This window comes from Pseudorca crassidens, chromosome 15 (assembly GCF_039906515.1).
Source record: "Pseudorca crassidens isolate mPseCra1 chromosome 15, mPseCra1.hap1, whole genome shotgun sequence".
Lineage (NCBI taxonomy): Eukaryota > Metazoa > Chordata > Mammalia > Artiodactyla > Delphinidae > Pseudorca > Pseudorca crassidens.
The window spans coordinates 74603657-74708296 of NC_090310.1; the positions used below are offsets into that span (position 1 = coordinate 74603657).

General features: G+C 49.7%; 3 protein-coding genes and 1 long non-coding RNA gene across 6 annotated transcripts; 2 read left to right on the forward strand and 2 right to left on the reverse strand.

Moving 5' to 3' along the window:
- Nucleotides 1–22744: 22744 nt before the first annotated feature.
- On the forward strand, nt 22745–30422 carry MMP9 (matrix metallopeptidase 9). The gene is made up of 13 exons (XM_067705193.1): nt 22745–22953; nt 23460–23692; nt 24056–24204; nt 24498–24626; nt 24715–24888; nt 25093–25266; nt 26030–26206; nt 26328–26483; nt 27533–27818; nt 27939–28078; nt 28431–28581; nt 28673–28776; nt 30107–30422. Exons 1-13 carry the CDS (start codon nt 22816–22818, stop codon nt 30223–30225), a joined length of 2130 nt encoding a protein of 709 aa, XP_067561294.1. The 5' UTR covers nt 22745–22815; the 3' UTR covers nt 30226–30422.
- Nucleotides 30423–34629: 4207 nt separating this feature from the next.
- Nucleotides 34630–72808, forward strand: SLC12A5 (solute carrier family 12 member 5). 2 transcript variants are annotated; one of them, XM_067708295.1, is made up of 26 exons: nt 34630–34833; nt 47933–48027; nt 48375–48506; nt 48881–49027; nt 49842–49896; nt 50397–50527; nt 52491–52732; nt 53538–53749; nt 55365–55535; nt 55845–55943; nt 56092–56149; nt 58042–58216; nt 58796–58914; nt 59226–59324; nt 60237–60356; nt 60708–60812; nt 62349–62517; nt 64921–65116; nt 65948–66117; nt 66764–66895; nt 67802–67909; nt 68829–68951; nt 69043–69242; nt 69586–69600; nt 69863–69996; nt 70207–72808. In XM_067708295.1, exons 1-26 carry the CDS (start codon nt 34713–34715, stop codon nt 70296–70298), a joined length of 3420 nt encoding a protein of 1139 aa, XP_067564396.1. In that variant the 5' UTR covers nt 34630–34712; the 3' UTR covers nt 70299–72808. The 2 variants fall into 2 exon arrangements, with proteins under 2 accessions (XP_067564396.1, XP_067564397.1); XM_067708296.1 differs by lacking the exon at nt 34630–34833 and adding an exon at nt 41871–42302.
- On the reverse strand, nt 56955–66049 carry LOC137207924 (uncharacterized). The gene is made up of 3 exons (XR_010935372.1): nt 65919–66049; nt 59607–59715; nt 56955–57488 (listed from the first exon to the last, which is right to left on the reverse strand). It is a non-coding gene; the product is annotated as an uncharacterized lncRNA (long non-coding RNA).
- Nucleotides 72809–73592: 784 nt separating the features above from the next.
- NCOA5 (nuclear receptor coactivator 5) lies at nt 73593–104111 on the reverse strand. Of its 2 annotated transcripts, none has more exons than XM_067708297.1 (8): nt 103955–104111; nt 92127–92193; nt 83177–83503; nt 81367–81503; nt 79747–79873; nt 77676–77875; nt 76005–76325; nt 73593–75555 (listed from the first exon to the last, which is right to left on the reverse strand). In XM_067708297.1, the coding sequence occupies exons 2-8, from the start codon at nt 92162–92164 to the stop codon at nt 74966–74968; spliced, it is 1740 nt and encodes a 579-aa protein (XP_067564398.1). In that variant the 5' UTR covers nt 92165–92193; nt 103955–104111; the 3' UTR covers nt 73593–74965. The 2 variants fall into 2 exon arrangements, with proteins under 2 accessions (XP_067564398.1, XP_067564399.1); XM_067708298.1 differs by having other exon boundaries at nt 75374–75555; nt 75982–76325.
- Nucleotides 104112–104640: the final 529 nt, after the last annotated feature.

Consider the following 104640-nt stretch of genomic DNA (forward strand, 5'->3'; position numbering starts at 1 on the left):
TTGTCCAAGGTCACAAAGCCTAAAGAATAGAGCTGGCATATGGAGGCAGGTCTCTCTGATTCTAAAGCCTCAAGCAATTTAGGTACCATGTGAAGTATGCCTAGGAATCATAATACTTAAGGTATTCTGTGCCAGAAATAGAGACACAGATGTAGAGAACAAACCTATGGACACCAAGGGGGGAAAGTGGCGGGGAGGGTGGTGGTGGGATGAATTGGGAGATTGGGATTGACATGTATACACTAATATGTATAAAATGGATAACTAATAAGAACCTGCTGTATAAAAAATAAGTAAAATTCAAAAATTCAAAAAAAAGATATTCTGTGCCTGTGACTGTACTAAGCACTTTACCTACATTATTTTATCCTCACAACTACTCTATGAGGTAGTCGCCATCATTATTTCCATTTTAAATATGAGAAAACAGGCATAGGATAGTAAACGAATCTAAGTAAGGGTGGAGCTGGGATTGAAAATCAGGCAATCTGGCTCTAACCTCTGCACTTTTTTTTTTTTTTTTTTTTGCAGCACCGAGCAGGTTTTGGGATCTCACTTCCCCAGTCAGGGGATCCAACCTGGGGCCCAGGAGTGAAAGTGCTGAGTCCTATCTACTGGACCACCAGGGAACTCCCATAACCTCCGCACTTTTTTTTTTTTTTTTTTGTGGTACGTGGGCCTCTCGCTGTTGTGGCCTCTCCCGTTGCAGAGCACAGGCTCCGGATGCGCAGGCTCAGCAGCCATGGCTCACAGGCCCAGCTGCTCCGCAGCATGTGGGATCTTCCCAGACCAGGGCACGAACCCGTGTCCCCTGCATCGGCAGGTGGACTCTCAACCACTGTGCCACCAGGGAAGGCCCCTCCGCACTTTTTGATTGCTGTACTATTTCTGTACTGTTTCTCGTGTAGTTATAATAATAGTACTACCTGGTTTATATATATATATAAAAATATGTATTTATATATATATAAATATATATATATACATATATTTGGGGTTTTTTGTGGTTTTTTTTTTTTGTTTGTTTTTTTGGGTTTTTTTGGCCTCACCACATAGCTTGCAAAATCTTAGATTCCCGACCAGGGATTGAACCCATGCCCTCTGCAGTGGAAGCATGGAGTCCTAACCACTGGACCACCAGGGAATTCCCTACCTGGTTCTTAGTTTATCCTTTAACTCTCTTTTCCTGAGCCAGGCAGTTTGGTTACTATTTTTTCCCGTTTTACAGATGAAGAAACTGAAGCCCAGAGAGAGAAAATTACTTGCTCAAAAGCACACAGCAAGTTTTCTGGTTCTAATGGAAAGGGCTGGGAGTCTAGGCCAGATCTCCTGCAGCAAATAATAATCATACTAGCAAATGTTTACTGAGCACTTACCAAGTACCAGGTGCTTCATATGCATTTTTAAACTGTATTCATCACAACAACCAGAGATCCTAGGTACTCTCAATAGTCCCAGGTTACAGATGAGGAAACGGAGGCTCAGGAGCAGTGAAATGACTAGTCCAAGGTCATGTGCTTGATGGTCGGTAGAGCTGGGATTGAAACCCTCGTTTCCTGACTCCCGGCCCAGTCCAGTGCTCCCTCCACTGTGCTAGGTGCCCCAGGAGGGTAGCAGAGCTCGGAGCAGGCAGTCAGCAGGTGGGTGCTCTGGGGCGCGTCTCTACCTTCTCTTTCCGTGTCACTGCCATCTATGGGTTTAGCTAAACCTGATCTTAAAAGACCTATTTATAGCTTAACACTGTACCACCACACGGGATAATGAGTGCCTTAAGTTGACTCCCCATGGTGTAAATTAAGTCTTTGTTTTATTCGTCCTAAATCTTTCTCTGTCAGGATTGGAGGGAGAAAGGGGAAGTGGGTAAAGGCCCTAGGACCAGAATACTTAGATTCAGAAAACAGGCTCTAGTCCAAATAGCGTTTGCCTAATGCTGGCAATTCCTGAGACCCAGGCAGCAGGTGACATTTATGCAAACATCTCGTCTGATCATTACAGAGACGTGAGGGGTAGGCAACGCCTGGATTTTCATGTCTTTTAATCTGTTTTCTTTCCTGTGATATTCCCAACACTTAGCACAGTTTTGCAGTCACAAGGAACCTACTAGATACCTATTTGTTGAATGACTGGATGAATCTCCTTCTTTTAAAAAAATATTTATTTATTTAGTTTTTTGGCTGTGCCAGGTCTTAGTTGCAGCATGTGGGCTCTTAGTTGTGGCGTGTGGGATCTAGTTCCCAGACCAGGGATCAAACCCAGGCCCCCTGCATGGGGAGCACGGAATCTTAGCCCCTGGACCACCAGGGAAGTTCTGAACCTCCATTTTATAGACAAGGAAACAGAGACAATATCAGCGGTCTGGCCAGGAAAACAAGAGGAAGGCCAGATGATTCTAAAGAGGAAATCTAATTTAGAGAATTAGAAACAAAGTTGTTGGAAGAGCTGAAAGAGTGACTAAGGGGAATTGAGGCAAGCAAACCTGAGATTAGCAACTCAGGAAAGGCATGTCCTCCCGGAGGGCTAGCACTATAAAGAGGGGAGATGGTACTACCTAGACCAGGAACTGGGGCCACCCAAAGGAGACACTGTAGCTACTGAAACCACAGCTCCCTCACCCTGCCCTCCCCAAGACTGAGAGAGGTGGGGAGAAATACCTCAGCTTTTCCCTTCTTCTTACTCTGATCTCTCACCAAAGCTTCCCACTGGCTGGACGGAGCCAGAAGTTAGTTGGCCAGGGAGCCCAGGAAACATGGTTTGCCATAGGAAGTGGAGGAGAAGGGCAGAGAATGGATTTGGGATTAAACAGAAAAATTGGCCTCAATAGTCCCATACCTAGGAAGAGGCCATGTCATGTATGTGTTGTCAGGCAACCCCCCTCTCCACAACTCCATATGATTCTTCTAGGCTCTTCACCTTTTCACGTCTACCTTAAGCATCACCTCCTCCAGGAAGCCTTCCAGGACTCCTTCCCAGTAGTTACTATCTCCCTAGTGTGAGTTCCCCTAGTATACTATATGTGTCACTGTCATAACATATACCACAGTGCGAGGCTGCCAGTTACCCACTGGCTTCCTCAATAGATTGAGCCTCTCAAGGCCAGACCTGAGTCTGATTTGTTTCTCTGCTGGGAAGAAAATGGTTGTAGAATGAGTCAGCTCTTGGTAGGGGTGACGTGGGGTCTGGAGTCAGGCCAAACCTTGGCTCCAAATATCCCAGCACCTACATTTATATGTTGTGTGGCCTTGGACAGCCTTCATTCCCTCTGAGTCTCAGTTCCCTCATCTGTAAAATGGGAACAATAGAAACTTTGAGGGTAAGAGGGAGACTCTATGGCAGTGCAGTGAAGCTCAGGCTCTGGGATCAGACTGTCTGCAGTCAGCCCCCAGCCCCTCTTTGTGTTACTTAACTCTCCACGTCTGTTTCCTCACCTATAAATTAGAGATGATATTAATACTGCAGATGGAATCTGTGAGGAATAAATGAAACCATGAATGGGAAACAGTGTGAGTACTCAGGAAGTGGGCCTAGTAGCATCACGGATGGTGCTGAGCCCCAGGGCTGAACACTGAATAGGTAAGTTCTCAATGATATACATCGAACAGGGATCTTGTTTTGTTTACCACTGTTGCCCCATTACCAAGAACAGTTCCTGGCACATAGTAGGTGCTCAGTCTCTGATGGGCCACTGAACAATGGCTGAGTTACATATGGTAATGTTATTCTGCCTGTGAGCCAGTGCCTGTATGCCGGTCCCCTCTGCCCCAGGAAACACAAAGGATGTGGCTTCTACACCAGCCCAAGCCTGGCTCGGAGACATCTTATACAGGTTGAGGGACCATCTTGGAAGGGAAGGTTGGGATTTCTGGGCCTGTGAGGAAGGGACATAAATAGCAGGGGACATAGGTCTGGAGCAAAGGAATCTAACATTTATTGAGCACCTACTGTGTACCAGATGCTGTACACACTTTATTGCATTTCATCCTCACAGGAGCCTGCAAAGCACTGATCATTACCCCCATCTCAGAGGTGATGAAATAGGAGTGCAGGGAGGTGATGAAACTCACCCAAGGTCATGCAGAAATGAAGGGGCACAGCTGGATTAGAACCCTGGACTACCTGGCACCAAACTCCTGTTCCTTCCATGGTACCAGCTGCCTCCCAGAGGGCAGAGGGATGGAATCTGGGCCTGCAGCCCTACAGGAAGCCCCAGGAGCCAATGCTGAGGCCAGGCTCAGGCTGACAGCTTAAGAGCACAACTTTGACAGCTGTGCTGAGGCTGGCCTGGAAGCAAGTAGTGCTAAACTTGGGTGCCTGGGAAGAGGAGCTGTGATTATAAAGACAAGAGATGCCCAGGGACTGCAGCAGGGCGCCGCAGAGGTGCTGGGCCCCTGAATAGAATGTCCTTGGTCCCACCCCCAACAGAAAAAGCTCCCTACTAACTGACTCTGTGACCTTGAGCAAGTCACTCAGCCATCTTCGTTCAGCATCCTCGTTTGTCACACAGGGCCACCATGCCTGCTGGGTTGTCACGGAGCTACACAAGACAATGCAGAGAGACAGAACTGGGGCAAGTCCAGGCCAGGGCTCCAGTACTAATTAGTTATGTGATCTGAGGCAAGTCGCTTCACCCCTCTGAGCCTCAGTGTCCCCAGCTGTATAATGGGCATAGTACATGCCTCCCCAGATTGCCATGAGGATGTAGCAATAAGATATGGGCTCTGGAGTACAACTGCCTGGGTTCAAATAATACTCCACCACCGACAAGCTGTGAGCCTTTGGGTAAGTTGCTTGATCTCTCTGTGCCTCAGTTTCCTCCTCTGTAAGGTGGGGGTGAATATAAGTGCACTCACCGCATGAAGCTGTGATGGTTAAATGATATAATCAACAGAAAGAACAGAGCAGCAGCTGGCACAAGTGATCTCTCTGTCTCGGTGAGAAATCATTAGCCCTGGGTCTGGCATCTAATAGTAACGAGTCCTTGCTGCATGCCGGGCACCACTTGAATCCTCAAAGCAGTCCTGTGAGGCAGGTGACATTACTTTCCTGGTTTATTCTTGAGGAACCTCAGAGTTGTTCAGAGGTCCAATGACTTGCCAGAGGTCACACAGCGATCAGAAGATTGATCAGGACTTGAGCCCCATAGATTCTCAAAGGCACTCCTTTATCCCTAATAAAGGCTCCATGAAAGGGAGCTATTAGAATGTCTATTTTATGTGTGAACGTTTTTGAAAGCAGAAGACATGGCAGTCATTTGCATCCCAGCGGAGTTGGCCTTAAATGAGCGCTAGAGGTTGGAGGGAAAGGTAGGTGATGGGGGCGCGGCCGGGGGTGGGGTGGGGCGTAGTGGGGTGGAGGGATGGGGGAACCCATCCGTTCAGCTTGCGTTTATCTCCAGCAGGGGGCGCCCGCTGCCTCCATCACGTCTCCCGGGCCGGAACCAGGCAGCTGGGCTGGTGGCCTGTGCAGCGGCCAGTCCAGGCTGACCTTGGGGACCGCAAGGAGGGGCAGCAGCAAGTGACAGTGTTAGCCTGTGCAAAGCCATGGACATAACAGGAGGGGCTTACCTCCCCGTGGTTCCCAAACCGGGCCGCCTAGCTGCAACACGCAGAGCTTCCAGAAGGGGCAGATGCTTTAGCCCATGGAGCCCCTCCTCTCCATCAGAATCTTCTGCGTCAGGGGCCAGGGATCCGAAACTTTTAAAACTTTAAAGAAATATTGTGTGGGAGTGAAAATCAATAAAGGAGCTATAGCTATTAATATAGATAATGCTCAAAAAATGTAATATTTCTGTGCATCCAAAGGCACAGAATTTAATGTGGGGAGGGTCCAAGGCAAGAATACCAACCAAGGCCAAGCCCCCATCCGCATCCCACCCCCACTTTCGTGTGACGGAACACTAGCCCAGGTTCAGCCCCATTTACTCCCCCGCTCCACCCCTTCCCAGCAGTCAGTTCTTGGCCAGCCCTCTGGCCTAGGGGTGCACACTTAGGTTGATGGCCCACCTCAGGAGGCTGGACCCTGGAAAGAGTCCTGCACAGAAGCTGGAAGCAGGCTTGGTGCCATTTGGGCCTGAAGTCCTGGGGTCCTGGGTACCCTGAGTGTGGTCTCGAAGAGGCTCACAGGCCCCAGGTGTGCACATTCCCTTGAACGCCTTGCCCCATGGAGTGGGGCACAGACAGAGAAGGGCCAGAAGGAAACCCCTCTAAAACTTGAGGACCAAGGCCAGATTTGCCTGGGTCTAAGAGCCATACTACATAAATTAACACTATTTGTATAAAGGAAAAACATGCAAAACAATATATTGTTTATTGATAAATATGGAAGTTATAAAAGATTTTTTATATATATGGGAATAAAAACATGTATGTCTGATATCACCAAATTTAGAATGATGTTACCTCTAGGGAAGAGGGGAGTGGGATCATAGAAAAGTGCACAGGAGTCTTCAAATTGTATCTGTCATGTTAAATTACTTAATCTGGGTGCTGGGAACCTGAGTTTGTTTCATTATTATCTATACTTTGCCTATGCCTCAACTATTTCATAATTTTAAAATTAACCTTAAAAAGTAATATATCCAGGGACTTCCCTGGTGATGCAGTGGTTAGGAATCCGCCTGCCAGTGCAGGGGACACAGGTTTGATCCCTGGTCTGGGAAGATCCCACATGCCGCGGAGCAACTAAGCCCATGTGCCACAACTACTGAGCCTGTGTGCCTAGAGCCCGCAAGCCACAACTACTGACCCCTTGAGCCACAACTACTGAGCCCGCAAGCCACAACTACTGAACCCGTGTGCCACAACTACTGAGCCCGCGTGCCACAAATACTGAAGCCCGCGTGCCACAACTACTGAAGCCTGCGCGCCTAGAGCCCGTGTTCCACAACAAGAGAAGCCACCGCAATGAGAAGCCCGCACACCACAACGAAGAGTAGCCCCCGCTTGCTGTAACTAGAGAAAGCCTGCACGCAGCAGCGAAGACCCAATGCAACCAAAAATAAATAAAATTAATTAAAAAAAACCTGCTTGAAAAAAAGTAATATATCCAAAAACTAGTCTATATTCATGGTAAAAAAAATTTGAGAAGTACAAAAGGTGTGAAGTTCAGGCAAAAATCTCTCTCCCTGTCCGCCAATCTCAGTGTGACTTCCTAGAGGTAACCACTGTTGTCGGGTCCTTGTGTACCATCCAGAAATGTTTTAAGAATCTGCACACACTGGATATATAATACTCACTGTTGCAGACACTACCCCCCAACCCCACCCCAACACACACAATAGTTCTTGTCTTGGATAGTTTCCATAAGCACGTAGAGATATTTCTCATTCTTTTTTTTTTTTTAATTTATTTATTTTTGGCTGCGTTGGGTCTTCATTGCTGCGCTCAGGCTTCCTCTAGTTGTAGCGAGCGGGGGCTACTCTTCGTTGCGGTGCGTGGTCTTCTCGTTGTGGTGGCTTCTCTTGTTGCGGAGCACGGACTCTAGGCACGTGGGGTTCAGTAGTTGTGGCTCACGGGCTCAGTAGTTGTGGCTTGCGGGCTTAGTTGCTCCGTGGCATGTGGGATCTTCCCGGACCAGGGCTCGAACCCATGTCCCCTGCATAGGCAGGTGGATTCTTAACTACTGTGCCACCAGGGAAGCCCTATTTCTCATTCTTTTTAATGACTGGGTAGGATTCCACTTCACTGATGTACCATATATAATCAGTTCCCTACTAGTGGGCACTTAGGTTCATTGTTTGCTATCATAAACAGTGTGGCAATAAACATCTTTGAACCTATATTCGCTTGAGTTGCAAGAATAGTACAATTAATGTGTATGTAAGTATACTGGTAAGAAAAAAAATCTTAGCAGTGAAATTGCTGGGTCAAAAGGTATTTCCATTTAAATATTTCCAAATTACATTCTCAAAAGTTTGCACCTATTTACATTCTTAGCAATGATATATGAGGTTTTCTGTTGCTCCATGCCCTTACTGATTTATTAGCATTCTTTGTATATGAATTCTTTGTCTCCCTTTTGTGTTGCAATTTTTTTTCCCATTGGAGCATTTGGGTGTGTTTTGTTTAGTTAGCTTTAAAAAAAATTGTATTCGTATTTATTTATCTTTATTGAAGTAAAATTCACGTAACAAAACGAATCATTTTAAAGTTTACAATTCAATAGTGTTTTGTACATTCATAATATTGTGCAACCACCACCTCTATCAAGTTTCAAAACATTTTTTTATCACCTCAAAAGAAAACCGCATATTCATTAAGCAATCTAGCTCCATCCCCCTTAGGGCCATTTTGGGTTTGGCCATTTATTTTTCTGTATTAAAATTTATTAATCTTTTTTGTTTGTTTGTTTTTCCTTTTCTTGGCTGCACTGCACTGCTTGTGGGATCTTAGTTCCCCAACCAGGGGTTGAACCCGTGCCCCCTGTAGTGGAAGCATGGAGTCCTAACCACTGGACCTCCAGGGAATTCCCAAAATTTATTAATATTTTTCATAATAGCTTTGCAATTTTGTATCTTGCATAGAAATGCTTTCCCCACTCAAAGATTATTAAAAAGCAAATAATTTTAAAATTATTATGAATGGTTAGTGAAACCTTAGAACCTGGGAACCACTGTTCTAGACAACCCTCATTAGTGTGAGTTCCCAGAGAACAAGGGTCTCCACTGGTCCCCATCTCTAGCACCAAGCACAAAGTTAGAGAATAAATATTCAGTGAATGTTTGTTGAAGGCAATTCCTACCTGAAGATTACGAAAAAAAAAATGTCTCACATTCTCTTGTAGTCCTTTTAGGGTGTTTTTTTTTCTTAATTAAATTTTTCATCCATCTGGAATTTATTTTGGTGATTGGATGTAGAGATACAGCTTTATTTTTTTCCGAGTGGCTAGCCAGTTGGACCGACACCATATTGAATAATCTGTCTTCCTCCACTAACGTGAAATGCCACCTTTAGCAGATAGTACATTCTCACATGTCTTCAGCTCTATTTCTGGACTCTCTATCTGTCCTGGTGACCTCTCTGTCTGGGATTCTGTATCTTTTAAAGCTCCCCAGGTGATTCTGGAACAGCCCATCTGCAGCTGGTGCTCATCTACCATGAGATATGTTTTCAGATGCTTAGTAAAATGAAGGAAAAAAGTGTCATAAAGTTAAATGTCATTTTATGGGCCCATCTTTTATTTTGAGATTATGTCTTTACGAAACTTCCTCTTTAAAAATTTTAAAATAAATGAATGCCGATAGTAGAGAGTCATTTTGATTTCTTTATTTTTAAGTACATGTCTCTATGTAGAGAAACACGCACAGATCTTAAGTGTACAGCTTGATGAATTTTCTTTAAGTGAACACACCGGTGTTCGTGCCCTAGGGCTGCTGTAACAGATAACCACAAACCTAGTGGCTTAAAACAACAGAAATGTATTCTCTTAGTTTTGCAGTTTCTCAGTCTGAAATCAAGGTGTTGGCAGGGATGCACTTAGCTCTGAAGGCTCTAAGGCAGAATCCTTCCTTGCCTCTTCCAGCCTAGGGTGGTTCCAGGAGTTCCTTGGCTTGTGGCAGCATCACTCCAATCTCTCTGCCTCCATCTTCACGTGGGCTTCTTCCCTGTGTCTCTGGGTCCCGAATTTCCCTCTGCCTTTCTCTTACAAGAACAGTAGTCATTGGATTTAGGGCCTGCTCTAATCCAGAATGATCTCATCTCAAAATCCCTCACTTAATTAATCTGCAAAGACCCTTTTTCCAAATAAGGTTACATTTACAGATTCCAGGTGGATATATCTTTTGGGGGGGGTGCGGAGGGGGGTGAGGAACAATTCAACCCACTATACCATCATGTAACCCACATCCCGCATCAAGAACTAGAGCATCAGCACAGCCCTCCAACACCCATCATACTCTGCCTGGCAGTGGGGTAACCATTATCTTGACTTCTTTTTCTCTCAACTTTTATTTAGAAAAATTCTCAAACTTTCAGAAAAGTTACAGGACTAGTACAATGAACAATCCTCTAAGCTTCAGCTAGATTTAGACTTTCAGTTGTTAACACATCGACGCACTTGCTTTCCCTTTGTCTCTCTCTCTTTCTCTCTCTCTCTCTCTCTATATATATATACACACACACACACACATATATAATACCTTTTTTTCTGAACCACAAGGTAGCTGCAGACATACTCCTATTTCACCCCTAAAACTCCACCCCTAATCTCCAAAGAACAAGGGTCGTCTCCTACATAACCACATACAATTATCCAATATGCAGTCTATCTTCAAAATTTTCCAGTTGTCCCATGAATATCCCTTAATGTGGGTTTTTAAAACTGAGAACCCGATCAAGAATTTCATATCGCTCTTAGTGTCCATGTTCTTTTTAAAAAAATTATTGTTACTGCTTTTAACATTTTCTGGCAAAATGAAGAGTTGACAACTTTACATCAGTTCCCAAGTACCTTGGAAGATGTACTGGTCCTGGAGTCCCTGCTCTAGACCAGCAGTACAGTCCAAAGAGCTTCTGTGATGATTGCTGATGCTCTGTAACGTGTGCTGTTCAGCATGGTCACCACCAGCCACGTGTGGCTTTTGTGCACTAGAAATGTGGCTAATGAAACCTGGGAATGGATTTTCAAATTTTATTTAATTTTAATTAAAACAGCCACTTGGGCCCCATGGCTATCAGTTCAGACAGCCCAGGGTGTAGACCAACCAGAGCGCAAAGCTCAGGCACAGCCTGGGTCTGAGTTCTCTTGTCCATCCCCACGACGGTGCTGAGTGATGGGAGAAGGGAGAGGGAGGTGCTCTGAAGTCTAAGGTGGCCCTTCCACCTTGCCAGCCCATCATCCCCATGTCACTCCTTCCTAAGTGCGCCACACGTGTTTATTGAGCACCTACTATGTGCTAGGCCCTGAGACTAAGGGATGAACGATCTCTGATGTGGCTTTGTCAGAAGGGATTGTAAATGTCTGTGAGTGTGTCTTACACATCCGTTTGCTACCCCCTGAGGTCAGGGGCCCAGCTGGGTGCCTAGTAACTGTTTGCTGAATGAATGAATGGGATGAATAAAGGTGGGGGGTAGAATCTTCCAGATTGCATTCAAGAGGCCAGGACAGGAAGGACAGGAGAGATGGTGCTGTTTATTGAGAAGAGGCTGGTTCAGTTCAGGAGATGGGACTTCCTATCCAGGTGCTGGCCCTGACTTGCTCTGTATTCTTGGCAAATCTCTTCCCTCCTCCAGGCCTCAGTTTTTTCAGCAGTAAAAAGAGGTGGCTGGGCTAAGATCAGGGCTCAGGGCTCAGGGCTTCTTTCAGGGTTGGGGTCAGTAGAGATGGGGAGCCGTACAGCACTTCCTCTTAAACTATCTTATATGCTGTGATTCCCTTGAGATCCAGTTCCTTAAAAGGGTTCAGGGGCTTTAAAAGTTGAGGGACTCCTGAGACAGAGGAGGCTGTCAGAGTTTGTAAGGTCAGACTCAGGACAGCCTGAATGGGGTTTTGGGGAAACTCCCTGGCTCTCCAGGTCTGCTCTGGGCCTGCACCTGCCCGAAGGTGTGCTTGCCGGGAACTTCCCTCTGAGATGATGCTCCAATCCCTGCAAGGAAAGGGGATGTGGTTTGGGAAATGAGCCTCAAATCTGGGGGCAAGAGGGTTGGGGAGTGTACTTCTCACCCACCCAGGGACTGAAGGACTGGAGCCCCAGTGTTTGTGTAACTTGCCTCGCCCACCCGTGGGTGACTCAGGCTGAAACTGGATGCTGTCTAAGGCACTCACTCTGTCTAAGCCTCCTTGGACAGTATCTAGAGAGTTAATTGCCTTCCACTTGACCTTCAGGAAAATGCTGCTGCACTGACAGGTGGAGCCCAGATTGGAGGTTGTTGAAGCTGCAAAGCCCTGCTCCTTTTCCACATGGCAAACTCCTATTCACTCCTCAAAACCCAGCTGGGATGTTGTTCCTGCTGAAGCCTTCCCTGACCACTGACCTCTCTCCCAGAGAGTTAATCACCCTCTTTTCCAATATGTACACTCTGGAGCCAGACTGCCGGGCTTTGAATCCCTACTCTTCCACTTAATAGCTGGGATACCTAGGCAAGTTACTTAACTTCTCTGTGTCTCTATTTCTTCATCTGTAAAATGGGAAAAATAACAGCACCCACTGAACTGTGTAGTCATAGATTAAATGAATTAATACATAGAAGTATTTAGGACAGTGCCTGAGCTCAAAAAAAAGCTGACCACTATTACTATTATTTTTTTCTATGTTTAAGAAGTATCTGTGAATACAGTGAACACAACAGATATGGGTCCTGCCCTCATAATGATCTCAACCTGTGGGGAGAGATAAATGAATAAACAGGAAATTCACTCTGAATTATGAAAAATGCCACAATAAGGGAAGTGGTGAGTTGAGGGGAATCATGGGAGTATGGAAGAGCCCCCCTTCCCAGCCTGGGGGTGGTGGTGATCAGCAGCATTTTTCTGGAAGAAATGACATCTCAGCTGAAATGTAAAGGCTGAATAAGATTTAGCCAGCACGGGGTGGGGGGGGAGGGGGGGCAGAGAGGGGAGAGGTGGGAAGTGTTTGAGATGGAGCAGGGGCGGGGGGGACGAATGGAGAGTGCAAAGGCCCAGAGGCCAGAGCACGAGGTTGGAGGAATAGGGGAATAGAGTGTGTGGGTGGACGCCCTTGGCATGTACACTGGTTATTGAATGCAGGTCTTTGTGGTCTGTCTCCCTCCTGGTTTGTGAGCCCCTACAGAACAAAGCTCAAGTCCCCTTTCATTCCATCTGCCCAACCACCGCCCAGCCTGGCACTCAGCAGGGCCTCAATAAATGTTTGCCAAATGGAAATGAGAGATGAGAAACTTGCCTTTCCCATCAGGGAGCAATCTCCGCCAACCTTTTCTTTTGTTTATACTTGTGAGTTAGGCACTGTTAATAGCCTTGCAGAGGCAAGTTCATTTGTGTGTTCGGAATTGTCATCTGCTGTGCATGCCAGACTCCTGTGAGTTGGATGGTTTTGTCTGGACAAAGTCAAGTTTCTGACCCAACAAGGTGACCACAGGTCCCACTCCTATGAGTCCCTGTCTGGATGCCTTTGGTGTCTGTAAGCTATCAAGCTCAGTGTGAATACAGATGGCCTGGGGTCTGTGCAGGTGACACAGATTCTGATTCAGTAGGTTTGGGGCCTGGCCTGAGATTCTGCATTTCTGACAAGCTCCCAGGTGATGCTGATGCTGTAGGTCCATGAATTATACTTTGAATAGCAAAGCGCTAGATGACATTGCCATTTTCCCTGGCCTTAATTGCAATGATGATTGTAAGAGCAGTTTGGAGCCTGGCTCTGAAGGGCCTTGGATGCCAGGCTAAGGAGTTCAGCCTTTATCCTGGAGACATTAGGAAGCTATGGAAGATTTCTCAGCATGGCTCAGCTAAGGAGTTCAGCCTTTATCCTGGAGACGTTAGGAAGCTATGGAAGATTTCTCAGCATGGTCAGGGACAGCTGATCAATGAGATGAATCTGGAGTGTCGGTGCTTGGGTACAAGAGGGGCTGAGCTATTGTACTACCAGGTGAGAAGTGGCAGGGCTGCAACTGGAGCAGTGGCAGTGAGGATACAGAGGATGGAGACTGTCATGGGCTGAACTGTGTCCTCCCCATTCATATGTTGAAGTTCTAACCCACAGCACCTCAGATTGTGACTGTGTTTGGAGAGAGGGTCTTTAAAGAGGTGATTACGTTAAAACAAGGTCATTAGGGAGGATACCAATCCAGTATAACTGGTATCCTTATAAGAAGAAGAAATTAGGACATACAGATGCACAGAGGGAAGACCATGTGAAGACTCAGGGAGAAGACGGCCATCTACAAGCCAAGGAGAGAAGCCTCAGAAGAAACCAACCCTGTCGACTCCTGACCTTGAACTTCCAGCCTCCAGGACTATGAGAAAATAAATTTCTGTTGTTTAAGCCCCCCTAGTCTGTGGTACTTTGTTATGGCAACCCTAGCAGACTGATACAGAGGGGATGGATCTAAGACGATTATCTAGATTGTCAACTCTCTGGATGACATGAGAGTGGGAGGGCAGCGCTATAGGATTACATGCAGATGGTTTGGAAATTGGGAGGCTTGGAGAGGAGAGAGTGCTGTGAATAGAAGCAGGAGGGGGGAGCCACAAGGGAGGAGCAAGGCTGGAGAGAAGTGGATTTGGGCCATGTTGCACTGGAAGAGGCTTTTGGAAATGAGGCTAGTGGTGCTTACAATCAAAGACACTCAGGAGGGCTTCCCTGGTGGTGCAGTGGTTGGGGGTTTGCCTGCCGTTGCAGGGGACACGGGATGTGACCCGGCCCAGGAGGATCCCACATGCTGCGGAGCAGCTGGGCCCATGACCCTGGCCGCTGAGCCTGCACGTCCGGAGCCTGTGCTCCGCAACGGGAGAAGCCACAACAGTGAGAGGCCCGCGTACGGCCAAAAAAAAAAAAAAAAAAGACACTCAGGAAACTGAAGAGAAGGAAGAGAGAATGGTCCTTGTGTCAATGGGGGCCCTTGGCTGCAAGCAACCAACACTGGTTCAGGCTAACTTAAGCAAAAAGGAAGGTATAGAAAAGGTTTCTGGAGCCTCCCAGCAGTAATGTGAGGTCAGACTAGGAAAGTGAGCTGGAGGTAGAGGGAGCTGGTCAGCTGTGGGCAGGGACAGCCTTTGAGAATTCTCAGGGCTGCTGGGCTGGCAATGCCACTTGCACACACTAACAGATTCCTTACCAGCCTCAGAAGGGGCCTAGGAAAGATAGTCCATCACCGGGTAACCAAATAGAGACATGACTCCCATCACCATGTAATGAGCTTATTACTCCCATTCTAAAGATGAGGAAACTGAGGCTCAGGGAGGGAAAGTCATTTACCGCAGTTCAAATCCAGGACTGTCAGATTCCAGCCCCTTCCACGGCAACAGCTGTCACATGGCAGTCTCTTCATGGAGCCTGCGGTTGGATATAGAAGGGCCTTTGCGGTGGTCCCCAAGCCAGGCCCCTTCTAGGCTGGGAAGGAATCTCACCCACCCCTGTGAAAGGGGGAGCTCCTTCACCCTGTCTACTGGTGCTCCCTGTCTTTTCCCGCCGGAGAAATCCCGCATTGCCTGTCATCAGGTGCTAGGCTGTGATTCCAGACCTCAGGAGGCTTCTAACTTGAGTCCTCTCCGCCGGCCATCCTACTGCATCCACACCGAGTCTGTGCCATCTTCCCTTTATCCCATCGCCTTGGCTTCAAGTGTATCAAAGTCCCAGCGCTGCGTGAGGTTTGAACGCATCTCAGCGGGCTTTTTGAATACATTAATTTTATTTTCCTCTAACATGCCACGGGGGTGTGGGGCGGGGGAAGAAGGGGGGCGCTGGAGCTCAATATGCAAATGTATGCAGATCACATCTAAATGAGGGTGTCCCAGGATTAATGGGAAGGGAAGGCAATCCGCAGGCCTGGGGCTCTGCAGTGGCGCATCCAGAAAACGGCTCTCCTGGGAGGGTGTCTTGGGCTGTGTTTCAGAGTATGTTCTTTGAAGCAATGTCTCCGCAGCACAGGGGAAGGAAGAACTGCGGAAATTGGTTCTGGATACTTCCTGGCAAAATGTTCTCAATTGCTTCAGCTATGTTGGGGGTGGGTTGGGGAAGAGGGGAGTGGAATCTCTGAGCCTCTCTCAGTTACCACAGCCTGCGGGGGTCACCGATTTAGAAACCAGGGGAGCTTGCTAACATCCAGTTCCGGGCCCCACTGATTCCTGAATCAGAGTCTCGTGAGAACCTGTATATACATACATATATTTTTTGAAGTCCCCAGCCTCGGGATATACTGGTGCAAACTAGGGGCTCTTGATCTGGAGTCTCTCACAGGTTTCAGGGGCTCTGTAGAGCATTGCTCTCATCCCCAGCTGCATATGAGAATCATGGGGGCTTTAAAAAACAAAAACCCAATGCTCAGGCCATACCCCAGACCAGTTAAGTCAGAATCTCTGGGGGTGAAACCCAAGCATCGCTATTCAAAAGAAAATCCCAAGAGACTCCAGTGTGCAGCGAAATTAGAGAAGCGCTGCTGAACGGTATTCTCATAAGACATTTGTTATACCTGTGCTCTTTTGGGGCTAAATTTAGCTCCAGGACCTCCACTGGTGGTACAAGAAGGAGCCTCTCCTAGGAAGGGGACTGTAGTCAGGGCTGAGGTTCAGCTGGTAAGCATCAGTAGTTAAAATATTGAAATAGTTCCCTACCCATTGGTAACAGATGCTGCTTCGAAACTTTTAAGTGCCCCAGAACCCTAGTCCCTTCCTCCAGACCCCTAGGACTGCAGATCCAGGAATGAAAGGGTTAATAATGGTCTCATACACCCCCCCCCCACTCCCCAAGGGGCCTCCTGGAGTTCTTTGGATAGAATCACTTCTGACTGGCAGAGAGGGGGGGCCTAGTTGTTAAATATTTGAACATCAATCCTTGTTATAATACTGGGGGTAGGATTATATTATCAGCTTTACAGTCAAAAGGCCTAGATTCCCACCTAATTTTGGTACTAGCTGTGTGACCTTGGGCAAGTGGCTTCATCTCTCTGAGCTTCAGTTTCCTCATCCGTAAATGGGGTCAAAAACTCTCTCTCTAAAGCAGAGGTCTCAAACTTGAAGCCGCGGAATCACTTGGCAGACTTGTTAAAACAGAGGTTGCAAAAAAAAAAAAACAAAAAACAGAGGTTGCTGGACCACACCCAGAGGTGCTGATTCAATAGTTCTGGGCCGGGGGGGTCTGCATTTCTAACCAGTTCCCAGGTGTTTGCTGCTGCTGGTCCTGGGACCACACTTGGAGAACCACAGAACTAGAAGGTGCATGAGAAAGTGTGCCCGGCCAAGAGCAGGGGTGCAACTCGGGTGTGTAAAAGGGGCAAAGAAGCTGCCAGTTGCCCTGTGTGCTGTGTGGATTCTTCTCTCCTGCTCTGTTCCCTAGGGTTCTTTCTCCATGTATCTGGGGTGACCGACCACTCCAAGTGACCACTGAATGTTTAACCTGGGATTTCCTGAGGGCTAGGGGCTCCCCCCGTCCCCCACCCCCATTGTGAACAGCGCCAGATTTAGACCTCTAGAGGCTGCAAGCACTGAGAATATGACTCCCCTCCCCTTATGTCACCTAAAGTAAAACGACACTAAACCAAAAAATGACTATATAAGGAAGTTCACCAAAGATCTGACTTTTCCCATGCTGGCTACTTTAAGGATATTTTTTTTCGAATATCAAAAACAATCTTTGTGGCAGGAAGGGATGAATGAGTGGAGCACAGAGGATTTTCAGGGCAGCGAAGCTCGTCGGTATGACAGCATAAGGATGGATGCACGCACGGCATTACACATTTGACCAAACCCATGGAATAGGGACCACCACGAGTGAGTCGGAAACTATGGACTTTGAGTGATGGTAATAGGTCAGTGAAGTTTCATCGATTGTAACAAAGGTACCACTCTGGTGGGGATGTTGATAATGGGGGAGGCTATGCACAGGTCGGGGTAGGGGTAGATGGGAAATCTCTGTGCTTCCCCTTCAGTTTTCCTGTGAACTTCATACTGCTCTAAAAAAAAATAAAGCCTTAATTAAAAAAATACAAACAAGCAAATTTTACACGTGTATTTGGGGGCTACACCTGCTTTGCTGGGACCCCAAGCATAGCCTTACCTGTCAGTGGGCAATCCGATGCCTGAGGAACTTGTCCCAGGTCCATCCTCTTGCCCTCTCAATTCGCACACCTCTCCCTCCACAGCATCATTGCCTCTTTCCTTAAAGGAAACTCCGCTTGACTGTTCCTCTGCCTCTTCTAGCTACCTTGATCGTTCCTTTTCCCTCTTTTATTCACCCCCCTCCATTTTTTTTTTTCCTATGGAGCCCCATCAAATACCCCACACCTGTTCTCTCTATTGGTTCCTAGGCTTTAACCCCCTCTAGCCTGACTTCTGGGCATCCTCCACCCCAGAGACTGCTTCCCCCATCGACTTCCTTCTTGCCAGATCCAGTGACCTGATCTTAGCACGAGATGTGGTGTCAGAAGGCCTAGGCAGGAGATCTGTCACTCATCAGCTGTGTGACAGTGAGCAACCTGAAGCACTTCTCTGGGCCTCGGGTCCGTCACCTTGAAAATGGCTTCCAATCTCTGCCTCCCATGAATGCCAAGGGATTCTGAAAGCTCAGATTCAAATAGGATGTTAAGAAGATCCACCATTAGGTACAAATCAGAGGTGATGAGGTACCTGACAGCGCTGGATAAGCTGTCAAGTGTCCCCCCCCACCCCCCGACCCCGGCATTGACTATCAGAATGATCACTGACTGAGGTGGCTGGGGGCACACGCGCAATCCCACGCCTCCTCCTTGCTAACTGTGGGCAACTCCCTGAGCCTCACAGATTCCTCACCCGTAAAATGGGCTCATGAATCCTAATTTGTAAAGTTAAATGAGATCATGAGTTCTACTTTGTACAGGTGAAAGCACTAGAGTAAGAGAGTCATAATCGCTAACATCTGCCCCATCCCCACCCCCGTACCTACTGTGTGCTAAAAACTTGCAGCGTCTAATCTCATTGAATCCCTCCACAGCACTACGAAGTAAGGACTGTTCTCTTTCCCATTTTACAGATGAGGAAACGGAGGCAGAGAGAGGCAAAGTAACTTGCTTAAGGTCACACAGCCAGAAGGAGTAGGAGCTGGAACTTGAACCCAGGAGGTCTGATTCCAAAGTCTATAATTCTATGACTCCCTATAGAAGGAGCTCAACACAGATAGTGGCAGGCATGATGGTATTATTATTATTAGGGCCTCTTCGAGTCAGCATGGGAATTGCCGGCACCCTGGGGCTAGGATGGTAGGTGTGTTTGTGGGGGAGGGAGCTTGATGATACTTTCCCCTCGGGCAGTGTCTTGCAACGCACACGCTGCCATCCTGCTTTGTCCCAGACACCAGTGTCTTCCTCACATCCTGCCGGGGCCTCTCAGGCCTGGCTGCACCTCCCCTCTTGGGCAAGTTTGGGAGAAACAGGTTGGACTTCCCCCAGTCTAGAGAGGGGGAGAGAATCCTCATCCCGTGAGGCTGACCTCTGTCTGGGGGCCTGGAGTTACTAATAGCAGCCTGCAGAGCTGTGTCATCCAGCTGGTGACTCAGGGCTCCAGGATCAGCCCCCTCCCCATCCTGATGGGGCCTCCACGTGGATGAGGGGCTTAGAGTCCAAGTTCTGACTCTAGACAGGGTGAGGGGGTGCGCACCTGGGGGTATACCCTGCTCTCCCAGTGCCTTGGCTAAACTCTCTTGTGGTGTTGGAAGGAGGGGCTGGGGGAAGTGGGGAAGGGATGTGGTGACAGAACCACTTCCTGCCATTGCTGTGTTGAAAGCCAAGCTCCCCCAAGTTCCCCTTCATGGGGGGTTGGGGAGCCCAGAGGTAAAGGAGGAAGTTGGGAGGTGGTGAGGAAAGGAGGGTTGGATTGATTCCAGGAATCAAGCTCTGGGGTTCCTGGCGGGATGCCCTCTCCCTGCTCCCCAGTTGGTAAAAACAGCCAGCTGGCCCAGAGGCAATCACAATTAGGGTTTGGACTCCAACCCCAGCAAGCACTCATTACCATGCGCCAGGCACTCTATATCTGTGAACTCATTTGATTCTCACAGCCCCATGAGGCAAGGACTATTATTGCCCCATTTTACAGATGGGAAAACTGGGGCACTGACAGGTTATGTCAATGACTCAGGTCACACCGTAAGTCGGTGCCAGGTTGGAGACTGGAACTTCTCAGCTGATTTCCAGAGCACAGGCTCTTAGCTACCACTCCCTTCTGCCCCCCTCACTCTGTCTCTGGCTTGCTCTGTGACCTAAGAGAGGTAAATTCTCCACTCTGGGCCTCAGTTTCCTCATCTGCATGGTGGCGGTAATTGGAGTAGATAAGTTCACCTCCTTCTTGTGATGTTTGTCTCTCCATTACTAATTACTTATTCAATTTCTCCCCTACTGGGCTTTCAGCGCCATGAGCTTGGGGACAAAGCCCATTTTGGCCACTACTATATTCCCAATTCGTAGCACGATGCCTGGCCCATAAAAACTCAACAAATATTTCTTGAGTAAATGGTCTTTAAGGATTTGAGGATCATTATCAATGGCTTGAGTATATGATAAAAGTTTTGGACCCTTTACATAGAAAAATCAACATATATCAGTGGTTCTCAGCTGTGGGTGATAGTGACCCTTCCACCCACCCAGGGGACATTTGGTAATGTTTGGCAACATTTCTGGTTGTCATAACTGGCAGGGGGAGGTGCTACCGGCGTGGGGTAGAGGCTGGGGATTCTACCCAACATCCCACAATGACAGGATAGCAAAAAAAAGAACTATCTGGCCCCAAACATCAATACCGTTAAATTTGAGAAATGTGACATATGTACATAGATATGGCATTTTGTACAATTGATGGCAAATTGGGGGTGGTTCATGGATTCTCCTAGAGCCCATGTCTGCTACCAGATGAAGATCCCCTCGATTGGAGGGTCTCTTTGTTTCCATCTCTAAAATCATATTGCTCTATGATCCCATACTCTCAAGTCTGGAATACAGTTCCCAAGTCCCCTGTCCTAACCTCTGATTCCCCAAAGACCTGAGCCTCCTCTCTGATCTGAAGTTGGGGCAGAGGATTAGTGGAGAAGGGTCCCAGTTTTAAGTCTCACCCCCACCCCCAGTCATCTCATTTCCTGTAAACGGTACTAAAGGTGAAAAGCTTCAGAAGCAGATAGCCCTAGGCTTGAGTCCTGATTCTGTTGTATTAACTCACTGTGTGATCATAGCCAAGCTCCTTAACCACTCTGAATCTCCGTTTCCTCTTCTAAAAATGGGAGGGGTACTTAAACCTCCCTCACAGAGTGGTGGGGATGAAATGAGATGCTTATAGGGAACTTAACATGGTACTTAACACAGTAAATCTCAAAGAATGCATTATTATTATGGTTCAGAGGTGAACTGACTTGCCCAGGGTCACACAGCCAGGAGATGGCAGAGCTGGGACTGAAAACCAGAACTATGCGACTCCAAGACAGATGCTCGTTAATTCGTGAACTCTAGGGCTTCAATTTTCCCATAAAGGAAGTTAACTGCCTCCATCTCATAGACTGATTTATTAGATAGGCATATAAAATGCCTGGCACATAGTAAGCCCTTTAAATACAGCTTGTCAAATTGTTGCTGTAGTCCTTCCCAAATAATGCTTTGAAGAAGGCAAATATAGATCCTGCCTCACACTGGCTGGTTGGAAAGAAGGGAGGGAAGGAAGATGCTTGTTATTGGCATAAGGGGTGATAATTGGGGCTGGAGCTTGTGCTGGGTTGAGCAGTTCTGGAGAAGTGAAAGGGCTCCTGGAGATCATCCGCACCCCCCTCCTGTGATTTTGCAGCTGAAGAGTCCAAAGCCCAGAGAGGGGAAGGCATTTACTCTAGTTCACACAGCAGATTAGAGTCCAAGACCCCGTCTCATGATTCCAGGTCAGAATCATGGTCTTGGCTCAGATAATTAAAAGCGATCACAGCCATCTCTTGAATACTTGCAACCTACACTGTCCTAAGTATTTTATGTGTTTGATCTCATTTTATCCTCACATCAATTTAGGGACAAAGGGCCCTTTTAAATTTATTTTTATTGTTTATTTATTTACTTTTTGGAGTTCACGTACATTTATTCAATTGACACCAGTGGGGAGTGGGGGGAGACAGGTTTTTCTTTTCTTCCACACAAACCGGAAGACGATTTCACACAGTTTCCCCAAGTGGGCAAGTCTAAATCAACGCACACCCAGTGGACAGAGAGTGCAGATAGCAGCTGGCTGTCCAGATATTTGCACGTAATTATAGGACCCCTGCCATAGGATGCGCCCTGGTCCACCACAGCCCCACCTCTCCAGACCCTCCTCTCCCACACCAACCTCATCGCCTTTAGCTACAGTAAATATCCCACGGCCTGGGACATAGCAGACCACTTAGGGGGCTGCTGGCCCTGGATGGCTGGACCCAGCCGGCCACGGGAGAGGGGTAAAGGTCAGAAGGGGTTTTTTTACAGCTGAGGAAACAAACTCACTGTGGTGAAGACATTTGCCCAAGGCACTGAAGAACGAAGCCATGTCTGCTGGCTTCCAGATGCCGCAAACTCCCCCATTTACTATCCTGAACTATCCAGCCTGTTGAAGACGGGGGGTTGTCCCCGTGGAATCCCCCGATTCCTGTCATCAGAGCCCATGCCTTCTGCTCTCAGATGGAGCAGAGGAGGAAGCTGAATGAAGGAAGGCTTCCAGGAAGGAGAAGAGGACAGAGCCTGGGAGTGTAGGGAGGGGCCCACGAGGGGGTCTGACCAGGAAGGGGGATCATTAGGTTCAGAAAGAAGCCTCAGGGAATGTTCCATGCTTTTCTCTTAGGCTGACCACTTGGGGCCTTCAGATGGAGGGCTCAGGGAGTGCTCGAGCCGTGCCTCCCTCCCTCACTCTCATACAGTTCTCACAAGCTCTGCAGTTTGCAAAACCCAATCCTTCCCCTATGGGCCTGTGGTTTCCTGTGGGTCTGGGGTCCTGCCTGACTCGGCAATGGGGACTGTGGGAAGGAGGGAGAAGGGGAGGTGGTGTAAGCCCTTTCTTTGCCTTCTCATGTTGGGACTGCCCAACCCCCGCCCCCCCCACACACACCCCATTCCCTGAGTCAGCTGTTGCCCTGGCCTGTCCGAGAGGGGCGGGGTCACTGATTCATTTGACAGCGCCTCTTTAAAGTCCCCACAAGGGCAGCTGCAGCCAGACACTGCTACCCTCACCATGAACCCCTGGCAGCCCTTGGTCCTGGCGCTCCTGGTGCTGGGCTGCTGCTCTGCTGCCCCCAGACCACACCAGCCCACCTTTGTGGTCTTCCCGGGAGAACTACGAAGCAGTCTCACCGACAGGCAGCTGGCAGAGGTAGGCACACACTCCAGCCTAGAGTTGGGAAGGGCTGGCTAGGAATCCCAGGAAGGACATGGGCTCTCAGAGGAGATACTTAGGGGCATGTTGGGGGGTGATGGGCACCTCTGGAGAACAGAGGTGTCCAGGCTCGGGCACTGGGATGCTCTGGACAGTGGTTGCCAGGAAGGGGTTAATGAGGGTTTCTTACATGGGCAATGGGAAGTGGTGAAGGGACATTGGAGGGCTCTGGAGTGGGGATGGGCTGGGGATGAACAGGGGTAAACCCTAGGAGGCCCTGAGGTAGGCATGGGCCAGGGACATCCGGGGGTGGAAAGGAGCTGAGGATGTCTACAGGGAGGGGAGATTCTTGGGTGGGCACAGGCACTGGGATGCAGGGTACCCAGTCCTGGATACAACGCCTTGTTGCTAGTCCCTGAGAGCCTGGAGGGATGGAGTCCTCACCCAGCAGATCAGAGAAAGGAAGTCAGGGCTCTGGCATGTCTCTGCCCCTCCTTCCACAGGAATATCTGTACCGCTATGGCTACACTAATGTGGCAGAGATAAGCAAGGATGATCAGTCCCTGCGTCAGCCTCTGCAGCGTCTCCAGCGGCGCCTGGCCCTGCCGGAGACGGGCGAGCTGGACAACACCACCCTGAATGCCATGCGTGCCCCACGCTGCGGCGTCCCAGACCTGGGCAGATTCCAGACCTTTCAGGGCGACCTCAAGTGGCACCATCACAACATCACCTACTGGTGCGAGGCTGGGCACCCCGGGGGCGAGCGGGGCGTAGTGGGGAGAGGCCGCCCGGTGGTGAACACGTCCCGTCTTAGGCCCATCCCTGGGTTTCACTAAACCAGGGATTTAGTGAGCCCAGGGCAAGCGGCTCCACCTCTGAGCCTTCGTTCCCCCATGGGAAACGACCTCGCAGTCTGAGGCCTCCTGTCAGGGCCGTTGTGAGAGTCCAAAGAGAAAAATGCGTCTGAAAGTGCTTTATAGCTGAAAGCGTGGAGCGCACACAGCGCTGTGTATCTGAAGTTGCTGAGACACGGGGTGTCGCCGCTGCTCCGGATCCCGCCTCTCACTTCCGACCTCTAGCCTCCTGCCTTTCCCTGCAGGATCCAAAACTACTCGGAAGACTTGCCGCGCGACGTGACCGACGACGCCTTTGCCCGCGCCTTCGCGCTCTGGAGCGCGGTGACGCCGCTCACCTTCACTCGCGTGTACGGCCGTGAAGCCGACATAGTCATCCAGTTTGGTGTTAGGGGTGAGAACGCGAGAAGGGGAAAGCCAGGAGAATCGGAGAGGGGACAGAGGAGGGAGGACCTCGGAGAGAGTAGAGGGGGCCCTGGACCCGGATTTCTCTTGCCTGTGCCCGCAGCCCTGGCTGCCGCTGCTGGCTGCGCCCCCTGCTGACCGACACCTCATAGCGCGGGGACGCAAATCTTGGACAGCAGCTCCTAGGCTGGATTTCAGCCTGCACTCAGTCCAGCGCCCTTGGGCAGTGCACAACCTGCGCAACCATACGCGGCTAACTCTCTTCGCCACCTGCTTCTTCAGAGCACGGAGATGGGTATCCCTTCGATGGAAAGAACGGGCTCCTGGCACACGCCTTTCCTCCTGGCCCAGGCATTCAGGGAGACGCCCACTTCGACGATGAAGAGTTGTGGTCTCTGGGCAAAGGCGTCGGTGAGATTCCCGAACCGCCCCGGTCCCCATTCCCTTCTCCTCTCACGCGCATCACCAGCCGCCCTGACCCCGTCTCCCTTTCCTGCAGTGGTTCCGACCTACTTCGGAAACGCAAAGGGCACCACCTGCCACTTCCCCTTCACCTTCGAGGGCCGCTCGTACTCTGCCTGCACCACGGACGGCCGCTCCGACGACATGCTCTGGTGCAGCACCACGGCCGACTACGACACCGACCGCCAGTTCGGCTTCTGCCCCAGCGAGAGTGAGTACCCACCCTCCTCGAGGGTCCAGAACACTGGGGTTTTATCCCAGCCTTGCCGCTAGTGCTGTGTGGGCTGCAAATCACTGTCCTGTTCTCTGGGTCCGTTCCCCCGTTGTGAAACGAGGCGAGGAGGGGTGGAGGACACAGGTGGCTTGTGGGTCAATAAACTCGTGGCCCCTTCGGGTAATCGCGTGGGCCTCCCAGGACTCTACACCCAGGACGGCAATGCGGACGGCAAGCCCTGCGTTTTCCCGTTCACCTTCGAGGGCCGCTCCTACTCCGCCTGTACCACCGACGGTCGCTCGGACGGCTACCGCTGGTGCGCCACCACCGCCAGCTATGACCAGGACAAGCTCTATGGCTTCTGCCCGACCCGAGGTACCTCTGCCCCACCTACCTGATTCAGCCTCGCTCCCTAATTCCGCGTTGGTCCCCGAGCGTGGCTCTTCCACCCATCAGTTTGTCCTACTCCTCGTCGGTCCTCAGGACAGCCGTGACTCTGGCCGCCATCACCACGGCTCCTCCCCCTGCCTTCCTATTGCTGCCGCCGCATTCGCGGAGGCCTCGCCTTTTAGCCCTGCTTGCAGCCTCTCCCTGGGCCTCTGATCCTCAGGCCCCGCCCACCAGTCTAGCCTGGTCTCGGCTGTGTGCGGCACCACGCCCCCTAAGTTTTTTTTTTTTTTTTAATTATTTTATTTTTGGCTACGTTGGGTCTTTGTTGCTGTGCGCAGGCTTTTCTCTATTTGCGGCGAGCGGTGGCTACTCTTCCTTGTGGTGCGCGGGCTTCTCATTGCGGTGGCTTCTCTTGTTGCGGAGCACCGGCTGTAAGTGCCGGGGGCTTCAGTAGTTGCAGTACGCGGCTCAGTAGTTGTGGCTCGCGGCTCTAGAGCGCAGCCTCCGTAGTTGTGGCGCACGGGCTTAGTTGCTCCGCGGCATGTGGGATCTTCCCACACCGGGGCTCGAACCCGTGTCCCCTGCATTGGCAGGCGGATTCTTAACCACTGTGCCACCAGGGAAGACCCCTACCCCGCCCAAGCTTTTAAAATAGGCCTCCAAGTGTCTCTCGCTTCATGATTGGCCCGCCCCTGGGTCTTTATTGGACCCACCCATTTGGCTCACCGGAGGCCCTGGGTCTCTCCAGCTGACGCGACGGTGACCGGGGGCAACTCGGCGGGGGAGCTGTGCGTCTTCCCCTTCATCTTCCTGGGCAAGGAGTACTCGACCTGCACCAGAGAGGGCCGCCGTGATGGGCAACTCTGGTGCGCCACCACCTCCAACTTCGACAGAGACAAGAAGTGGGGCTACTGCCCGGATCAAGGTGGGCATGGTTCTGAGATTCCCAGGCTGGGACCTCAGCCAGGGCAGTGGTGTCCGGGAGGGATGGCTGGGGCTGGGAGCTCGGCTCAGGGCTCACGTCTCAGGCTCCCTCTTTCGTCCAGGATACAGCCTGTTCCTTGTGGCGGCGCACGAGTTTGGCCACGCGCTGGGCTTAGATCACTCGTCCGTGCCAGAGGCGCTCATGTACCCCATGTACAGCTTCACTGAGAAGCACCCCCTGCATAAGGACGATGTGCAGGGCATCCAGCATCTGTATGGTGAGGGTATGGGGCAGGGATGGAGGGAGGAGAGGGAAAGGCTGGGCTCTGCCAGCCGCGAGTACCCCGAGAATGCAGAGGAGGGGAAAGTTAGGACCCCAACATCTATCTTCTGGAGACCCTGGCCAATGGGTACAATTGTTGCCAGGTCAGTGCTTGGAGATGGTGATAAAGAGCCCAGACTCTAGAGTGAGACAGACATAGGTTCAAAAGCCAGTCCAGCCACTTCCTGGCTAGATGACTTTGGATATGTTACTTCACCCCTCAACTTCCTCATCTGTAAAGTGGGGCTAACACCTGCCTCATGGGGCTGTTGGGAGGCTTAAGTGAGCTAGAATAATGTCTGGCATATAGTAAGCACCACATAAGTGTTTGACATTTTTATTATTATCACCACTTATTATCATTAGTATATTTCCTCATTAAAAAATGGGGATATTAAAGAATCTACTTCATAGGTTTTCTTTTATTTTTCTGAAGATCAAACAAGCTAACGTGAATTTTTTAATATAAATTTATTTATTGTTGACTGCGTTGGGTCTTTGTTGCCGTGCGCGGGCTTCTCACTGTGGTGGCTTCTCTTGTGGTGGAGCACCGGCTCTAGGTGCGCGGGCTTCAGTAGTTGTAGCACGCGGGCTCAGTAGTTGTAGCAAGCGGGCTCAGTAGTTGTGTCACACGGGCTTAGTTGCTCCGCAGCATGTGGGATCTTCCCCGGCCAGGGCTCGAACCCGTGTCCCCTGCACTGGCAGGCGAATTCTTACCACTGCGCCCCCAGGGAAGCGCCAAATGTGAGTTTATAAAGCTCCTAGCACTAAGTTTGGCACTCAGGTTGAGAGCTCAAAAAACACTTCTCTCCTAGCAGCCTGGGGATGGGGGTGAGTATGTGAAAGGAAACGGCCTGCCCAGGGTTGGGGGAAGGCAGGCTCCAGCATCCAGACTGGGGAGAGTGAGCGCCAGGGGCCTGGCTGGTAGGCTTTGGAGGAGCAGACAGTCCATGGGCACAGCGCTCCGTAGGAACAGGGGCTGTCTTATGCGGTGTCTCTTTTTAGGTCCTCGCCCCGAACCTGAACCACGGCCTCCAACCACTGCCACAGCTGAACCGCAGCCCACCGCCCCTCCCACCGTCTGCGCCACGGGGCCTCCCACTGCCCCCCCCTCAGAACGCCCCACTGCTGGCCCCACAGGCCCCCCTTCAGCTGGCCCCACGGGTCCTCCCACTGCTGGCCCTTCTGCGATCCCTACAAGGTCCCTGGATCCAGCGGACGATGTCTGCAACGTGAACATCTTCGACGCCATCGCGGAGATCGGGAAACGCCTGCATCTCTTCAAGGATGGGTGAGGGGCAGGGGCTGTGAGGTTTCGGGAAGGGGCTTGGAGGCGGGACCTGCCTGTGTCTCCCCGCCCACTGACCTTGTGTTCAAGGTTCAGTGCCAGCCATTCCCTTTTCTCGTCCAGGAGGTACTGGCGACTCTCTGAGAGCGGGGGACGCCCGTTGCAGGGTCCCTTTTTTATCAAGAACACGTGGCCTGCGCTGCCCCTCAAGCTGGACTCCGCTTTTGAGGATCCGCTCACGAAGAAGATTTTCTTCTTCTCTGGTTAGTTTCCTCCTTTCTTCCTTCCCTATCCGCCCCCCCCCCCACCAAAAAAAATCCACACACACACACCAACCTAGAAGGACCAAGAGACCGAGGACAATACATAAAACGTCTTGTGTGCATTAGAAAAAGACGCCCCCTTCTGGCGGATGCAATTTAGCAAATTTAGCAGGGGCTGAATTTCAGCGCTCCTCACCGCACCCTTGCACAATCGTACCGAGAGACTCTGCTCCTCGGGCACACAGACCGCGGGCACACCGGGCGCGGAAAGGCCTCGCTGCGTTCTCCCTCTTGATATTCAAGGAGAGTATGTGCCCCGCCCCCAGACCGATGTGACCCTTCTCTCCTGCAGGGCGCCAAGTGTGGGTGTACACAGGCTCGTCGGTGCTAGGCCCAAGGCGTCTGGACAAGCTGGGCCTGGGCCCGGAAGTGGCCCAAGTCACCGGGGCCCTCCCGCGCGCCGGGGGTAAGGTGCTGCTGTTCAGCCGGCAGAGCTTCTGGAGGTGAGAGTCCCGGGACCGCCGGCAGGGGGAGCCCAGGCGCCATCCGACTGCCCGCCGGCTCGGCAACTGTCTCCTCGCTGCCGTCCTGCAGGTTCGACGTGAAGACACAGAAGGTGGATCCCCGGAGCGCCACCCCAGTGGACCAGATGTTCCCCGGGGTGCCCATGAATACGCATGACATCTTTCAGTACCAAGGTGAGGGATGAGGACGAGGGTCGGGGGAGGATCCCTCCCTGAGACACCTCCCACGGTAGTGTCCCCTGCCTTAGTGATTGGTCAAATTCTGAGAGAGAAAGAAAAAGCCCGTAGAGATTGAGGCAAATGCCCCAGCACAGGTGAGTTCCCTATAGAGGCAGGGATCTTACCAGATCATTCAGGGACACAGGAGTACAACCAGAACTACGACCCAGATTTCCTGTCTCCCCAGCTGAAAGCCCTTTCCCCTACAAGTAGGGATACTGCCACTGGGGATACAGTGATAAATAAGACAGTTCATAGCTGTGTGTCTTTGGGCAAGTCACTGCTACTCACAGAGCCTCAGTTTCCCCATCTGTAAAATGGGAGTGGTAGCTGGAGTTACACTTGCTTTCTCTTTCTCACTGCTCACCTCCAATCAGCTGACAAGTTCTGTTGACTCAGCCGCCAAAATATTCACAAGCTCCTCTGCAAACACCCTAGTCCAAGCCGTAGAGGTTGTCCAATACCTTTAATATATTCTGTGAGAGTAGGGAGGGGCTAGGAGTGGAGGGCAATGGTTTTGTGGGTGACTCTAGACCCATTCCAAGGTCAAAGAAACTAACATGACCTGATCTGACCCCCTCCCCCCTCCTCATCCCCTCCCACTACTCCTGTCATTCCCTTTGCTCTGCTCCACTCACACCAGCCTCTGGCTGTTCTCTGAACACATCAAGGTCATTCCCAGCTTAGGGCTTCTGTGCCGGTTGTTCCCTCTGTCTGGAAGGTTTTCTCCCCAGATTGTCACTGGGCTGCCTCCCTCTCATCCTTTAGGTCTCAGCACTGAGGCCACCTCTTTGGAGAGACCTTCTCTGACTCTCATTATCTGTTCACTTGCTCGCTCGCTTTTAATATTTCCTCCATCGCTTTCTCCATTGTCAAAACCAATCTCATTTATTTATGCATTTGCTTGTTAATCGTCAGTCTTACCCCACTAGGGTGTAAGCACCAAAAGAACTGAGGTCCTGCCTGCATTTTTCCTCTGCTGTATCCCCAGTGCCTCTAACAGTGCTTGGCACGATAAATATTGTTGGATGAATGAATGGGATTTGTTGAGTGAATTGTTCTGAGTATCGACTGTGTGCCAGGCTCTGTGTCAGTGCTTTGGACAAGGAGGTCTGTGCCCTCCAGCATCTCCGTGGGGGGCGGGGGGGGACACAGGTGTCCTATGAAAACCTTGGAAGGATCTCGAAAGGGCAGGAGGGATGACTGTAAAGATCTGACTCCTGTTTCTGTATATGTATGTGGGAAGGTTGGAATCACCCCTCTTGGTCCTGCCTTTCCCTTGCAGAGAAAGCATACTTCTGCCAGGATCGCTTCTACTGGCGCGTGAGTTCCCAGTATGAGGTGAATCAGGTGGACTACGTGGGCTACGTGACATTTGACCTCCTGCAGTGCCCCGAGGACTAGGGCCCCCCAGCCGGCTTCAGCACTGCAGTGGGAGTCCCCACAGGGGCCATCGCGACAGGGAATGAGCCAGTCTGTCGGATCCAAACTGGTGGGTCTGTTCTGAAGGACAAGGAGAAGGGGAGGTGGGCTGGGCCCTCTCTTCTCACTTTCTTTTTTCGTTGGAATGTTTTTAATAAACTTGGATTCTTTAACCTTTAGGAGCAGATTAATGTACGTATTGTATGCATGCACGCATGTATGTGTGTAACCAACAGAGGGCTTACTATGCGCCAGGCAATGTTCTAAGCACTTCATAAATATTAACATTCAATCCTTCCTATTAGGAAGGTATAATGTAATTACTCCTATTTTATAGCTGAGGAAATGGCCAACCTATTATTCATTCATCAAACATTTATTGAGCCCTTACATGGAGCCAGGCCCTGTGCCGGGCACTGGGGATAGAGAAATGAGTTAGACTATGTTTCTATCCTCCACGACCTCTCAGTGGTCCTCAAATTTTCGGGTGCCTGAGAGAGCCCTTGCAACTTGCTTAAAATGCAGGCTCCGGGCTCCAACCCCAGAGAGTCCAGCTTAGTTACAAGGGTGATGATTCTGTGCCTGGTAGGGGTGGGGTCACACTTGGAGAGTGTGCAGCGTGTGACCCTTTTTCTAGAATAATGGCGCACGCGCGCGCGTGTGTGTTTGTGTGTGTGATTCTGCGTGTTGTGGTTGAAGTCAGGAAACATTTCCCAGCCAAGATGACATGTGAACTTGAACTGCATCCGGAAGGGTGAGCAAGAGTTTCTTCTTGTGCAAGGAAGACTGTCTTCTTCGAGGATAATTTACCAAGAACCATTAACCCTAAAAATGTTCCTACTCTCTAACCCTCGCCCACGTGTGCACAAAACAACACCTAGAAGGATGTGAATCGCAGCATTGTTCATAGAATGAGAAACTGGTAACAACCTAAGTGCGCAGAAGCAAGGCAGTGGATAAATAAAATATGGATTATATACGTGATGATAGGAACTACCCCTAGCACAGCACGGACTATGTGCCGGGCACTGTTGCACGTGCTTTATGTGAGTTAACACAGCCAATCCTTAAAACAACCCTGTGAGACAGGTACTACTCTTACCTTAGAGGTACTATTACTATTGCTATCACTCCCTCCCCCTGCTTTATAAATGGGTAACTGTGGCACAGAATTACACAGCTGACCTGCAGTCTCCTAGCTGGTGATCGTTCCCTTGGGATTGGAATGTGAGCTCTTGGCATAAATGCTGGGAGGACAGAAAAAGCAAGGGGGCGTTTGGGGGAACTAGAAATGGCTCAGAACTCTAGTATGTGGTTTGAGCAGAGAGGGTTCTGGAATGGTTGAGATAGGAATGGTGGTGTGGGCTAGATGAGAGAAGGTCGAAGTGGCAGGCTGAGGAGGATGGATTTGACCCTCCAGGAGGGCAGAGGGACTTGACTGAAGGGTCGGGCCAGGTGAGTGGAGGTGATGGGCTTGGTCAGCTTTGATCATCTTCCACACCCGGGGCCCCGGGTGGGAGTGTAAGGAGAGGTTCAGGGAACTTCTTCCTAAGCTTCCTGTGGGTGGGGCCCCTCTCTCTTAACTCACCCGTTTTTCACTCAGGAATGACCCACTCCCACTGGCATACAAATGTTCCTTAATATGGCTTGTTTAAAATCCCTCTAGACCCGTCTCTCAGTTCTGTTCCATTTCTCTACTGCCCACCCCCATCCACAGGAAAACATCCCCAAAGTACGGTTTCTACTCACTGTCTCCTATTCTCTTCTCAGTCATCTGCAACCTGGCACCCACTGCACTCCTCCACTGAAATGACTCTCTTCAAAGCCACCTGTGATCTTCCTGTAGCCCGATACAGTGGGTACTTCTCTGGGCTCGTTCCATACCATCTCTTGGCTTTTTTGACCCAGTGGATAATGCCCTTCTTCCTGAAATGTTTCGTCACTTGTTCTCTGGGTCACCCCTTCCTCCTGGTTCTTCTCCCCTCTCGCTAGGATCTCCCTCTTGCCAACCTTTAAATGATGGTGTGCCCCTGTGCTCTATCCTTGGACGTCTTCGCTGTGTACACGCATTCCCTGTGATCTCGTCTAGCCCTGCAGCTTTACACAGCATCTCTCTGCTAAAGACGCCGAAATTTATATCCCCAGCCTTATACTCTCCCCTGAGCTCCAGAATCAGATGTTCGACTGCCACCTCCGCATGATCCTTAGGTGCCGAAGAGATATCTCAATATACCGGGTCCACGTGAGCTCTCGGGCGCCACCTTCCAAGCATACTCCTCCATCGGTTGTCACCACCTGAATAAAAGACAACGTCATCTGCCCTCAATCGAGCTTAGAACCTGATCAGTCTTAAAATCTAGGGATCTGTTAAACTCCTTATTCTGGCACAGGGTATCTCAACCTCGGCACTATTGACAATTTGGATCAAAGTACTCTTAGTTGTGGGGGACTGTCCATACACTGTAGGACGTTTGATGCCTTCCTCCAGGAGGTAGTGGGATCCATGGACAGATGCTAGACCCATTCAGGGTCAGTCTCCCTCCCTCTATCACGGGCCCTAACATGGGGACAGGGTGCAGGGAGGCGATGGTGAATCTGCGGCTCCTGGCTGGCAGTCTTGGTGTAGGACTAGATGGCACAGGTGGCCTCTACCAACTAGATGCAGTGACACCCTCCTCCAGTTGTGACACCAAAAATGTCTCTGAATATTGCCAAACGTTCCCTGGTGGGCAAAACTGCCCCGAGTTGAGAACCATTGCTCTAATGTAACAAACCTTCAGACAGCTTGACCCGTCATAAGTGTACATTTCAACAAACTGAACACAACTGTCTAACCAGCAACCAGATCAAGAAACAAAACATTCTTAGCACCCTAAAAGCCCCCTCATGCCCCTTTTTAATCACTACCCCTTCATCCCAAGAGTTACCACCATTACTTCTAACAGCTTAAAGATAGATTTTGACTATTTTTTACTTTATTTAAAGAGTATTTTACAGTATATACTCTTTTGTGTCTGGCTTTTTTAAAAAAAATAAATTTATTTTATTTATTTATTTTTGGCTGTTTTGGGTCTTTGTTGCTTCGCACGGGCTTTCTCTAGTTGCGGTGGGCGGGGCTCGCTTGTTGTGGTGCGCGGGCTTCTCATTGTGGTGGCTTCTCTTGTTGCGGAGCACGGGCTCTAGGCCCGCGGGCTGCAGTAATGGCACATGGGCTCAGTAGTTGTGGCTCACGGGCCATTTCTTTGGGGCATGTATCTTGGAGTGGAATTGCAGAGTAGACAGGTATGTATAAGTTCAGCTTTAGCTGATGGAACAATTTTCCCAAGTGGTGTTGCCCATCTATACTCCCACCAGCAGTGCATGAGAGTCTAGGAGTCCTCCTTGACTCCTCTTTCCTTTACATGCAATGTCTAATCCAGCAGCAGGTCCTGTAGGTTCTACTTCCAAAATGTATCTGGAATTGGACAACTGCCACCACCCTAGCCCGGCTAATCATCACCACGTACCTGGGGGTTGCAGGAGCCTCCTAATTGACTCCCAGCTTCCACTCCTGCCCTTAGTTGAGTCTTCATCCAGCAGCCAACGTTCCCCTACTCAAAAACTTCCCATGACTTGCCTTGTAGATTAGAAAAGAATCCAGACTCCTCCCTGAAGGCTTCAAGAGACCATACGATCTGCCCTCCTCTCCTCCCTCATCTCCATCACTCTACTCTCCGTTCACTCTGCTCCAGACACACTGGCCTTCTTGCTGCTCCCTGAACAGTCCAGGCTTCTTTTCACCCCAGGGCCTTTGCACTTGCTATTTTCTCTGCTAGAGAGCTCTTCTTCCAGATCTTTGCTTAGCTGGCTCCTTCTCATCAGTGAGGGCTCAGGTCAAATATCACATCTTCTGAGAGGTCTTCTTAGATCATCCCCTAAAGTAGTCCTTCCCCCTAGTCATTACCCCTTGGCCCTACTTTTTCTTCTTAACATATACCACAGTCTCAAATTATCTTGTCTATGCGTTTGCTCACTTGTAATCTTTCTCCTCTCACTCATTAGAATTTGAGCCACACCAGGGCAGGAAGCCAGTCGATCTTATCCAATGCTGTATCAGTGCCTAGCACCAAAGCCTCAAACACAGGCGCGCTATCAAGATGTGCTGAATGAGTGAATTAAACCCAGGTGTTTAGGAGACCCCAGCCGAGGAGGGCCCGGGCTCCTGGTGCAGGGGAGGTGCAGGGGTGGCTCTCAGCAGCAGGTTGGATCCTCAAGCGCTTCCAGTGGAATTGACAGTCCAGGGCCTCAAAGCGCAGTGGCCAGATACAGTGGCTCATTACAGAGGGCACTAGGACCCTGCGCGGCGCCACGGCCGGCGGGGGGCGGCCGGCGGGGATGGGGGAATACGCTCTTTCTGCCTCCTGGAGCCCGGCTGCGGCCACTTGTGCGATCCGGGCCCGTACCGCGGCCGCCCGGCTCCTTTCCGCACCATGAGCCGCAGGTTCACTGTCACTTCACTGCCCCCCGCGGGGCCTGCCGGGACCTCTGACTCGGAGTCCCACCGGCTTTCAGCAGCCGATCTCCGTCGCCTCTCAGGGGAAGACGCCAAAGGTAGAGGCCGCAGGGGGCGGGGCCTGCCGGAGTGGGGCGGGGCGAGAGAAGGGGAGGGGACACTGTGGGCGGGCCTTCTGTTGGGAAGGGTGGGACCAGGACTGGTAGGCAGAGGGTCCCAGCCGAAGGCCAGAGAAGGGAGAGGAGGTGGAACCTAGGGAACTGGGGGAAGGCTGGAGGGGAAATGATGAAGGGAGGGACCACATTTGAGGTGGGAGGGGACACAGGGAAGAGGGTGGGGCGAGAGGCGAAGGGGCGGATCTTATAAAGAAGCTAGGGTCCAGGGTGCTGGGCCGGAGCGCAATAAAGGGGCGGGGTCATCTCGGGTAGGGGGCGGGACCAGAGGGGAAGAAGGTGGAACCAGGGAAAGGGAGGGCCGTGTGCGTCCACAGCCAATGGGTGGAGGCAGGACTATCTTGTTTTGGGGGCAGAAAAGGGCGGGACCAGAGACGAAGGGGTTGGGCTAGTAGTATAGGGGTGGAGTTGAGGGAGGGAGGAGACATGAGTCCGGGTCGCTAGGTCTCCAATCCTCAGTCACCCAGGAGGCGTCGCGGACAGCGCCTGGGGATCCCGGGAAGAAGACAGGAGAATGAGAAATTTGGTCCCCGGGCAGCTAGATCCTGGCAGGATTCCGTGGGCACTCTAGTCCCGTCCCTGGGGGATTCGCTTAGCTCTTTCTACTCCAGCTCCACAAGCGGTGGGTGGAGCCAGCTCAGGCTGTATCGGGGGCGTCTTCCTGGAGGGCCCACTGCAGTGGTCTTGTAATGGAAGTTACATGCAGGGTACAGAAGAGAGAGGAGGGAAGGGATCCTTCTAGGCTTCCGTGAAGAATTAGCATCCTGGATGCACACACAGTCTTCTCCGCAGGGGCCACTTTTCTGGGGTCCCCTGCCTGACTCTGGGCCCCTCAGGCCTGAAAGGAACGTGGAGAACTCGCTTGGCCCCAGCGCGGGGAGGAGGAAGAGCCTCCCCGGGCCGCCAGGGGTCGCTGCTGAGCCGCAGGTGAGCTCACCCTGACCCCAGCAAAACTAAGCACCAAAAACCCTTTAGGGGTTTATTTGGCGAACCTCTGCATTGGATAGATGACCAGACTGAGGCGTATATTTCAGCAGGGCTCCAGTCCCGTGAACCAACCGCCTCCTGGACGTTGTCATATTGGGGGGCTCTTTCCTTTCTTCATCTTTCCCATAATCTGCCCCTTTTCTCATTTTCACAGTTGGTATAGACGTAGATACACGAGCATATTTTACATCAGCCATTATAATTATTGCTATCCCCACAGGAGTAAAAGTCAGAGCTCTAGAAGCCATTCTCAACGCCCCCTTTTCTCTTCCCACCAGATCTGATTGGTCCTCATGTCTTGGCCACTTCACCTTCAAAACTTATCCTGAATCTGGCCACATCTCTCCTCCTGTCATCATCACCCTGGTCCAAACCTCCATCATCTCTCACGTGGCCATGACCACAGCCTCCTCACTGGTCTGCCTGCCTCCAATCCTGTTCACACCACACAACGCCCCCCCCGCCCCCCCCATCGCTTGTAGGATAAATGGCAAACCCTTTAGTCTGTCATTCAAACCCTTCCCTCATCTGCTCCTGGTATACCTGTCCGTGTTCTTCTCCCACCTCCATTAGCCAGGGAAACTCCTCCTCACTCTGTAAGTTATAGCTCATTTAACCTTTTCTGAAAATCTTTTTCACGTTCCCTCACTTCCAGGCAGAGGCAGACATTCCTCTTCTGCCTGACCACTGCACTATTATAGCACATGTCCCAATGGATGGAAGTTATTTACTTGTGTGTCTCCTACATCTCAAGGGCAGGGACCACATCCTTTTAACTTTGTGTTCCGAGTACCAAGCCCACAGCCCGGCACTTAGTAGGTGCTTCCTGCTCATCAGATAAGAGGGGGAGTGGCTGTAGACTCCTGCTTCCCCTACCTTGCCTTCTCTCCTGTCATTCCCCACCCCCTGGCTTGAGAATAAGATGGCTCGCTCTCTTATCCCAAGGTGACTGTTCCGTCTTTCCATTCCCATTTCCAAGCTCTTGCATAATGAAGTAAAGTACGGCTCCCAGTGTTGGGTGTGCAGGTGTGTGTGCAAATTGGATGTGAATCTGGAACGCTGTGGGCTTGTGGCAGAGGCGGTGTGTGTGTGTGTCTTTGCATGTCTTGAGGGAGAAGCATCCCACGCTAGCTCTGTTGACCTGTGGGGCAGTCAGTGAGTCAGTGCTTACGTGTGTCATTGTATGCCAGTGTGTTGATTGGCATGTTGATGTGTGTATTTCTGTGTCTATCTGTGGGATGGGTACCTGTGTGCAGCAGTTTACTGAAGTTCCATCTTGAGAGTAATTTGGGGATTTTGAACCTCTTAGGCCCTGAGACAGCCTCCAGCACCTCTCCTTGGTAGGTCGCTACACGGGGAAGTGGACAAGGGCTCCCTAGGGGAACATAAAATCTGCTGGTATCTTTCCCACAGCTGTTTTTGTGCCAGTGCTCTGGCCCCAGGGGGATGCTCTCCCCACCTGTTGTCATCGCCCAGGCCCCTTAGGGAGAGATGGCAGCATGTGGGAGGTGGGGGAACGCTTGGGGGAGGGTTTGTAGGTCATTTACATACAAGTGTTACCTTTCACTCTGGACCCAGGGAGTGGAGTTTGCCCCTGGAGGTGCTTCCTGCTGCCAGGAGATCAGCTATAGGTGGGAATGCGACTTACAGGGGAGGAAAGAAGCAAGTCAGAAGGTGATCCTTGAATCTACCACTAACACTGGGCAGCAGCCCACATGCCTCAGTTGCCTCATTTGTACCATGGGAAGATGGATGGTGACTTGGCTGGACAGAATTGAACCTGGGACCAACTGTTACAATTCTGAGCGACTCCCCCATCCCTTTGCACCACTCCCTGCTGTGCCTCAGTTTCTCATAGAGGAAGACAGGGCACTGGGAAGAGCGCTGGGCCTGGTTAAGACTAACAGGAGTTGGAATGTGTCCCCATGGAGTGAGAGGGAGCCAACTTATGCTAGGGGACTGGAGCAAGACCACGATGTAGCCTATCCACTCGCTAGCACAGCCTCTGTGGTGTGGCCTTGGGCACACTGCTTCCCCTCTCTGGGCCTCAGTTTCCCCATCTGTAGTATAAAGAAGTTGAACAGGAAGCTACCTGAGGGTCCTTCTAGCCATAAAAATGCTCAAATCCTTTGATGATCTAGAAGAGTGATGTTCTCTGCCTCCCCCATACCCAAACCTCCTGTTTCAGTCTCTTTATCTGTAAATTGGGAAGAATGACACTGAATTATTGGTAAAAATACCTGATCTGGAGATCTCCAGCCCATCCAAGGAGTTCTCCAGTCACCCGTTCCTCAAGCCAGGACTCAGAACCTCACGGCCCAGTACCTCAGCCCAAGGTGAGGCCTGGAAATCTCCATGGCAACAAACTGGTTATGAACGGGGCTGTAGTTGCCATGGTGATGGGCTGCTCTCTCTCTCTCTCTCTCTCTCTCTCTCTCTCTCTCTCTCATCCCCCTCATCTCCCCTCCCCTCTTCTCAATGAACCAGAGCGATCTGCGGGCACCAGCTCTCCAGGTGGGGTGGGGATGGGGGGGGTACAGTGAGAAAGGGGTCCTGATTGAGAAAGAGGGAAGATGGGCTGAATCTGCCGAGGAATGGGGGGCTGTTGGGGTGCCATTTCCATGGTGACAGGGCTGCAGCCTGTTAATTAAGCCCCCGGTTACCACGGAGACGATGGTGGTTGACGTGTCTGCTGCGAGCCCTGTGTGTATGGGGTGTGCTCTGTGCCGGACTCGTCAATTCACTGCAAGGGTCTGGGGTCTGGAGGACGGGGCCTGCAGGTGGGGGAGAGAAGAGTGAAGAAAGGAGTTCAGGGCCTTGGTTCCATGAGGCCACAGCTGGGGGTGGGTGGGTTAGGCCGTGGGGCTAATGATATAGAGACAAAGATGGATAGGGATTAAGCCATAAGGAGGAACACTGTGCCTGCCTTTCATGGAAAGAGGACCCAGTAAGGTGGCTCCAGTTTCTTCCAGACAGTTCCTGGTCCTGATTCAGTGGCTGGGGCCCTGGGCTGCAGGTCAGGAAGCCAGATTCTAGCCCCCAATCTGCCACGAGTTCACCTCATGGAGAAAATTTGTACCTTTCCATTTCTAGACTCCAATTTCCCCATAAATGAGGATGATTAAAAAAATAACTTACAAAGTTCCTTCCAGTTCCCCCATCCTGATATTTAGGAGGCAGCTTCCCTGACCTTTTTTCTCTATGAGAAGCATAAGGTGGGAGGGGAGAGGAATTTTAGAGACTCGGAGTTTAGAAATAAGACCCTGCCCAGCTCTGCATCTCGTGATGCTTTAATGAGGAGATTCCCCTGGCCTTAGATCTTCCAAGGGCTCTGGGTGGGGAAGCGGTGCTGAGCTGGTAGCCATGTTCCTGGGGCTCAGAGCTGAGGGTCATCTTACTGGCCAAGGCCAGGCTGGCAGTGCAGGAGGTGCCTGCAATGTGTTTTCTGAAAGCCTCACTGCAGAGGGTTGGCCTGAAGCCAGAATAGAGATCAGTCTTCTTGAGAGGTGTGTGTGTGGGGGGGTGAATCAAAGGACCGGGGTCTCCCCTTGCGGCTGTCTCTTCACTTGGTCTTGTCTCCTCATGAAGAGCTCCCTGGCTTTAGTCTGAGATAAATTGAGAGAGCACTGAGAGTTTTCAGGGTGGGAAGAAGGCCCATGGGTTATGCAGCCTAACCCTTTCGTTTCATAGATGGAGATACACAGGCCCTGAGAGGACGTCAGTTTTGCCCAAGGAAACATAGAGTTTGAGGGCAGAGGACAGACAGCACCAGCATCTCCTGAATCCCAGATGCCTTGTGAGATAGGAGGTCTGGTGGGGGTGGACAGATGGGATGCCCAGGGGAAGAGGATCACCCCTGCCTTCCCCTATACTCCCTTGGGATCTAGCTTTTCTCCATGGGCAGGCTCAGTCCCTGAGCAGCCAGGGCTCTGGACCACAGATGAAGAGAACTACCCCCAGGGGAACATCTCAGACCCGGGATTGCTGAAAAACCTCAGTATTTATTTCACAGCGCTTCTCAGACAAAACTACTAGACATTTTACTATATTACCTGTCTCTGCAGAGTAGTAGAAAACCATAATGGTGGTGATGGTGGTGGTGGTGGTGGTGGTGCGTGGAGTGCAGTGCTTAGAAACTCTTGCACACTGGCCTACCCACCTGCAACCCTTTAAACCTCTGTCACCAATCCAAACTCACTGCACTTTTTTGTGTGTGTGGTTTTCTCTCTGGGAAAGCCAAGAGGACCAGTTCTCACACCTGGTCTGAATACCTAGCTCTCCACCCTAAAGAGTCCTTCTGGCGTCCATAAAACACAGTGGCAGGGATAGCTTACTGGTGGATCCCTCAGAGGGCCCCTCCAGTCAGCTGCTGAAGACTCTGTGGTTGACCGAATCTGAAGCCACTGACAAATAATGCGACAACGGAATCCGAGCAGCGGGCCCTGTCCATGGTCCTGAAAACTCCCATCCTAGAACTGGGCCTCTGGTCGAGTGGACAGTTCTGTTTTGTTTTGTTTTTTAAGAATCCTTGAAGGTCTCTGGGCCCACCTCCAATTGCAAGCTGAGAGGCCACTCCAGCTGCACGTCTGAAGGCTGAGCACAAGAAAAGGGAGAGCTCATCTCCGACCCAGTCCCTGTTCCTTTCTTAGTAGCCAAGGATCAGAGGCCACTGAGCAGTTTGGATATGACTGCATTCGTGTCCCTTCTATTGGAGGCAGGACCCATTTAAAAAGAGGTTATGTTGAGGAAAAGAGTCCGAAACTGGAATAAAGGAAACTGGATTCTAGACCAAGTTCTGCCATTCACTGGCATAGTGTCCACAGGCAGTCATCTTTCCCCCACCCTTTGGGCCTTAGCTTTTTCACCTGTAAAATGAAAGCTGTGCATTAGCTAAGATGATTGACACGAGCCTCTCCAGCCCTGGAACTCTCCTGGAATTTAGAGGGCTAGTGTTGGAGGCTTGGGAGAGTCTGAAAATCATTTCCCCTTGATCTGCTCTCCTCCTTGGATAATTAGGTTTTTCCAGGGACTCAAAGGGTCCAAACCTCTGATGCCGCTTCCTGAGATCTCTCCACCCCTGGCTCAAGCCTGGATTCTAAGGGTGCTGAGGGGTCCCAGGACAATCAAGCTTCTACGGGACTGGTGTCAGGGGAGGGGGAGGAACACAGAAAGCATGTCAGTTCTGGAATCCTCAGAAAGCAATCCTGGATTAGGGGATTAGATACTCTCGCCCCGGGAGAAAATCTGGTCCCAAACGGACAGGCGGCCTCATTCTCCCCTCCCCCACTCTGTTCCTGGCATGCCTCCGACCCGCCTGCCCTCCCTAAAGGCTGCACCATCCCCAGTGGGGAGTCAGCGCTCCCTGAAACCTCACTGCTGCCTTCTCTCTTCCTCACCACCTCTCCTTCCCAGGGTCATTCCACAGTCAGAGGGTCCTTGTCTTTGGGCTCCAGTGATTTGCCTTGGAGGTGAGATGCTAAGACTTCCATCAGTCTAAGCGCAGTAAAGTGTTCACTGCAACTCCTCAGATTCATGCCTCCCATTTCAAGACAGGATGAGCCAGACAGTTCAGCCAGTGACCCTGAACCCCACGGGGGGCAGCACAGTGCTTCGGTTAAAAGCTCTGGCCTCCATACATCCCTAGCTCCAACCTCTTGAACAGTGATTATGGGAGAGGGTCTGGTTCTCCACCGTTCTTCGGGGCTGGCCTTCCCAGCTTTGCAGACAGGCTCTCCAGGGACCCATATTCCATGGCGCCCTACCCCTGCCGCCTCAGCCCCCCTCATCTTCCCTCTAGGGGGCGGATGACCCTCGGCCAGGCAGCCTCTGCGGGGCCGCCTCCCCGCGGCCGCGACCTAGTTCCCTGCCGTTATTTTTAGGGCGCGGGATGGCACCTGCCCACGTGCCGGCCCCGCCTGCGCCGGAGAGTGGGGGGCGGGCGGAGCTACGTCTGCTCAAGGGAGGCGAGGTCCCCATCCCCCGCAGCACCCTCTCCATCCCACCCGCGCAAGCCCCCAGTTTTCGTGCGAGGGGGCCTCCAAGAGCGCACTGCCCGCCCCTCGTCCCCTCTTCTTTCTCCCTCCCGCGCTCCCCCCCGCAAAACCCCGCCAGTGGCTCATGCCTCCTGCATACGGGATGAGGCGAGCAGCGCCGCCGCTGAGAGGGGGCGCGCGCGGGTGTGAGCGTGTGTCCGTGTGCGAGTGTGTGTGCGCCGGGCGGGCGGGCACTGCAGCTTCTTCCTCCGTGGAGCGGAGAGCGAGAGAGAGCTAGAGCGAGCGAGAGAGCGGCGGAGGCAGGCAGAGGGGCGCGGGTGAGGCGCCGCAGCCATCCCCGGGCCCGGCGCCGCGCCGCCACCATGCTAAACAACCTGACGGACTGCGAGGACGGCGATGGGGGAGCCAACCCTGGTAAGCAGCGGTCCGGGGGCGGCGAGGAGAGGAAGCGGCTCTGGGGTTAGAGGCAGAGCGGGGGCCGCCTCCTTCAGAGGAGAGGCGGGGATTGACCGGGGCGGTGGGCGCCCAAGGCGGCCTGGAGCCCAGCTCCATTGGAATGCGCCAGGCACTGTACGAGGTGCTGGAATGCGCCGCGCCCGGGGACAGGGCTGGGGGCCAAGGGGCTGCCATTGCCCGCGGCCCGGGGGCAGACGTGGGGTAGCTAAGCGGGGGAGGCGGTGGGAAGGGGTTGGAAGAGCTAGAACGGACTGACGTGTAGCTCGACGGGAGGAAGGAGGGCTCCTCTTCCCGAGGAGGGACCCTGGTGTCCTGGCGCAGAGCGCGGGGGTTGCGGGGGGCGCAGTCTGCGGCAGTCCCTCGCTCTGAGACTTCCAGCTGAAAGATGGGGGGAAGGTGCCTATGGGGGGATTGGAGCCATATGACAGCCCCCGTCCGGCTGCGGTGTCTCCTTAAGGGGTCACTTGATGCGGTCCGGGCCTCCTCCCCCAAAGCTGCCCGGGGTCCGACCTCAGACCGAAGCGTACCCCCTCCGGGGATTTTCAGCTCTACTTTGCGGAATCTCCTTCTCCCTCTCGCGTTCCCGTGGGTTTGGGACGGGAAGCAAGATCACCCTCCTTTCTTCCCCCTTTCCCCTTCCTCTGAGTACCCTGGCATAGCAGTGTGGTTTCAAGGGCGGGGCAGGGGAGAGTCTTTCCAGTCAGCTCTGCTAGCTTCCCCAGTGAGGCCTCGGGAATGGGGTCCCAGCGGCCGAATTCCTGGCGCCGTGGCGCGGACACTGCGGACGCGCTGCGGTGGGTGCGGAGACTCGCTAGGAGCCGAGGGGCTTGGAGTGAGTCCGTTCGCGGCTCCCACTCTCCTCCGCGCTTTCCCTGCTCCGAGGTCTGCGAGGCCAGCCACCCCCTCGGGCTCTCGGGCCCCCCGCCGCCCCCCCGCGGTCTCAGCCACCCAGCAGGGCCGTCAGCCGCCCCCAGCCCCCACCCTCCAGCGGCGCTGCGTCCCTTGCGCACTAGCGCGCCTCCCGCTCTGGCTGTCTGCGCTCAGCGCCTCAAACGCTCCCCTGGGCATTGCTTGACCCTCTGGGCCGAGACTCCTGCAGACCTCCCCCAGGGGTGGCCCAAGGCTGAAAGAGCAGGGTCTTCCAGGGACTGGCAGCCTGGCCTTGAAGTCCTCCGGATCCTGGGTCCAAGTCAGAGCCAAGGGGTCGCTTGGGAAGTCTGTGGACACCAGGGTCCCCGATCCTTTGTCTGACACCCCTTCTTCCTCCCTGAGGCTGAGTACGGGTAGGAACTACTGGCTGCCTAACTCATCCATCTCCACAGTCACCCTGAGGTTACCTCAGTCTGCAGCCGCCCCCCTCCACAGCGGGCTTAGGCTGAGGGAGGGAGGGGGTTTGGCAAAGTCGAGTCCGCAGCAGAGCCCGCCATCCCGTCGCGGTTCCTAGGGAACGAAAGGGGGCCATGTCCACCTGGGATCCCCTTCAGATGTCACCACTCTGAGGAGGGGCCTCTGCTCCCGCAGACACGGGGTATGGGTCCAATCGCCCAGTCCCTGCTTTCTCTACCCTGAGGATGGCGTCTTACTGGGCGCCATGGGATTTCCATGGGGTCTCACGTGGCCTAGAAAAGTGGCCTCTGGGTGTGAAGCAGTAGTCAAACTAGGAGCTCCCTCAGTTCTACCCCTCCCCATAAGTTTCCCAGACTCTGAGTGTAGCAGGCTCGTGGGGAGACTTTCTCCCTAGATATCGGTGTCCAGGATCTGGAACTAGAGTGGCCAGGACCTGGGTCTGGCATGTTGGGTCCCAGAGAGAGAAAGAAGGCCTCCCAGTGGTGCCTGGAGACGATGACAGGCGGCTCTAAGGACCTCCTGGGCTTGAGGGAAGACCACCAGGCCGACAACCACTGGCATCTCTTAACTCAGGTTCTTGGAAATGTAGGAGGGGACCCTTGGTCCTGACCTCGGGGAGGTGGGAATGACCAGAGTAAGAAGGCTCCTCTGGACGAAAGGACACAAGGATATTTATTGTCTCTGGCCCCCAGGTCTCCTTTCGTCTTGGGGTCTGACGCCTTCCCCTACTCCCCCAATCTGGCTTGGGGATTCCCCCAGGCCTGGCCCCAGGCCCCCAGGGGAGGCTCCTTAGCCCGCGCCGCTAGCCTGTTTCCTCCCCGGGAGCTCTGGCCGCCGCCGCTTAAATGAAAGCCGATTCGGGCGGAGAGCTCCCAGGGGGCGGGGGGGGGGCCGAGAGGGCTCAGCCTCAGTCTGGCCCTGCCTCTCGCGCGCGCGCCGCACGGCGCTCTCCCATCATCCTGACTCCTGGCTCTGGGGAATCAGGGCCAGTTCCCCCTTCGTAGTCCTGCTCCTCTGAGAACTCATGAAGCTCACCCCTCCCCTTCAACCGGTGTTCCAGGGAGGGGACGAAATCAGCCCTGGCAGACGAGACCGGGGGCCTGGCGTCCCACCCAGGCGGCGGGTGGAAAGGCGGGACCCAGGACAAGCCTACGAACCGCTCCCTCCCCTGCCCTCATCTCGGGGCTGGGATCCGGCCGGGAGTCCGGCTCCGCGCTGCGCGTCGCGTTACATAAGCCGCTGCGGGCGCGTGGCCGGCTCTGCTCCGCGCGGCGCTCTCTGCCCGCGCCGTCGCCATGGAGACCGGCGCGGAGGTGCTTCGATGCCGGGTCTCGGGCCGGGACGCCCCCCATCCCCGCCCTGCACGCGCCCCGCGCCGCCACGAAGGAGGAGGGGAGGGGGTGTGAAAGGAATGGGGGGCTCTCGTGTCTGGTTGTCCTGCCCCTAAGAGCGGACGCTGTGGAGAGAGGGACCCAGTCCCACAGGAGACAGGGCCCCTAAATCTTACTGCCGGGGAAGGCGTGTGGGATAGGGAGCCCAGGCTGGACGGGGTACCACGTCTATTAGTAATCGTAATTGTAACAGTAACGGCAGTAGCTACACTTAGGTGCCGGGCACGCCCAACAGGCATTATTTTACTTAATCCCCACAACAGCCGTATGAGTTAAACACCATTATTATCCCTTTGCAAAGTAGGAAACTGAGGCTTAGTTTAACTGACTTGCCCAACGTGTCAACACAGCCACCAAAGTTGGGACTGGAACCTAAATCTCCTTCGCTCCAGCCTGTTTTCTTAACCATTAAGAAATTTCTTCTCACCTCATCCCCTTTCAACCTCTCTAGTTACCACCATAGTGTGATAGGAACATCTTGCCAGCATTTTAAAAGGAGGAGGGACCCACCTCACTTTCATTTCTCCTTCTCTCTGGCCCCAAACAGCTCTTCTGAGACACTGGGGGTCAGGAAGGGAGCCTGGGGGAATTCACCTCCACAGACTTTTTCCTGAGCACCTATTACATGCCAGGCTCCCACTGGGAGGACCGGTCTGCAAGTCCCAGGAACCCACATATGTGAGGAGAAGAGTGAGCTGGTGGAAGCCCCTGTTGGGAGAAGTTCTTGGCTTGATGAGTGAAGTGGAGGTGGTGACAGGAGACGGTGGTGGGTTTCCCTTGAGGATGTGAGGCATCACTTCCACAGTTTTGAGTCGGGATGAGATTGGTTATAGCAGGTCATGCTCTGGGGATGGACCCTGGCTGGGAGATGAAGGAAGGTTTCCAGGAGGAGAGGCTGGGGAGGATTTGGGGAGATGGGGAGAGAGAGAGGGACCAGGAGATGAGGGGACAGGAAATTCAGAATATGTAGGGCCTCAACTTCACTTCTGTTTTGGTCATTGGAGAGTTTCTCCGGAGTCCAAAGAGATGTCTACTGCTGGGGTTCAGCCCTGAAACTGAGAAAGTGTGATGGCTGAAGCCAAGGGAGTGTGTCTGTGGAGGGCCCCTTACATCTCTTTGAAAGGACCCTCTCCTTAATGCCCTAGAGGCTTTCTTCTTGGATGATCTCCTCCAGGCACACGGTTTCACACACTTCCTACACGCCTTTTCATGGGCTACCCCCATGTCTTCCTCCTGTCTGGCCTCTCTCCTGGGACCCAGACTGATCCGTACATCCAAGTGCTTCTGGACATATTCACTTGGGTGTCCTATAGCGCCTCACCAGCAATCAAATTCAGCAACTTCCCCACCCCCAATCTCCTTCTTTCCCATTTATTTATTTATTTTTTTGCGGTATGCGGGCCTCTCACTGCTGTGGCCTCTCCCATTGCGGAGCACAGGCTCCGGACGCGCAGGCTCAGCGGCCATGGCTCACGGGCCCAGCCGCTCCGTGGCATGTGGAATCTTCCCGGACCGGGGTACGAACCCGCGTCCCCTGCATCGGCAGGCGGGCTCTCAACCACTGCGCCACCAGGGAAGCCCTCCCCTGTTTATTAAATAGCACCATATCCACCCATTTACCCATGCTAGAAACCCAGGCCTTATCCTAGATTCCTCCTTCCCACATCCTCAAATATCTGGCATGGAAATGTGTGCCAATAATTCTGGAGTCTATTCATTGTTCCGCCCTGCTTCTGGTCTGGGTATCATTGGCCCTTGCCCAGATTTCTGAAAGTCCCTAACTAGCTTCTGTATTCTTCATCTAAAGGCCAGAGCAATTGCTCTAAAACACAAATCTCTTCATGGTGTTTTTTACCTGAAACTCTTCAATGACTTCCCATTGTCCTCTGGATGAAGTCCAAAATCCTTAACATGGCTGGCTAGTCATTTAAGGACCCGGCCCGCAGTTACCTTCCTAGCCTCTTTTTTTTTACATGCTACTCCCCATCCTTGCCCCCCACCCCACCGTACTCCTTCCTTAGACTCCTGCCGGATCAAGCTTCCTCCAGCTCCTCTGACCCACTCCTCTCACTCTCACCTCTGGGCCATCGAACATGCTGTTCTGCTGTTCTATCTGCCTGGAACACCCTCCCGCCTCCCTCCCAGTCTAGCTCTTACTCATCCTTCAGTTCTCAGCCGACACGTCACTTCCTCTGGGAAGCCTTCCGTGACCTCCCAGGCTGGGCTGAACGCTTCTCCTGTGTTACCACACCTCTTCTTTCATATTCTACCGCGGACCTTATCCTCTGGGTTGGAAATTCCTGGCTGCTGGTTTTTCTCCCCTGCCTTTGGGTTCCCCAAGGGCTGGGATGGTGTCTTATTCTGTGTTTTACTCCCCCATGCCCATGCCCATGCTGGCACACAGGAGACATCCAGTAAATACTTGTTGACTGAAGATGAATGAGGGACACAGGAGATGCCAAAGGGGGGTCACTCTTCCAAGAGGTGGAGTATCCTTGGGGCCTCAGCTGCAGGGTTCTCTGCCTTCCCCCCACCCCCAAACACCAGGATGGACTAGTTGTGGTCAAGGAGGGGACGCTGGAGAGTCTAGGGTGCCCTGGTGAATGAAGTAGGACCCCCAAGAGCAAGGGAGCACTTCCACGTTCATTAAATACCCCGTACGAGCCAGGGAGCGCACTAGGCTCTTCGTATGCGCTGTCAACTAAAATTCTGCAAGGGAGGTAGTATTGGCTCCAGTTTTCCAGTGTGCAGACCGAGGTTCAGAGAGTTAAAGCGGCCACTAAGCTGGACGTCCAGGTATGTGGGCCACAACCAGCTGGTGCCAGGACCCTGACTCCTCCACCTTCTCAGGTGATGGCAACCCCAAGGAGAGCAGCCCCTTCATCAACAGCACCGACACAGAGAAGGGGAAGGAGTATGATGGCAAGAACATGGCCCTGTTTGAGGTGGGTTGCCAGGGGAGTTGGGCCTCCACCCATAGTTCACCTTCCCCTTCATCAGCCACCCCTCCCTCCTTCCCTGGGGAACAGTCCCCTCCTCTCCATCTCTCCCTCAGGTCCACCTTCCTCCCTGAACCTCCCTGTCATTTCTTCTCCTCCCCTTTTCCCCTGCTATCCCCCTTCTTACCCCAACCCCCTCTCTCCCTGTTCTCCTTGCTCTCCTCGTCCTTGCTCATCTCATCCTAGCCTCAACGGTTTGCCCCTGGTCTGCATCTCTCTCGGCCTCCTACCTTCTAGCCCCCCCACCCCCGACCAGGGCTTAGCCTCCCAACACTGAGAGCCTCCCTCCACAGGAGGAGATGGACACCAGCCCCATGGTGTCCTCCCTGCTCAGTGGCCTGGCCAACTACACCAACCTGCCTCAGGGAAGTAGGGAGCACGAAGAGGCAGAAAACAATGAGGGTGGAAAAAAGAAGCCGGTGCAGGTGAGGGCCTCGGGGAGGAAGGGCTGAGGGAGGAGGGAGGGTGGGAGGGGAGAGGGGGTGGGGCAGGAAAGATGGATTCAGATGGAGGGATGCATGATGGAGACAGAGGGATGGGAGGTGGATGCTGAGGGAGGGGAAGGGATGGGAGGTGAGGGATAGACATGAGGGGAGAGGGAGGGGAGGCTTGAAGGGTAGGTGATAGAGGCCTGAAGGGAGGAGGGAAGCAAGATGAGAATCAGAGGGAAGAGGGATGAAGGGACGGGGATGGAGAGAAGAGGAAAGTGGGGGATGGAGGGGCCGGGGTAGGAGGAGTGGGCCTGGGGTGTTGGCAGTGATTGGGGGGCTGCAGAAACTGACGCTGGCCTCCCTGGCAGGCCCCCCGCATGGGCACCTTCATGGGCGTGTACCTACCGTGCCTGCAGAACATCTTTGGTGTCATCCTCTTCTTGCGGCTCACTTGGGTGGTGGGCATCGCGGGCATCATGGAGTCCTTCTGCATGGTCTTCATCTGCTGCTCCTGTGTGAGTGACATGCTCCCCTCTCCTGACGCCTGGCAGCTGGGGCTGAGCAGGGACCTGGCGGGGGGAGGGGGAGGAGGGGGGAAGCATGAGACCTGATCTTTTTATAGGAACCACTGCGTGTAATCTTTGAGAGTAAATTAGGTCTGCCTGGTCCTTCCAGCATCTCACAGGCTAGTCCCTGATGGCTATTAACCAGGTTTCACCTGGCTGTGTGTGTGTGTGTGCTTGGCTGTAATTACACAGGTACCGCAGACTCATTGATGAAAAAGATAGGTGTACATTAATAAATAAAACTCACCTACAGTCTCACAGTAGTTAACATTTCAGTAGGTCCTGACTCACAAAGAATGGGATTACGGGTCCCAAACAGCTTTGTAACTGAATTATTCCCATCCTCTCTAAAAAAATCACATGTTCACTAAACACCTACTTCTCACGACATTTACGTTTCCTCACATGTGACCCTTGAGCCCCCTCTGCACGTGAGTAGCCAGTGCTGAAGCTAGTACACCTGCCTATTTAATAAATGAAGAAACTGAGGCTTAGAGAACTGAAGTGACTTGTCTCCGGTCACACAGCTGGTCAGAGGCCAAGCTGGGGTTTCCAGAGCTCTCTGATGCTATAGCTTGCGTTTCTTTCATGTGCTTGGTGAAGAAGGGGTTTTCTGGACAAGAAGGACTTGGCAGGAGTAGGAGTTGGAACAGGACCGAGGACAAGCTCGATGGAAGAGGACTTGTGGGTCTGGCGGGTGTTTATGGGGTAGAAGGTTTGGCCCCCACCCTACTCGCCACTCTGACGATCTCTCTCCTCACAGACGATGCTCACGGCCATTTCCATGAGTGCAATTGCAACCAATGGTGTTGTGCCTGGTATGTGACTGGGGCTTCTTGGAGGGGAAGGGGCCTGGATGGTTGGGAGGGAGGCCTGGGTAGTTGGAAGGAGGGACAGTGTCCTGGGCTTTGGGTACCATCGGGACCCCAGAGAAGCAATACCGCAGATTCGGGGGCTGGGTTACGGCGTTTTCGTGGGATAGATGGGGGCAGCCGTGTGAAGGGGAGGGGACGGAGGTGTTGATGGCGTTGAATGGGGCAATGCAAGATCTCCTCCCTTTGCCTGAGATCCTCCTCTCCATCATCCTATTTTCTGAGCCATGACCTCCTTAGAGGGTAATTAGCAACATGGGAATTAGTGCTAGAGAAGCCACTCAGAGTGTCTGGCTGGGTCTCCCTTGAGTCCTAGGGCTACAGCTTGTAAGGCTTGGGAGGCCCAGAGCAACCTCCTTCCCACCACTGTCTCTGATCCTCCCTCATCCCCTACGGCAGCCCAGTGCCCCCTCGAACCTCTTGCTGATACTGGGTTTTTTCTGCAGCTGGCGGCTCCTACTACATGATTTCCAGGTCTCTGGGTCCAGAGTTTGGGGGCGCTGTGGGCCTCTGCTTCTACCTGGGCACTACGTTTGCTGGGGCCATGTACATCCTGGGCACCATCGAAATCCTGCTGGTGAGAGGGGCCAAGGAGGAGGTGTGGGCCCCAGGCTGTCAGTCAGTTAACTGATGCTCCCTGGACACCTCCTGTAGGCTGGGTCACTAAGTAAGGCCAAGGGAAAATCAGACACGGTTCTGTCTGGAAAGAGTTCACAGTCTAGTTGGGGAGACAGGATACACTAATTATGTAACATGAACAGCTGTCGTTTATCAGGCACCCACTGTGCTCTCAGCAGAGTTCCAAGTGCTTTACGGTCATTAGCTTGAATCCTCATGAGGTTTAAGTATTATTATGCCCATTTTACAAATGATAAGCTCAGACAGGTGAAATGACTTGCTCAAGGTCACTCAGCTACCGAGTGGCAGAGGTGGGTTGGGAAGAGTAAAATCATGAAATAAGAAATAATAAGTCATGTCACACAGTGATTGCCTACTGTGTGCCAGGGACAGTGCTAAGCACTCTGTGAATGTTAGTGGTAGAGGGCTGATGGCTAGCGGATGGCAGAGGAGAAGAAGAGGGAGCTGAGAAAGAGATCTATCTGTTAGAAGCAGTGACTGATGAGAAGTCAGGTCCCTGGGCAGTGTTCGAAGTGGACGGCTGCTGACTTTGGTCTCGGTTCTTCCTGCCCCTGCAGGAGGAGGTGAGGTGGGAGCTGAAGAGGGTTCCTTGGTATATAGAAAGTGGGGCTGACATTTATTTCCCAAACCCCTACTCTACCCAGGCCCCGTGGCCTTCAACGTACCATTTTATTTTATCCTCATGACCCTTGCATTAGTTAGAAGATGTCCCCATTTTATGGATGCGGAAAGCAAGGCTCAGAGAGTTTAAGGGATGTATGGAAGGGATATGAACCTGTGTCTTCCTGACCCTGAAGCCCGTGCTTGTCCACCCAACCACTCGGCTTCAGAGAACTAGAACTAACAGATGTTGCAGCTTCTGGTTTTGGGATGGAATGGAGGAGTCCAGGGGCAGGGAGGGTAGATGGGGAATAAAGGACCCCAAAAGCCAAATTATGAGAGAATAATAATAGACCTCTATGGCTTTTACAAAATCAAAGAACTATTATAAAAGCAATTCTACCCATTGCATAAAATTGGAAAAAAATCAAAGAATGTAAAAAAGGAAATACCAGTCTCCTAAGGCAAATCATCACTATCATTGGGTGTGTCCTTCTAGTTTTTTGTGATATTGTATTCTGTCTTTAGAAAATATAACTCTATAGCTTTCTCTAATCATGCAAGACCCTCTTTGCAAATATCACAAGTGAAAATAACTTTTGTAAGAATATATTAATATTTAGTATAGAAATTATGGAAAATACAGATGTGCAAAAAGAATAAAGATTATTCACATTTTTACCATTCAGGGGAAACGACTGTTAACATTTTGATGTATCTACACACAGACAGACATATATACACATATGTGTGTATATAGTCACATGTAAGTACACATATATATTTACAAAAATGAGATAAGACACATTCTTTTCAAAAATTGATTGTTTTTACCTAATATAACATGGATAGCCTTTTTGAGTCAGTTCATATAAATCTATGTTGTCCTTTTTAACAGCTACATAGTCTATTCGGAAATATCATGATTTATTTACCCAGTCCTCTAGGGATGAATGTCTAATTTATATCTGCCTTTCCTATTGAAATAATAAGAACAATAAATAATCATTAAGAACTATACTTGATAACAAAAGAATAGAACTTAATAACTGCTCCCAACATTTCTGCAATACAATCTTTTAATGACAGTATAATAGTCCTTGCAGGCTAGACCATGATTTCCTTAACTATTCCCCTATCATTGGATGTCATTTCCAGTCTTGTACTACTGTAAATATGCTGTGATGCGTATCTTTTCTCCAAAGCCCTGCCTGCACCTCGGGTTATTTCCTTGGGGTGATTCTTAGTTGGTTACTTAGTGGGTTACCTACTTACTTGACCTCCGCACCCCTTTCCCACAGGCTTACCTCTTCCCAGCTATGGCCATTTTCAAGGCAGAAGATGCCAGTGGGGAGGCGGCAGCCATGCTGAACAATATGCGTGTGTATGGCACCTGCGTGCTCACCTGCATGGCCACCGTGGTATTTGTGGGCGTCAAGTATGTCAACAAGTTTGCCCTTGTCTTCCTGGGTTGTGTCATCCTCTCCATCCTGGCCATCTATGCCGGGGTCATCAAATCTGCCTTTGACCCACCCAACTTCCCGTAAGTGCTACTGCCCTGAGCCTCAGGCATCCTCCCCCTCCTCCCTGGACTGGTTTCAGGGTCTTCACACCAGTCTCTGCCAACCCCCCTGCCCCCATCTCTCAGAATCAGAGTGGTTGTGGATTTACAATAAACTCCCTTGGGAGGGAAAACCTCTCCTGGTTTAAGGGAAATCTCTTTAGGATGGGATAACATTTTTTGGAGGTGTGCACAGTTTTCCTTGTGAGGGTCAAGGGCTGGCTGGTGAGGTGGACTTAGGAAGAGCCAACTGGAACAATTTCTAAAGGGAAGACCAGTCTGTGTTAGGGAACCTTTCTTGGGTAGAGACAACTTTCTGGAATGTGACAACCTCTTAGTATTAAACACCTTCTCTATCATGGGAAAGGGCATAGAAGAGAGGGTCTCGGGGCTCAGATCCCTGTTGGTTCTGCCTCTCTCCCTAGGGCACATTCCCCTACATCCCACTGCCCAGAAGAACGGCACACGGAGACTGCTGTCCACGGTGCTGAAATAGCATCGCCCGAAAGCAGTGGTTCTCTGCCGTGGCTGCATGTTAGAATCACTTTCGGGGAGGGAATTCCCTGGTGGTCCAGGGATTAGGATTCCCAGGGCCTGGGGGAAAGAAAAGAATCACTTGTGGGGAGCTTTGAAAGAACACAGATCCTGGGCTCCATCCCAATTAAATCAGAATCTCTGGATATGGGGCCCTGGCATCTATGTTTTTCGTGCTCCCATGGCGGTTCTACTGTGAAACCAGGGCAAAGTTACGTCCCTCACCACCCTCCTCCCTTGTTTCTCTCCCTAGGATCTGCCTCCTGGGGAACCGCACGCTGTCTCGCCATGGCTTTGATGTCTGTGCCAAGCTGGCTTGGGAAGGAAATGAGACAGTGACCACGCGGCTCTGGGGCCTTTTCTGCTCCTCCCGATTCCTCAACGCCACCTGTGATGAGTACTTCACCCGAAACAATGTCACGGAGATCCAGGGCATTCCTGGCGCTGCCAGTGGCCTCATCAAAGGTCTGAGGGAGGGAAGAGGTCTGGTGTCCAGGGAATGCTGCAGGGATTGTGGCTTAAACAGGATTAAGGGACTCCTTGGGGTTCAGTTAAATTTGATCAGTTTTAATTGAGCACCTACTCTGGGCCATGTTCTATCCTTGGGATCACGGAGAGGTAGAGGTGAAAGGGAGCCTTCGCGTACCTTACCACCTAGTGGGAAAGAAAGTTATCAGCTTAACAAGTATTCGCTAAGTACCTGCTAACTGCCTAGCACTGCACTGGGCACCAGGAACACAACATAAATAAGTCACAGTTCTTGGCCTCAAGGAGTCTGATAGCAGAGGCAGAAGTAATAGCAAATAAATTAGGACATGTGTAGGTGTGCATTCAATGAACAGAGACCTCCCAAGGGAGGGAGTGGTCATGTGTATAAGGTGGTGAGACAAGGCTTCCTGGACTCATCTGAGAAGGGTTTTGAAGGACAAATAAGAGATTTTCAGTTATACAAAGGGAATAAGGGAATTACAGGCAGAAGAACAGCTTGCCTAAAAGTATGCAGACACAGAAGAGCATATTGTGTCCTTCCAACCACAGGTAATTTGGTGTGACTGGGGCATCAAGTACAAAGGGAGGAGGGGAATCAAGAAATGATGTTGGAGAGGCTGGCGTAAGCCTGACTGTGGTCAGCACTGGAAGCCACGTTGAAGGGTTTGGACAGTGTTCTGAGGGCAACGAGGAGCCACCAAAGGGTTCTGAGTGAAGGGACGGACCGGGTCAGCTTGTTGCTTGTGAAGGTTCACTCTGGCGCTCACGTGGATGGGCTGAAAGCAGAGAGGGGACCGAGTCAGGGAGTCTAGGAGGAGGCTGACGCTGGGTCCAGGTGAGAGCTGGTGGTTTTCTTACCTGGAGTGACGGAGTGACAGCAGTGGGAGTGGCACAGTGGCTCTTCACCAGGGCTGTCTTGCCCCCCAGGAGACGTGTGGCAACGTCTGGAGACATTTTGGGTTATCACGACGGAAGGGTTATTACTGGCATCCGGTGGCGGAGGCCAGGGATGTTCTTCCACACCCTACAGTGCTACAGGACAGCCCTCCACACAAGAATTGCCTGTTCTCATCACAGTTATTGCTAAATTTGACGTGTAGTGCAGAAGTGGAGGAACCCTGGAAAGGAGAGAAGGGGCATATTTGAGAAATATTTAGGAGGAATAAGGGACAGGAGTTGGAGATTTTTGAAACGGAGATGGGGAAAGAGTGCAGTTGAGGGTAATGTCAAGCTCTCTGAGTTGATGGTAGTGTCATTTACCAAAATAAGGGATATAGGAAAGGAGCCATTTGGAGTGAGTAGGTGGTGAGATCAGTTTGGGACACACTGAATCAGCCTGAGATGTGTGTGTCTGTGTCCCCCAGTAGACTGGACCATTTGAGGGCAAGGACTAGATCTGATTCATGTGCAAAGCCCCTGCACATGACCTGGCCCAAAGCGGGAGCTTCGGAAGTGTTGGTGGAAATGAGGCCCAGGGGGAGCGAGAGGTGGCTGACCCTGACCCTTCTTTCTGCCCACCCCACCTCCTGGCCCCAGAGCTCTGGCACCCTGACGTCTGGTCTTCTCCTTGAGCATCCTGTCTCTCCCACAGAGAACCTCTGGAGCTCCTACCTGACCAAGGGGGTGATTGTGGAAAGGCGTGGGATGCCCTCGGTGGGCCTGGGAGATGGTACCCCTGTCGACATGGACCATCCCTATGTCTTCAGCGATATGACCTCCTACTTCACCCTGCTGGTTGGCATCTACTTCCCCTCGGTCACAGGTGAAGGGGAGCTCAGAAAGGGAGGACTCTGGCTGGGAGTGGATGGGTAGGGAGAGAGTCAGTCACGATGTGGGGAATTTCTGAGTCCAACAGCCCCATTACACAGGCAGGAGCCAACAGTTCAGTTCCCACTGGACAGACAGGTGAGGGAATTAAGGCCCGGAGAAGCCAAGTAACAAGTCCAAGGTCTCATAGGAGTCAGTGGACCAGGACTAGATCCCCGGCTTCCTGACTCTGAGGCTGATGTCCTTTCTTCTCAGTCTGTCTGGTCTCCTGTGGCTCCTGTCCTAGCTGCTCCTCTGTTCACAGGGATCATGGCTGGTTCTAACCGCTCTGGTGACCTGCGGGACGCCCAGAAGTCAATTCCCACTGGCACCATCCTGGCCATCGCCACCACCTCCGCTGTCTGTATCCTTCACTGCTGGGCAGGGACCACCGTGGGTGGGGAGGGCTAGACGGAGGGCTTCTGAAGCGGCCGCCTCACCTGGCTGGCTCAGGAGGGGTGGGGAGGAAGGACAGCGCCACCCTGGGGATTCTCCTTCATCCTCCGCTGCAGACATCAGCTCCGTTGTTCTGTTTGGGGCCTGCATCGAGGGGGTCGTCCTTCGGGACAAGTAAGTAAGGGGATCAGGGAGGATCCTGTTCTGGGGGAGCGGGGGGGCATGGAGGGCCGGGTTCTGGGAAACAGGCCTGGCAGGGTAGTTGAAACGTGGGCAAGGGGCCTTGTGGAAGGGAGGCCACAGGGCTTGCCTGTCAACTCACTTTCTTATAATTCACCTTTCTCTTGTCACTCCAACTCAAGAAGTATGAGCGGTGTCTGATTTCCTTTAAGATAACGATAATTTCCTTTCCTTTTTCTTTAAAATCTACTAATTCATTTACTACTTCCTGGATGTCTATGTGTTAGCTACTGTCCAGGGTTCTGGGGGCAGGGATAAATAAGAAAGATAAATAACTAATGATTTTTGTTCTGAAGGAGCTCTTTGGAGCTGGTCACCATACTTGTCAACAGACTTGAAACGCAGAGCAGTAGGGGTGGCGATAAAGCAAAGCCTGGGGGTTATGGAGGCTGCGATCCAGTCCCAGAGGGTCGGGGAAGAGGAGATGCTGTGGGAGTGCCTTATACACGCTTTCTCATCACTCCTTCCCACTTTACGTGCTGAGTGGTAGAGACTACCTAGGAAAGTAGGAGGGGGAAGGGCACTCCAGGCAGTGGGAACAGCATGGCCAAAGTAGAGGGGACCCAGAGCCGCGTGTGCGCGCACGCATGTAGGTACCAGTAGCTGTAAGCATTCAGAGCTTCTGGAGCACACACCTCTGGAGGGTGTGTGCATACACGACCAGCGGGGTGAAACAGGAGGTCCTGTCACAGAAGCCAGTTTCCGAGGCGCCATTCTGGCTTCCAGGAAGTGGGGACATGAGGCTGGAGACCTAGGCTAGGGCCAGTCCTGGACGCCTGGGTTTTGGCACCAGGAAACTGGAGCTTTACTTTATAAAAAATGGGGGAAACCCTGAAGGATTTTAAGTAGGGAGGTGACCTGGCCAAATGGGCAATTCGCATATATTACACCTATTAGCTTTTAGGGCAACTTAACCTCCATTTATCTCATTTCATTTCATCGCAGACCTCCCACAAGATTGCAAGGGATTCGGCAGGTCACTCAGGATAATCTTTCATCTGCTTCTTGAAGTCCTTTAGCGACGGCCCATCTGAGGGTACCTTTGCTTGCACACTGAAGGGACAGGGCTCTCTCTACCTACTGAGGCAGCATCTTCCATTTGAAGACAGTGTCATTGTTCGAAAATGCTTTTCTTGATCCTCACACCACATACCATCACTACACGATGAGGCCAGAACCCCCAGTTTTCAGATGGAGACACTGAGGTTCTAATAGTTTGAGATATCTGCCCAGGATGACATAGTATCACACAATTGACCTCGTACTGGAATCACTGTTGGGGGGAGGGGCGAGATAAGGGTAGGGGATTAAAAGGTAGAAACTACTATGTACAAAATAAATAAGCTACAAGGATATATTGTTCAGCACATGGAATATAGCAAATATTTTATAACTATAAGTGGAGTACAACTTCTAAAAATTGTGAACCACCATGTTGTACACCTGAAACTTAAATAATCTTGAATATCAACTACACCTCAATAAAAAAAAATAGTGTCACTCTTAGTACCACGTAGCAGGCACTGTGCCCAGTATTTTACATATGCTATCTCCTTATTCGTCCCACCAATTGTATGAGATAGGTTTATAACGATCTGCACTTTACAGCTGAAGAATTTGAGGCACAGAGAGGTTCAATGTCTCGCCCAAGGTCACACAGACAGAAAGTGCCCAGGTCATCAGGGGCTTTGTCTGTCCCCTCTCCCCTGCACAGCCTAGCCTCATAGTGGACGTACAGTTGGTCCCGCAGTTTGTGCGGGAGACCTTGGAAATCCAGGTGGCGGTGCTCACCCAGCATCTCTTGTCCCTTTGCTGCTTCATTCCAGGTTTGGCGAAGCTGTGAATGGCAACCTGGTGGTGGGCACCCTGGCCTGGCCGTCCCCCTGGGTTATCGTCATCGGATCCTTCTTCTCCACCTGCGGGGCTGGGCTGCAGAGCCTCACGGGGGCTCCACGCCTGCTGCAGGCCATCTCCCGCGATGGCATAGTGCCCTTCCTGCAGGTCAGCGGCAGGGGCAGGGTGTGGGGACAGCAGTCCACCGCCTACACCAGCCAGCCAGGCCCCTGCCCAGGGCGGCTACCCAGGGAGCAGGGCCCTGCTGCTCTGTGCCGCCACTAAGAAGAACGGGTGTGCCTTTGGGCCCAACATCAGGGCCATCTCTTTGGGCAGGGTTGTCCACGCTTAGGGGAAAAAATGAATGGTCCTCCTTTGGCCTCGTGATTGGGCGGGGACTCAGGGAGGCAGCCAAAGGGCAAGTAAGAGGAGGGTGCTCTCTGTGGTACTTAAAAAAAAAAAGATTTATGGTAAACTCAGTCATGGCTGCTTGCTGGCCCCCTGCAGCTCCTCATCCATGTGTCCCCTCCTTTTCCCCTTCAGGGATCATTTGAACTGCACTGCACTGGGGTACCAATGTCAGAGTGGGCAAGATACAGCAAAAACCTGGTATCCCCTTGGGTACATTTAAAGGATGAGAAATACAGCATCCTCTCCCTGCCTCTGCCGTACTGGTCTCCAAGACTGGAACAGAGACACAAGAAGTCCTAAGGTCTCAGCCCCCTGTGATGGTTGCTCTGTCCTCAGGTTTTCGGCCACGGCAAAGCCAACGGAGAGCCAACGTGGGCCTTGCTTCTCACCGCCTGCATCTGCGAGATTGGCATCCTCATTGCGTCCCTGGACGAGGTCGCCCCCATCCTCTCTATGTGCGTGCTGGCCTCTTGCCCTCCCCATCATCTCTGGGGGTCTCTCTACCTGGGTCCTTCAGCTGTGACCCTGGACAGCCCACCCAAACACTTTAACAGCCCCACTGTCGTAGAAACCTGTCCTTTGTTATACGGAGAGTCACCCCCACATGCACCAGGGCATGTTGTAAGGGGATTTGGCCTTTGAACCTCTTCCTAAGCCGATGACTTGGCCATCTCCGCAGTTTCTTTCTCCCTTTCCTGTCTCTCCCTGTGCTTCTGACTGTCTCCCCTTGCATCTCTGTCTCTCCTGGGACCTTTCCGTGTTCTAGGTTCTTTCTGATGTGCTACATGTTTGTGAACCTGGCCTGTGCGGTACAGACGCTGCTGAGGACGCCCAACTGGCGGCCACGCTTTCGCTATTACCACTGGTGGGTGCCCGTTCCCCCTCCCTGCCCCAGAGGACCGTCCTCTCCTCTCCCCCTCACCCCAGCCCATCCCCTCCAGGTCTAAGGATCCCAAACTCCACTTTTCACAACTAGCATGAGAAAAGTCCTGGAGAAGGTCTCCTTATAATCACAAGTAATAACACAACACTGTATAAACGGTCTCAGCCAGAATCCCTCTCCTGTCAATAGTGTGCAACACCTTCCAGTCTTGACAAGGAAACCTCAGTTTCCTCAGCTGTGAAATGGGACAATAACTGCACCTACCTCATAGGCCCTTGTAAGCATTACACTGCTTGGTGCACGGAAGATGCTCCTTACGTGGGGCTGGACTTCTGATCATTTTCCTTGACGGCTCCTTATCTTCACAATAGGCCTGTGGGGCAGACAGGGCAGGAATGATCATGCTTGTTCTACCAAAGGGAAACGGAGGCTCCAATAGGGAAAGGTGGCCTAAGGCCACCCAGCAAGACTATGGTACACCTGGCCCAGAACCCAGGCTGCCTGCCCCCCATCTCAGTGCTACTGCTGTGCCAGTCACCTCTTCCCTGGGGTCACATTCCTCCTGGGAGATCTTGCCTCCAACTTTCCCCAGACACTCCTGCCTCAGAACCTCCCTGGCAGGGCGGTCTGGCAGGGTCTAAGGCACTGGGACAGGGCAGGGTGGTGACTTAGGAGTTGGGTGGGGCGAGGGGAGGTGCCCTGGCTGCTCGTTCATCCAGAGGCCCCGCGTCCCCGTGGTGCTCATGGAGATGATGGTGTGATTTCCCCTAGACCTGGCTGTAGCCTCCCAGGTCTTGCCCATGCCCCGCCCCGTCTAACTCTTGCTGTCTGAGCCCAGGCACCAGTGACAGCCCCACCAGGGCTCAGAGGCTGGCTCTTCCTCCCCCTGTCCAGGACACTCTCGTTCCTGGGCATGAGCCTCTGCCTGGCCCTCATGTTCATCTGCTCCTGGTATTATGCCTTGGTGGCCATGCTCATTGCTGGGCTCATCTACAAGTATATCGAGTACCGTGGGTAAGCACGGGGAAGTGGGGAGGGCTGGGCGAGACTGAGGGATGGGAGGAGGGGAGGAGGGGAGAGAGCGGGGTGATGAGTGCTCGGGGGTGGGGCGGTCGGGGAGATGAGGCAGGAAGTGGGAGAAGGTGGCACTAGAGTGGAGGGCAAAGGGGGATGGGATGGGATGGGGAGAGACAGAACAGGAGCAGAGGGAGGGGCTGAAGCTTTGAGAAATGGAGGTGGCAGGAGCGACCTCCTTTCTGAGCCTGAGACAGACGGCTCTGTGCCGGGGCGGCCACTTCAGGGTGGACGGCTCTCCCTGACTCTCCTTGGCTTTCTGCCTCTTGCGATCCCCCTTCCCGGCCCCAGGGCAGAGAAGGAGTGGGGCGATGGCATCCGAGGCCTGTCTCTCAGTGCGGCTCGCTACGCCCTGTTACGCCTAGAGGAAGGGCCCCCGCACACCAAGAACTGGAGGTCAGTGGTGGAGGCACAAGCGTGAGGGCTCAGCGGGGGGAGAGGCAGGGAGCAGGGCCCAACCCACCCCGCTTGCTTTGTTTTGGGGTTGCTGAGGGATGTTCAGCCTTGTCTGAACCCTTCCCACCTACAACACCGAGGCTGAACTGAGTTCCAGACATTTGTTCTCTGAAACCCCACCCGCCAGGCCAGTCTCCTGACCATCTGTCCATCCATCCATTCATTCCATCATGTGTTAGAAAAAATATATGAACGCGTGATCTATGCCCTGCCCCCTTCCTGTCTCTGGGGATGTAGTGAGCTCACAGTTCCATGGACAAGGCATGCGCACAGACAGGTAAACGCAGTATCATGTAGCATGTGCTCTGGGAGAGGTGAATCTTCCACCTTGAGAGTTATGGGGCCTCTTAGAAATCTCGAGACGAATAACAATCTCCATTTTATTCACGTGACAGTCAGGGCCTAGAGAAGGTCTCAGGGGTCATGGAAGGCAGAACTGGACCCAGAATCTTCACCTCCTGCCTCTCAGCCCAGGGTGCTTTTTTTAAAAAAATTTATTTAGTTTTGGCTGTGTTGGGTCTTCGTTTCTGTGCGAGGGCTTTCTCCAGTTGCGGCGAGTGGGGGGCCACTCTTCATCGCGGTGCGCGGGCCTCTCACTGTCGCGGCCTCTCTTGCTGCGGAGGACAGGCTCCAGACGCGCAGGCTCAGTAGTTGTGGCTCACGGGCCCAGTTGCTCTGCGGCATGTGGGATCCTCCCAGACCAGGGCTCGAACCCGTGTCCCCTGCATTGGCAGGCAGATTCTCAACCACTGCGCCACCAGGGAAGCCCCCCAGGGTGCTTTCTAACTGATTGCTCTGCAAGGCCAATCCCTCCTTCTTCTCCCTCAGGTTCGTTTTGCTAAGAGTAAGGCCTGGAACCCTGAGCTATGCCTAGGACATCGTTGGCTTGTCCTTGCTGATGTCTACTAAACTGGGCTTCCAGAGACCGGGGCTTTGCATAATTTGTCTGTGAATCTCAAATGCTTAGCACAGGGTCTAGCCCAGAGTAGGTGTTTAGAGAAAGCTATTAAATTGATGGTGGCTGGCTGGCTGCAGTGGCTAAATGAATAAGGAAATGAACAGATAAATCAATGGGTAGATGGCTGAATGTGTATATGTATGGGAGGGTGGTGGGGTGAATAGGGGAATGTGTGAATGGATGGCGGTAGAAGGATGTGTAGGTAAATTAACATGGATATGAGTGGATAACTGAAGGATAAAATGGGTGGGGGGGTGGATGGAAACATGAGCGAGGTAGATGGAGAGATGGATGGGTGGGTAGATGGATAGATGTGTGGGAGATGGTTGGATGTCTTGATACTCAAGGAAATGGATGGATGGATGTGTAGGTGGATGGGTGGGTGGTGGGTGTACAGGTGGACAGGAGTATGGAGGTCGTGTGGTTAGTGAACTCACCAGCGTATGGCGTACGGACGTATGAGTTTATGGCGGTTGGGTAGGTGGTGGATGGATCATGTGACCTTGCACCCTCTTCAGGCCACAGCTGCTGGTGCTGGTGCGTGTGGACCAAGACCAGAACGTGGCACATCCACAGCTGCTCTCGCTGACCTCCCAGCTCAAGGCAGGGAAGGGCCTGACCATTGTGGGCTCTGTCCTTGAGGGCACCTTTCTGGACAACCATCCCCAGGCCCAGCGGGCGGAGGAGGTAAGTAGAGGCCCTGGTGGGGAGGGCGGAAGGATGCAGCACTCAGGAAGGCAGTCCTTGCTCCTTTCCACTTTCCCTCCTGCCACCTTTGCCATCAGCTGGAGCTCAGGCTTTTCTGTCCTCTTCCTTAGAAGAGGAGTCCAAGGGCTCAGCAAGTGAGTTCCTTAGAATCCAGCTCGCAGAACCAAAGACGATCAGAGCCGGAAGTGCCCATTTTATGGATAAGGAAACTGAGGCTTAGAGAAGTCAGGTCATTTGTTTAAGGACAGAAAACAGAGACTCACATTAAAACTGCTAGACCCCTACTCCACCTACCGAAGCATAAATCTTTTAAAGCGTTTTCACATAGGTGGACCCTTTTGGTCCCCACACCAAGTGGAGTCGGCAGGGTGAATACCCCTGTTTGGCCCAGGGAGAAACAGAGGCCCAGAGACGGAAAGCAGCTTGCTGGAAGTCACAAAGGTGGCTGGAAGCATAGTCAGGATTTGAACCCGGGTCCCTGACTCTGGGTCACCTGCTCTTGTTCTAATCCCCTGGTCCATGTCCACAGAGCAGTGTACACAGCCAGTGTGGGCTGGGGCAGCTGGGCTCTGCATTAAGCGTCATTAACAGGTGTCTGGTGGGTGACAGAGGAAGTGGGTTCTGTCCGCGATTCAGGTCTCTCTCCTCTCGGGGCCATGGCTAGAAGTGGAGAGAGGAAAGGGGGCCTGAGGGAGGTGAGATGAGAGGGGGAGGGACACACCTAATGGCTTGCGACAGTTGCTGTTTCTGCCTCACTGGGCCGTTCACACTGATCTGTCAGGGCCCTGGGCTGGAGGCCTCCACTGGTCCGTTTAATTCAACTTGCAGTGGCTGCAAATGTGCTGTGTACCAGGCACCAGGCTAGGCCCCGGGGGACGTGGAGAGGTAGATGACCAAATCTCAGCCCTCAAGGTGGTCACAGGCTGGTGGGGAAGATAGAACACACACAGAAGGCTCTCAAACCCGTCTGAGGTTAGAGTGAATAACTGCAGAGCAATAGAACGTGTTGAGTGTTTAGGATCTCTCAGGCTGTATATACTAAGCTCTACTCGCATCATGTTATGTCATCCACCCTCTTCCTGGACGAGGCAGCTGTCACGATGCCCATTTGACTGATGAGAAATCTGAGGCTCATAGAGGGAGGTGATTTGCCCAACATTGCTCTGCAGTTATTAACTCTAACGTAGCACCTGTCAACCTCAGGTGGGCTTGAGAGCCTTCTGTGTACGTTCTGTCTTCCCCACCAGCCTGTGACCAGCTTGAGGGCTGGGGTTTGGTCTTGTGCCTCTCCATCTCCCCTGGGGCCTGGCCCGGTGCACAGCGCATTCTCAGCCACTGCATGCTGAATTAAACAGGCGGGGGCAGAGATAGAAATAGGAGCCCTCTCTTTTTTTTTCTCTCTCTTTTTTATTTTTGGCTGCGTTCGGTCTTTGTTGCTGTGCGCGGGCTTTCTCTGGTTGCGGCGAGCGGGGGCTACTCTTCGTTGCGGTGCGTGGGCTTCTCATTGCGGTGGCTTCTCTTGTGGCGGAGCATGGGCTCTAGGCGCGTGGGCTTCAGTAGTTGTGGCATGCGGGCTCAGTAGTTATGGCTCATGGGCTCTGGAGCGCAGGCTCGGTAGTTGTGGCCCATGGGCTTAGTTGCTCCGCGGCATGTGGGATCTTCCCGGACCAGGGCTCGAACCCATGTCCCCTGCATTGGCAGGGGAATTCTTAACTACTGCGCCACCAGGGAAGCCCAGGAGCCCTTTCTGTTTGACATCAGAGGCTTGGTTAAGAGTGTGAAGGATGGAGTCAGACCCCTGGACTTGAACTTCTACAGTAACATCCATTATCTGTATGGCCTGAAGCAAGTCTTAATTTCTCTGAGCCTCAATTTCCTTACTTATAAAGTGAGAGTAATAAGAACACTTCCCTCATTGTGCAGATTGAATGTGCATTTTAAATGCTTACTGTCATGCTGACTTTTAAAAACTGTTAAAAACCAAACTGTCTGGCTATGCAGAGGGGCCCAGTTTCATCGTGGTTTGGGTGGACAGGTGGTGTCTGAGGAAGGTGATGGTTGAGTTGGGCCAGGCAGAGTGTCATGGACAATGGGGTCGGCCGGGGAGGGGCTCTGGGTGGTGGGTGAGAGCTTGCAGGGGGACTGTGTGAGCAACGGCAGGGCGGTGGGAAGCGTGGTGTCCCAACATGAAGAGCTCTGACTGAGCAGCGGGGAACGGGGGCCATAGGTGATGGGGTGCCAGAAGCCGACATGCTCAGAGCTGAGCTTCAGGAATGGAGGGCTGATGGCGGGGAGAGATGGGGGCTAGGGAGGCTGCAAGGGGCTGGGCAGGGCTAGGGAGGCCTGAGGCTGGTCCTTTTCTGAGCCCTCCCCTGCCCGCAGTCCATCCGGCGCCTGATGGAGGCAGAGAAGGTGAAGGGCTTCTGCCAGGTAGTGATCTCCTCCAACCTGCGAGATGGCGTGTCCCACCTGATTCAGTCCGGGGGCCTCGGGGGGCTGCAGCACAACACCGTGCTTGTTGGCTGGCCCCGAAACTGGCGGCAGAAGGAAGCTCATCAGACGTGGAGGAACTTCATTGGTAAAGCTGTGTGGGCTCGGGGTGGTAGAGGGCTGGGTGTGTGGGGGGTCCTTCTTTGGGCCTGGGGATCATTTCCCAGGCGTAACAGGTATGGAGTCGGCATATGCAGGTGGTGGCGTTCAAAGCCTCCCATGTGCCAGGCACTGTGCGGGGAGCCCAGGGACTCAGGTGTGGAGGAGACAGTCTTGGCTCCGGCAGGGTTCACAACCCTGGCAGGAAGACAGTGCAGGGAGTGGGAAGAGCTACAGCTTTGAAGTCGCTGAGGCCCGGGTCTACATCTCCCCTCTGGCCCTTCCTCGCTGTGTGACTGTTCACAAGTGCCTCACCCTCTCTGGGCATCAGATGCCTTGGTAGTAGTGGGTACTAAGTAATACAATAACTAACACTTACAGACTGTGTTCTGTGTGCCAGACAAGTGGAGGCTTTCTCTCATTCTCTCAGCAGGCCTGTGAGGGCTAGGCATTGCTGTCTCCATTTTATTGGTGCGAAACTGAGGCACGGAGAGATTAAGGTCACGCAGCTGGTAAACCCTGAGGCGGCTTTACCGGTAGATCCTAGTTAGAAGGTGGTTGGGAGGATTAAGTGAGCCCTGCATGGTCGAGTTCTTAATCAGAAAGGGCAGGTGTTGTTATCACCACTTGAACGGTGGGGAAACGGAGGCCCAGAGAGGCTTCCCCAAATTCAAACAAGCGATGAGGCCCAGGTAGGTGGGGTTTTTCTGACTCCTCAGCCCAAGGCCAAGGCGGGATGGGGTGGGGGTGGGGTGCTGGGTGCCAGAAGGGGACCAGGGTCACTGTTTTACCGTCTGGCCATCTCTTTGGTCTCCTCCAGAGCTGGTCCGGGAAACCACGGCCGGTCACCTGGCTCTGCTGGTCACCAAGAACGTTTCCATGTTTCCTGGTAACCCGGAGCGCTTCTCGGAGGGCAGCATCGACGTCTGGTGGATTGTGCACGACGGCGGCATGCTCATGCTGCTGCCCTTCCTGCTGCGGCACCACAAGGTGCGCATGCGTGTCCGTGAGTGAGCGTCTGCGCGTGCTCGTGCCCACATCATGGGCGGGGTTTCTGGGCTCCGGAAGGGGCCAGCCTCCACATGAGCTCCTGGGAAAGGGCTCCAATCCCCTCCTTAATTCTGAGGTGCTGGGAACTGAAGGTGTCTCCCCTTGCAGATGTCCTTGAATTATAAAGGAGAGCAATGTTTAACTCAATCGAGTGATGCTTTAATGAGGGGACCCTCATCTACGCAGAGGCGTTTTTCAAAACTTTTTTTTTTTTTTTTTTTTGCGGTACGCGGGCCTCTCACTGTTGTGGCCTCTCCCGTTGTGGAGCACAGGCTCCGGACGCGCAGGCTCAGCGGCCATGGCTCACGGGCCCAGCCGCTGCGCGGCATGTAGGATCCTCCCGGACCGGGGCACGAACCCGTGTCCCCTGCATCGGCAGGCGGACTCTCAACCACTGCGCCACCAGGGAAGCCCCGCAGAGGCGTTTTTGTAGGGAGTGGCCGCTGAGATAGAGGACTGGGGGGCTGCATGTATGTGTGGGAAGGTGCGTGGGAAGGGTGAGGGACAGGGTCCTGTCTACGTTCTGGCCCTGGGTCTCCGCACTGCACCTGGGCTGGACCTTTCTGGGTCCCCTTCACCACTCCAGGTCTGGCGGAAGTGCAAGATGCGAATCTTCACTGTGGCCCAGATGGACGACAATAGCATCCAGATGAAGAAGGATTTGACCACATTTCTGTACCATTTACGTATCACCGCGGAGGTCGAAGTGGTGGAGATGGTGAGTCCCCAGGAGCCACCTCTGACGTTTTGGAATCCCTTCTGGACTCTTTCCCTTTGGCCCCAGAACCAAATGGGGAACTCCAACTCCCATCAACTTGTGATGCTGAATCCCTTCCCTGCACCCACTTTTTAGCCTCTCACGTATTCACCGAAAGCCCATCCATCCATCCATCCATCCATACACCCTTCTCTCCTTCGTAAGAATAGCCATGTCTAATAATGCTTACTACGTGTGAGGCACTGTACTGTGCACTTTATGTATACTACTTCTCACAGCAATCAATGAAATAGATACAATTATCAGCATTTCCATTTTACAGATTAGGCAGTTGAGGCACAGAAAGGTTAAGTAATTTGCCCCGAACACACACTAAGTGGCAGGGCCAGGATTCAACCCCAAGCAGACTGGCTCTAGAGTCCATGCTCCTCGCACTTACATTCTACAGCCTCTTGTCTGTCCATTTCTCTCAGCTTATTTATCCATTTACCCATCTCTCTGTGTATTCATTAATCCACCCACATATCCATTAATGTATTTATTCACTCACTCATCCATTCATCCATGTACAAAATTCATTCATCTCTGTGTTCCTTTTTATATTTCTCCCCCGTCTCCATTCACCCAGGTAATTAATTAGTCCACTCATTCATTAATTCACCCATTCATTCGCCCAGTCCTGTGCTTGGCTGAGGAGGGAATGAGCCACATTGCCTCCAAAGAGCATCGCCCTCTGCTTCGTCCTTGCCTCCCACAACTGTTGATTAAACTAGGTCATTGGATGGGGAAACCCTAGGTTGGCAGAAAGAAGGGGGCCTGCCTCCCTCCCCTTGGCCTTGCACCGAAGCTCGTACTTTCCCCCCCTTTCCCCTCCTCCACCCCATCTCCACCCCTGCCTGCCCACAGCATGAAAGCGACATCTCGGCTTACACCTACGAGAAGACGCTGGTGATGGAGCAGCGTTCCCAGATCCTCAAGCAGATGCATTTAACCAAGAATGAGCGGGAGAGGGAGGTGAGGTTGCCCTGGCTGGGCTCAGAGAGTCTCAAGCTGCTGCCAGCTCTGGGCGTGCACAGGTTTGGGATGGCCCACTCCTGGCCATTGGCACTGCCACCTCTGGCACTGGGTTCCCCAGCAGCAGGGGTACACACAGCGGCTGCATCTCTCAAGCCTCCCAGCCAGGATGCAGAGGGGCTTTGGCATGCGCGACAGATCTTCCGCTCACTATGTGACTTCTGGGGCCCAAGGGAGAATAGTGGATGTTAAATATGTCTGGATGATTCCTCAGGGGCGTGGGCTGCCAGTGTGGGGGACAAGGGATTATGTGAGAGACCCTTCGAGAGGCTTAGAGAGTGGGTAACAGATGGATATTTCAGGATGCAGCTGATGATGAGAGTTGGGGGCAAACCTCCAACTGGGTTCTCAGGGGTAACAATGATGAGCTCTCATGGGGTATGGGTGAAAGATCTCCCCAGTGTGGGTAATGTGGGACCACTGGCCCTCTGGCATTTGAATGAAAGCCCCACCCCAGGGAGTGGGGTCCTTGGGGAAATGAGCTATGGTACCCTGGGGGGTTGGGGACAGAAGAGATCTTGGAGGTTGGTGACAGTAAAATTGTAAGAAATGGCATGTGCTATGACCAATCAGAACTGGCACTGGACCATAGTGCTAAGGTAGAGCCCAGCTGGACCAGGTGTTAACCCTTTGGTTGCTGGATAGTGGAGAGGTCAGGGGTCCTGGAGAGGGGTTGGAGTGGCCAGGTCAGTGGCGGCAATAGCTATTTGATGTGGAAGCATTGCAATAGTTTAACAACTGGTAGGGATCCCGAAAGTGCACATCCTGGCTGAACATCAGCTCTGGGGGTAGCTCTTTGCAGGGCGGGCATGGGTAGTGATTTCCAGCAGAGCTGGCACCAACATGTGTCACTCCCTAGATCCAGAGTATCACAGATGAGTCTCGGGGCTCAATCCGGAGAAAGAATCCAGCCAACACTCGGCTTCGCCTCAACGTCCCAGAAGAGACAGCTGGTGACAGCGAGGAGAAGCCGGAAGAGGAGGTATGCAGCGGGGTGGTTTGGCTCCAGCCAGTGCGAGCAGGAACTTTGGCCTCCGAAGGAGTCACATGTTGTCCCTTCTTTTATCCCTCAGGTGCAGCTGATCCATGACCAGAGTGCTCCCAGCTGCCCCAGCAGCTCACCATCCCCGGGGGAGGAGCCCGAACGGGAGGGCGAGGCAGATCCAGAGAAAGTGCATCTCACCTGGACCAAGGACAAATCTGTGGCAGAGAAGAACAAGGGCCCCAGTCCTGTCTCCTCAGAGGGCATCAAGGACTTCTTCAGCATGAAGCCGTATGGGCCTGGGGGCTAAGGGCTAGGGTCTGGGGTGAGCCTACAGGGTCCTTGCTCCCCATGGCAGAGCAAATGAGCAGAAGGGGTCCTGGCCTGGTAGTCGGAAGACCCCGCCCAGACCTTGTCTTGGTTTCCCCATCTGAGGACTCAGATTGGGCTTGATTGCTAAGGGTCAGAACTCCCTGGGGCAGGCAGTGGAAAGGCGAAGCCTGGGGGGCTGGGAGAGCGGGACCAGTTTGCACACAGGGTGGTTGATGGTGGCTCAGGTAGTCCTCAGCTTCTCCTGCTTTTTCTGACCCCTCTCTTTTTCTTCCTCTCTTTGCTTCTCTTATGTTTCCCGAAGGGAGTGGGAGAACTTGTAAGTGCTTCAGAATTTTTAACTTCTCACCTAGGTTGGCCAGGGTCCCTCCTCTTCTCACTCCACCATGAACCCTCAGTTTGTGCCCCTGACCTCTGGGGTCTCTGAATAGCCCAGCTTGGAGAAGTCTAGGGTTGGTGGTCCCTGGCTTGCAAGGACTAGATCCCAGCAGCCCAGTGCTGGGGTGGGGGGGCTGGAAGGGCGACTGGATCCAACTCTCCCTTCTCCCAGCCTTACGTGCCTCCCTCCGTCCCTCCCTCAGGAACCAGTCCAACGTGCGGCGCATGCACACCGCTGTGCGGCTGAACGAGGTCATCGTCAAGAAATCCCGGGACGCCAAGCTTGTTTTGCTCAACATGCCAGGGCCTCCCCGCAACCGCAACGGTGACGAAAATTGTATCCTGGGCTTAAAATTGGGAGGAAGCGGGAGGTGGATGTCAGGGGACTTAGGTCCTGGCCCTGGGAAGGAAGAGTTGAGACGGGTCTGCTTCAGAATCAACACCGCGAACAGGGACGCGAACCCATCGTTCCCCTGGCGCCCAGCACGCGCGGCCCTAATTCCAACGGGAGGGAAGGGGACGGTCTTTCTCCTTGACGGGCGCTCAGACATGGAGTTCCTCGAGGTCCTCACCGAGCACCTGGACCGGGTGATGCTGGTCCGCGGCGGCGGCCGCGAGGTCATCACCATCTACTCCTGAGAGCCAGGACCTGCCACCCGGGCCCGAGCGCGTCCGGCCCGCGCGGCCCCGGAGCCCTCGCCGCGCCCCCCGCCGCTGTCACCGTTTACATACAGACCCTGTGCCCGCGCCCTGGCCCCCTTCCCCGCTGCCTGAAGCCCGGAGGCCACGTCGGTCGGGGCTGACTCGGAGAGGACCGCCCCGCGCGGAGACCAGAGCCCCGAGCGCCCCGTTTGCGCGTCGCCCTGTCGGCCCCGGCTGCCCTTTTTCTAAGCCCGGCCTCGCCCCGCCGGAGGAGACGCTGCAATAAAGGTCGGAGGAGGCGCAGACAGGAGCGGAGCTGGGGCTTTGAGGACCCCCGGTAGTCCGCGCGGCCCTTTCCCTCTCTTCCCGCGCCCCGCCCCGTCCTCGCTCTGCACCCCTCCCCCGGCGGCCCGGAGGGCGCGGGGTGGGGAGGCTGCGCTCCGCCGTCTACGTCACTTGTCTTCGCGCGGCCGCAGGCGCCGGCCGGCCGAGCCTATACATAGTGTACAGGAGACATCGCGTGTATTTTTAACGTCCCCATATTTCTGTGACTAGAAGCGCAACGGACTTCTCTTCTCGCCACTGTCGAGCTCTCCCGCTGGGGGCGCCCAGGGAAGGCGGAGGCCTCGGGAGGCTGGGTTTTCCTTGACGTCCGAGAGTTTTGAGAGCAAAAGTGCTTTAGGCCCAGGCGGGAGTCGTGGTCCCTCGACACCCCCTCGACGTCTCCTCACCCTTTCCTCGCGCCCTTGGCTTCCGACCCTTCCCTCTAGTTCTTCTCGGAGACGAAGTGAGACAAGTGTCCAGCTTTTCCTGGATTCGCCTCCCAGCGGAGTGAGCTTCCACTGTGGCTGCAGAGACGGGCGCAGCCTCTTCTCATCGGCTCTTATGCAAGCTGGGGCCAGGATAGGGGAGGGGCGCTCCTCAAGGAAGAGAAACCGAGAGAGGCCCTCGCCCCACCGAGGAAGCCCCGCCCCGGTGCCTTCGCTGGGGGAGCAGGCGGCTCTCCTCAACCGGCTTGTCGCCTGCTCCTCCTATCCCATGGCTCTTCGCCAAAGACTGAAATCGGGGAGCTGGAGGGCGTCCCTTCCCCTGGAGTTTCCTCCCTGGGACAGATGAGGGAGGCGGGGGCGGTTCTGGGTTGGGGGCCGGACTCACCGGGGAGGCCCCAGCGCTGTCCCTGATGTTCCCTCCTCTGTGTCCATCTGGCAGCTCTGGCCTCGGGGACCCAGCCGCCTTCTCCGCGTCCCGGGGCCCGGCCTCGCTGCCTCTAGCTGCGTCTCCCAGGCACCTGGGCGTGGGGGAGGGCTGGAGTCGCTATGTGCTTTGTTCTTAGCGCCTCTCTGCCCTCCTCCAAACTAGGAGCCAAGGCCTTTGGCTTCTCCAACACCAGTCCTTGGCGCTTCTGCTTCACCAGCCCGGTTGCAGGTGCCCTCTACCCTTAGGGAAACCGCATTGGCCGGGCTCCCTTCCCCCAGGGCACCTTACTAAGGGCGGCAGGCACTGCACGCTCGTTCCAGCGCCCTCTGGGACTGGGTACAGTACCTTCAGCCCCAGGGCCCTGAACTTTGCATCTAGTTAGACATCCTGCCCACCTCCCAGAGCTGAGGCTACTGGGTACTCCTGACCTCACCACCTCCTTTCCTTTGAGCCCAAGGCAGAGCTGGAGCTGGTGCCACCTAGACTGGGCCAGGTGTGGCTGGAGGTAGGTTTGGATGTCTGCCGGTTAGGCCAAGGCCCCTCTGAAATTTGATCAGGGGGCTGGATAGATTCTTCCGGGTAGTAATCAGAAGTCGGAGGTATCAGACACCAGCACTCCCCACGCTCATCCTCCAAAGAACCTCCCTCTGACAGACGCAGCTGGGTCTAGCCTTCTGGGGTCCTGAGCACTCCTGGGCTGAAGTGGTGGGCTAGGTAGAAGGGAAAGGGGGTATATTAACATCAGTTAGGGAACCAAAGTTGCACTATCTGGGCCTAGACTGTCTGGTTGGCAAGAGCAGTTTCGGTTGATGAAAAGACATCCCACAACAAAACCCCAAGTTTTCTGTGCTACATGTGCAATATTTGTTATGAACGTTATCACACGTCACTCATCAAATTATCTTTATAATCATGTAGCTAGATGTTTCATGTCCATTCAAGTGACTTTTATTCTGAGTGCAATATTTCAATAGCCTTGTAGTGATAACTAGTGTTGCTTTTGTTTTAGACGATCTATGTGCAGGGCAATGCAATGAAGTTGAAAACCCTTGTAAATAGGAGAGGTTGCAAACCAAATCAGGAGTATTTATTACTATTATTAGGCCTGCCTTTAACTTTCCATGTGTTTCAGTATTCCGCATTCTGCCTCAGTATTGATCTTGTGTTCTCTGTGCCAATATGAAAAGGAGAGGGTTGGTTCTTTCCTTTATTGTTGAATGCTCCCATTTAATGCTTTATAGCTTTTATGTATTAATTTTTTAGACTCCCATCTGCACAAAATGCAATAAAAATAATTTTATTATACCCTTCACAGCCTGAGGTGTGCTGTTTGGACACTCCAGGGGGAAGAATTAGTAGGTGGGAAGAGGGGTGTTAAAAGGTGGCCCTCCAGGAGGACCCTAGACTCTTAATCAGAAATACTGACCACCACTCCAGGCGGGTTGCCTAGTGTACTGATAGTTCTGGGGCCCTGTCCTAGAGGGACAAAGGCACTGGCAGCAGGGGCATTGCACCCACAACATCTCCTATGAGATGGTGAGCACTTCTAGGTCAGGCTCAGCAATGTCAGCATCTTGGTCCCTAATCCACTGGAGGCCTTGTGCCACTCACTTCACCACACCCACTCCAAATTTCCTGATAGGGCTATTAAATGCTCTCCAGAGCTCCTACCTGTGACTCTGCTTCTGCCAACTCCTTGCATAATGGGCTGGACAGAGGGCGGCAAGTGAGACAAAATCAAAACAGGAGAGCACCCCACTCTCCATTCGCCTTTGGCCAGGAAAGGCCTCTTCACAAGTCCTGTTTTCCTTTCCTAGAATAAGAGGATAAGTCTCTGACACAATGCAAGTCTGCCACAAACAAGGATGTTTACATAGCATTATAATTAACCAGCAGGCTTTTGCTCTGAACTGTACTAGGTGAGCTGCATAAGGAGAGAAGCTAGGGTTAAAAGAGGTTCTGAGGCCTGACTGCAGGCTCATGGCAGACCGAAACCCATCAGTGCTCTGTCAGGGAACCTCACCTTCAAACTCTGGGAAGGAACGCTCACAAAGAGGCCCTGCAGATATGCACACCCAAGAAAGACAACACAGCTTTCACTTTTTCGTTTTAATTAAAAAGTAATCATCTCATCTTATTAACAACACAAAAGTTCCAAAGAGGAAAAAAACACTATATAACACAAACAGGTCAGAACATAAAATGCTGCCATCTGGGGACCTTGAGTTTTTGAAACCACTGTTTACTCAGCCACTGGCAGGGACTCAGGTGAAGTCACTGCTCTCCCTCGTTTCTGCCAGGGGCCCCTTGAGACTGATCCGCAAGGCTCTAATGAGCACCATCCCTAGGGAGAGGGCAGCTTCCTTTGTTTCCATGTAGAGCAGCAGCCAGAAGTCCTCCCTCTAGTATCTTCACTCTGGCTCAAAAGTTATGAACAGCCTCCTGTATCAAGAACATGTCCAGCTACCAAAAGTCTGACATCAAAATGGTCCCTATCTCCTGCTGCTTAGAAAACAGAACAAGAGCCAGATTTTTGAGTCAAAAGCTCAAAGCAATCACTGAAAAAAAAAAAAGGGTGTTCACTGCCAGAGTCTAGAGTTGCCTTCTCAGAGCCGATTCCATTCAACTACCACTGGTGAGGGAGAGGCTAACAGAAATATTAGGGGTAAGAGTGGCTGGGGCCCAGGTTCACAGTTTGTGTTAAACTGCTGGTGACTGGAGCTGTGCAGTCCACGGGAGATCTTTCATTGAAATGAAAGCCAAAAAGAAAAAAAGAGAAAACCAAAACCCAACAACCCTGGGTCAGGCAGAAAAGTGGCCGGCTTGGCCACTCCTCAACAACTCCAGTAGCTGAGTAGCCAGCCGGCTTCTGAGTCCTCAAGCAGACCCCACGTTATGTGGGATGGGGTAAGAGGACACCGTGCCCACCAAGCCCAACCTGCTGCTCTGGAACCCTACACAGGAGCTGCAGGCAGAAGCTCGAGCTCTGGTGGGCCTGTGTGAGGCTGGACACCCATGGTAGGTTCAGAATGAACAAAGGCAGTGGCTTTCAACATGAAAATGCTACCCCAAGCTCACCCAGCTGGGGCTCAGCTGCTTCTTCCTCCCCCGCCCCACGTCCAGCTGACAGAGAGACAACTGAAATACAAATGGAGCCCAGACATCTATACTGCCCATGACCCCAGAGATATTTACTTTCTACCAAAAAAACCCACAAAAAAACAAAAACAAAACCCCCCAAACCCCCACCCCACCACCACCAAAATACACCTCCAGTGCAGTATAAACTCGAACTCTGGAAGGGGTAAGCAACATAGCCTTGGGCAGAAGAGAGCAGATGGTAGAAACTTATGACATTCGATGTGGACCTGGAGAGGTGCAGAGAACATCTTCCAAATAACTCTATTTAGAACGCAAGAGGTGGGAGGCCAGAGGAAGAGGGGACCAGGGGTAGTTGAGATTTAGCCTCAGTAATGCCTCTGGTATGATCCCATGGGGGCTTGGGGCCGCCCCACCTGTGCTGTGGTCTGGCTAACCAGGTGGGAGAGAGCAGGGCCACTCTGTATCAGAGTGTCCAGAGCCTTCTGTACACTTGGATTGTCAAAGTTGATACCTGTGGAAGACACGGGCCTCTGGCTAGCCAAGTTGCTGGCGGGTGCCAGGCGAGTGGAAGGCTGGCCAAAGAGCCCTTGGGAAGGAGCCCCAGGCCTGGGGCCCATGTTCCGAGCAGATCCTGCCTGTCCCAAAATGTTTGGAGGCTGATTGCCAGAGGCCTGTGATCTTTGCTGAGGCTGGCTGTTCGCTGCTATGGAAAAATTCTGGTTCTGGGTGTTTCCGGCAGCAACTGAGGGGGATGCAGAGCTGCTATTGGCCGCAACCGTGCCACTATTGAAGAGGCTGAGGATTTTGGCCTGAAGCTCTTGCTGGGAGGTGGGGGGTGCCGCTGGAGTGGGTGTAGCAGAGGGGAGCACTTGGCCGCTCTGGAGCGTTTGGGAGCTTGGCTGTGTCTTCAGCGAGGCACCCGAGGTCGCCCCGAGTGGTTGACGGGAAATCGGGCCTACAAGACAGAAGGAGGAGGTATCTGGTTGAAAGTACCCTCCATGGGCAGGAGGCTTAGCAGCCCAGGGAAGAACAACAATCACTGATCACATCAATCACACAGTACACAGACTATAACATCAATTTCCCAAAGGGGCCACTTCATGGTACGTGCTGTTCCCAGAAAACAGCTTCATTCCTCCAGACAACTACTTAAAGAAAGAAGGGCGTCCACCTTGGTTCCCAGGGAGCCAGCATACTAGCCCACCCACCACGTTAACTACAGAGCAGAGCCCAGGTCTTAAGTTATCATTACACCAGCATGGCTGGCCCACGGGAGAGCCCAAGGGATGCGCTCATTTCCCTTGCCCACCCCAAGAGCCCTGGGCCTGCCACCCTCCCAACAGAGCCTGGGGATTAGAGAAATGCAGAGTCAGAACTTCACCTCGGCCCTGCCACGTAGCTCACCAGGCAGAGAGTCGGCGCTGCTCCTCATCAGCCGCTCCTTCCGCTCTCGAAGGTAGTTGATGATCTTGTCAGTCTCTTCAGCAGTGAGGTACCTGTTGTCGGCCAGCAGGTTGATGAGGCTCTGGATGGCTGGAGGGTGCCCCCCGCGCAGTCCCTCCTCAGGGCCTCCCCGCTCTCTTTCCTGGAGGAGGGCTTCATCGGCCATCTTGGCCGCCTGTCTGGCAATCTCCTCGCGTTCCTTCTCCCGGCACTCGTTCTTATAGCGCTCATAATTTCTGGCCACCAGCACCATGGCATCTGCCTGGGGCATGTTGCGATGCTCTGCAGGAGGGAATGACCTGAGTTATTTTCTCCCATGACAGATCTGAGTGCCCACCTACTGGACTCTACCAAGCCCTTCCTAACCTCAGATGAGCAAGAAAACCATTACCGTGACAAAAAGCCTTAGGATGGGGATGGGGAGAGGTTGGGAGAGGAGGGGGATGAAGGTTGGGAAGATAGGTGAATGGATTTCTTTGCTGGGCAACAGACACCCTTGTACAGAGCTAGTTCTTTGGGGAATTCTTAGATCACAGACGTGTAGTAAAAACCAAAGAAACATGACAGTCTCTCACAGATTCAAAAAGACCATGCGGAGAATAACCACAGGAGGCAGGCCACGGGGGTCCAAAAAGCCCTTCTGTAAAGCCTGGCTCTCTACTGTGCTCCTAAGAATAGAGCTGTTTTTTTAATGTATCAGTTCAAAGGTTACGGATTAAGATCAAATTGTGACCCTAAATAACCTCCTCTCCTCACCCCTGGGCAACAATGATTTACAGCGTTGTGAGACTTCTCAGCACTTGATAGAAATGTCTTCACACATCCTGAGGGACTGTTCCTCAGAAAGACAAATGACCCGCTGGAGAGGCTTCTACACTCTATCGTTATGGGTAAAACTGGTGGGGCAAATAGAAAGCCCCAGGGTGGCGGGAAAAGCGAAAGGTCTGTGCTGTGAGCGCAAGCAACGAGCAGGGAATCAGCTGGCTGAGTCTCAACAATCTGGGAGCAAAGGACTAAAAGCTACTTCAGGGAAGGACTTCAAGGAACCTGCTCTGGGCCTCCTCCCTGTTCTCACAGCCCCTCCACCCACTTCTCTAGCACACTTACAGAGTATCCTAATTGCCTGTTGTATGCTTTGTCCCTCATTAGAAAATCTGGTGAAAGCAAGGACTCTATTGCATTCAGTGTAGTATGTACCAGAGCTGCGCTGGAGCCGGCCCTCACTGGTGAGAGCAGACTGTGTGCATCTCTTCCCAACTTGCCCTGAAGTGACTTCATGTTGGGAGCTTGATATAGAACACAGTGGGAGTATTTACACCATGGAAATCAGCAAATGCTATAAACCACACCGCCCCCCCCCAGAACTGGTTGTTAAACATTTGCCAGCACATCACTGTATATACCTAAGTGCTAAATATAACGTCATATACAGCAGGCCCAGAACTGTATCCAGTGAAAGAATATCAGACGACTAAATGACTATGCAAGTCTCTGCCGTGCACTTATAAAAGGGCCCTACTACATTTGAGCTGAAATACATTTACCTAAAACCTGCTGCTTCTGAGTAAGGCATAAAAAAATTAATGGACTAGTGACTACTTCTGAAATTCTGACCCGCTTGGGCCTCCATACCTTGTGGGGTTCCAAACATGATGTTGACTGTACAGGAGCGGTGAATCTGGTGTTGCTGGGTGATGACAATAGCAAAGGGAGACCCTCCCCTGCTAACATCCTCCAAGGCTTGTGACAGTGACACCTCTGTGTTGAGGAAGATCAAGTCCACTACCATGCCTAGGTCTCGAACCTTCCGCCCCACAGATTCAGCATAATCTCTGTAGAAACAAACAGGACCCAGTGAGTACTCCCTGACCAACTCCCAACTCCCACTGTGGCACCTCAGCTAGCTGTGTGAGCTCCTATGAAGACTTCAAATCCCAGCTCTACCAGTGTCTCCCTAGCGCCCTCTTCAGGCTCCAAGAATCTAGACCAATTCCTTCTCTATATTGGCTCAGAATGGTCACACATAAAGTTGCCAATAGCACAGTATTTAGTACCCAGGTCCTCCTCTTGATTCTCTACTCTGATGTTCATTCCTAAACACCATCCTGATGCCTAAGACTTGTAACACATGTCCGTCTTTGTAGAGGCTACACAACATAGTGGGAAAAGCATGGGTTCTAAATGCTAGAAAGACAGGCTTGGATCCTACCACTAACATTTACTTGCAAAGTTGAAGCTTTAAGCAAGTCCCTTTACCTCTTACAAACCTCAGTTTCTTTACCAGTCAGACAGGATTAATATGGCTCAGCTCATACGTCACTTCCTTGACTTTCTCTGCAATCTAAATCAGATCCTTGATATATTTCTTATAAGACACATCACCAATACATTTATTTCTGTCATTTGTCCAACTAGGGTATAAGCTCCACAAGAGGAAGGGGCCATGTGTGTTTGCTTATTAGCATTACAGCTCCAGGACCTAGCACCTGTCACACATAGAAGAAATTTGATGAGTGAATACACATGAAACAGGATTACTGTGAAGATTAAAAAATTTATTTAAGTGCCTAGCATGTAGTAGTTCGGAGTAGGTGCTCAGAAAATGACATTATCATGAGTCAAAAGTGGGGGGGGGGGCAAAAAAAAAAAGCCATCTGCAAGTTAAAGCAGCATCTGTTTCTAAACAAGGCAGCCCAGAGCCTGTGAATGCTGCCTGCTCCTTGGTGTCTCAACACCTATTTCCCTAGTCTCTGCCTTGAAATTAGCTCTTTAACCCCAAACTGCTAGAAAATACATGAAGTTATTTACTAACCACTTGGGGAAAGGGAACATAGCTACTCTCAAACTTGCAAGCTGCTATATACTCCCTTCTACACCTCTACTCTGCTTCTTCAAGGAAAAGAATGTGAAACAGAGGTAGAGTAAAATACTGCTGTAACTCTGGCTTGGCTAGCATGGTCACCTAACAGCTCTGCAAGGCCACGGCACTTCACAAAGCAAGCCTGGCTCTTGGCTGACAAATGCAGAGACGTATGCCTTCCAAAGTACTGGGGATTCGGTGTTGTCTCACAAAGGGGACATTTATTGCTTTGCCTGACCAGCATATATTCCCCTTTGATTTTCCTTGGGAAGGCACCCCTTTCCCACTCAGTCCATATGGTTCCACAGGGCTAATTCCACTTTTAGCTCTAGGGGTGGGCACATGACCTAGCCCTGGCCAATCAGGGCATCCCAGCACTGCTGGTCAGAGTGATAGTTCAGGGATGGGAAAGTAAGCCTGGGCAGTCCAATGAGAAACAATTCCAGGACTTCAGGTGGAAGCAATGGGAAAGAGCAGCTCTCTTTCCACTGGTTTGCTGAGCTAAGAAGATACATGTCTAGAGCCAGTGCTGTTCTGCCTTTTTTAGTAGAAAGCTTGTCTGAGAGTGAAGGCAACAGAGAGAACAAGTCTTTATGACTTGTGTGACCCTGTATATGGCCATGCCTGAACTTCCCAGTCAAGCAAACTAAAAATTTCCCTTTGGGCCTAAGCCAGTTTGCAATGGGTCTTCTGTCACCTACAAGTGAAAGAACCCTGGTTAACACAGTATAACAATGCCAGAGTACACAACAGCCCAAGTTAAGTGTGTACAGCTGCCAAGGAACCTGAATTTCTCTTCTGATCCTTCTCCTCACTCAGGAAAAATATCCAAAGGGTTCTTACTTAGTCTGCTTGTTGACCACAATCACAGAACAATCAACAGGCCTCTCAGCATCAAAGCGTCTCTGGATTTCCTCAAAATACTGACGATAAAGCTCTTCTCTACGCCGTTCCTCACGTTTCAAACGCTCTGCAGGATGACACCAGAGAAAACTGAAACATGGACCGTGCCTTTCTATAAAAATAAGTCACAGGCCTTATTTTCAATCCTGAACTACTTGTAGGCAAAGGTCATAACACACACACACACACACACACACACACACACTTCTCTGAATTAATCCTCTAGACTACCTCCTAAAAATAACCCTTATTATTGTCTTTTACTATTATAAATCCATTGACATGGAATGATTGGATTCAATGGCATGGTTGTTTTAATCTCATACATGCTGCCAAAATGCCCTCTAGAAAGGCTGTTTCACAGGGGTGGAGCACCTAGTGCTATTTCTCCACATCTTAGTCAACATTGAGTATTGTCATTAAAAAACAAAACAAAAAACAAACCAAAAAAACCTCCTGCCAACTTGATAGGTAAAAGATGGTATTTCATTATTATTCTAATTTTCATTTTGGGGACAACTATTTAAGTCCCCTATTGACAGGTAATTGTAATTTGTTTAAAAAAAATCAGGCAGTAAACAAACAAACACAACCCCCACCCCAAACAAACAAAATCAGGCAGTAAAGTGTAAGTTTTGTAACAAATTAGAAATGAGGTTCTTGGGCTTCCCTGGTGGCACAGTGGTTAAGAGTCCGCCTGCCAACGCAGGGGATGCGGGTTCGGGCCCTGGTTCAGGAGGATCCCACATGCCGTGGAGCAGCTAAGCCCGTGCGCCAAAGCCACTGAGTCTGTGCTCTAGAGCCCACAAGCCACAACTACTAGCCCACATGCCACAACTGCTGGGGTCCGCGGGCCTGGAGCCCGTGCTCTGCATCAAGAGAAGCCACCGAAGTGAGAAGCCTGCGCACTGCAAAGAAGAGTGACCCCTGCTCGCCTCAACTAAAGAAAGCCTGAGAGCAGCAACGAAGACCCAATGCAGTGAGAGAGAGAGAGAGAGAGAGAGAGAGAGAGAGAGAGAGAGAGAGAGAGAGAGAGAGAGAGAGAGAGAGAGAGAAAAAGAGGTTCTTAACTTGACCAGGTGTAAAACAATCTAAAAATCTTTGAAGATGTATTGAATATATTGAGAAAATCAAGGCTTTTATCAATAAAAAACATGTTTGTCTTTACCTAAAAAGTACATGCTGTTAGGTAAAAATTATAAATAAAACAAAAAACCCCACATACTACACAGATAATGCAAACAGTTTTACTTGGTCAATGAGCAAAAAAAAAAAGCAAATGACCTCTTCTGCTCCCATCTTTTGTTCATTTTTTTTCTTATTGCTGGAATTTCGTATTTATTTCTTCTTGTTAGATGACTAAACCAGATGAAGGTACTACTTCGCATTTTAAAAATGATTTTCAAGCTGAATGTTCTCTACACATGAATAGGATATTTGTATTTCTTCTTTTTGTGAATTGCTTAGCCAAGTCATTAGCCCCTTTCCAGTTGGTTATTAGCTTCCTCTTTCTTTTGTAAAGTGTCCTACCAGTGCTAAGTGCTGTTTCTGCTACTTTACCTTTTGCACGAGACTGACTTTCTGGGCCTGGAGGGCCTCGTCCATCAAAGCTATCTCTGTAACGGTCAAAGTAAGAGTCATCCTTCCTCCTGCAGTAGTCATCCATTCGCAGGTATCGGTCGTAAGAGCCTTCTCTCCTGAAAAGTTACAGAAATGTGCGCAAAGTTAAAAGTCTTATCCTGCAAAAATCAAATACAGAGAATTCTTCAAGACCCAGTTGTCTGTGAGGAAGTAAGGCACAGTAAGGCATAGGACTTTGGGATCAGACAAACGAAATTAGTATCTGGGACTCACTGCTTATCAGCTCTGTGGCTGGGACTGAGTTAACCTACCTTCCAAAATGACTGGGAGGATGTACAGAAAGCTCTCAGCATAAAGTAAGCTCTCTGGCCTAAAGTAAATACAAAATAACTGGTAGTAATTATTATTATTATTATTATTTTTTTAAATTTTATTTATTTTATTTATTTATTTTTGGCTGTGTTGGGTCTTCGTTGCTGCACATGGGCTTTCTCTAGTTGTGGTGAGCGGGGGCTACTCTTCGTTGCGGTGCGCAGGCTTCTCATTGCGGTGGCTTCTCTTGTTGCAGAGCATGGGCTCTAGGCACACGGGCTTCAGTAGTTGTGGCTCGAGGGCTCTAGAGCACAGGCTCAGTAGTTGTGGCGCACGGGGCTTAGTTGCTCCGCGGCATGTGGGACCTTCCCGGATCAGGACTCGAACCCGCGTCCTGTGCATTGGCAGGCGGATTCTTAACCACTGCGCCACCAGGGAAGCCCTGGTAGTAATGATTGATATTAGTTTTGAGGAACCATTCCATGCCCTCATCCCAAGTCTCCTTCCCTGTGCTTTTGAAAAACTGTGGTTAAAAACCAAAAAAATCAAAAAATCCACATAAATAATTTTTCATCACCCCGAACACAGACTCAACCCCCTTTGCTGTTACTTTGTCTCTATGAATTTGCCTTTTCTAAATACTTCATATAAGTGAAAACATGTATTTGTCTTTTGTGTCTGTCTGGCTTATTTCACGTAGCATAATGTTTTCAAGGACCATCAAGGTTGTAGCAGGTGTCAGAATTACCTTTCTTTTTATGGCTGAATAATATTGTTTTATGGATATATCACATTTTTTTATCCATCTATTGATGGACATTTGAATTGTGTCTACCTTCTGGCTACCGTGAATAGTGTTGCTATGTACATTCACATTCACCTGTGTGAGTTCCTCTTTTCAATTCTTCTGGATATATATTCAGGAGTGGAACTGATGGATCATTAATTCTACTATATTTAACTTTTTGAGGAACCGCCCAACTTTTTCACAGTGGCCATACTACTTTACATTCCCACCAGCAATGTATGAGGATTCCAGTTTCTCCACACCTCGCCAACACTTTTTTTAAAATAAATTATTATAGCCATCCTAGTAGGTATGAAGTGGTATCTCACCGTGGCTTTAATTTGCATTTCTCTGATAACTAAGTATGTCGAGCATCTTTTCACGTATTTATTGGCCATTTGTGCATCTTCCCTGCGGTTTTGCACTGCCAAAATAATTTGTACTCCATCTTTTTTTCCATTTGCATGATGTTGCCTTTCAGAGGCCACAGGGAGATTCATTCACTAAGCACAGTTCATCATCATTCACACATTCACCACATACTTATTAAGCAGCACATCTACCATTTGACAGACATTGGAAATATAGGGCTGATAAAGTCACTGCTATACAGAGCTTTCCATTAGTTCAGCAGAACACACATAAAAAAGACTATTACAAAAAAACCAAGCAGAATAGCTATACAGGTACCTGTACATGGGATCTCGGGAGTCTCTCATATCTCTGTATCTGTCATACATGGGGTCCCGGTGATCTCGAAAATCCCTAGAGTCTCTTAGGTCACGAAAGTCTCTAGGATCCCTCATGTCCCGAGCATCACGCATACTTCTGCTGTCTCTGTGATCCCGAATGTCTCTGCTCTCTCTGTGGTCCCGCAAATCTCGGGGGTCTCGCATGTCTCTGCTATCTCGAGCATCCCGGCCATTTCTGCCATCCCTGGGCTCTCTTCTTGGACTTCCTCGAATGGGGGATCGATCGCGTCTTGTATCTCGGCTGTCTCCAAAGCCATATGGATCCCTGTGGGAGGTAGCAAGAAAATGCTAAGACAAAGAAATTGAAGGAGCCAACCTTTCAGCTCTTTATTGGAGGAAGCCCCCACCCTCCAAGCATTTTTCTCTAAAATACGGCAGTCAGTGAGAACGTGATTAAAATTTTAAGGATAGTTACCATCTGGTCAGCAAATAAAGACTAGTAGGTTCTAGAATCTCAAAAGATTAGGATATTGAGGGAAGAATGTATGATCCAGAGTCAAAAGTTCTGACTGGGATCATAGTGTCTATCAGGCTTCAGGGACTAATTCAGTATTCTGTATACATGTCAAACTATCATCTCTATCTCAACAGATTTTCAAAGTGAAAGTGTCTTCCCTCAGAACCTATTTCCTCCCATCAGACTTGTTCGAAAGAGACTTTAAAAGGGGCGGAACGTTGCATGCGTGCGTGTGTGTGTGTCATAATACGGGGCAAGACTCATGAAGAAAAAATGAGCAAACGGCACCATCTCATACAAAGTAACGGTGATCAAAGGCGTTGTCCTTAAAGTACAGAAAACCGTCACTTAAAACATCTAGCAGGATTAATCAAATTAAGGGGAAAAAAGAAAGAAGTACAATATGAGACATACAGTCAGGTACAGGTACACTCAGTTTCTCTACCTTCTTAACATACTTATTGAGAAGTGGTCTCTCTCAGTCTGAGGTTTATGTAGAACCTGGTTCCTTTTTTGCCAAGGTGTTTTTTTGTTTAAAAAAAAAAAAACCAAAAAAAACCCAGTATTTGAAGTCACAGGTATGTTTGGCCTGATCTGCTTCAATATTCTTCATGAGACATCCCACCCAACTGGGAACTCATCCCCAACTTCTTATTCAACCCAATCAGGCCCAGACTGACTTTTTCATTTCTACCTAAAATCATCTTCCCATTTACCATGGTTTAAGTTCTTGAAAGTTAACTGATTTTTCCTCTCTATCTCCACTAAGTCACTTGAATCCTGTTTGTTTTCCTTGTTCATTCTCATTGGATTTCTAAGTTCAATGCAAACTCTTATTTTTATGCTGGCACCACCAAGAGTTTCCAAAAAACAAAATCAAAACCCAATCTTCCAGATTTCAATTCATTCAGCAAATACCAGATTAATCATCTGAATTTCCACCTGTTACCAACTGCAGCTTGGCTATCACGCTTCTGGGCACCCTTCCCTAACAGATCTGGCCCCTTTGCATTTATTATTTCTCCCCCATTTCCTGATCCAACCTCCTTAGTTTTACTTAAGCTGTTCTTATGACTTAACTCACACTACGCATCTCAGTATTTCTGTTCATACGGCTTTTCAACATGGAATGTTCTTCTTGCACTAACTCTGGTGTCACCCAATCCTCAAAGGCAAGTTCATGTCCCATGTCTTCCAAGGAATCTCTAATCTCTAGCAACCGCTGACCCCTCCTGCTAAACTCTCTGAGCACTTACTATTTCTATTACTCATCTTGATCTGTTTACCTTTTTACGTCTTCCCGTGTGACCCACTTTAAGGATTACCTCCTCCATAGAACCTACCCTGAACTCTTGATCTTTTCCAACAAATATGCTCCTCCTCCATTCTTTTCCATCTCATCTACCTACTCAGTTGCTCAAGCCAGGAAACTGGATGTCATCCTTTCCTTAAAGTCGCATCCACTCTTCCAATCACATTTCCAAATTCTGTTAACTCTTTCTCTGAAATTAATGTCCATTCTGCCCGTTTCTTTACCTCTATAAAGTACCACTGAAGGCCAACCCCAAACCATCTCTCCCCAAAACCACAGTAAGAGCCTTCTAAAGCAGTCTCCTCACCTCTCCTCTTGCCTGTTTCCCAATCTTTCTCCAGATTACTCTAAAGTGATCTTTTACACATATAAAACCCTTCACTGGTTTCTCACAGTATTTCGAATTCAGTCTAAAATCTCCACTGAGGCTAGTAAGATTCCCCCTGGCCTTGGCTCCTGTCTTCTCCAACCTAGTCTCACCTTCTCCCTAGTTCACCACTTTCTTACCATACTGACTTTTCAGCTATAACTAGTCAAGGTTTTTCCTGATGCCTCTACTTGAGTAGCAGGAACGAATCCATACTCATTTTCCAGGTCTCAGGCTTAAGTATCCCTTACTCCCTGATTCTGTTAGTTTAAAAGTTTATCTTCTGTCCCTAAATCCTGGCCACTTTCTCTCACAGCACTTTGTTTTCACTCATTTATCACAATTTGACGTCATTTATCACAATTTGACGTCGCATTATCAATTTGTTCAATGTCTGTTTGCCCTACTAGACTGTAAGTCCATGAGGACAAGGACTGTCAGTTTCACTCTCCATGATAAAGCCACCGCATAGGTTTATATTGTCTGGCATGTAGCAGACTCTCCATGAATATGTTAAATGAGTCTTGCTCTGCACACATATTTCTACTGCTGCACTTATCACACTGTTCTGTAGTTATTTGTTTACATGGCTTCCCTACCAAACAGTAAGCTCTTCCAAATGCTTTGTATCCATAGGACACAGAAAAGAGTTCAGTAAATGTTTAATGAATTGAATTGTTCAACTAAAATGTAAGCCTCTCAAGAGCAGGCACCATGTTTTCTTTATAGTTTTGTTATCTACCATGACTACACATGGGCATTCATCATGATGCCCTCAGCTTGAAAGAGAACCTCAATTTCACTTCATCCACATGGTCACAGCAAAAACAATTTAAATGCCAATTCTGCTTCTATGAAAAATCCTTGTCATATGTTTTAAGGCTCACAAGTACTCCTGATTTGTGGGAGCAAACATATGGGAGACTAGAGAATTTAAATGAGGACAGCTAAACATTTTTCCTATTAAAATAAAGTGCAGACTAACCAAGATTTTTACTTCAACTTTTATTATGTCACATAAATCCGCCTAACACGTGTAACATCTGATCTAGTGTATAATATGGGCAAATACCCAGGATCTAATGGAAAGGGACAACTGTAAAGTATTTCTGGATTAATGATCAGCAGATAAACCTGCCTTGGGGAGCAGTTAGAAACAGTTATTAGAGGTGGAATCAGATTTCAAGTGTTCCCTGGCAATCAAGGCTGAAAGGGATCATGAACCTGACAGACCACAGACCACACAAAGCCGTGGGCTGGTGAAAACAGGGGTGGGGACAGGGATAAGAACACCATGTCAGAGCATGTTTCTCACAGACTCAGGATAATTATAAATGCCATATTTGGTGCTCATTCTTTTGAATCCACTGAAATACCTTACTCACCTGTCAAGAGTTTTCCCTGGAGGTTGACCATAACACCCTAGATTCCCCAAATCTGGGTTCGTGCTTCCAGTTTGGGAAGGCAAGCACTCTCCTCCCCTCAATGAATCTAAAGTCTGTGTGCAACAAAACTACAAATTTCCCCTCAATTACCTTCTGGGTAAAAATGTAGAAGAGACAATATTCACATGGGGAAGAACCAAAGGAGTGGTAGAAGCAGGAACAGAGAGGATAGTAATTCTCTAAAATGAAAAGGCAACGCTTTTTTCCTTTCTCCAAAAGACGAGCAGTATGGCAGACTGCTGCTCTTCTGGAGGCAAAAACAAAAAACCCTTTAAGGTCACTTTAGAACCCAAACAAAGAACTCCCCAGAACAAAAGGGCTCCTGCTTCTGGCCCCAACATGTTTCTCAAAGCAAGAACCGGGTAACAAAAAGGTGGTACAGTGTGCAGGATTCAGAGTGCCGCAAGGATGAAGCCTGCTGAATGAGATGCTTGACCTCAGATAACAAATGGGTTAGAAGTAAGTTTCTGGAGAATACAGTTCACTATATCATCCCACAGTACCAGAGGTGTTTGACTGGAGACCAATGCATTGTACCCTCAGGTACTAGGTCACTGGAGGCTAAAAAGAAACTGAATAGTTGTTAAAGAAATTTCAGAACCAGAGTCCACAAACTGAAGGCAAATGATAAAACCCACTAAAATTCTGTTGCAAATTCCTCAGCTATTCAGCAGGAGGGGGGAAAAGGCCAAATACTCTTTGCCTTGAGAGAAATAAAGTCACACCATTTGGAAACATCTGAGAGGTAAGGAGGGATGGGTGAAGGGAAAAACCATGGCAAGTGAGGTGCTTCTGGTAGAAGTGCTTCTCTTCCTGGGGATGACAGGGGTATGCAGAGCACTAGGCATTTGACAGCTTACTGATAAGATGATTATCTTGGACAACTGATGTACTTTGAGCTTCTCTTTGTCTAGAGACTGAGACCTCAAGCCCAGGATGGTGTCCTTTGGCCTTGGCTGTACAGAAGGTTAGGGAGGAAGGCCTCTGTCCTATTCTTTGTCAGCATCTCCTTTTTTTCTTTCTGTTCACATTAATATTTTCCTTGGGAGGCCAGCCTTTTTTTTTTTTGCTCCTGAAAAAAAAATCCTTCATCAGCTCTTCGTACTTCTGTTCTGTCACAGATACTGTCCACAAATACCATTCTCTAAATGGCCGGCTGCTGTGTGATGTTGATCCCCCACCATGCGCTCCATGCTGTTAGAAACAGAGACAACAGACTTGTACAGAATTTTGCCATTAGGTGCAGGTAGGATAATGGGGTGCAATGAGATATCACACATTACAAATCCAAATTTTATAAGTGCCCATGCTTCTCCCTAGGAAGCACACTGATGATTTTCTCAAACACAAATACGACTCTTCTGTTGGTAGAGAGAGGCGGCACTTGCTGAGAACTGACGGCTCTTCTTTAAGTGTTAGTGCAGAGGTAATCACAGCCTGCAATCTTTAATTGTGAAGCCCACCTAGAGCTAGGGCCGTCTCATACCCAAGGAGCAAGCAGTTATCAAAGGAATTAACACTGTGGATACACAGAAATCACCTCGGGCTACATAAGAAACTTGTCTACAGTTAGGTTATTTCTTTTCTTCTTTAAAGAACTGAAATATAGTTGATGATGACGAGGTTATTTTTGATGAGCCAATCCTTGATGATTTTCACCAAAGAGGCACCAGGCCTAACATCCTTCACGAATACATAGGGAAATTCTCTGCAGAGTTCTTGATGTAGACAAGTTAATTCTATTTGCTTTTTTTCAGGTCATGCAGGAAGGTTTAGGAAATGCAGAGTCTCACTTGGAGGCCACGTCTGCATAAGGATATATTCCAGACCTGGATTGCCGAAGTGTTGAGCTGAAGATGAAAACTGAGAACTGAGGTACGACTAGAATCATGGTCCAGTCTCTGAGGAAGGTAAAGACTGATGCCTAGCACCAATGCTAGACAAGCTGCATGGTAACTATGCAATGTACTCAATGCATACAATGGAGTCCAATGAAGTGGTCCAAGGATTAAATGATGAGAATTCAGGCTGAAATCTGATCCAGAGCAGGGATCCCTGATGCAGAATTCTGTGCTTGGCTGGGCCAATATTGTCAGAACCACATTCTGACAGCTGGAGTCATTAGGGAGGCATATTACTGAACGGAGAGCAAAGCCAGCAGAACCGTGGCTTACAGAGACATTTGAAGAGGTGATAATCCTGTGAAAACTCCCAAAGATACTGAGGTGTTTTGACACTCAAGGTTAAAGTCCAGCAAAACAAGATGTTACAAAGGTCCTGCCAACATGCTTAAAAACAATTCTCTTATTAAAAGTAGCAACACTGAAGACACAGAGTTACAACTTAAGGGAAATGTGTGCTATAGGTAGTGGGGTTTTTTCCTGTGAATAATGCATTTCTCTATGCCTGGGGGCACATAAAATGATTAGGGTTGCCAAATGAAGGCAGTTGGATTGCTGTCAACATACTGGTTCGCTTGGAATTATCTCAAGGTTCTGACTGGAAGCATGCACCCAAAAAGACAGTGCTATCCAGTGTTCACCCTCAGAGAAATGATTAGCCCCTTCCAGACTAACCACACACTTTGCCTACTTACTGTATTTTATTTCTACCCTATTGGTAGATATAACTATTGGTATATCTTGAGATAATTCGTGATCAGGGCAATGATCAAAATGTTAGTGTTCTATTCTGAATACAATGTTCAATTTATCTGGCTTTAAGGTTTAAAAATTTTTATTTTTATTAAATGTAAAAAAACTCTGCTTAGATTTTTAGATGGGGCCCAGAAAAGATTTTACTAAATGTGAACATCCCTCTTCCCCAAACCTTACTAAAGCATGACTATATGAAACTTAATCATGGCAAACACCACGGTGAGGAATCCAGTTAGGGACTATCACCAAGGAAGACTGATTCTTAATGGAATTTGAATTAGCCTAGCTGTCCCTTCTATTGATTGTAAATAAAGTGGGAAGCCACAGCCCTATCCACATCCCAAACAACCTCATTTTAGAATTTATTTCTGAGGAAGGTGATATATTAAAAGGTATATAAAGGTAACGTGTATTTATATTTGTAAATCTGGTTAAGGAGAACATTTTAAAAGGCCCCCTCCAATGTTGTTTGTATGTTTTTCCTTGGGGGGGGGGTATTAAAAGAAGAAAAACAGCATAAAATATTTCTTCTATCACAGATGAAATTATGGAGTGGCATTTTAGGTTGGGATGAAATTAATCTTTTAAATTTAATGCAATTTAAAATGTAAATTGCCCTGGCAATGGCTATATTGGATTCCAACCAGGTGAGTTGGTTATTTCCCCTACATTGCCAATGCAGGTTGAATGCCTACAATCAACTGGAAATGTTAAAAGCATCTGGTTAGGTATACTGTTAATGGAATGACATAAAATATTCTTCTCAATCCATAGCACAAATGGGAGCTACTCTGTATTCTGCGATGTGCACTCCCCCTTTTTTGCCTGCGGAAACACACCAACATTATCTAGAGATCATAAGCATCATGGGGACAACAGAAAGGAGGAGGATTTTACCAATGGAGTGTTTTATAGTGACCAATTCCACACCCCTGGTAAGCTACCTACTTCAGAAACACACACACTAGAGCTCCTTAGAAATTAGGTATACACCGTATCTCCTTTCAAGTCATTTAGCAACCACAACTTCCAGTGGAGCCCCATATTTCTGACCAACAGACGCAAACTCTTAGCCACCTGTATTCCATGTTTACTGGGGCAAGGAGCAACACAGAAGGGACTGCCCAACATCTGCAGCATGGTTAGATGCAGCACAACGGAAGCAGACATTATATGGATTTGCTGAAGTTCTACAGGATTCGTTTATGTTCTTTAGCATACTCACACATACACACAAAATGAATCAATACAGTATTTACCTGCAAGCTGCAGGTGTTCGTTATGGTGTTAGAGAGAACAAACAGAATACCAATGTATATGCTCATTTCTGCAGTGAAACCAATGGATGACCAGGGTATCCACCTAACAGCTGTGGTGTAGCTATAGTTGTGGTGTCAGACTCAACTCCGCTGTGCAGGCAGAGTGCTCAAAGAATCTAACTGAAATCAGCAGCATTACTTTGCCTCTAGGGTCTGCTTGAGCTCTGCAGAACAGACACGCGTAATTTAATCCTGGTAGCTTAGAAAATATCCTCACATCCAAGTGGGGGCATATACACCAAACACACAGCAGCCATTCCTTCCTATAAGTAGGTAACAAACTATAGGTGTTTTTGGTCCAAAGCAGGACAACTGTATGTTATGTGTAAATGCCCAGCTAGTTGGGTATATCCCTAGGTGACCTGTGGAGCTACCAGTACAGACTAGGATTCATTGTACTCAGCAGTGTTCAGTTTATCATATGAAATGTAGTTTACTGTGGTATATAGTTTAGGCAGAAAACTGGCGTTTTACTTAGGGGAAAAGTCAAAACCCATGCTGAATATCCACTTGGGCCATGAAGAGACACCAGATATGAGATATATATGTCCACATTCCACACAAAACCGCACACACTACATCCACTTGTGTGCTGTTTACGGAGCCAGACAGTTTGAATATAATATTCTCATCTTTGGTATAAATGGTAACGTTAATAAGGCTCTTCTTTAAGAGAAGGGACCAACTTAATGCACACCTTGAGGATACACATCAGGACTACCTCTTTTGTAAATAGTGGAAGAACATCTGGGGAAATGCCTTTTATTTCCAGGAAAGCTAAGAAAAAGGGAGACTTCTGAGAGGTGGGGTGTTTTTGCCCTTTTTATTTCCCCTCGATAGGTAACCCAAGCATGCGAGCACACAGGGGATCTGCAGCACAGGCACAGTAGCAATCTCTCAAGCAGCACTTTCTGTAAACCTGGGTTAACATCTGGACCAGCAGCCATTTGGAATGAAGAGTCGAATCTCTGCTGCCTGCTGCAGTGCAGCGCAGCACACACCAACGACCCTTGGGCACTCCTGCTGTGGAGGCTCCCATTGACACGTGAGCTGGGGACAGACAGAGATTTATCCTCTTCCAATCGCCTGCAACTTATGTTGCAAGCTGAACTTGCTGGGTTTGTCACGGAAAACACAAAGCTTCCTCTGCATCTCCTGATGTAAGTTTTAAAAAAGCAGCAAGGCCCTTCACACAAGGTTCATGTTCTTATTGTTTGCTTGAGCGTTTCTGATTTGTTGGGGGGAAGAAAAGACCCTTGATGTACGAAGTTGGGCTTAACTCCCCAGAGCCCAACTCTCCCAAGGTAACTCACTGCTTCAGGGTACTTTACCTTCGTGTGGGGCTGGGTCTTGATGGAGCCGTATTCATATTTCTTCTTTCCGCTGCCTTATTAATATCTGAAAAGAATAATCAACCCATCTGTTCAATGCTACGGAATAAAAACAAGATCATCAGCACATTTCAAATGAAAGCAACAACAAAAAAACTACAATGACAACCAGATGGTGTAAGAAAATCCATTCAGCAGACGCACAGTCACTTGGGCAATTTTTATTAAGTTACGGCAGTACATTGTCATGGCTTCGTAGGGAATGTCCCTCAGTTTTCTAGCTAACACATAATTTGTGTAAAACTGATTATGTCAATGCTTTAACACTATGCCAAGCCTAAACCTAACAACTGCCCCCTCTGAAAGGGGAAAAGGTTGTTTTCTAAACTCTTGGAGAACCAGCTGTAAGATTCTTTTTTGAGGGAGGAGAAAGGAAGAAAGAGAATTAAAAAAAAAAAAAAGAAAGAGCAAAGGCAAATCGTTCCATTTTATGCTATAAAGAAGTAATGGCTGGAATCCACTGTCTTAAAACTTCGAATATTCCATGAAGCAGGGCCTCCTTTTAGTTTGCCTTGTGTTGCATTCCACTGGATAGAATCTTCCAGGATGAGATGTAGGAAAGAAATTTATTATTTTCTAAACAAAGTATATGACATGTTAACATCTATAACCCTCATAGGCAAGTACCTAAGAATAAAAACTGGCATCTGGTATAGTAAGGTTAGGTAATAAAACACTCATTGTAAGTTTTCGTTACAGAAGCCTAGCATACACAACCAGATAAAGAACAGTGGAAACATACAAACTTACAGAAAGCCAATTTGTGCAGTTAAAGCCTCCCTGCTAAAAACAAAACAAACCTGCTCTGCAAAAACTGAATAATAAAAACACCATTATGTAAGTAAAAAACTGATGAAGTATCTAAAGTACCAATCCATGCCCAAAGATAATACTTGACAATTTTTATATGCCTTAAAGATAAATAAGTACATTAAAGATTTCATACTTTAGTAAATGGAGAAATAAAACTGCTTTCTGCTGCAGTGTAATTTTATTCCCCTTGTTCCATATTAAGCAGTTAACAGTGTATCTAGTGACATTAAATGGTATTAAGCACTCACATAGAGTGCTTTAAAATAGTAATTATGTGTTTGAAAAATTCTAACCAGAATCTTATCATGTGAAAGACCTCAGTAATAACAAAACTTAAGAGGTCTTGGATAGCCTTTACCCTGCTATGTTGTCAACTTGTGAGTTCCTGTTCAAATGAGAATGATCTTCAATTCCATTTTAAGTCAAAGCCCATTATCTTTAGTAGAATGGCTTTTGACCAAACTGAAGGTAACAAAATATGTTCTCTAAAGGACTTGGCCAGTAATACCTGACCATGGGTTTGGTACTGCATGTCACAAGTTGCAACCCTTAAAGTTCACTAAGGCCTGAATTACATGTTGTATAATGACAGGTCTTACAGGGAATATCTAGTTCCTTTTATATGTAATTGTGAAGAGTATCAGTTCAGGTTTAGAAGGGCCTACTGACCTAGTCTGCTCACTTACTTTGTACTGCTTTCTAATATACGGTGACTATGATTCAGAGACAAATGTAATGTCTTTATTTAAGTAGTTTTCAAAGTATCTCTGGAATACATGGGGAGTGGTGTTGGTGGTGTGCAGATTTTTTTAAACAGGTACCATAGGGACTTCCCTAGTGGCGCAGTGGATAAGACTCCACACTCCCGAAGCAAGAGGCCTGGGTTCAATCTCTAGTCAGGGAACTAGATCCCACATGCGTGCCACAACTAAAAGTTCACATGCCACAACTAAGGAGCCCACAAGCCGCAACTAAGGAGCCTGCCTGCCGCAACTAAGGAGCCCACTTGCCACAACTAAGACCCGGAGCAACCAAATAAATAGCTATTTAAAAATAAATAAATAGGTACCATATTTCCCAGCAGGATTCCATGTATTATTAAATGGCCTTGTGAATGAAGAAAACTCATCTAAACACTGACTTGACCTGGCAAATGTTTAGGTGACATGGAACATATGGTACTACTCTAATTGGTGTCTATAAATACTATATAATTTTGCCCTCATCATATGAAAAGGACTACTACATTGTATAATTATATCCAATTCTGTGAGGGCCATTATATACAGGACTGGGGAGACCAAAGTAGTCGTGTACCATACACCTTTGGAGCAAAACTGGTTCCAGTTAGAATGAAGGAGGTAAATATTTTCCTTTGAAGTCGGTGAAATTTTTTTGCAATCATTTGAAAGATTTAAAAATTCAAGATTATATCTTTAAACGATTCTGATTGTAATTTGCCTCCTAGTATCTATTTTCATGGAGTAGTACAAAGGAATTATATTTGGATGGTGTGGCTTATGTTTCTTTTGCAAAAAAGAGAATTCTTAGACTATTTTCTTAATTTTAGGAGTTAGCAAACTTTTAGTGTGGTATGTCAAGTGTTTGTTTATTCATTCCTATTTAAGAGTTCCTTAAACCTCCATCTTGAGTAAGATATGGAGAAAATGAGACCTGGAAAATTTTGATAGTCTCATTGCCATCTAAGAGGACTCACTGCTCAGGTTAGGGTAGAGGTGGAGGGGTTTTCAGTGAGAGTTATGAAAAACTATTATCACCACCAATTCCCATACAGAAAAAATCCTAACATATATGCACACAGAACTTTTGGAAAACCTAGGAGTTCAGAAATACAGGAAGACTACAGAAGCTACCAAAAGTGGAAATAACTTCAGGGGGCTTATCACGGTACAGCAAAGATTTAAAGAATCAGAAAAAAAAAAACCTTGCCCCATCCCAATTTTCTGTCAAACAATTTGAAAACTCATCAATTGGAGGTTCATTTGAACAAGTTTCTCCCTGAAAATGAAAATACTGGGACTGGTAAAGGAGGCTTTTGTATTAATTAGTTGAATTAGATTATTTTATTTCTTAATCCTTACTGAGATACATAATCTACACCAAGGAAACAGAAATATTAATGTAAAGGAGAAGGGAAAACAGACGGAAAGACAATTTGGGAATCTTTCTGGACATTAGGTGGGAAACAAAATTGGAGAGAATATAACTAATAAGAGGGCAGTGGTAACTTAAGAGCCTCCAATGAGAGGTGGAATGCCTCCTCTGCATAGAAAAGGGAAGAAATGGTGCTTCTTTTCCCTCCTGCTTTACTTTATCCGGGCCAACTCAGTCTCTTAGTGTCTCTTCCACCTCAGTTTGGTTGGTAGTTCTATACTTTGTCAATTTATTAGCAATGTGAATGCCATTCAAAATCACCATCACCACAAGGTGCTTAACTTTCACCTGAATATCTATAATTTCCAACGGGTGAAAACAGTTAAAAGTACTACTCAGGTAAGAATTTTTAGACAAGAAAAACAGCATCAATTGAAGGGATTTACATAAAAGGAAAAAATGCGAAAAAAATCTGGAAAACATAATGTTATACAGGAAGTGGCAGAGCTATTTTAAATCACAAAAGAATGGGGTAAAGAACTCCCAAAGGAAGACACAATGCCTAATCTACAATTTTATTTTAGACTAATATGCCAGACAGGGTTCACACAATGTTCTTAGATATGTTATAAATAAAAATGCATGTTTCATTCATAGTATCAGAAACTGCTTTGGCTCTGTTTTTTTTTTATTTACTTTTGGCTGCGTTGTTGCGGCACGCGGGCATCTCATTGCAGTGGCTTCTCTTGTTGCGGAGCACGGGCTCTAGGTGCTCGGGCGTCGGTAATTTTGGCACGTGGGCTCAGCAGTTGTGGCATGTGGGCTCTAGAGCACAACAGGCTCAGTAGTTGTGGCGCACAGGCTTAGTTGCTCCGCTGCATGTGGGATCTTCCCGGCCCAGGGCTCAAACCCACGTCCCATGCACTGGCAGGTGGATTCTTAACCACTGTGCCAACAGGGAAGCCCCATGCTCTATTTTTTAACTGTATCACTGTAAAATAATTCTTTTCACCTTAAAACCAATTTTTATACTTCAAAGACTATCACAATGGAAAACAGTGAGAACTACTTTAAACAAGTGCATTTTGAACCACAACATTTGACAGTACCACGACTGGTTGAAATAACCCAGAAGTCTATACAATTTCTTTTCTCTCTTTTTTTTTTTTTTTGGCTGCGCCACAGGGCTTGCAGGATCTTAGTTCCCTGACTAGGGATTGAACGCAGGCCCCCTGCAGTGGAAGCACAGAGTCCTAACCACTGGACCACCAGGGAATTCACTACAATTTCAATAAGTGATTACAAATGAAATAAAGCTTGCCAAAAGGTCTAGTTGAAAACCAACCAACAATCAGGAATTATTAAATTGGAGATACATGATGACAAAGGTGATGTACTTGGAAAACCATACTGATGAGACAGTGGATATCACACAGTAACTCCTAAAACTGGGAAGGGAAAGGACAGGACTTCTCATTGAAACTATATTTATGAAGATGACTTTGATGATATATTGTAACATCAGGGATATCATTTATGCGTTATACTGTAAAGAGTCAGGGATAAGAGAATGCCCTGCTTGCTGTTTCTAAATCAATCCTTTAAGCTCACTTTGAAAACTACACATTCCCTCATATTTGATTATCTCCTTCAATTTCTAATTAAAATAATTATTATGCCCTTAATGGTAGAATATTATTCCAGGGAACAGGAATGGGGGAAAGAGCCTGCATAAGAACATTATGTGCATTATCTCATGCAATCCTTTCTACAACTCTTGGAGTTAAGTACTATTATGATCTCTATTTTGTGAATGAGGAAATCTGAAGTTTAGAGAAATTAAGTGACTTAGCTGAGGTCACAAGATGATCAAAAGGCAGAGCTAGAACTCAAAACCAGGTGTGTCTGACACTAAAGTGCTTAAACATGTTATGCTGACTCCAACAGGGAGTAGAAAGACCTGATTTCCATTCTAAATACTGGCCAGGACTCCCTGATCAAATGCTGATGGAATCTGGAAAAGGCACAGTCTATGCTGGTCACTGCAATGTGTAAGTGCCCCAGACACTCAATAGGATAGGACCTGCTTATTCAATTACAACTTCGATTTCTATCACCTCAAATCACAATGTTTCTGGCTTTTGCTACTGACATTCTATTCACTTCAACCTCTCAGACAAAAATTCTCTGTCAACATTTAATTTTCTGCCCTTTTGACTTCTTTTGAGAAAAGAACACTTGGCTCGGATCAGCAAATCTGAGTTCTAGTCCTACTTTGGGGGGGTGGGGGCGGATTTAGTCAAGTCACTTAATTTCTCTGAACCTGATAAAGTGGATATTCTACCTGTATTAGTTATATTGATTCAAGATTATCAGCTAAGAGAAAAAGCTCACTAATTTGGATTGACAAAGGTTGAGCTAATCTAAACTACTAAAAAAGTTGTACCTACACAAAATTCAAAATACAGGTGTATTTAAAACAGGTAAAATTTCAGTAAACTGTACAAGTAGAGATCCTTAGAGAACTAAATTAATGAACTTAAAAAGTACAGTACATCAAATGCTTCTATACATACCACGTGTCACACTCTATACTAGGTCTTAAGATATATGGAAACAACAAGGCTAAAGTCTCTGCCTTAAAGGAGTTCACTGCTTAATAAAGGAGAGAGGCACATGTATATAATCACAATATAATTTAAAGTGGGATTGTGGCAGAGACAATGAAGGCCTAACTATGTGTATATGTGTGGCAGGGCAGAGAGAAGACTGGGAGGAATAGGGGGCAAAGGAGAGGTGGAGGAGGTGGGAAGGCCTAAAAGTAACATTTAAAATGAGTCCTGAAGAATGAGCAGTTTACCAGAAAAAGAGAAGTCACTACAGCACATGCAAAGGGAAAGGAGTGGTGTGAAGGACATAAGTTAGAAATACCATAGGAGTTTAATGTAGGGAATGGGAGGATAGGAACAGGAGAAGAGAGGAATTACAGATGCAAGCCAGAGTAGACTAGATAACAAAAAACTTTGCCATGGCAAAGGAAGAAATTGGTGGCAAGAGGGCCTGTTAGGAGGCTATGCGCTGAACTACCATAAACAGTTTCAGTGAAGCCAAATTAAGGAAGGTTTACTGTATGTATATTCAAAAAAAGAATGTATTTAAACCTCAGACATTCAAAATACTGCCCATTATAATAATGTCCTTCAAGGATCATTGGTTTGACACTGAAGGGACCATGTGGGAGAAAAATATTTAAAACGTTATGATTTTACCTTCAATAAAGGGATATAAAATGAACTGATGGCCAGAGGAATCAGTATTTAATAGCAACAATCCACTGATTACGAAGAAACAAACAACAAACCGCTCTTCCTCATTTTTTTCTAATATCGTAAAAAAAAATCTAATTGTGATAAAAAACACATCATATACATTTATCATCTTAACTATTTTTAAGTGTACGGTTCAGTAGTGTTACGCATATTCACACAGTTGTGCAACAGGTCTCCAGCATTTTTTCACCTTGCAAAACTAACTCTTATACCCATTAAACAACTCCTCACCTTCTCCCTTCGTTTATATATATATTCTTTTCACTCTCCACATCACATTTCTTTAATGAAGATACATCAGCGCCATCTGAGAAGATGTTTAAAAATCAGATTCCTAGACCCTTCTCAAACTTTTAGAATCTGAGGATGAAGCCTGGGAATCTGCATTTTAACAAGTTTCTCAGGTGATTCTTGGCAGGTATTTGGGAACTACAGTACTACTCTATTATCTATTTATCCCTGTAGTTTATGCATAACATATAATTAGGTTCTCCATTTAAAAACCCTTCTAAACTCCTGTGTTCAAGGGGAAATAGCTCATAAACATGTTACAAAGAACATGTCACAATGGCTAAAATCTGTAAAAATACAATCCCTGAAAACAGTATAGAAAGTATAATCACATAGCAACCTCCAAAGGAAATGGGATCAACCCAAGTTTCCATAGTGCTAAAGGTAATAATAATATCCAATTATAAGGTCAGTGCCCCCTCCCCCCACAAGGAGTGTGCAGTCCATCACTTCCCTTCAATTTCATCTGATCATTTAAAAAGTATCCTGAAAATTTAAGCTTCTTTTTCCAATCCTGTAGTTACAAACTGGCAGGAAAAATATTAACCACCAAGCTTGCCACTTTTTAACAGCATGTTATCCACTTCTTTGGCTAAAAAGGGTCAAACTACCCATTAAAGTTCTCTCTAAATTCTGCAAACTAGAGCTGTCAGTATAGTTTTGCTGGCAGGGGCTAGAACTTCTGAGGCATTTTGCTTTCATACCTAAATGCAACAAAGAGAAAAATGGACACATACATATAATTTCACATTCACACTATTACAAGCAAAGTGAAGCAAATCTAAAGTTATTAAGCAGACCATGCAATCTTGGTAGGTCTGCTTTCTTCTCCATAAGGTGAAAGCTCTGACTGATGTGAATGGAAGGGATTAAAATATTGAAAACTCCAGACATTATAACTATTCTTCTTACCTCTAGTTCAAACTATGAAGCCAAAAAACATTTTATAGTTAAAATTAATGTCTCTCTTAAAACAAACGCATTAACGGAAACTCAACCATAAACCAGAGCTGTCAATTCCCATTAGTAATCTTATACAAATAGATTAGTACTAGAACCTGCTTCAACCTTCCATTTTCAGTGAAAGCTCATTTTCTAAAGTCCTACATCGGGGGTTCTCAAAACTTTAACGTACATAAAAACTGCATGGGTGGCTTCTGAAAGGCAGATTCTCTAGCTTTCTCTTCCAAAGATAGGTCAGTTAGGAGTTGGGGTGGGGAGCTGCATCCAAGAATCTGCATTTCCAAAAAGCTGTTCTAGTGATTCTGATGCTGTCCTACTGTAAGTTTACCAAAGGCTGCAAAAAAGTTCAATTATATATTTATAACTCTAAGTTGTAAAATTGAGCGAAAGTCATGTTTTTCCTATTTTTTTCTTTTGGATATCAAAAGTAATTTCTGAAGAGATTAAAAATAAATTTCTTGTATCATCTCTGACCCTAAATACTTGTTATTACTATCTCAATCTCCAACTGCATGATTAAGTATGCAACTTCAAGCCAAAGTACTTACAATTCAAAGTTCTTCAAAGCTTGCCCACTAACTGCAGAATCAACCTAACCTTCAGTAATTCAATCATTCCGGATCCAAACCAGGGGACCACTCACGATATTTTTTAGAACTAAAGTTATAAGACACTCTGCTTTATAACTGTTCACTAATGCAACTTAAGTTCCCCTGCTCTTTGCCTAAAGTTGTTGGTCTTTGCATAGGTCAACAATAATGTTGTTTTGAACATGAAATAAAGGGAAAAGAGTCTTATGGTCTGGAAAAGTTCTGATTCTTTGAGGGGAATTATTTTCTTAACATAAAAGTAATTGGTCCAGTTGACCTATTATCTTTTATTTTTTAGTGACAGGATAAAGAATGAAAATGACCATCCCTATAAATACTCGTATCTGGTGGTAATAAAACCACCGTTTAAAAAGCAGCAGGCATGCTGGTATTATATATTTAGCTGTCAGTACAGTTCATATTTCCCTAATGTGCTGCTGCTTCAGCCAGTGGCCTTACCCTGATCCTTTCCTTAATGCCTCTCATTAATGAGAATTACACAGAGGGTAATTTTCTGTTTGTCACTGTTCTTTTAACTTCCTGATAGTTTACTTCAAGTAACTGAATAGTCTGGACAATGTGTACGCTGTTCACAGGACAAATCTTTTGGCACAAAAAGGCTGATAGAGCTTTAAAAGTATTTGTCTTAAAGACATATGGTAATCATTAGTTAACGGCAAGGTACAGAGAGCAAACCGAGAATAGAAGAAAGAGTGGTCAGTTTGGGGGAACACTACTACCATAGGATGTTCGTGGGAGGAGAGCAAGAGAAAGGCATCACAATACCTTCCTCTCTTGGACATCTACATTGCACATGTTTAGTATATTAAAGCCTCTGAGAAGTTTTGGAGTAAGAACAATGCTTTACCTCAACAATTCCCAATTTTGCTTGACCACAAAATCTTTTACCTTCAATAATTTCTTGAATATGTTCTACTAATATGTTATATTGGGCAAGAAATATAACCTCTCTGAGCCACTGTTTTCCTCATATGCAAAAAAGATATAACAATAAGACAGGTCTACCTATCTCACAAGAGGATTGGCAGGAGAAAATGGGTTGGTATTTGTAAACCTGCTTTGTGAACCATAAGCACTGCTAGTTGTATGTTATCATTACCACCAAGAGTAATAGTGAGCGTAGGAATAGATGTTTCATTCCTAGTGTGGAGAGTCAAAAACAAAGAAACAGGGCTTCCCTGGTGGCGCAGTGGTTGAGAGTCTCCCTGCCGATGCAGGGGACACGGGTTCGTGCCCCGGTCCGGGAAGATCCCACATGCCACGGAGCGGCTGGGCCCGTGAGCCATGGCCGCTGAACCTGCGCGTCCAGAGCCTGTGCTCCGCAACGGGAGGGGCCGCAGCAGTGAGAGGCCCGCGTACCGCAAAAAACAACAACAACAACAAAAAAAAACCAACACAAAGAAACAATGTAAACAAAACAGAATAAAATATTAAATATACTGCCTCCAAAGGTTTTCCATTCTTAAAAGCACAACTGAACTCCAACAATTTGCACAAAAATAATAAGCTGTACAAAGGCACTGCCATCTGCAGGCCATAGAGAATGAATGCTTGCAATGGTTATTTAAAATGAAGTTTCAAACCATCAGGTGCTCCTTCTCATTAGACTTCTAAAGCCTTTCCAAAAAATGTTTATTCTTAGCCTTGGAGCACTGGTAGATGAGGCTCCATTTGCTGAAGTTCTGAAACTGACTGGAGTAAAATAACATTCTCATTTCTTCTCCACACAGGACTGCTGCTTAGAAATGTGAAGAAAATTACCTTAGCCTTCCGTAAATTCTACACTGTGCTCATACAAAGTAATCCCAAGGAATATGGATTTTTCACACAGCCTTTGAGGGAAAAAAACCCTTGAATGGCCTATGCTGACTTTTCTCTCAGTGAGTTAGAGTCAATCTACTCTCTCACACACAAAAACAGAGCTTATGGATATACTGCAAATAGGAACAGACGGTTGACTAATGAATAAGTTAATTCACCAATGCCTCCTTCAAAGTGTGGTGTTCAGGGGCGTGTGCCATTGAACAACCTGCGCCTAGAAAAATTCCTTCCACTGGGCCTTCTCCAGCACAGCCTACAAGGAAAATCACTGTTTCTATGTTTTAGGTTAAGAGACTGTCAGAGGTTTCAAAGAATATCTGGAGAGTGACAGATGAGCTAAAAGAAAGGCAAAGAGATCAGAATGAAGGAAGAAACTGATGTTGAAATATAGCCAAGTGATCGCCAATATTCACAGCGCAAAGCTTGGGCTTTACTGTTTTGGAAAAGTCAACACCAAAGTTAGTTTTCACACCCAGACTGACTCGTACAGAAAACATTAAACCTAGAGTTGTCAAAAGCCAAATCCATCGGCGCTGGCAGAAACATCTTTTTTGAACTGTCCGGTAGCTACCACACCACGATGCTACAAGAAAACTGAGGAGGCACACCGGATGCCCTTGAGCGCAGTCCCTGAAGTTCTCTGGGACTATCCCGCGTTAAGTCAATAACGAGAACAGTTTACAACGAGAAAGCTTACAACATTATTATCCCCGAAGATCCTGGGGCATTTCATGGAATCTGCTATGCCTCAGGGAACAATTTCGTGCACAGAGCTAAACGCAGAAGGAGCACAATTAACCCCATACTCCTAGAGCAGCGTTTCCCAGAGCGTGGAACGCAGAATAATTTCAGGAGGAATCAGGACGCACTGTTTATTTTAATACATAAGTATTTATTTCTTTATGAGCATTAGAAAAATAACTGGCTTTCCATCATACGCTTCGTGATTTACGTTTCCACCTTAAACAAATATATTTAAAAAGGAGAAAAGAGTCAGTTTAAAGAAGAAAAAAGTAACATTTGGTAAATAAACAGCAGTACAATGGGTACACGGACATAAAAGTGCAACGCGAGAGACTGAAACAGGGGAAACGCCGTTCTAAAAAAAGCCCCCGGCGGGTCGTCCGGGTGCGGAAAGTGCCCGGGGTCCAGAGAATGAGAGCCAGCCGGTTGGGACGCTGGCTCGGTCGCTAGTTGCCAGGGTAACCGCGGGCCCGGTTGCTTTCCCCGTTTTCTGGGCCCGGGTCCGCGTTATAAAACGGGTGTGTGGGGGGAGGGTGTCACATAACAACGAGACGCCTCGAGGATGCTATCGAGGGGCCGCGAGGCGGGCGGCGGCGATGGGGGACAGAGCATTCGGTTCGCCGCCCGGCGCCGCGCGCCCAGCGGAACGCCCGGTGAGGCCGGCCGCCTCGTCCCAGGTTTGAATCCCGACTGCGCCACCGACTCGCTGAGGACCCGCAGGCGAGCGACTTCACGTTTCGAGAAGGGGGCGCGGGGTGTGCAGCCCTAGCCTACAGAGGAGCCCGGAGGACTGTTATCGGCGGGTCGCGCACAGACTGGAGGCGGCAATGCGGCGCTGCCCGCCCGGAGCCCACCTCCAGCCGCTCCGACTGGCCGGGCCTATGCCCAACGGGAACCAAAGAAGGCCGCGCCCCGCACCGGGCATGCGCAGCCCCGCGCGCACCCGGAGAGGAGCCGAGGCCGCGGCCGCGCGTCGAGCGGGCCCTCCCGCTTCAGCCTCCCCATCCGGCCCCGGCCCCCCTCAACCGCCTGCCCGTCAGCCCCACGCCTCGGCGGACGGCCACCGCTTCCCGGCACTCACCGCTACCAGCGCGGCGGGCTCCCGGCCGCTTCTTCGCCTTAGGCCCGCCGCTGCCGCCTCCGCCTCAGCCCACCTGCCCGCCGTAGGACAAAGGCGCCACCAACCGACCAGCGCGGGCACGAGGCAATGGCGGCCGGGGCGGAGAGTGGGGGCAGAGGGCGCGCACGCAGCGGCAGGCGCGGCAATGTCGCAAGAGCGCGCAGGTTTGCGGCAGGGCTGAGTTGGAGCGTCGATCTCCTTAGCAATGAGGGCGTGGAAGTGGCTCGGGCGGTGGTTGAGAACGCGAGGGGTTGCCTAGTAACGGCGTCCCCGGCTGAGGATGGGTCCCAGTCCTGGTCCCCTCCCCCTAAAGGGCTTCGCCTTTCTTCTGATGTTCAGAGTACTTTCTTTCCTCTCTAACTGTGGAAATAGATCATTTAAATTCTAGAATACCTTGATTTCGTCTTGCATAAAACTCAACACCTATAGATGTGTGTATTGGAGACTAGTATATATATTCCCGTAATCTGCGGATCACAAGGAACAAAGAGAGCAGAGAGGTAGAGAAAATGTTTTATTTAAATTTACATTTAAAGAGGCTGTGTGTCCTATTAGTTTCACTAACAAGAGGCAAAAGGATTCTGGTGATATAGTCACAGGTTCTTTTTGAATTATTTCTTTCTTTCTGGAATATTCATTCAGTGTCA

Coding starts and splice junctions, on each gene's coding strand:
- SLC12A5 (XM_067708295.1), top strand. CDS start 34,713: ATGAGCCGCAGGTTCACTGTCACTTCACTGCCCCCCGCGGGGCCTGCC. Junction 34,834..47,932: donor CTCAGGGGAAGACGCCAAAG/GTAGAGGCCGCA, acceptor CCACCTTCTCAG/GTGATGGCAACCCCAAGGAG. Junction 58,217..58,795: donor GCATAGTGCCCTTCCTGCAG/GTCAGCGGCAGG, acceptor CTCTGTCCTCAG/GTTTTCGGCCACGGCAAAGC.
- NCOA5 (XM_067708297.1), bottom strand. CDS start 92,164: ATGAATACGGCTCCATCAAGACCCAGCCCCACACGAAG. Junction 77,876..79,746: donor GTGGTCAACAAGCAGACTAA/GTAAGAACCCTT, acceptor TTGTTTCTACAG/AGATTATGCTGAATCTGTGG. Junction 75,556..76,004: donor CAGCGCCGACTCTCTGCCTG/GTGAGCTACGTG, acceptor TCTGTCTTGTAG/GCCCGATTTCCCGTCAACCA.
- MMP9 (XM_067705193.1), top strand. CDS start 22,816: ATGAACCCCTGGCAGCCCTTGGTCCTGGCGCTCCTGGTGCTGGGCTGC. Junction 25,267..26,029: donor TGGCTTCTGCCCGACCCGAG/GTACCTCTGCCC, acceptor GGGTCTCTCCAG/CTGACGCGACGGTGACCGGG. Junction 27,819..27,938: donor CTGCATCTCTTCAAGGATGG/GTGAGGGGCAGG, acceptor TTTCTCGTCCAG/GAGGTACTGGCGACTCTCTG.